The sequence below is a fragment of the Macrotis lagotis genome, chromosome X, assembly GCF_037893015.1.
Source record: "Macrotis lagotis isolate mMagLag1 chromosome X, bilby.v1.9.chrom.fasta, whole genome shotgun sequence".
NCBI classification, from domain to species: domain Eukaryota; kingdom Metazoa; phylum Chordata; class Mammalia; order Peramelemorphia; family Peramelidae; genus Macrotis; species Macrotis lagotis.
The window spans coordinates 373,481,681-373,625,859 of NC_133666.1; positions in this window are offsets into that span (position 1 = coordinate 373,481,681).

Here is a 144,179-nt window from a genome sequence, read left to right on the forward strand (position 1 = left end):
TCTATTTCTGGTCCTTATCACCTTTCAACTAGAATGTGCAGGCATGTCAAGGGCCATATTGTCAGCCTGGTAAAACCTATGAACCATCTCTCAGAATAAAGATTAAAAATGCATTAATTGCAGTATATAGCATTCCAAAGGATATAAATTTTATTGAATCAATGATATCTTACTATATTTTAAAAAATTAAATATAAACAAGAAAGTTACAAAATTTTAAATTAAATACCATGCCCTTGATTATTGTAATGATCTACAACTTATATGCAACACTTCCAGAATCTTCTCTCTTTAATTCTCTAATCAGATTCACCAATAATCTCCCTATAGTTCAGTTCTGACCATGTCAATACTTGTTTATCTACATTTTGAAATTGTTTCAGAAAAACAAAAATCTTTGTTCAACATCTAAGATCCTCTATGACAAATGACAATCTATCCTTGTAATTTTATTTCAAAATTTTTATTTCATCAAAATTGTCCTATTAGCCAATTCCTAAACTTGGATTTTTATTTTATTTTCAGGTTTTGCAAGGGACCCTTAATTCCTTCCTGTCTCAACTGTCTCTCTCAGTACAGGTATTCTTATTTTCTTCAAAGTTCCAATTATACTGCTACCTCCTCCTTGAAGTCTTTGATCTTCCTTTCTCAACTTCTTATATTGTCTTATGCATTTATATGTTTTATGTGTTTAATATATATCTTTATTTATATGTATGCATATAGTATATGTATATATACATTCATTATATGTATTATATAAGCATTTATGTTTTATATATTTATAAGTTTTGATGCAAACAGAATTTAAAGTCATTTAAGGAGGAGGCAATTTAGTTTTTAACACTGTGTTAGCTATACATCTAATAGGACAGTGTATATATAGTAGGAATTCAATAAATGCTTGATTAATTGAATTTATAGACAGTATATTACCAGATTTAATACTATTACTAATCTCACCACCATTAGCATCACTTTGATCATTATGAAATATGAATTGAATACATTGTATGCATAACATCATGTTACTTCACTTTGGGGACCTAAGTGGAATAGACTTCTACATACATGGATCTTATAATTTAATGCATAAAATGGCATGCATTAACATACTGCAACATCAGAGATACCTTATTTTATAGATGTTTTATATCTCCTTACCAAAGTGAGGGGTTGTAATCCATGAATTTATTTTGTCTTTGAGTTTATCGATGTAGGGGAATTCTGATATAGAGATACCCTCTATTCATGCAGGAATAATTTATAGTTTGAGATTCATGAGGAAAAGAAGGAAACTACTGTTGAATCAGTTGACTAAGTGTTTTCCCAAAACTCAAGTATCTAACAGATATTAAACTAAAATAAAAAAGGTATTTTATATGCTATACAATGCCTAAATTTAGCTGGAAATCATTAGCTTTCAATGAATGAACTTAATTTAAATAGATCAAAATTAATCAATAACACCTAGATGACATTCAGAAAGTGATATGTAAATACCATGCTTAAACTTTCTACATTTTCTGATACAGAAGTCATAGATTTTGAGAAAATAACCAGCACTATTATTTTTTCTTTGAGATTTTATTTATTTTGAGTTTTACAATTCCCCCTGCAATCTTCCTTCCCCCCTCCTGCTACAGAAGGTAGCCTGTTAATCTTTGCATTCTTTCCATGGCATACATTGATCTAAGTTGAGAGTTATGAAAGAAAAATCATATCCTTATGGGAGAAAAATAAAGTATAAGAGATGGCAGAATTACATAATGAGATAACAGGTTTTTTCCCCCCTAAATTAAAGGTAATAGTCTTTGGTCTTTGTTCAAACTCCATGATTCTTTCTCTGGATGCAGATGGTATTCTCCATCAGAGATACCCCAAAATTGTTCCTGATTGTTGCACTGATGGAATGAGCAAGTCCATCAAGGTTGGTTATTACTCCCATGTTGCTTTTAGAGTGTACAATGTTTTTCTGGTTCTGTTCATCTCGCTCAGCATCAGTTCATGCAAATCTTTCCAGGTTTCACTGAATTCCCATCCCTCCTGGTTTCTAAAAGAAGAATAGTGTTCCATGACACGCATATACCACAGTTTGTTAAACTATTCCCCAACTGAAGGACATATACTTAATTTCCAATTCCTTGCCAAAACAAACAGGGCTGCTATAAATATTTTTTGTACAAGTGATGTTTTTTACCATTTTCTTAATCTCTTCAGGGTAAAGAACCAGTAGTGATAACAAGCACTATTAGTGAAGCTTTCAAACAAAATACTTTGTCTGGTTATTTATGCACTCTAAATATATTATGGGGAATATATACATATTTCTAAATATATGTAATAACTAAATACAAACATAAACACACATACAGAGAGAGAGAGAGAGAGAGAGAGAGAGAGAGAGAGAGATCAAAAGAGACAGGAAAAGTATGATAATGGTAATATGATGATCCTGGAATTTTATGATAAGCCTCAAATATATAAATAATTTGGGGGCATTGTAGTAATTCTTTAGATTGAATCAACAGCAGCATTGATTTTTTCTTTGTATGGAAGTCCAGAATTTTAAGAATAATCCTTAAGATAATTTTAGTCAATATATCTTGTTCATGTGAATAGAGTGGAGTTAAGTAATGAATATAATACTGACATGATTTTATGCTATATTAACTACATAATTATTATTTCTATATGATGCAAATTATTATTAATTTAAATAACTGAAACTCTAGAATGTGTTTTAACGTATTTTTCTGTGCTTTTAAATATTTAAAATAGTTGATCATTTTTGTTTTTGTTCTATTCAAAACTATCACTATGCCAAAATTATTTTGATGCAAGCCAAAAAGTCCAAATTCACTCTGTACAAATTATTAGTTCGTTCTTTCAATTTTCTGTTATAGAAAAATTGATTATAAAGAAGTATACATAGTGTGTATGCATATAGGCCAATTCTGTCCATCAAATATTTATGTTGCTCATTCTAATTCCTGGTTAAGATTTGATTATGACTTTTTAGAGGAGTTATGCATTTATTTTAGTTTTATTTGATACTTAGTGTGAAAGGTGGCTATATTTAATTCCCATGCTTTGCTGGGAACTCTTGAGTTCTTACTCTTACTTAGTTCAATAAACTGTACTATACTCTGAGTATAAGTTATTTCATATAGAGTATGGAAAAAAGTATATCTTTGAGCAGGCATTATTTTTATTCATCATTGTCACTACATAAAAATAATAAAATTGCATCAGTCTTTCTAAAGAATTAAGTATTGGAACTTTCAAAATGTTAATGTCTCCATATAACATATGAAACATTTTTTTTTTCCTGAAAAAAGCAACCTTGGTTATTCGACATATTTTTTAAGTGCATTGAGTCACTTTCATTTACAGTGGCAAGAATCTGTTAACCAACTCTACTAAGAATACTGTGTTAGTTCAGAAACACGAGAATTTAAAACTGAAAGACAATGTTTATAAATTCATTACTTTCCCTTATTTAAAGAATTAGGAAAACAACTCTTAGAAAAACAAAATCCCTTACTCAAAGTCACATAGTTATGAATTGGTTCAGTGAAGTTTGATTTTCTTGTGTTTTTTAGTTAAAGTCCACTCCATTACGCATGTCAACACACTGCAATATCATCAGAACTATTCCATTACCAATATTTAAATTTTTGACTATTCAGTTTGGTTCATTTATTCATTTTTGAGAATAATAATAATAATAATAATAATAATAATAATAATAATATCATTTAATTCTCCTTTTTTTTTTCTGTAAGCATCATTAAGTTTCTGTATCTTACCAAAGTGAAACTGAATGTACTGTATTGTTTCATTCAGGGTAAAATATAAGACTGCTAAAAATTATGAGATTGAAAAGTGTGTGCTTATGACAAACAACATAGAATTACACATCTTTATAGAAAAGGAAAAGTCTCATTTCAAAGATTCATTTGCATTTCTCCACGTCATTTGTTTTGTATGAAATACCCACAACCTATTAGAACAACGTAAATTATAAATCTATCAAAATTCCCAGACAAACTGTGATGCCTAGATTCCCTATGAATTGGCATCAGTTTATTCATGTTGAATGATAAAAGTATTCTGTATATTCCTTCCAGAATGCATTGCCATGTTATTGATAGAAAGTGACAGAGAGAATATATTTTTAAATTTTTTCAAATGTCAAAGAAAGGGTTTGCATGTGAGTGACATCTTGACCTCAGGTAAAAATCTTTCTGCTTCTTCACCTAATCTCTGGACTCACATGTGATACAGAAAAAAAAAATTTTTGATGTGCATCTGCTTCCATTTTCCCCTTAAATTAAATGTTATTATAATATCATGAATGCTAACTTCAATTTGTTCCATTCTGCTCTGCAGAAATTTCCAATTGTATGCTTTTCCCAGTTCAGATAGTTTTATTGTTGTTCCCTTTTCAATTCACTCAGGACCCCTTTATCTTTTTTTAGGGTTTTTTTGCAAGGCAATGGGGTTAAGTGGCTTGCCCAAGGCCACACAGCTAGGTAATTTTTAAGTGTCTGAGGTCAAATTTGAACTCAGCAACTCCTGACTCCAGGGTCAGTGCTCTATACACTGCACCACCTAGCTGCTCATCCCTTTACCTTTTGACAGAAATATACTTTTTTCAAAAATATGGATTACTTAAATCTTTAATGCTATATAATGTTTCCCCAAGAATATCTCTGCTTTTTAACAATATTTTTGAGTATTATAGCCATGTGCCAGTCATAAAATGAATTTGCAATTAAGATGACCTACATAACAAAGAGACATTAACATTTAACTTTATCTTCTCCCTTAACTCTAAACACCAAATGGGGTACAGAAAAACCTAGAAAATAGGTGATATATTCTGTTTTAGAATAGGTTATAAGACTGAAACATTTAATTTATAAAAAGAGATGTTTGAACACCATTAATTGATCTCATACAATTCCTTTCTGGAAAACAATCTCCTTTCTTTCATGGTTGAATATATGGTCAAAAAGTACATTGCTCATTAATGCCAATATATATACTGTAAATCATCAACATTTGGTATCACCTTGTTTATGAACAAAGATTTCAATATGGCAATTAATGTTATAAGCATAAGGAATGAGTATACAAACCATTAAGATTTAATATGAATTATGCTCAATTCCCAGGAAACTGGTTAAAAATAATGTTGAACCTGCAGTCATTGTCTGGCTCTCATCCCAGGAGTAAAATGTCATAAAAAAAAATCATAGATATTTCAAGTTTCATTTCAGGTTGTTTTTGGTTTCTTCAAATTTGTTTGTGTGTGTGTGTGTGTGTGTGTGTGTGTGTGTGTGTGTGTACATTTGACAAAGGATCCCATGCTACAGGAAATAACTGCTTATGCTACTAAAGTTCTTGAGGCCTATATGTTCCTGTATTGATTTAATACTATTTTCATCATATGTCTTCCTGTTAGTTTCCATGTTTAAATCTCAGGGCTCTTCTGCTTCTCAGTTACCTCCTTCTCTAATTTCTATTTTCTTATCTTATGTTTTTCCCTTACATTCAGAGATTTTTCAATTTTTTGTTGTTGATTCCTCCCCTCCCCTCCCTTCTCTCTCTTCCCTCTACCTTTTTATCCTCTTCCTTTTTTCTTTTATCTCTACCCCATCTCTCTTAGTGTTCTTATCTCAGAAAATATAGGCTTTCAATTCTTTAGAATTGGCATTAAAATCTTCTTACTATCTCCTATATAGTTTGTATTTACTGTTTGGAACCTCAGACTATTGTTACCTCAAAGTCATCATGTGCAAACAGAAATTATAATTACTTTTCTCATTTCTGCTTATTTTAAACTTTTTCTGCCAATGGAACCATTAAATATCAGAATAATTATATGGTTAAATTTAATAGAAAATTTAGGAAATACAATTTTACACAAACTTTACATAGTTATAATTTAATATGCTTACATACTAATGACTTGTGATATAAGTAGTACAAAAATTGATATTCCTATGTCATCTTCCTTAGACTTAATATTGTCTTATTTTAAATATTTTACTTTTTATTTTCCTAAGTATACATAATAGTAGTTTTCAACAATAATTTATGTGCAAGGTTTTGAGATTCAAAGTTCTCTTCCTCACTCCCTTTCTTACTCCCTCTCTCCAATATAAAGCAAGTTAACATTGATTATAGATGTATAGTGACGCTAAGCAAAGATACATATTGGTCATGTTGTGGAAGGAGAACCAAATCAAAATTGGAAAAAAGAGAGAGAAAATATAAAACATAAAACAACTTATAGAAATTGAAGATTGTAGGTTTTGCTTTGCATGTGAACTCGATAGTTCCTTCTGTGCATATGAATTTTCTTCCATCAAAAGGCTTTTAGAATTGTCTGTGACAATTTTATTGCTGAAATGAACAGTGTGTTATGTTCAAACATCACCCCAAGATTGCTGTTAGTGTGTACAAAATTCTTCTGGTTCTGATCACTTTGTTCAGCATCAGTTCATGAAAGTATTTCCAGCTTTTCTAAAGGCCCGTTGTTCAGGATATCTTACAAAATGATCATGTTCCATCACATTCATTTACCTCAATTTGTTCAACTATTCTCTAATTGAGGATTCTCCTCAATTTCCCATTATCTTCCACTACAAAATGAGCCACTATAAATATTTTGTATATGTGTTAGTTTGATTTTTTTAATCCCTTTCTAGTGATCTCCATGTGATATATTCCTAGCAGTAGTGTTGGTGGATCAAGGAGGCAGCACGGTTTTATGGCCCTTTGGACAGAATTCCAAACTGTTCCTCAGTTGGATCAATTCACAACTCCACTAACAATTTATTGGTGTTTCTGTTTTTCCCACATGCACTCCACCATTGATTACTTTCCTTTTTAGTATAATAGTCAATCTGATAGGTGTGAGTTGTCAACCAATTTTTCATCCATGCGAATTAGGTTATTTTTTTCCTAACTCAAGTGATTTCTTTGGAAGGTTGATTAGTATGGCACAGAATAAATTATTTTTAATTTATGTATAATTATCATTTTATTATATTAATTTGACCTATCCATGAGCAATTTACATTTGCATATTTATTTATGATTCTATTAGTGCAAAAAGTGCTTAGTAATTGTTTTCATATAATTTCTGAGCTTGCTTTGGCAGGTAGATTTCCAAGTATTTTAGGTGTCTGAACTTACTTTAAATGGAATTTCTCTTTCTATTTCTTGCTTATGTATCCTGTTAATAAAATATAGAAATACTGATTGAGTTTATTTCTTATTCTGCAATTTTGTTAATGTTGCTAATCATTTCAAGAAGTTGTTTAGATGATTTTCTGGGTTCTCTAAATATACCATCATGTTGTCTGCAATGAATGAGACTTTTGCTTCTATATTACTTATCCTAATTACTTCCATTTATTTTTCTTCTCTTATTGGTGAAACTAAAAGTTCTAATATAGTATTGAATAAAAGAGGAAATAAGAGGAATCCTTGTTTCAGTCCTCATCTTAATTGGGAATGCTTCTAGCTTATTCCCCAATTCATATAATGCTTATGGATGGTTTTAGATAGATACAGCTTACATTTTAAGGAACACACCATTTATTCCTATGTTCTATTTTTTAAAATAGGAATGGTACTGTATTTTGTCAAAAAGGTTTCCAGCATATATTTAAATAATCATAATTTCTGTTAGATTTCTTATTGATATGGTCAATTATGTTGATAGTTTTTCAAATTTTAAACCAATCCTGCAGTCCTGGTATAAATCCTACTTGATCAAAGTATGTTTCTCTAGTGATAACTAACTGCAATCACTTTGCAAATATTTATTTTATTTTATTTTTAATTGGTATTTTATTTTTCAACATTCATCCACTTTAATATTTATAAATTGCATATTTTTCTACCATCCTCTCTTCCCACCTCCTTCCCCTTATTATTGAGCAATCTCATAAAAGTTGTACATATACATTTGAGTTTAATAAGTTTACAAATTAGTCATTTCATGTATCAGGAATTAGAACTAAGGGAAAACAAAGAAAACCATGACATAGCAAGAGGTAACATAAAATAAGATTTTAAAAAGTGAACATTGCATTCATTCAGGATTCTTGTTTCTGGGTTTGCTTTTTTGTATTTTTCCTCCCTCTGGATGTGAATGGCATTGTCAGAGACAGGTCTCCCAGGGTTGTCCTAGATCTCTGAACTACTGAGAGGAGCTGCATTAATCATAGTAAATAAATTCACAATGCTGTTGTTAATGGGCACAATGTTCTCTTGCTTCTGCTTCACTAAGCATCACTTTGTGTGCTTCTTTCCATGCTTTTCTTAAGTCTGATTATTCATGTTCTCACTTAGGAGAACAACAGTACTCGAAATCATTAATATTCCATAACTTGTTCAGTCCTTCCCCAATTGATGGGCATTCCCTTAATTTCATTGTTTGCAACAACAACAGCAAAAAAGGCTTCTATAAATACTTTTGGACATGTGGGTCTTTTCCAAATGTTAATAATTTCTTTTGGATACAGGTCTAGTACTGGTATTGCTGGGACAAAGTGTGTGGTCAGTTTTATTGCTCTTTGGGCATAGCTCCAGATTGCTCTCCAGAATAATTAGATTATACCAATAGTGTATTAACCTCTCCGATATTGATCACTTTCTCTTTGTGTAATCCAAAGCAATCCATGTGTCTCTAAAGTCTGACCAATCATGGTTTCTTATAGAACTATTAGTACTCCATAACATTCATATACCATAACTTACTCAACCAATCTCCAATTGATGGGCACCCTCTCAATTTCCAAGATTTTGTCAATACAAAAAGAGCTTGACAATTATTTTTGAAACATGTGAGACTTCTATTTTTCATGGTTCTTCTGGATATAGGCCTAGAATTGGTATTACTGGGTCAAAGGGTATGATCATTTTTATTTCTCTTTGAGTATAGTTCCATATCGCTTTCCAGAATCCTCATACAACATCTCCAACATTGATAGTTTTCTCTTTTTGTCAATTTAGTCAATCTGATAGATTGAGGAGAGATCTCATAGTTCTCTAATTTGTATTTCTCTAATCAATAATTATTTGGATCGCTTTTTCCATATGATTCTATTTACCAGTGAGGTCTTCATTTCAACAATTCTTTTCATTTTCTTTGATGATTTATCATTAGGAGAATGACTTCTAACCTTAAAATATTTGATTTGATTCTCTATATTACTGTGCAAATTAGTTCCCTTTTGTTAACATTTTATTTAAAACCTTTAAAGCCATATTCATTAGGAAAAATGTTCTATATTTTTTTTCCTCTTTTGACACATCCTGGTTTAGATATCAGCACTATATTGGTGTCATTTAAAGAATGTCACAGTGGCAGCTAGGTGGTGCAGTGGATGGAGCACCGGCACCGGAATCAGGAGGCCCTGAGATCAAATCTGGCCTCAGACAATTAATAATCACCTGTGTGACCTTGGGAAAGTGACTTAACATGATTTCCTTGCAAAAAGCTAAAAGTAAATTTTCTGAGAATTGTGGCAGAACCATTCACCTATTTTTCAAAAGAGTTTATATATTATTTGCACAAATTGTTCCTTGAACATTTGGTAGAGTTAAATTGTGAATCCATTTTGCCCTGGAAATATTTCCTTAGGGATTTCATACACTTTTTTCTGAGTTGAAGTTAAAATTGAATAATTAATTTCCTCTTCTTCTCACCTAGGTACATTATATATTTTGAAAATATTCATAGATTTCAATTAGATTGTCAAATATATTGGGGTATATATAGGAAAAATAGCTCCAAATTATTACTTTAATTTCTTTCTTACTGGTGGAAAATCATCTTTTTCATTTTTGATACTGGTAATTTGACTTTGTTCTTTCTTTTGTTTAAGTCAAATTTAACAATGATTTATCTATTTTATTGATTTTTTTCATAAAGTTAGCTTTTAGTTTTATTTATAAGTTCAAAAGTTTCCTTACTTTTGATTTTAATTTTTCCTTTATTTTTCAGAATTTCTAATTTAGTATTTAATTGAGGATTTTAAAAATTTGTCCTTTCTCTAGATTTTTTTAGTTGCATTGACCTATTTTTCTCTATTTTATTCATATATCATTAAAAGATATAAAATTTCCCCTAATAACTACTTTGACTTAATCCCACATGTTTTGTTATATTAATATCATTTTCCTTTTTGAAATAATCAAAAATTTTTATGATTTTTTATTTGGCCAATTCTTTAAAATTAGGTTTTTCATTTTCAACTAGTTTTCGTTCCATCTATCCATGTCCCTTTATTATATATGATTGTTATTGCATTATGATCTGAAGAAGATGTATTTAATATTTCTGCCTTTCTGTATTTAATTATTAGATTTTTATACTCCAATATATGGTCAATTTTATGTATGTGCTGTATACTGCAGAAATACAGATTTATTCCATTTGATCCTCATCCAGTTTTCTTCAGAGTCTATAACATCTACTTTTTCTAACATTCTATTAACCTCCTTAATTTCCTTTTTGTTTACTACTTGGTTAGCTTTACTAATTCTGGAAGAAGTATATTGGGGTACCCCCACAACTATACTTTTATTGTCTATATATTCCTCTTTTAGCTATTCCTCTAAGAATCTGGATACTATACTATTTGTATATGAATGTTTAATATAGAAATTGCTTCATTTGCAAGGAGTTATAACTATTTTTGTAATTGTTTTATCTGAAATAAGGATTATTATCCCTGCATCTTTCACTTCAGGTGGAACATGGTGCATCTTGTTCCAGTCTTTTGTGTTTCTTGTACACATTATATTTTAGGATTCTGGTTTTTAACCCATATTGCAATCCATTGCCATTTTATATAAGAGGCCATTTCATCCACATTCACAGTTATAATTATTGTTCCTTTATTACCCTTCATGTCATCTCCCCCATGATTAGTACTTCCTTCCCTCATTACACCCTATCAGATATAGGGTTTTGCTGTAGATTGCAAATTTTTGTTCTCTTGAGCATTATAATCCTGAATTTTATTTACTTCTTTTTATTTTGCTTTCTTACCCTGCCCAGAGTAGAACTAAGGTATATGTTAAATTCATTTGAAGAATCTCTTCTAATTCTTTGTAGAACTGTCCACCCCCCCCCATCTTTTCCAGTCAATGTTAGGACATGCATTCATCTTTACCATGTTCTTACAATTTTGACCTCCTGTTAAAACCAGTTTTTAATTTTTAATTTTTAATTTTATTTTAATTTTTAATTAAATTTTAATTTAATTAATTTTAATTTAATTTTAATTCTCCAAGGAGAATGTATGAATCATAACTTCATGTATTTTAATCCTCCTTATGTGCTTTTGCAATAAAGAGGATGGGTGGGAAGATGAGGCAGAATGAGTGAACCTTCACTCTCATTGGAAGTGACTCTAAGAGGAAATAACAGACACACTCAATTGGGCATAGAAATCTATCTCACCATGGAGGAAAATAGAAGAGAAAAGGGATGGTAGAAAGGAGACAGGGAGAGGGGAGGCAGTGTATGGTATTAAAGAGAGGGAAGATCATGAGTGAATGTAGTCAGACACAACACACTTTTGAGGATGGACAAGGTGAAAGGAGAGAGAGAAAAGAATAAATGAGGGTTGGGAAATGGGATGGAGGGAAATACAGCTAGCAATAGCAGCTGTGGGGGAAAATATCAAAATATTTTATTTCTGATGGAATTATGACAAAGAAGGCTAGCCATACCAAAGACAGAGCTGATTTTATCTGATTATAGAAGCATACATTTTCCTCTCACTTCATTTTTCCTGAGGTTTCTGTTTCTTTTTTTGGTCAGAGGAGTTATGTTTACTTTTGCAACATGACTATTATAGTAATGAGAAAAAAATTTTAAATAAAAAATAAAAAAGACTACTTTTAACTAAAATGCAATTCATTCCTCCATTGTTGGTTAAATGATATGAACAATGGTTTTCAAATTATAACTATAAAGCTATCTCTAGCCATATAAAATGCTCTTAATTGTTACATATTAGAGAAATGTAAATTAAAATAATATTGAGGTATTACTTCACACCTATCAGACTGACCAATATGAACAAAAAAGGGAAATCAATCTCAGAGGGGATATAGAAAAACTGGGGGCACAGATACATATTTTTGCTGGAGTTCTGTACTGATACAATCTTTCCAGAGAACAATTTGGACTTATGACCTAAATGCAATTAAATTGTGCATACCTTTTGATCCAATAATACCACTACTGTGCCTTTTTCCTAAAGATATCCTAAAAAAAGGGGGAAAACTCAAATGTTCAAAAATATTAATAGCAACTCTCTGTAGTGACAAAGAAATGAAAATTGAGGGAGGATCATCAATTGAGTAATGACTGAACAGGTTGTGGTATATGAATTTGATGGCATACTATTGTTATTTAAGAAATCACATGCAGTCATACTTCATAAATTCCTGGAAGGCCTTGAATGAATTGATACAGAATGAAGTGAACCAAACCAGAAAATTTTGTACACATTAACAGCAACAATTTGCAATGATCAACAGTAAAAGACTTGCTATTCTCAGCAGTAGAATAATCAAAAACAATTCTAAAAGACTTGCAAAGGAAAATACCATTCACATTCAGAGAAGGAAAAATTGCCTGAATGTAGAACAAAGCATATGATTTTCAATTTTTAAAATTTGTTTCATGCTTTCCTGGGCTCTTTTCCCTTTTTGTTCTGATTCTTCTTTAACAACATAACTAAAATGAAAATATGTTTAACCTAGTTGTGCATGTGTAAATTATATTAGATTGCTGACTTTCAAAAGAAAAAGGGAACAAATGAAGGGAGAGCAAAACTGAAACTGAAAAACTTAATAAAATATGATAATGAAAACTAACTTATTGTAGAAAAAGTAGACAAATGTATCTTTAAAGGAAAAAATGTAGTTCTTGCTATTTAAAAAAAGGAAGAGGAGGAGGAGGGAGAGGAAGAGGAGGAGGGGATAGAACAGATTTGGGCAAGTGATGAACCTTCAAATGTAGCTAATAGGTTATGACAATCACAGGAGAATACAACAAAACAATTGATAAATTTAGAAAAATAACATTTCATCTCTTATACTTTATATTTGTCAGAAAATAGATTCAAATTGTATGAAGAGAGGAGACTTGACTGTGACTTTCAGAGTTCTTTACCTTTCTCTAGGGGTTAAAGAATATCATTTAATTAGAGCTCAGTCATTTTTAAAATCCAGTCTATCCAATATCCCACAAATCCTTGTCCTTTGTGATGCCCCTTAGTGGCTCATCATAAACATGATTCAGTCTTACCTAAGTCTGTTCTTACTTGGTCATGCTAAGTAAAAATGTCATCTTACCATTTATTTTTTTCCAATGTCCATTTAATCTTACTACACTTAGGTATTTTATTTAGGTATTTTTTTAAAAAGTCTTCCATTAAGTACATAAATATCTAACATTTTAAATGATTAGTGTGTTTATTGTATTTTATTGTGTGAACAGGATCTTTTGCAAAGTGAATATGAATAATCCCCACCCACCCACCCACACTTGTATGAATTACCCAACTCTGACAATATTAATAAATGGAAAATATGACACAGACATTTCTAATTAAGTTTGAGTATATTCTATTTATTGTGAAGGGTACATGAGTTAGTTAGAAGGAATAAATATATCATAACAGTATATATATATGTATACATATATATATATATATTACTACTCAATAGAGACATGATTCTCATTTTAATTGCCAGCTTCCAAACTGCCAATTTATAGATATCATATTAACTCTAATCCCTAGAATTTAGCAAGCAATTAATATAAATATTTAATTGTAATATTTAATTGTAATATTTAAAAAAAACTGTCAGAATTCATTTATTATGTGTAGAAATACTGGGTTAGTTCTTAAACCTTAATACATCAGTTCTGAAATGTATTAAGTAGGTAATTCTCTCAATCTTAAAATTTATATATTTATTAAGATGAGTATAGTTATTGTAGCACCTAATGACATAGATCATCTGAAACAACTAGTCTACAGCAATCATGGGTAATCCTGACATCTTTCTTTTTCTTTCAGATGAAGAAAAAAGTGGTATTCCCATTATTTTGAGATCTATTATGAGAAATAATTTGATTTTTTTTAAGAATACCACTACTAAAGAGTAGCCAAGATGACAGAGAGAATCCAGGCACTGTCCTAAGGTTTCCTAGTTTTCACTCAGAACTAATATGAATCAAGCCTCTTAACAGATTTTGAATCCACAACACCCTTCCCCCCCCCAAAAAAAAACCTAGGAGAATATCTACCAACAAGGTCTGACTCAGGGGAGTTTGGGTGAGCCAGAGACAGAGAGCAGAGAGCCAGCACAGAGGTGGTGGGGCCTCCAAGAACAAACCTAAGAACAGCCACAAAAGCTTTAACCATGTGAGTGGCAGGCAGGAGAGTTCTAGAGTGCAGCTAGACATTGATCTGATCAGCTAGGCTGCTCTGGAAGAGTCTTGTGTTTCCTGTTGAGTCTCTTCCCCCCATCCCTGTGGGAGAAGATAACTCTTCCAGAACAAACACAGTAACAAACCCACACCACCCACCAAGGACCCAGACTCAGGTGTCGGCAGCAGAACTCCCTCAGTACCGAATGAGGATTAAGGAGATCAACTATCTAGCTCAAAGGATCAGTTCAAGAATAATCAATATCCTGCTGTGTCCCCTCCCCTCTAGGCCTAGGGAGTGGGCCACTGATCAAGGTCACAGACACTTCAGAGAAAGCAAACCAGCACCTTCTACTGGCTAGCCCACTTGGAGTTACTAAGCCAAGTGAGCAAATCCTCTAGGGATTTCAAAACCAAACTTCTTTCATCTAGCCCCTCTGCAACATCAGATCCTACGAAAATGAAGAAAAACTAAAGAAAAGGGGAGTTCATCGAATGCTACCCTGAACACAAAGATCCCAACTCAGAGAGATCTAAAACTTCTGAGAAGAATATGAACTGGTCTTCAGTCCAGAAAGACTTAGAATATATCAGAAAGGAGTTTAAAAATAAACTGGAAAAGTTGGGAAAAGAAACACAAGAGAAAATTAACTTTGCAAGAGAAAATGAACATCTTGCAACAAGAAAACAAATCCTTGGACAATACAATTGGACAAGAGCAAAAAGAAAATGATTCAAAACCACAATTAGGCAAATGGAAAACTTCCTCAAAATTAGAATTGACTACTTGGAAAAGAAGTCACAAAACATCAGAGAAGAAAATTCTTCTCTAAAAAAAGAATTGAATTTGTGGAAACTAATGTCTCAGGAGACAACAAGAATATGTTAAACAAAAACAAAAAGTAAAAAAATAAAAGAAAATGTAAAAATACCTCAATAATAAAACAACTGAAGTTGAAAATAGATGCAAGAGACACAATTTATGAATCACTGGGCTTCCTGAAAACATAGAGGATGAAAAAAAACCTGGAATAATACATCAGGATTTAGTGAAGGAAAATTTCCTTGATATTATGGAACCAGAGGGGCAAAATAATTATTGAAAGAATTGAAAGGTACCCTCCTGAAAGGTATCCCCAAATGAAGACCCCAGGGAATATTGTGGTCAAATTCCAGAACTATCAGATAAAATCCTGCAAGCAGACAGAAGAAAACAATTTAGATACCAAGGAACCACAGTAAAGATTACACAGGATCTGGCTGCATCAACATAAAAGGAATGGAATACAATATTTCAAAGGGCAAGGGAGACTGGAATGCATCCAAGAATTCACTATCCACCAAAACTGAGTTTTCTTTTCCAGGGGAAAAGATGAACCTTTTCTTATTATATAAATATTTTATTTGTTTTCCAATTATATATAACTGTAGTTTCTATCAATCATTACTTGGCAAGATTTTTACACATATTGCCCCAACCTGCCTTTCCTACCCCCTCTCCACCACAGAAAGTAATCTGATAATTTTCACATTGTTTCTAGGCTATACATTGATCAACATTGAATGTATTGACAGAAAAAGCATATCCTTTAAGAAAAAAATAAAACACTAGGAATAGCAAAATTACATAGTACAAGACAACTCCTTTACAAAAATTGAAGGTAATAGTCTTTGGTCTCAGTTTAAACTGAACATTTCTTTCTACGAATACAGATGGTATTTTCTATCACAGATACCCTAAAATTGCCTGTGATTATTGCATTGATGGAATGAGCAGATCCATTAAGATTGATCATCACAACCATATTGCTGTTAAGGTATATAATGTACTTCTGTCTCTGCTCATCTCATTCAGCATTAGTTCATAAAAGTCCTTCCAGGCTTCTCCAAAATCCCATCCTTCCTGATTAAGAAGGTGGCTTAGCCTTACCAGATCTAAAATGATATAAGGTATCAGTCATCAAAACTCTCTTGCACTGGCTAAGAAATGGAGTGGTGGATCAGTGGAATAGATTAGGTACAAAAGAGACAGCAGGAAATGATGCTCTTTGATAAACTCAAAGAGCCCAGCTTCTGGGAAAAGAACTTTCTGTTTGATAAAAATAAATATCGGGAAAATTGGAAGTTATTATGGCAGAAACTTGAATTAAATCAACATCTCACAGCCTATACTAAGATAAGATGAAAATGGGTACAGTATTTTGAAATAAAAGACAATTATAGGCCAACTAGGAGATCAAGGAATAGTCTAACTGCCAGATCTATGGAAAGGGAAGCAGTTTATGACTAAGGAAGAGATGGAGAACATCATTAAAAAGAAACTGGATAATTTTTATTATATTAAATTAAAAAAGCTTTTGCACAAACAAAACCACTGTAACCAAGATCAAAAGAAATGTAGCAAATTGGGAAACGATTTTTACAACTAGTACTTCTGACTAAAGACTCATTTCTAAAATATATAGAGAACTGAGTCAAATTTATAAAAAAATAACACTGTCCAATTGAAAAATTGGTCAAAAGTATATGCAAAGGAAATATATGGATGAGAAAATCAAACTTATCCATAGTCATATAAAAATTGCTCTGATTCTTGATGGATTAGAAATTCAAATTAAAGCATCTCTGAGGTACCACCTCACATCTTTCATATTGACCCATATGACCAGAAAGGACAATGATCACTGTTAGAAAGGATACAAGAAATCTGGGACATTAAGACATTGTTGGTGAGTCTGTGAATTTATCCAAACTTTCTGGAGAGCCATTTGGAATTATGCCTAAAGGGCAATAAAATGTCCATACCCTTTGATCTAGCAATAACTTTCCAGATCTATACCCTGAAGAAATGATGAAAAGGGTAAACATATCACTTGTACAAAAAGATTCATAGCAGCTCTGTTTGTGGTAGCAAGGAATTGGAAATTGAGTGAATGTCCATAAATTGAGGAAAATCTGGACAAATTGTGGTATATGTATGTTATGGAACACTATTGTTCTGCAATAACACCATGGAACACTATTATTCTATTAGAAATCAGTAGGGATGGGATTTCAGAGACCCCTGGGAATTGAATGATTCTGAATGAGATGAACAGACCAGAAGAATATTGGTTGTACACCCTATAAACAACATGGTTTGGGGGGATGATCAGACTTAATGAACTTGCTAATTCCATCAGTACAGTGATCAGGGATAATTTCAGCTTATCTGTGATGATGAATGCCATCTTTATCCAGAGAAAGAACTGTGGAGGTTAACAAACACCAAAGACTAGTACCTTCAATAATGAAAAAAAATTGTCTAATGTACTACATAATTTTCATATATCTAATATTTTGCTTTTTCCTCAAGGACATAATTTTTCCTCTCAGTGCATTCAATTTTGATCAATGTGTAGCATGGAAATAATATAAAGTTTATCAGACTGCCTTCTGTTGGGGGAAAAGGGAATGTATAGATATGTATAGATAATATGTAGTTCTAGAATTTGGACACAATATTCTTTGGTATCTTCAAAATTTTACATAAAAATGAAAGTTGAAAACTACTATTGTATATAGTTGGAAAACAAATCAAATACTTTTATAATAAAAAAGAATATCACTATTTCGAAATGCAGTAAAATAGCACAGAGTTTGCGAAACTTGTAGCTAGCTGGGTATGGTGATAGATAAAGCCCTGATCCTAAGGTCAGAAGGTCCTGAGTTCAAATTTAGTCTCAGACATTTAATAATTACTTAGATAATCACTTAATCCCATTGCCTTGCAGAAAAAAAAACAAACAAAAAAAAAAGATTGGTCACCTGAAAAACCTTTAAAATTTATAATACTAAAATAGCATTGGAAGTCTTTTTTTTAATATTTAAATCTAGAACTTTATTTCCTCTCCCCATTCTACCCTCTATCTCCATTATTTCCTATCCATTGCATCACTTTTCAGGCAATTAAGATAAATAAAATAATAGTTTTATTTGTATGTATCATGAGTAGCAAATATATAGATGGAGAGGGGAAAGTATTTCAAAGAAAGGAAGAAGATAAAAATTCCAAACTCAATGACTTATATATTTTGTATAATTCATAGATATTAGATTAGTTTTGTGAGAACATTGAATATTAATATTAAAAATAAAATAGTCTCTATTTGGACTTCCAGACAAGATGACAAAGAGAAGACAGGCATTATGTTAAGCACTCCCTGTTTCACCTCAAAAATAACATGAAAGAAACCTCTTAACAGAAAGTGGATCAACAACCCAGAAAAAGAAGCTAGGGGATGAACACCTCCTAAAAAGGTCAGTCTCAGGGGACCATGGGAGAACTGGGAGAAGAGACCAGAGGATCAATGCAGGTACAGGAAGGAGGGGGAGCCAAAGGACCTGTGTCAGTCTCAGAGAACTTGATGGAAGACTTTAGTCTCAGAGACCTTAGTGAGAGGCAAGATGAGATCAACTTTAGCCAGAGTTTTTGGCTGAGGAAGGGGAGGTTTTCAGCCTGGAAATTATCCAGCTAGGTTCTGGAACTGAAATGCATAATTTTGGAGCCTGTATCCAGGAACATATGGTAGCCAACTGCCCCCCCCATCCTTTCAAGCACAGGTGTGGACTATGGAGACCAGCCAGCTGAAAGGGAGATTGGTTTCCAGCCCATTGTTCAAGGCAAACTCAGTTCCTGCTGCCTCTCCTCCCTTCAATATTGGAAGAGGGCTTCAATCACTCCAGAGGAAGCAAGAAGAACCCCTTTTTGGCCAACTTTTGGGATTACTAAGCCAAGTGAACAAAGCCTCTAGCATCTTCAAAAGCAAACCTCTGATGGGGAGGCTAGGTGGTGCAGTGGATAAGAGCACAGGCCCTGGAGTCAGGAGTACCTGAATTCAAATCCGGCCTCAGACAATTAATAATTACCTGGCTGTGTGGCCTTGGGCAAGCCACTTAACCCCATTGCCTTGCAAAAACTAAAAAAAAAAGCAAACCTCTGAAAGGCAGCCCCCTCAACCCCCCCAACACAAGATCCTAGAAAAATGAAGAAAAAACAACACATAGGAGGACTCATGGAAAAATACTTAGAGGAAATAGATTCTAACCGAGAGAGATCTAACACTTCTGAGGAGAATATGAATTAGTCTCCAGTCCAGAGACACTTCCTTGAAACAATCAGGCAGGATTTTAAAAATTAATTGGAAAAGTTGGGAAAAGAAACTCAAGAAAAAATTAACACTTTGAAGCAAGAAAACAAAACATTGGAAAATAAAATTGAACAAATACAGAAATTAAATAATTCTCTCAAATCATCATCAATTGGAAAAATGGAAAATTCCTTCAAAAAATAAAATTGACCAATTAGAAAAGGAATTGCAAAAAGTAAATGAAGAAAATTCCTCCCCCAAAAAATGGAATCTGTGAAACTAATGACTTCATGAGACAACAAGATTATGTTAAAAAATACAAAAGATTAAAAAAACAAGAAAATGTAAAATAGCTCATCAGCAAAACCACTGACCTTGAGAAACAATTGAGAAAGGATAACCTGAGAATTATAGGACTTTCTGAAAACATTGAAGAGAAAAAAAAAAAGCCTGGACTTAATATGACAGGATTTAGTGATGGAAAACTGCCCTGATATCATGGCACCAGAGGGCAAAATCATTATTGCAAGAATGTATCGATTCACTCCAGAAAGACATCCTAAAAACAAAACACCAAGAATGTTGTGGCTAAAATCCAGAACTATCAGATAAAAGAGAAAATCCTGAAAGCAGCCAGAAAGCAACAATTTAAATACCAAGGAGTCACAGTAAGATTACGCAGGACCTGGCTGCATCAAAATTAAGGCATTGAAAGGCCTGGAATGAGGTATTCTGAAGAGCAAGGGAGCTTGGAATGCCATCCAGAGTCCACTGTATGACAAATACAAGCCTTCTCTTCAAGCGGAAAAGGTGGAAATATAATGAACTGGGAGACTTCCAAAATTTCCTGATGAAAAGAACAGAGCTAAATAGAAAATTTGGACATCAAACAGAAGGTTCAAGATACACATGAAAAGGTTTTTTTTAAAAAAAAAGAAACAACTGCTATGCAATAAAAACAAACAAGAGAAAGACTGTAACAATTCTCTAGAATTGTAACTCTATTAGAAAGAGTATACTTAGCCAGAAGTGATGGACACTCATAACTTTTCTGTGACTCAGATAGATAGATTTAAAAACATAACCTCCTTTAAAAGCAGGACAGTTAGGAGATGGTAGGATAGAGGAGATTAAATGAGGTTCATTCCATCAAGAGGTACAAAAGACCTATTGTAATAGAGGGGAGGAAAGAAAAGGATTAGAACCACCTGAATCTTCATCTCATCAGACTTGGCTTAAAGCTAACTTAAACACATTCAGTTAGGTTAAGAAACCTATCTTAAATTTCAAGTTTTAAAAGGGGGGGAAAGGGGAGGGGGAGGGGGAAGTGTGAAAAAGGACAACCAACAGAAGGAAAGGAAGGAGGAAGGGGAAAAAGGAAAAGGAGAAAGAAAATAGAAGGTGGTTTGATATAAAATAGCAAACACACTGAAGGTGGCAATATTCAGAAACAAAATATTAGGGAATATGGATAAAGGGGGAAAGGGGGAAAAACAATCAGAGGTGAAGATAGACTGAAGGGTAATAAAGAATTAGTAATTATAACTTTGAATGTGAACGAGATGAACTCTCCTTTAAAACATAAGAGTATGGCATAGTGGATTAAAAACCAGAAACCAGAATCCTATAATATGCTACTTACAAGAAACTCATTTGTAGCAGAGAGATACATATAGAGTAAAAGTAAAAGGTTGGAGCAAAATATATTTTGCTTCAGCTGAAGTGAAAAAAGCAGGAGTTGCAAACTTTATCTCAGACAAAGCAGCTGCAAAAATGGTGTTAAAAGAGTTAAGGAAGGACTTTATATTGTCCTAAAAGATACCATAGATAATAAAGTAGTTTAAATAATAAATATGTATGCACCCAATCGTGTAGCATCCAAAATCTTAGAGGAGAACTTGAAAGAGCTACTAGAAGTCATAGAGTGCAAAACTCTACAAGTGGGAATGGCTTAACAAACTATAGTATATGTGTGTCATGGAACAGTATTGTGCTATTAGAAACCAGGAGAGATGGGAATTTAGTGAAGCATGGAAGGAGCAAGATGAGCAGACCCTTCCTGTGGATTCTCCAAGTTGTTTTGGGTGGGAAAATTATTTCAATCAATCTTTTTGTCAGTCCTGCCACTCTAGAAATTGATTAGCATTATTATATAAAATATTTTATAGTGGTTTGGGGTGCAAGAGTTTTCCTTTATTCCACCATCGTGACTTTCATAACGTGTATTTAGAAAAAGAGTTTCTAAAATTGTTTTTTGTTGCTGTTGAGTTGCTTCACATGTGAAGTACTTCTTATTATAATGATGATCTTTAGTTTTGCTGAAATTCTTTTCATATGACTATTTCTTTATGAATTTATCCTCAGTTGCGAACTGTTTACTTTTTTATACTGAACAAAATCTGAGCTTATCAAATATTTCCATTTAGAGCAAGAATTCTAATACTTTTGATCCCTCTCAAAATTGTTATATATTTATAATTTTGATTTTATAAATATCTCTCCTTTTAAAAATATTTATTTTAGAAAAATAAAGCTTTGAGCTACATTTATTAAATATCTACTGTGTGCCAGGCATTGTTTTAAGCACTTTAGATTTATGATCTTAATACTCAAAACAATATTGTCAGACTGGTATGTTTCCTAATTCATTCATTTTGGGGAATTTTAGATGGCTAACTAGAAAAGGAAATAAATGGTTACTTCACGCAGAATTATATAGATGTAGAAATGAAGGTAGAAAAGGCAAGTGGATTATTTAAAGTATTTTAAAATTATTTTTTCAACACAAGTAGAAATACATGAATTCAAACATGTATTCAATCTGAAATTTAATACTATTTTACTTGGCTATATTTTCATATCTTCAGAAGCATGAGTTTTCATCATGTCGTGATTTTTGTTCTTACTCTTTGAACTTATCATTCCATGTTACATCTAGTCAGTTAGTTTGTGATGTATTTTTATATCTTATACTTCATTAAAAAAATCCTTAGTCAACTGGATTCTATTTTGTTTCTAGCTACATATGGGGCATTACTATGTTCATGTGTATCTTCTTTAAAAAGTCATGCTGCCACTTCTGACCAAGATGGCAGAGAGAAGATAGATACTGGTTTAAGTTCTCCTGGCTTTCCCTCAAAACTCACATGAATCAAGTCTTTTAATAGATTTTGAATCCACAGAAATCACAAAAGAACAGAGCAGAACATCTTCCAGTAAGGTCTGTCCACAGGGAAACATGGGAGTACCCAGGGAAGAGAGGAGAGACCCAACACACAGGTGGAAAGGTGAGATGGGGGACTAATCTGGGAAGTGCAGCAATAGAAACAGAAGTCATCGTGCTGTACATGAAGGGTGGGCTGGAAGATCTCCAGCAAATGGACTGGGAGAGCTCCAGCATTGCTGCCTGGGACACCATTTGGTCAATTCAGCTGGTCTGGACTACATGAACCCTAAGCACCCGTTAATAGTGGAACCTTAGGCATATCTGTTGGAGGGCCTATTCTCTATTACAATCAGAGAACAGTCCCAGCTTTTTGCTCCTTTTTCCAAGGTCCACTTGCAGGCTGCAGTACTTCCCCAGCACTCACAGCCTAGCCAATTGACTGGGTTGCATGGTCACAAACTAGATCCAGTGCCAGGCCTAGGAAATGGGCTGGTGACACCTGCAAAGAAGACAATTCATGGTTAGAGCACTGGTTAGAGCACTGATTAATGTCCTGGATTTCCTAAACCCTGTAAGCAAGGCTTACACCAATGGTCTGTGAACCAGTCCCTCTCCCAGCACAAGGCCCTAAAGATGACTAATATCCCCAAAAGACAGAAATATCAGTCCAAAGCAGGGTCTATTGAATGTTATCTTGGATATAAGTATACTAGATCAGATCACTGGATCACTAATTTAAATGTTTTCCATATACATATATATATATATATATATATATATATATATATATATATATATATATATATATTTCTTTTCCCTTTGACTCTAATTCCTTAAACTAAAAATGACTTATCTGTAAATATGTTTAACAGAATTGTGTATATACAGTATTCAACTTACTGCTACCATGGGGGGGGGAGGTGAAAATGGAGGGTAGAAGGAAATTATGTAACTTAAAAATATTCATATGCTTGTTAATGAATGTTGGAAAACTTTCATATCATGTATCTAGAAAAATAAAATTTCAATTAAAAAAAGGGAAAGAAGGGCAGAAGGGAAGCTATATGTAAAGCTTCAGAAAAGAATATGAATTAGACTCCAGTCCAGAAGGACTTCTAAGAAGAGATAAAAATGGAGTCCAAAAATTAAATGGAAACATTGGAAAAATAAATGCAAGAGAAAATTGCCACTATAAAAGAACAAAGTAACATCTTACAACAAAAAAACACAGAAGAAAACAAATCCTTCAAAAACAAAATTGGACAAGTACAAAAAGAAAATAATTCCCTCAAAAACACAAGTCCGCAAATGGGGGAAAAAACATAACAACTCTTTTAAAAATAGTATTGATCAAATAGAAGGGGATCCAAAAGTTATATGAAGAAATTTCCTCTCAAAAATTAGATTGGATTCTGTGGAAGAAAAATATTTCCTGAGATCTCCCCAAGAATGTGCTAAAATTAAGAAAAATAGAATATAATGTAAAATATTTCATTTGTTATACAACTGACCTGGAAAACAGATCCAGGAAAAAATTAATCATCCTAGAATTAAGTAAAAAACCTTGAACAACCTCAGGGTATAATGAAGGAGAATTTCCCTCATATTCTGGAATCGGGGGCAAAATATCCATTGGAAGAATCTTTCAAACCCCTACTGAAAGTGATTCCAAAACCAAAATACCAAGGAATATTGGGACCAAACTGCAGAATTATCAGATAAAGGAGAAAGTCCTGCATCTGGTCAGAAAGAAGCAATTCAAACACCTAGGAGACACAGTTTAAGATTACACAAGACCTGGTTGCAGCAACATTGAGAGATCAAAGGATCTGCAATATAATATTCAGGAGATCAATAGATCAAGAATTCATATCCAGCAAAACTGAATCTTCTCATTCAAGGGAAAAGATGGACATTCAATGAAATAAGTGTCCTTCAGACTTTTCTGCTGAAAAGTCCAGAGCTGAACAGAAAATTTGATTTTCAAACTGGAGACTCAAGAGATACAAGAAGAGGGAAATAGGAGAAATGAAAAAAAAACTCTGATTCAATAAGATTAAACTGGTTACATCCAGACATGGGAGAAAGATTCTCATAACTTGAAAATTTTAACTCCAGTGGAGGAATTATACTTAAGAATGAAGGTATAGACCTTCATGTTATGTCCATAGCATTAATGGAATAATTTATTTTATTTTTTTTTAGATTTTTCAAGGCAATGGGGTTAAGTGGCTTGCCCAAGACCACACGGCTAGGTAATTATTAAGTGTCTGAGGTCAGATTTGAACCCAGGTACTCCTGACTCCAAGGCCAGTGCTCTATTCACTGCACCACCTAGCTGCCGCATTAATGGAATAATTTTTAAAAAAATATTTCATTATAAAAAGGAGGGGAGTTATTAAAGAGGCAGGAGGAAGGAAGGGGTTGAACAGAATATAAATTACAGTACTTGAAGGGACATTATAAATGACCTTTTGCAATAGAGGGGGTGAAAGGGAGGAGATGAGAACCACTTGAATCTTACTCTTTGTGGATTTGGCTTAAAGAGATTAAAACACACATACACACACACACAAACACATATCCAGGTGGTTTTAAAAATTTATCTTACCTTTCAAATATTATGAGGGGAAAGGTTGGAGGGAAGAAGGGACTGAGACATGGGAGTGAAGTTAAAAGGAAAGGCAAATGGAAAGAGAGCCTGGTGGACAGAAGGGAGAAATACATTGAGAGAGGCAGCGATCAGAAGTAAACACAGGGGAGGGGGGATAATGTGAAAGAAAGGGGACAATTCAAAAAGAGAGGATATATTGTGGAGAGCAATAGTTAGTAATTAAAATTGTGAATGTGAATGGGATGAACTCTGACATAAAACAGAAGCTAATAGCAAAAGAAGCTAGAATTCTACAAGATGCTGCTTACAAGAAACACATTTGAAGTAAACAGATAGGGACAGAGTGAAAGGTAAAAGGTTGGAGGACAATATATTTGCTTCAGCTGAAGTGAAAAAAGTGAAAAAAGCAATCATTTTCTTTTCTTTTTGAATTGATTCCTTTTGATTTTTTTAAAGTATATAAATATTTTATTTGTTTCCCAGTTACATACAAAAGTACTTTTTATGTATAATTTTTGAAAAGATTTTTAATTTTACATATTTCCCCCACCCTCCCTTCCCTCTCCCCTCTCACCCATAAGCAATCCTAATCTCAGAAAAATTAAAAGCAAAACTCAATCTCATTAAAAGGGCTAAGCAGGGAAATTCCATCCAGCAAAACTTTAATAATGGAAGACCTCAATCTCCCTAAGATGTAGATAAAACTAACAAAAAAATAAACAAGAAAGAAATTAAGAAAGTGAATAAAATATTAGAAAACTTAAATATGATAGACCTCTGGAGAAAACTTAATTGAGATAGAAAATAATATACCTTTTTCTCAGTAGTACATGGTATCTTCACCAAAATGGACCATGTACTAGGGCACAAAAACCTTAAAATCAAATGCAGAAAGGCAGATATAACAAATATACACTTCACAGACAATAATGTAATAAAAATTACAGGTAATATAGTGTCAGGAAAGATAAACCAAAAACAAATTGCAAATTAAATAATTTTATCTTAAATAATATGTGGATCAAACAGCAAATAATATAAATAATCAACGATTATATCCAAGAAAAGGATAATAATGAGATGTCATACCCAAAATTTATGAGATGCAGCCAAGGCAGTTTTCAGCAGAAACTTTATATCTCTAAATGCCTAAATGAATAAGATAGAGAAAAAGGAGATCAATGAATTACAACTAAAATGTCTAAAAAGGTAGAGAAAAAGGAGATCAATGACTTACAACTAAAATGTCTAAAAAGGAAACAAATTAGGAGCAGCTAGGTGACACAGTACCTGGAGTCAGGAGTACCTGAATTCAAATCCGGCCTCAGACACTTAATAATTACTTAGCTGTGTGACCATGGACAAGCCACTTAACCCCATTTGCTTTGCAAAAACCTAAAAAAAAGAACAAATTAAACATCCCAAATTAAATACCAAATTAGAAATGCTGAAAATCAAGGGAAAGATTAATGAAATGAAAAAACAAGAAAACTATTGATTTCATAAATAAAACTAAGAGCTTTTTTCATGAAAAAGTCAATAAAATAAGCATAACTTTGTATAATATGATTTAAAAAAAAGAAAGAAAATAACCAAATAACTGGTATCACAAATGAAAATGGTGAACTAACCACCAATGAGGCGGAAATTAAATAGATAATTCAGAGCTATTTTGCAGAACAACTCTATGCCAAAAAAAATTAACAACTTGAGTGAAATGTTTGAATATTTACAAAAATACAAACTGCCCAGATTAAAAGAAGAGGAAAATAATTTATTAACCCCATTTCAAAAAAAGCAAGAAATTGAATAAACCATCAATAAACTCCCTAAGAAAAAGTGTCCAAGTCCAAATGGATTTACAAGTGAATTCTACCAAGCATTTAAGGAACAATTATTTCCTATTATACCTAAACTATTCTTAAAAATAGGAGAGGAAGGAGTTTTGCCAAACTCCTTTTATGACACCAGCATATGCTGATACCTAAACCAGAAGGAACAAAAACAGAAAAAGAAAATTATAGACCAATTTCTTTAATGAATAATGAGGCAAAAATCTTAAATAAAATTTTAGCAATGAGACTGCAAGTTATTACCAGGATAATACCCCATGATCAGATTGGATTTATTCCAGGCAAGCAGGGATGGTTCAACATTAGGAAAACACTCAACATAATTAAACATATCAATAATAAAAAAAACAGAAATCATATGATTATCCCAACAGATTTTGAAAAATACTTTGATAAAACACAAGATCCATTCCTATTAAAAACACAGGACTGGTTAGGAATAAATGGAATTTTCCTTAATATATTAAGTTTCTATTTAAAACCATAAGCAAATATTGTGTTTAATGGGAATAACCTCAGAGCATTTACAATAAATGCAGGGGTGAAACAAGGATGCCTATTATCATCATTACCGTTTAATATAGCATTAGAAGTGGGGGCGGCTAGGTGGCATAGTGGATAGAACGCCGGCCCTGGAGTCAGGAGTTACCTGAGTTCAAATCCGGCCTCAGACACTTAATAATAGAATTGACAATGAGGAAGAAATAATTTTACTCTTTCCAGATGATATGGTGGTATACTTAAAGAACCCAAGAAAATCATCTAAAAAACTCCTTGAAACAATTAACAAATTCAGCAAAGTAGCAGGATATAAAGCAAACCCACATAAATCATCAGCATTTGACAAAGCACAAGTACAAGATATAGAAAGAGAAATTCCATTTAAAATAACTGTAGACAACATTAAATACTTGGGAAGCTACCTCCCAAGGGAAACCCAGAAATGGATGAACACAATTATAAAGCTCTCCTCACTCAAATAAAGTCAGATTTAAATAACTGGAAAAATGTCAAATGCTTAGGTCAAGCCAATATAATAAAAATGACAATTTTCCTCAAATTAAATTACTTATGCAGTGCCATACCAATCAAACTACCAAATAAACACTTTACTGGTCTAGGAAAAAATGTGACAAAAGTCCTCTATAGTAATAAAAGGGCAAGAATAGCAAGAAAATGATGAAACAATTATATATATATATATATATATATATATATATATATATATATATATATATATATATATATATATATATATAAAGAAAGGTAGCCTAGCTCAACCAGATCTAAAACTATACTCCCTGGTACTGGTTAAGAAACAGAGTAATGAATCAGTGGATTTGGACAGGTTCAAAAGAAACAGCAGTGAATGACTACAGCAATCTACTATTTGCCTAACCCAATCACATAATCTTCTGACATAATAACTCAGTATTTGACCAAAATTGTTGGGAAAACTTAAAAATAGTATGCCAAAAACTAGGCTTAGATCCACATCTCATGCCCTATACCAAAATAAGTTCAAAATGCTTATAGGATTTAGACATAAGGAGTGACACCATAGATAAATTAATAGAACAAAAAAGTACTCTGTTTATGTAAAATCTGGAAAATGGACAAATTTATGACCAAACAAGAATTGGAGTGCAAGATAAACTGCAAAATGTATGATTTTGACTAAATTAATTTAAAAAATTTTTGCACTAATAAAATCAGTGCTGTCAAAATTAGAAGAAAAGCAGAAAGCTGGGAAACAATCTTCACAAGCAGGAGTTCATTTCTAAAATATATAGAGAATTTCATCAAATTTATAAGATCACAAGTCATTCCACAATTGTTAAATTGTCAAAGGATATGAATAGACAGTTTCCAAATGAAATAAATTAAAGTAATATGTAATCATATAAAAAAATGTTCCAAATTACTATTGATTGGTGAAAGGCAAATTAAAACAACAATTAGTTATCATCTCACATTTATTAGATTAGCCAAGATGAGAAAAAGGGAAGATGATCAATGCTAGAGATATTGTGGGAGGATTGGTGGCATTGGTGCATTTCTGGTGGAGGTGTGAATGGATCCTCCAACAAAGAAATCAAATTATTCATTCCCTTTGACCCAGCAATTCCAATTCTAGGACTATATACAGAAGAAATTGTAAAAAATGTGAAGACTCCTACATGTTCCAAAATATTCATAGCAGCTCTTTTTATAGTGCCAACAAATTGGAAATTCTGGGGATGCCTATCAACTTGGGAATGGCTAAACAAGTTATGGTACATGAATACTATGGAATTTTGTTGTTCTATAAGAAACTATAAATAATTAGACTCTAGAGAAACATGGACTGAATTATGAGATCTTGTACTGAGTGAAATGAGAGGACATAAGAGAACAATGCACACATCAAGAACATTATGACACGAACATCCTTGATGGAAGCAACTCTTCTCAACACTCCATAGTGTTAGGACAACTGTATTTGACTGATTATGGATTCTATTGTCACTAACCAGAGAAAGAAAAACCAAACAAGGCAAAATACATAGAAAAAAACAACCATTCTGAATCTGATGCACACTTTATAAAAATTATCTTTTAAGTATCTCTTTCCCTTATTCCTAATTTCTCATGCTAAAAATTACTCATTTGTAAATGTTTAACAAAATATGTATGTAAAATGCAAAAACTACCACTATTAAATTGTTATAAAATTTTCTTTTCAATTCATAATTTTTTAATCAATTAAGACCTGTAAAAGGGATGTTTTTGCATGCCAATATGGTAGCTAATATAGAAAATTCTGAGTTTTGATCCAAAGCATTCATAGATGATGTGGTTATCTATGTGTTTTTATTTTGCCATATAGTTTTACTCTATGCTTGTTATAAATATATAATTTTCATTATACAAGGGAATAAGGAAGGAATAAAAATTGATTTTATTATATATTTTGTTTTCAAATTAAATACAATGTAATTTTCAACAATAATTTTGCAAAGTTTTGAGTTTTACAATTTTTTCTTTCTTCCTCCCTCCCCTCCCTCCTCCCTCCCAAGAGAAGAAAAGCTGAAATAAGATTTATATTTGCATCCATGATAAGCATGGATTGGAACTGAATGCTTTGTGAGAGAACAATCATATCGAAAAGGAAGAAAGAAGACATTAGAGATAAGAAAATTATATAATAAGTAAGAAAACTTTAAAAATTGAAAATAATAAGCTTTGGTCTTCATTTAAACTCCACAGTTCCTTCTCTGGATACAGATGATAATTTCCATCATAAATTCCCTCAACTTGTCCTAGATTATTGCACTGATGAAATGAGCAAGTCCATCATGTTTGATCATCACTCCATATTGTTGTTTTTATGTACAATATTTTTCTGCTTCTTCTCATATCATTCAGCATCAACTCATGCAATTCTTTCCAGGTTTTTTTAAAATTCCATCCCTCATCCTTTCTTAAAGAACAATAGTGTTCCATTACACACATATACTCCATTTTGTTCAGCCATTACCCAAATGATGGACACCCCTTCAAATCAAATTCCAGTTCTTTGCCATGACAAACAGTGTTGCTATGAATAGTTTTGTACCTGTGGAAATTTTACCCTTTGAATTTTTACCCTTTTACCCTTTACCCTTTGACCTCTTCAGGATACAGATTCAGTAGTTGTATTGCTACAACAAAGAATCTGCACATTTTTACTGCCCTTTGGGCATTAGAATGAAAATTCATTAGGACAAAAAATGTTTAAATATCCCAATGAAAATATTTTTTATGACAATGATTAAATGTAAAACATTTCTAGGTGTCATAGCTTTGTTTTCATAAATTCTTCAAAACCATAAAAGTTTGCTTAATGCAAAGCACAACTACTCATATCAGTACAATGGACTCTAGTTTAATAATCTGTAATGCAAATACCGAATAGTTGAAAATACTATTTAATTAGACCATGACACATGATTGCATGGAAAAAACTTGTTGAGTTTGTTGATTAACAGTTTTATCTCAGATACTGCACACAGAAAATGAGAAATAAAGAGATTTGAACAACAGGACGAAACTGAATTGGATTTTGATTGAGAAATTATACAGCCATTTCAGCGATCCAAATCTTCCTTTGAAACCAAAATATCTATCTTTCTGCCCACTTCCAATTATACTTTTTGACTAAGAAAAATAGAATTCAAAATCCCTGAGGAATCAACTCTGTTTATCATTCAAAGAGTAATGGAAAGAGTCATTGTTGATTTAGAAAGGTTGTAATATATTAATGGTGACAACTTAAGCTTGAGAGATGATTCAAAAATCAAATTTAAGGGGCATATGTAGAAAATAATTTCAGTTGGTCATGCAAGTAACAGCTTAAATGCTTCACTAGTACATACTGGGTCCTTGAGAAGATTATCAATAATTTGAGTGGACTTCCAATAGCCAATTTTTGAAAGACTAGAGAAAAGCATCTCACTGAATGTAAAATCATTGAATTTCCCTGATTGTCACTTTTGGAGTAATGAATAATAGAGTGCAACAAGTGCAGGTTTGTTGGAGTACTGACCTAATATATTCCTAGGTGCTGAAACTGAAATCCTATATTTATTTTTGGAATAGAAACACTAAAATTTCTCTTCACAAGCTATTCCAACCTGACCATTATGTTTAACTGAGCTTCTAATTTCTAAGACTACATTATAATATATTCTTTAATCAGTTGTAGTAAATGCTAATCATAGAAAATCTAATTTTCACTTTTTCAAGGAAAAAAAAGAATAAAAATTCACTAAGTCAAAAGAGACAATGTAAAGATCCCAATGGAAGTTTTTGTGATGATGAGTAATGTGGAAAATTTCTAGTTATGAGAGAATGCAAAAAAATAAGAATGTCTTTTACTTAGCTACTTAAAAATGTGACCTTTAACATACTTGATTTAATTATATTATTTTTATTTGAAATATGTGTGGTGTTATGTCCTGAAATATTTGCATTATCAATATTTACTTGTTGTAAAAGTAAACATAAAACCCTTTCCCCAAAAACAGACAGAAAAAAATTCAAGAAAAATGGAGTGAGAGAAAAAAAAGTGTAATTCAGTCTGTGTTCAGATTCCATTGGCTCTGTCTCTGGGATATAACCTAAGTCTATCAGAAAAGTTGCTTCAATATCTTTTCCAATTGCTATTAATAGCTGTATTTCCTTCCATTCTATTCCTTCCCAGTCCCATTTATTCTGTTCTCTCTCTCCTTTCACCCTGTTCTTCCCCTGAAGTATGTAGTATCTAAGAACCCTCTGCCAAAATCTTCTCTCTTGTCTATCACTTACTTCCCAATTCCCCTCCCCATACCCCTTAACCCATCCTTTTACTCTCATTTTTCTCTAGGGTGAGATATATTTCCATATTCTATTTAGTGTGTATGTTATTTCTTCACTGAGCCATATCTGATGAGAAAGAAGACTCACTCAATCCTCCTCACCAATGCCCCTTCTATACCATTCCAAAAGTGTTTTCCTTTGACTCTTTTATATGAAGTATCTTAGTCCATTTTACCCCTGCTTTCCTTTTCTCTCAATACTTTCCTTTATCGCCCATTGACTCATCTTTATACTGTTGTACTTTCATATTCAATGCCTTCCTGTGTGTGTGTGTGTGTGTGTGTGTGTGTGTGTGTGTGTGTGTGTGTATACCTCCTAAATGTGTGAATTATCAGCATCTTCTTCCTATGGATGAACACACACAAATAAGCGTCATTAAATTCCTCAGAATTAGTCCGTGCAAGACTTCTGCCCAAGTTGGTGGCAAGAAGACAGACACAGTTCTAAAATCTACCAATCTTTCCCCATGTATGATATGAAAGAGGTTTGCCTCTTAACAGAAATCTGATCAACAAAACCCAGAAAGAAAAGCCAGGAGAAACAACATCTACCTCAGGATTTGTCTCCACAATCCTGGGTAAATCCGGGTACAGAGGTTTACTCTGCCAGGATCACAAACTGGGGAGCCTGGAGTAGCTGTGGTTTAGCCAGATTAGTGGGACTATAGCCCAGAAGCCTGAGGGCCTGAGACATGGACCTGCTTGTTCGGTGGCAGGGCTAGAGCCTGGTCGACTACAGGGGCTTAGGTCAACTAAGGGACAGAGGTACTGGCCATGGCACTGACCCTCTGGATCTTCCAGCAGAAATAGAAAAGGAGTTCTGGTGCCAGAGAGCTGCAGACACCATCCCTGGACACATCTGGTCTGGAGGAATTCAGAATCCTCACCTTCATTTCAGATAAAGCCTCTTCCCAAACAAAAATAATTACAGACTACCTTTGCCCCAGGCGCAGGTGTGTGAGCAGCAGAACCACCTCAGCTGACAAAAAGACAAAAGTATTTAAGAGGCCAAGGGAGAGGGCTTCATTAAAGGTCACAGACACTCTAGAGAAAGCAACCAGCACCCCCTACTGGCAAGTTGGTGATAGTATACTCAATGATCAAAACAGTGATAAAAAATTCTAGCACCCCAAACTCGAATAACACTCAGGAAGAAAATGTTGTGGCACCCCCTAATGGCCAGCTGGATATATTACATTCAGTGAGTGAAACCTTTAGGGATTCCAACATCAAACATATGTGAACCAGCCACTCCCCAACTCAAGGTCTTAGTAAAATGGAGAAAGGCCAGAGGAAAGGAGGATACATAGAAAAAATTTTAGAAGGAAAAACCCTAACTCACAGAGTCCTAGAACATCTGAGGTGAATATGATTTGGTCTCCAGCACAGAAAGACTTCCTTAAACAAATAAGGAAGGAGGATTTAAAAATCACTTGGAAAATTTGGGAAAAGAAACCAAAGAGAAGGTTAACACCTTACAACAGGAAAACAAATCACTGGAAAATACAATTGAACAAACGTAAAGAGAAAATCGTTCTCTCAAAACCCTAACTGGGCAAATTGAAAACTCTTTCAAAAATAGAATTGACTAATTGGAAAAGGAGTTGCAAAGGTAAAAGAAGAAAACTCCTCTCTAAAAAAAAAGAAGGGGTGGCTAGGTGGTACACTGTATAAAGCACTGGCCCTGGAATCAGGAGTACCTGGGTTCAAATCTGGTCTCAGAAACTTAATAATTTAATAATTTAATAATAATTCAATAATTTAATAATTACCTAGCTGTGTGGCCTTGGGCAAGCCACTTAACCCCATTTGCCTTGCAAAAACCTAAAAAAAACTTAAACTACCTGTTTAGTGTCCTACCAATCAAAATTCCAAAAAAATTACTTTGATGAGTTACAAAAAGTTGTAAGTAACTTCATATGGAGAAATAAAAAGTCAAGAATTTCTAGGCAGTCAATGAAAAAAAGTGCAAAAGAAGGTGGCTTATTCCTACCTGACCTAATATTATATTTTAAAACATCAATCATCAAAACTGTCTGGTATTGGCTAAGAAATAGTATAATAGACCCATGGAATAGAATAAGTGCAAGAGCAGGAAATGATTATAATAATCTGTTGTTTGATAACACCAAAGAGCCCAGCTATTGGGAACAAGACTCTTCAATGAAAACTGCTGGGAAAATTGGAAGTTAGTATGGAGGAAACTTAAGATTATACTCAAACCCCACACCCTATAGCAACATAAGATCCAAATGGATACAGGATGAAGACATAAAAAAATATTATAAGAAAATTAGAAGATCAAGGAGTAGTTTTCCTGTCAGATCTATGGAAAGGAAGGCAGTTCATGACTAAGGAAGAGATGGAGAACACTAAAAACAAACTAGATGATTTCGATTACATTGAATTAAAAAGCTTTTGCCCCAAAACCACTGTAACCAAAATCAAAAGAAATGTTGTACAACTGGGAAACAATCTTTACAACTATTGTTTCTGACAAAGGTCTCATTTCTAGAATATACAGAGAACTGAGTCAATTTTTTTTATGATTTTGCAAACAAATGGGGGTAAGTGGCTTGCCCAAAGCCACACAGCTAGGTAATTTGAACTCAGGTACTCCTGATTCCAGTGCTCTATCCACTGTACCACCTAGCCACCCCCAAAGTAAAAAAAAAAATCATTTCCCAATTGGCAAATGGTAAAAGGATATGCAAAGGCAATTTTTCAGATGAAGAGATCAAAGTAATCCATAGTCATGTGAGAAATTGCTCTAAATCATTACTTATTATAGAAATGCAGATTAAAGCTTCTCTGAGGTACCACCTCACACTTCTCAGGATGGTCAATATGACCAGAAAGGATAATGATCATTGTTGGATGGGTTGTGGGAAATCTGGGACACTGTTACATTGTTGGTGTTGCTGTGAACCCATTCATCCTATCTGGAGTGCAATGTAGAACCAAGCCCAACAGGCAGTAAAAATGTGCATACCCTTTGATCCAGCAACGCCACTACTGGATAGAAAAGATGATGATGAAAAAGGATAGAAATATCACTTGTACAAATATATTTATAGTTGCCCTATTTGTGGTGGCATAGAATTTGAAATCAAGTAAATGTCCTTCAATTGGGAATGGCTTAACAAACTGTGGTATATGTATGTCATGGAACACTATTGTTCTATTAGAAACCAGGAGGGATGGGAATTACAGGAAGCCTGGAGTGATTTGCCTGAACTGATGCTGAATGAGATGAGCAGAACCAGAAAATCATTGTACACCCTAACAGCAACATGGGGGCGATGATCAACCTTGATGGACTCGTTCATTCCATGAGTGAAACAATCAGGGACAATTAGGGGCTTTATGCAATGTAGAATACCATCTGTATCCAAAGAAGGAACTGTGGAGTTTGAACAAAGAAAACAAACTGGTATCTTACTATCTGATCTTGCTATTTCTTATACTCTTTGTTTTTTCCTTAATGATATGATTTCTCTTTCAACACATTCTATTTGGATCAATGTATACCATGGAAACAATGCTAAGCCTGGCAAATTCCCTTCTCTGGGGGTTGGGAGGAGGGAAACAAGATTAGGGGAAATATTGTAAAACTCAAAATAAATAAAATATTTCCTCAAAAAATAAAAGAATTTGTCTTTCCCACCCATCTTGTGTATGCTTCACCTTATTCCTGTTCTTTGGGATCTAACTTTCTTTTCAGCTCTGGTGGTTTCAAAAGAAAAGTTTGAAAGTTCGCTCTTTCATTGACAGTTCATCTTTTTTCAGTTCAAGAGGATGTTCAGTTTTCCTGGGTAATTGATTCCCTGTTGTAAACCAAGCTCTTTTGTCTTTCAGAATATTATATTCCAAGCCCTTCAAGCCTTTAATCAAAACACTGTCAAAACCTGTGTAATGCTGACTGAAGCACCATGGTAGTTGAACTAATTCTTTCTGGCAATTTGTAATATTTTCCCTTTGATTTGGAAGTTTTGGAATTTGACTATTATATTCCTGGGATGATTTTCTGGGTGGAGTAGGGGGTCTCTTTCAAGAGGTGATCATTGATTCCCTTAATTTCTATTTTACTCTCTGCTTCTAAGATCTCGGGACAATTTTGCTGGATTATTTCTTGAAAAATGAAGTCCAAGCTCATTTCCTGTTCATGACTTTCAGGTAACCCAATAATTTTTAAATTATCTCTTCTAGATCTGTTTTCCAGGTCAGTTGTTTTTCTGATGAGATATTTCACATTTACATCTAGTTTTTCATTTTGAGATTTTTGTATTGTTTTTTGATTTCTCCCAAAGTCCTCAACTTCCTTTCACCCCATTCGAAATTTGAAGGTGTTATTTTCTTCATTGAGCTTTATTATTTCCTTTTCCAAATGGACAATTCAGTTTTTCAAGGCTTTCTTCTCAGCTGCCCCTTGGGTTGATTTTTCCATTTGGCCTAACCTGGTTTTTAAGATGTTATTGTCTTCAGCAATTTTTTGTGTTTCCTTTATCAAGCTGCTGACTTGGTTTTCATGATTTACCTTCATTGCTCTCATTTTTCTTCGCAATTTTTCCTTTACCTCCCTTACTTGCTTTTCATATTCATTTCTGAGCTCTTCCTCAATCTGAACCCATTTCCTATATCTCCTGAAGTCTTTGGATGCAGAAGCTTTGCTTTTGTCATCTTGTGTGTGTGTGTGTGTGTGTATATGTGTATGTGTGTGTGTGTGTGATACTTCATGTTATGTTGTGAAAGAATTAGAAAGAAGGGATAAAAAGTTTAAGGACTAACTGAAAAAATAAGATTCAAAAACGGAATATTGAATGCTTTACATTTAGAATTCAATATTTATTCTCTGTATTCGATTAGCATTTACCTCATTAGAACTCTCAGTATTGTCCTTATTCATTAAACTGTTAAATAAGTTGTTTCCATGATAGCTGATCAGCAGCAGTTATATTGCTGTTAATGTGTACAATGTTGTCTTGGTTATACTCACTTTATCCAACATTAGCTCATGTAAATCTTTCTAGTCTTTTCTGAAGTCAGGTTAAACATGATTTCTCACAATGGCACTCCATAATATTTATATATTGTTGCTTGTTCATCCATTTCCAATTGATGGACATAGGCAATATGTGATAAAATTTTGCAGATACATCTATTAGTTAGTGATAGATTTTATAAATAGTAAGCCTTCCTCATCTCTTTTAATTCGATTTAATTTTACTTTTGTCTGAAAACAGGATTGCTACACCTGCTTTTTCATTTAACCGCATGTGAATGATGATATATACCACCAGCTCTTTACCTTTAATTTTTTGCATATCTCTGCTTCAAATGCATTCCTTATAAATGACCTATTGTATATTCTGGGTTATAATTCACTACTCACTTCTGTTTTAGGGGGAGAGTCCATTCCATTCACATTCACATTAAGATTATTTATCATTTATTTGTCTCCATCCTATCTTTCAACATTTGCACTTTTCTTTCCCCTTTCCCATTTTCCTTTCTCACCAATGTTTTACTTTAAACAGCTGTACCTCTCAATCTGCCTTCCCTCCCTCCCTTCTATCATTGCTTTCTTTTTCTTGTTCCATTCCCCTTTTGATTTCCCTCTTCCCTTTAGCTTTAATTTTCCTTTTATTAATCCTTTTATTTTATCAGATTCACATTTTCCTTTCTTCCCTATTCCCCCCTAATTTCCTGTAGGATAGGGTAAATTTCTAAACCCATTTGAGAATGCATGTTATACCCTCTGTCAACAGAATTTGTTTTAAGTAAAATTTTCTCAGTACCCACACCCTCCATTCTTTCTTTATATTAAATGTATCCTTTGAACCTTATCACATGCTATTTTATCCTCTAATACCTTCTTCTTTCAGTATAATCTTTTTTTATATCTGTTTTATATCTGACCTGTACCCACACACTATTTCAACTTTCCTGAAAGAAATAAATTTCTTAAGAGACATAAGTATCCTTACATTCTAATCCATCTAAATTCACACTCTCTTTTCAAGAGTAATCCCTCCAGGTATCCCAATATAAATACAACCATCAAGATTCTCATAACAGTCAATTTATTCTCATATTCTCATATCCTCTGTCCAAATATGTTCCTTTCAATTCTTTTAAAAATATGGTCATAATGTTAATATACAATAAGCTCCACTCCATCTGCCTTTTTCTTCATCTCTTGAGTCTTGCATTTGTAGATCAAATTTTAATTTCAGTTCTGATCTTTTTTCACGTAAGTTTGAACATCTATTTTGTTAAAAAGCCATCCTCTCCATTGAAAGAATATGCTAAATTTTGCAGGGTAGTTGATTCTTGCACAATCCAAGCTGCCCTCTAGAATATCATATTTCAGGTCCTCTGATTCTATTTTTTGCAAGGTAATGGGGTTAATTGAGTTGTCCAAGGTCACACAGCTAAGTAAGTGTTGTGTCTGAGACTGGATATGAACTCAAGTACTCTTGACTCCAGGACCCATATTTGATCCACTGTACCACCTAACAGCCTCTCCCAGATTCTTTAATGTTGAAGTTGATAAGTCCTGTGTAATCCTAACTATATTACTGGCATTTAAATTGTTTCTTTTGGGCTGCTTGTACCATTTTTCTACTTTTAACTGAGATTTCTGAAATTTAGATACAGTATTAATTGGATTATGTATTTTAAGATCTCTTTATGGGGATAATTGATGGATTGTCTCTAGACCTATTTTATTTTCTTATTCTAAGATATTAAGGTAATTTTCCATGACAATTTCCTGCATAATATGTTCAGTTCTTTTTTATCAAGACTTTCAAGTAGAACAATAATTCACAAATTATCTATTATCTATTTTTCAAGTTAGTCATTTTTTCCTAAGAACTACTACACATTTTCTCCTATTTTTTAAAACTTTTGGTTTTGTTTGATGTAGTACCATTTGCCCAATTCTTGTTTTTAATGTTTTATTTTCTGAATGTTACTTTTTTCTTTCTTTTCCTAGTTGACTAATTTTATTTTCCAGCTTGCCAGTTTTACTTTTAAAATTATTGTTTTCCACCCAAAGGGCAATAAAAAATGTGTATACCCTTTGATTCAGCAATATCAGGGGTTTATACCCTGAAGAGATTATGAAAAAGGGTAAAAGCATTACTTGTACAAAAATATTCATAGTAGCCACCTTTTTGTTGTGGCAAAGAATTGGAAATTAAGTGAATGTCTGTCAATTGGGGAATGGCTTCATAAACTGTTGTATATGTATGAATGAAGACCTTCACTAATCTGTGTCTAAAAATCTCTCACTGACTTCCCAGCTATCAAGCTCATTAAGATATCTCAAGGAAAAGTTGTTTCACTGTGTCTTTGTGTGTCAATAAGTGTATGTGTGTGTGTTCTGTCACTTCAGAAAATTTTTAAAGACTTATTTCAAAGTTGTTTCTGGAAAAGGTAAGGAACTTCCTAGTTATGGTCCACTATCTTAGTTGTATCAACATCTTGATTCTTCCTGAGAAATCCACTATATTTCCTTCTACTGATATTTCAATTCCTTTAATAGTGCTGTGATACAATGCTTTGACATATTAAAAGCAGATTGATATATAATCAGTTTAATCTTCATTTTTGGAATAGGACTGAAGATATTAAAGAACAGTTATAGTTTCTTTATGACAAACTTCTTCCTGTTAAACTATCAATGCAATGCATTGTTTATTTTACTTTTTGTCCCAGATATTCATGCTGTTGGTCATTTTTTACAAGTTTTCTAACAAACTGCAAAACATACTATGGCCAGTAGTATTGGCTAAACACCTTTTTTTTCCCTAATATGTTCAGTACATAAATTTTTGACCATTTATCTTTCCCAGGAAACTTAGCATTAATTACCATTAACAATAGTGGTAATAACAATATCAATTGTAATTACCATTCATTACCAATAATTATCATCATCATCATTATTATTACTACTATATTTATGTTCACATATTAATATTTTTATAGTACTTTCTATGTGTCACTGAGCCAAGTGTTTTACAATTACCATCTCATTTTCTTCTCACAATAAACCTGGGAGGTAGAGAATAGAACCCCATATTAAAGTAAAGGAAATAGAGACAACCAATATTTAAGTGACTTATAGAAGGTAATACATTGAATAAGTATATGAGATATGAAGAGAAATTAATTATTAATGGTTCTAGGCCCATTACTCTAATCTACCTTGCTGATCTTGCCATATATTCAAAATTCACCATACTTTTGAAAAATACCTCCTTAACTTGGATTCTGTCCTGGATCATTTACATTGAAGTGGCAATTGTATTTGGTATAACTATATCTCTGTCTTTATTCCTTTCTTGATATTTACAATCAAAATGTTGTTAAATAATGATATCTCTTCTTATATCTTAGAAGGATATTTGACAGATTTTAAACCTATGGATTGAAGATACTTTATTGAAAGAGACACTTGTTAGTGAAAGGCATTAATTTCTGTTGAATTACTTTAAAATCTTCAATAAAAACTAGAGTATTACTTTGCATTCTTTATATTTTCATTCAATTGTTATTCTCCAAAGTGTGATTCACTTGCAAAACTCTGCCTTTTCCCCAGTACTTATTTTATTGAGAAAGTCCTTTACACCTCTTTGGATAATTCTTATTATATGACAAACTTGGTGTAATTCTAGACAATTTCTCTGATTCTCATAATGTCTCAAATCTCTTCAGAATAGAATTTAGGAGCAAAATATAAAGTATATTTATGTGCTTGTGGTCTAATACACAAGGAATTTCAAAAATATAACAACCTGATGAAATAGCATTGAGGAAGTTCAATCCTTAATTTTCTTACCAGCTCCTGACTACATTTTTCAACCCTAAGCAAATTGTTCTAGGTGAGTTTCAGAAGTACACACACACACACATACACGCACACACACACTCTTTGCTTCTATAATTTAAAAAAGCTAAAACCAGTAGTTTCTCCATCTGGGCTGGTATTGTGGTAGTTGTCAGAGTTTCAGTAGTGTTCTACCAGAGAATTAAGTAAAAAAAGGAAACTGATACAACAGGTCTGAATTTGTGAACATGTGTGTGTGCATGTGTGTGTGTGTGGAGGAGGAATCTTTCAAATTTGGAAAAAAGGAGAGGGATAACCATCTGTGGCTGTTTCTGTCATCATAAAGTGTGATTGGCATAGAAATCAAGCCAAGATCAAAATTATTTCTCCAGTTTGTAAAGTAGCTATGAAAGCAGGCTAGCAGCTTAGGAAATTGGCATCAAAGACAAAGATGTCACAAAGTGAGTGATGGTTGAATGCTGAAAACAGCAAATAAATTTGGTGGAATTAAAAAGAAAAAACAACCCAAAACCTCATTCATAAGCGGATAAATTAATAGGGAAGATATTTATAACAAGAAGTACTATTACCAAAGACCAAATAAATGAGTCTAGGCATCTATGAATAAATATTCTATGAAAAATGAATTTACATTTGATTAGGCAAAATGTGGATTCCCATGAGAGAAGAGAACCACTGAAAGATATTCAAGAATTTAAGCATCGAATACATAATTCATGTCCACACACCAGAAATAAATGGTAAGATTTAAAAAAAAACCGACTCTATGTGACAAAACTCATAAAAGAATTAAAAGAGAATCAAGTGAATGGAAATAAATTGAAATAAAAGATAGTCAGGAAGAAAGAGAAACAAGGATCACTGGAGTTTCAGAGGAATATGAAAAATAAAAAATAAAAACCCTGAAAACCATAATTGAAGAAATAATATGAGAAATATGAGACCATAAAAATAACAGGTTGAAAAATACCCAGAACATTTAGATGTGAGAGGGGGAAGAAAGTAAGCTCTAAACTGCAACTACCAAGTGCAGGAAACCTTAGTGAATGTTGACAATTCTAATGAGAAATAAATTTGAATGAAACTGAGAAAAATATCTTCAAATATATAGCAGATGAAATTCTAATAACAAAAGACTAATCTATACCCATTTGAAAACGTATGAGGAAATAAAACAATGTGTTCTGAAGTAAGTAATAAGTTAGTTGTCCTTCAGTATTGAAGATAATTAAATCAAGGAAGTGATGTCATAACATTTATGTAATTAAGAATAAAAAATGAGGGGAAATTGTGCAAAGAAACCATTCCCACTATCTCTACCAAAATCATCAATGAAAATGAAATCCCTACAATAATGAATATTCAACATAAATTTGGTTTTGGAAACATATGTATGTTTACACACACACATAGACACACACACACACACACACACACACACACACACACACACATACACCACAACTATAGAAATAAAAGGAAAACAAATATAGCAATCAAGGAAGACACAGAAAGCAAAAATATCCCCAGGAAAAAAAAATAGAAAAATAGACATACAGGGCAAACATTGATACAATCACAATAAAATAACAACAGAAGTACCATTCAAAAATTTCTTTATAAAAATAAACTAAGAAAATAAATAAGAAAACAAAAATCAAATAGAAGTGACAATATTGGGATAAACTTGAAAATGATCATATAAAACATAATCTCCTAACAATTAGTGAGTAATTATTTTTATGAGAAGGCATGTTATCCTAGTGAAGTCAAAGGTTAACAATGAGTGGAATAAAAAAAATCAAAAAAATGAGAAAGTCCCACATGTTCCAAAATGTTCATAGAAGCTCTTTTTTGTAATGGCAAAAAATTGTAAATTGAGGGGATATCCATCAATGGGGGAATAATTGAACAAGTAATGATTTATGAATGTTGTAGAATATTACTGTTCTATAAGAAGTCATAAATGGTCCAACTCTAGGTAATGAATTAGAGGATCTAGTGCTGAGCAAAGGGAGAAGAAGCAAAAGAACATTGGATGCATTAAGAACAGCATGTTTAATCGATCAACCTTGATGGATGCAACTAACTACTCTCAGCAGTTCAGAGGACTAGGACAACCCCATTAGATCATCCATTGACAATGGTATCCCCAGAGGAAGAAAAACAAAACAAAACAAAACAGACAAACAAACAAACAAAAACCCTTCAGAATCTGAACACTACATTCACTTTTTTGTTTTATGTATTTTTTCCTGTCATGGTTTTTCTTTTTTGTCCATTAATCCTAATTTGGCATATAGAAAATGAGTAATCTGTAATTATTTTCTTAAAAAATTATATGTCCAATATTCTCCTGACGTTTTCCCACTGTGATAGGGGTGAGAAGGGAGGTGAAAGGAAATTATGTAACCAGAAAATATGCATATAAATGTTGAAAAAATTCATAAAATGAAAATCTAAAGATAAAATATCAATTTAAAAAAGCAGTGAATGGATTATTACAACTGTTGTTTCTCAAGAAATGTTTGCCCATGAGTGGATATAAAAGAGGAGAAACAGAAATATAAAGGAAAGGGAAAAGCTAGTTTCATTGGAGATTGGAGTTACCACCAAAGAACAGTTCTGTGGGGGAAAGAGGCATTCTATAATGAGAGATGGGGCCTTAAAAATGAATAGAATAAGACTTCTGACCAAGATGGCAGAGAAAAGACAGGCACTGCTAAAGTGTCCTGATCTTCTCTCATATAAAATATGAAACAAACATCCTAACAGAAATCAGATTGATAAAACCCAGATAGAGACACTAGGAGAACACCTACCTCAATGTTTGTCTTCCGGGATCATGGGTGAGCTGGGTTCAGAGAGTAGAATAGGGTGAGAGCCTAAGAGCAAGATTAGCCTAATCAGCCACAGAGGCATAAAGCAACTGAGGAGCAGAGGCATTAGCTGAGGTGCTGACAGTCTGGGGTCCCCAGGCAGAGCTGGAGGGTGAGTTCCAAAGCAGGAGGGTTTCAGACATCAACCTCTGGGTTCCTCTGTTCTGGAGGAACTCAGAGTTCATACCTTCATTTCATCTGAAGCCTCTTCCCAGAAAAAAAAAACACAATTACAGGCCACCTCTGCTCCAAACTCAGGTGTGAGCAGCATAGATGCCTAACTTGTGAATAGGGAGAGTGAGTACCTTGCCCCAGGGCATAGCCCACCAATATCAAAAGACAAAAATATTCAGCAGCTTCAACCACCCCCTCCAGGCCGAGGGAGAGAGCCTCAAATCAAGGTCACAGACAATCCAGACAAAGCAATCAGCACTCCCAATGGCTGACCCACTTGGAGTTTCTAACCTGTGAGTAAAGCCTCTAGGGATCTCAACACCAAACCTCTATGAACCAGCCACTTCCCCAACAAAAAATCTTAGGAAAATGAAGAAAGGCCAGAGAAAGGATGTTCCATAGAAAAATTCCTAGAATGAAAAGACCCTATCTCAGAGCAACCTAGAACCTCTGAGGAGAATATGATTTGGTCTCCATCACAGAAAGATTTCTTCAAAGAAATCAGGAAGGAGTTTAAAAACAATTGGAAAATTTGAGAGAGAAAATTAAAACTTTGAAACAAGAAAACAAATTCTTGGAAAATACAATTGGACAAACGCAAAAAGAAAATAATTCTCTCAAAACCTCAATTGGTCAAATGGAAAACTCTTTCAAAAATAGAACAGACCAATTGGAAAAGGAGTTACAAAAGGTAAATGAAGAAAATTCTTCTCTAAATATAATAATGGATTCTGTGGAAACTAATGACTTCATGAGACAATAAGAATCTGTTAAAAACAAAAAAGTAAAAAATAAAATAAAATGAAAAATACTTCATCAGCAAGAACAGATCAAGAAGAGATCAACTAAAAATTATTGGTCTTCCTGTAAAGATTGAAGATAAAAAGCCAGGACTTAATATTACAGTGATGGAAATAGTGATGGGAAACTGCCCTGATACCATAGAAGCAGAGGGCAAAATAGTTATTGAAAGACTACACTGATACCTTCCAGAAAGGTATCCAAAAATGAAAACACAAATGAATATTGTGGCCAAATTCCAGAACTATCAAAAATAAAAGAGAAAATCCTGCAAGCAGTCAGGAAGAAACAATTTAGATGCCAGGGAGCCACAGTGGGGATTACACAGGACCTGGCTGCATCAACATTAAGGGATTGCAGGGACTGGAATATGATATTACAAAAAACAAAGGAGCTTAGCATACAGCCAAGAATTCATTATCTGGCAAAACTGAGTCTTCTCTTCCAGGGCAAATGAAATAGGGGGACTTTCAACCTTTTCTGATGAAAAGACCAGAGGTTAATAGAAAATTTGGACTTCAAACAGGAGACACAAGAGATATATGAAAAAGTAAAAAAAAATAAAGAGAGGGGTTAAAGAAAGGAAACAAAAGGCTGCTATCCAATAAGATGAAACTGACTATATCCCAGCCTGGGAAAGAGATTTCAATAACTCTTGAGAACTGTAACTCTATTAGAGAGAAGATATTTAGCTAGTAGTGATGGATACTCATAAATCATTCATTAAACTGCTATCCAATAAAATGAAACTGGCTATATCCCTACCTGAGAGAAAGACTCTGATAACTCTCAACATTTGTAATTCTAGTAGATAGAATATAATTAGCCAGAAGTGATGGAAACTCATGACTTTTCTGTGACTCAGATAGAATGATTTAAAAGCAATATCTCCTTAAAAAGGAAGACAGTAAAGAGATGGGAAGATGAAGGAGATGGAATGGGGTAAATCTCATTACATTAAGAAGTACAAAGTAACTATCACAATAAAAAGGAAGAAGGGAGGAGATGAGAACTTCCTGAATCTTACTCTTATCATATTTGGCTTACAGTTATCATACATACTCTCTACTAAATTAAGAAACTTATATTACCTTTCAAATATTAAAAGAGGGAAAAGGAAGGAGGGAGGAAAAGGAGAACCAACAGAAGGAATGGAAGGAAAAAGTAGCAAAGGGAAAGGGGACAAAAAGGGGAGTAGGGTTGAAAATAGGATAGCAAACACACTAAAGGTGGTGGTAGTCAGAAATAAAATACTGGGGAATATGGGTAAAGTGAAAAAAAGGGGGAAACTACAAAAGGATGAAAGATAACATGAATGACACTAAAGACTTAGTAATTATAACATTTGAAGTGAATGGTATCAACTCTCCCTTAAAATGTAATTGAATGGAAGAGTGTTTTAAAAACCAGAATCCTACAATATGCTACTTAAAAGAAACTCATTTGAAGCAGAGAGATACATATAGAATAAAGGAAAAAGACCAGAGCAAAATATATTTCACTTCAGCTGAAGTGAAAAAATAGGGGTAGCATTCCTTATCTCAGCAAAAGCAGCTGCAAAAATAGATAGCATTAAAAGAGATTAGGAAGAAAACTATACTCCTAAAAGGTACCATAGAAAATAGAGTAATTTCAATCCTAACTATGTATGCACCAAAATATATATAGCATCAAAATTCTTAGATGAGAACTTTAAGGAGTTACAGGAAGACATAGAAAGCAAAACTCTTTTAGTGCAAGGCCGCAAACTCCTGCTCTCAGAAGTCTCAAAATAAATTAAACAAGAAGGGAGTTAAGGAGGTAAATAGATTGATTGAAAACCTTGACATGATAGACCTATGGAGGAAACTGAATGGGGATAGAAAGATATATACTTTCATTTCTGCAGTACATGGCACTTAAACAAAAATTGACCATGGACTAGGGCATAAAAGCCTAATAATCAATTGCAGAAAGGAAGAAACAGCGAATACATCTTTCTGAAATCATAATGCCATAAAAATCACATGCAATATTGTGCCAGGGAGATATGGACCCAGAGTTAATTGGAAACTAAATAACTTCATTTTAAAGAATGAATGGTTCAAACAACAAATTATAGAAAGAAATGCTTATTTAATCCTAGATAATGACAATAATGAAACAACATAGCAAAACCTATGGGATACACTCAAGGTAGCTATCAAGGCATATAGTAAATCCTTAAATGCTTACATGAATAAAATAGATAAAGAGGAAATCAACAAACTAAATATGCAACTAAACTAATTAGAGTAAGAACAAATTAAATGCTCCCAATTAAATACCAGAATAGAAATTCTAAAAATTATAGGAGAAATTAATAAAATTGAAAGCAAATAAAATATCTAACAAATAAATAAAATCAAGAGTTGGTTTTATGAAAAAAATAAAATTGATAAAACTCTGATCAAATTGATTAAAAAAACAAAGAAGAAAACCCAATTGCTAGTATCACAAATGGAAAAGTTGAACTCACGACCAATGAGGAAGAAATTGAAGTAATAATTTGGAATTATTTTGCCCAACTCTATAGCAATAAATTTGATAATCTAAGTGAAAAGGTTGAATATTTACAAAAATATAAGTTGTCCAGATTGCATGAAGAGGAAATGAAAAACCTAAATAACCCTATCTCAGAAAATGAAATTCAACAAGCCATAATTGAACTCCCTAAGAAAAAATCCCCAGGTCCAGATGGATTAACAAGTGAATTCTATCAAACATTTGTGGGAAAACTGACTCAAATTCTATATGAACTCTTTGGAAAAATACTTCAAGATGGAACTATGCCTAATTCTTTCTATGATATAAATATGCTCCTGATACCTAAACTAGGAAGAGTTAAAAAAAGAGAATGAAAATTATAGACATATTTCCCTGATGAATATAGATGCAAAATTTTAAATAAAATCTTAGCAGTACGACTACAATAAGTTATCACTAGGATAATACATTATGACCAAGTGGGATTTATTCCAGGAATGCAGGGTTGTTTCAATATTAGGAAAACTGTCAGCATAATTAACTATATCAATAACACCTATCAGAAATCATATGATTATATCAATATATGCTTTAAAAGCTTTTGAAAGCTTACAGCACCCATTCCTACAAAAAATACTAGAGACTGTAGGAATACATAGCTTGTTCTTTAGAATAATAAGCAGTATCTATCTGAAACCATCAACTTGCATTATATGTAACAGTAATAGGCTAGTGGCATTCACAATATGATCACGGTGAAACAAGGATGCCCATTATCACCACTACTATTCAATATTGTATTAGAAATGTTAGCTTCAACAATAAGAGAAGAAAAAGAAATTGAAGGAATTAGAATTGGGGAGGAAAAGTCAAAAGTCTTGCTCTTTGCAGATGACATGATGGTATACCTAAAGAATCCAAAAAAATCATCTAAAAAACTACTAGAAATAATTAGCAACTTTAGCAACGTTGCAGGATATAAAATAAACCTTCATACATCCTCAACATTTCTATATATGACTAGCAAGTTGCAGCAGAAAGATCTAGGAAGAGATATTCCATTCAAAGAAACTTCAGACAATATAAAATACCTGGGAGTCTACCTGCCAAGGCAGACTCAATAAAATTTTTGAGAACAATTATTAAACACTTCTCACACAAATTAAATCAGATTTTAATAACTGGGTAAATATCAACTGCTCACAAATAGGCTGAAATAATATAATAAAAATGACAATTCTACTAAAACTAAAGTACTTATTTAATGCCTTACCAAGCAATGCCTTATCAATGCCTTACCAAATTACTTTAATGAGTTCAAAAACATTGTGAGTAAATTCATATGGAGAAATAAAAAGTCAAAAATTTCCCGGGATTTAACAAAAACAAGTGCAAAAGTTGGTGATTTAGCCCTACTAGTTCTAAAATTATGTTTTAAAGCAGAAGTCATCAAAACTGTCTGGTATGAGCTAATAAATAGAGTGGTGGATCAGTGAATAAACTAGGTGCAATAGCAGAAAATGATTAGTAATCTGCTGTTTGATAAACCCAAAGAGTCCAGCTATTTGGATAAAAACTCTCTCTTTGTTAAAAACTGCTAGAAAAATTCGAAGATTATATGACAGAGATTTGGATTAGACCAACACCTCATATGCTATACCAAGGGAAGATCAAAATGGATACAGGATTTAGGCATAAAAACAATATTAAAAGGAAACTATGAAATCAAGGTATAGTTCAAATTCAAATCTATGGAAAGGGAAGCAGTTTATGACCAAGGAAGAGATGGAGAGCATCATTTAATATAAATGAGACAATTTTGACTACAATCAATTAAAAAGCTTATACACAGACAAAACCAATGTAACCAAAAACAAGAAAAATGTAGTCAACTGAGAAACACTTTTTATAACTAGTATTTCTGACAAAGGACATATTTCTAAAATATGCAGAAGACAAAGTCAAATATTTAAAAGAACAAGCCATTACCCAATTGACAAATGGTCAAAGTATATACAAAAGCAATTTACAGATGAGGAAATCAAAGCAATCATAGTCATATAAAAATTGCTTTGAATCACTAATTATTAGAGAAATGCAAATTAAAGTATCTCTGGGGTAACACCTCACACCTCTCAGACTGGCCAATATGACCAGAAAGGGAATAGATCAATGTTGGAAGGGATGTGGGAAATCTGGTATACTAATACATTGTTGGTGGAGCTGTGAACTCATTTAACCTTTCTGGAGAGCAATTTGGAATTATGCCCAAATGGCAACAAAAAATGTGCATACTCTGTGATCCAGCAATAACACTATATACCTATATAGCTTAAAGAGATTATGAAAAAGGGTAAGAATATCACTTGTACAAAAATATTCATTGCAGTCTTGTTTTTGGTGGCAAACAATTGGAACTTAAGAGAATGTACTTCAATTGGGGAATGGCTTATCAAACTGTGGCATTGCATGTCATGGAACACTATTATTCTATTAGAATCCAGGAGGGATGGGAAACCTGGAAGGATTTGCGTGAACTGATGCTGAGTGAGATGAGCAGAACTGTAAAACACTGTACACCATGACAGCAACATGGGGGTTATGGTCAATTTTTTTCTTTTTCAAAATTTTATTTATTTTTGAGTTTTACAATCCCCCCCCCAATCTTACTTCCCTCCCCCCACCCCCCCCACAGGAGACAATTTGCCAGTCTTTACATTGTTTCTATGGTATACATTGATCCAAATTGAGTGTGTTGAGAGAGAAATGATATCATTTAGAAAGAAACATAAAATAAAAGAGATAGCCATATCAGACAATAAGATAGGTGTTGGTCAATCTTAACAGACTTGCTCATTCCAACAGTGCAACAATTAGACACACTTTGGGGGTATCTGCATTGGAGAATACCATTTGTATTCAAAGAAAGAATTGCAGAGTTTGAACAAAGATCAAAGACTATTACCTGTAATTAAAAAAAACATCTTATTATGTAATTTTGCTATCTCTTACACTTTATGTTTCTTCCTTAAGGATATGATTTCTCTCTCATCACCTTCAACTTATATTAATGTATAGCATGGAAACAATGTAAAGATTAACAACCTGATTTCTGTGGTGGGTGGGAGGAGGGAAGTAAGATTAGGGGGGGAAATTTTTAAATTCAAAATAATTAAAATCTTTTTAAAAAATGAATAGTCTAATCAGGACTTTGCTACCCAAAATTCTTCTAATTAATAAAAGGAAAATTAGAGTTTTGGGAGATAATTGACTACTAGAAGTTTGAAATTTATGGATTAAGAGAGTTCATTTCATGCCAAATTGGAGGGAGGGGAAAATATCTTGAAAATAGAAAATTATTGTTATAAACTGAACAATCAGAAACATACAAAATTTCTTACATAAGGTGAAACTTTGGCTCTCTTTGAAATGAAGGAATTGGCAGAAAAAAAAAACCCCATATAAATGGGGTCAGAAGGCAAGAGCATAAATAGTTTAAAGATGAAATTCTAAATAAGTACCTTAAAAAGCTTTGATTTCGTGAGTAAAATAGAAACTGAAGGAGCAATAAATAAGACAATAATGATAAAGTGACTTTTGACTAATAGGCACAATAAAATATCAATAATGGATCATTTAAATGGTACAAACATTCAGTAAAACAATTGGTAATTATGTAATAAATTCATTGAAATGGTCAAACATTTTGAAGCAGAAAGGCCATATATGAATTTATACCTGAAGTAAATTATTGATAAGAAGAATGCCATCATAAACAACAATATATTTACAGCAATACTTTCTGTGAGAATAAGGAATTAAGAACAAATTAAATGCTGATTGGAGTAACCAATTATGGTATAGGATTACTGATAAAAATTATTATGGTACAAGAAATGATGTATCTATAAAATATGGAAATAGCTCAATGGATTGATAGTGAAGAAAGTGGAGGCAAGAAAAATATGAAAAGTAGCTATAATAAGAATATATATCTCAAATAAAAATCAAATATAACAAACTTATCAAGAAAAATATAATTTAAAGAGAGAAATGGAAGAAAACACCTTTATCCTCAAGGGAGCTGGGAGGTATAAAAGTGTTATATATTACATTTTTAAAATTTTTTTCAATGTATTAATCAATTGTGCTGAACTTTTTTTCTCTTTAAGAAATTCTTTTTACCCACAAGAAAGATAAAGGAGAAGGATAGTGGGAATAGTTTTGATGATGTAAGAAACAAAATATAACAATACAATTTTTTAAAAGGTTAGTAAATAAACAGAAGATTAATGAATGAAAGAATAAATATCTATAATGGAAATTAAAGAAAAATAAAATAAAGGGAATGAAGAAAATAAATATTTTGAGAAAAGTCATTGAAAATGAAATACAACACCAAATTGAAGAGGAGAAGATATGTGTTTTACTATACTAAAAGAAAAAAAGGAATAAATTGTGAAAATCTACAAAATTGAGGAAATTTGTGACAAGCAGAGAAAAAAAGTTTTAAATGTTAGTGAAAATAATCATCAGAATTAAAGTAGCCTTAACAGTAAATTAAGCTTGGATCAGTGGATTAGGATGGGTTCAAAGACGTCCCAGTAAATGACTACAGCAATATACTATTTGATAGAGCTAAAGACATTACCTTCTAGGATAAGAACTCATTATTTGACAAAAATTGTGCATAAAACTGGAAAATAATTTTGGCAAACCTAGGCATAGATCCACATCTCACATTCTAAAACAAAATAAGGTCAAAATGGGTACAGGGTTTAGATATAAAGAATGATACCATAGAAAAATTAATAGATGAAAAAATATCTATCAGATCTATGGAAAGGGGGGGATAAATTTATGAGCAAACAAGAATTAGAGATTATTACAAACTGCAAAATGAATGATTTTGATTATATTAAATCAAACGACTTTTGTTATAAAAAAATCAATTAGGAGGAAAGCAGAAAGATGGAGAAACAATCCTTACAACTAGGAGTTCTGATAAAGATCTCATTTCTAATATATATATATATATAATATATATATATATAGAGAGAGAGATTAGATATAGATAGATAGATTTAGAGATAGAGATATAGATGATATAGATGATATAGATATAGATATAGATATAGATACAGATATAGATACAGATACAGATATAGATACAGATATAGATGTAGATGTAGATATAGATATAGATTAGATTAGATTAAATAAAATAGAGATAGAGATAGAGACAGACAGAGACAGAGACAGAGATAGAGATAGAGATAGATGATATAGAGATAGATATAGATGTAGATGTAGATATAGATATAGATGTATAGTTAGATATATAAAGAATCGCATCAAATTCATAAAGTCACAAAGCATTCCTAATTTATAACTAGTCAAAGGATATGAACAGAATGTTTCCAAATGAAGAAATTAAAGCATATATATATATATATATATATATATATATATATATATATATATATATGTAAGCATATTGGAAAAGCCTCCAAATTACTATTAACTAGAGAACTGCAAATTAAAACAACAATGAGATATCATCTCACACCTATCAGATTGGCCAAGATGAGAAAAAGAGAAAATAATCAATGTTGGAGAGGTTGAGGGGGGATTGGGACATTGTTGCATTGCAGGTGGAGTTGTGAACGGATCCAAATTGTCTGGCGAGTAATAGGGAACTTTGCTCAAAGAACAATAAAACTGTGAATTCCATTTGACACAGCAATGCTAATTCTATGTCTATATACAGAAGAAATTGTAAAACATGGAAAAGTCCTAAATATTCCAAAATATTCATAGCAGCTCCTTTTGTAGTGGTAACAAATTGGAAATTGACGGGATGACCATCAATTGGAAAAAGGCTAAACAAGTTATGCTACATGAATGTTATGAAATAATATTGTTCTATAAGAAACCATAAACGGTAGAACTCTAGAGAAGCATGGAATTCTTTGGGGATATGATTCTGAGTTAAGGGAGTAGAACCAAGAGAACAATGTACACATCAGCAACAGCATAGTGAGATGACAACCTTAAGAGAAGTTCCTCTCAGCAGTCCAGAGACCTAGGACTGGCTATATTATCCCCATCCAGAGGAAGAAAAACAAAACAAAACAAAACACATACACACTCAAAACAACCCTTCAGAATCTGATGAACACTTTATAAGAATTATTTCATATGCATCTCATATATTTAATCCTAATTCCTCATATCGAAAATTACTAAATGATATACATTGTGATTAAAATATATAGTACAATGCAAACCTGACTTTGATGCTGAGGGGAAGGGGGGTGGGAAGGGAGGGGGAAATGAAATTTACATGTTCATATGGATGGAAATAAATAATTTTTTAAAAGCAATAGATTGAGCTGAAAATAACAAGCCATCATTCTCAGGGAAAAAGAAAAAATATTTTTTTAAAAAAATAGAAAACATTGCATAAAATGTAGACCTAATTCATAATTAAAACTGCATAAATAAAATCAAAATTGCATAGAGCAAAGTTAAAAAAACAAGAAGGGCTACAATAAAGAGATGTAAAAATGTTTATCATCCCCTTTACAAATATGGGAGGATAAAAAGTGTGATACTGCATATTTCAGATTTTTTCAATATATTGACACATTTTTATTGATTTTTCACATTTAAACACATTTGTCATAAGGAATGGTCCTCTCTGAAGTATAAAAGATGGAACTTTGAGGAAAATTTTACTGTTGTAATAAAAAATGGACATCAATACAATCTAGCTGCAACTCTACCTAACTACAAAGCAAAACATATAGGTTGATATTGCCTGTGTTCTCTTATGTTCAGTAATACTGTACACTGATGTTTTTCTAAGTTACTTATTTTTTATATTTTTATTTTTATTTATTATTATTTTCTAAGTTATTTTAAGTTATTTCAGAAATCAATAACTCATTGTCCTCAAGACTTTACCTTCTTCCCACTGTTGTGTTTGGCATTTACATGGCCTAATTGAACTGCTTTTTATATTTTTTGTTCTTTTTTTGTTACATTTCTATCCCACATTTTTTTTTAGGTTTTTGCAAGGCAAACGGGGTTAAGTGGCTTGCCCAAGGCCACACAGCTAGGTAATTATTAAGTGTCTGAGACCGGATTTGATCCCAGGTACTCCGGACTCCAGGGCCAGTGCTTTATCCACTATGCTACCTAGCAGCCCCTTCTGCCTCACATTTGAAGAAGTCAGCTAGATCATCATCCAGGGAATTGATAACTTTCATTAAAAGTACTCAGTTTCCTCATTCTCTTCAATATTTCTCTTCTTTTTAGTCTATTCTAGAATTTTATTCTTAGATGCAATGTCATTACTATTAGCATTATTACATATTTTCCTTTTATCCTCATGGAAATCCTGAGAAGTATGAATTATTATACTTATTTAAGGAATCAGTTTCCAATAACATAGTTTATAAAACTGTGAGTCTGAAATTGAACTCAGGTATTCCTGATTCCCCAAGTGGTCTATCTACTCAACCACTAGTATAGTGTCTGGTACACTATAAGCAATTAATAAGTGTTAATTTTCATTCCTTGCTTACCATGGAAAATGCTGTGTAAATATAATCCCATGTGACTCCACTCATCAAGTCAGTGATTTTCTGATATACAATACCTCTCTCTAGCTATAATTCCATTAGATTGTTATCTTTCCCTCTTTAAATTTACCATTTCTCTGTGCTAGGGAATATGTGACTTTTGAATTAATATTCCCCTAATTTTAAAAGAGTTATTGTTACAGAAATTATTGTTTTAATAAATTTTTTTTCATTGATTGCCTATCTCTCACTCCCCTTTCCTTCATTTTCATTTTTTAGGGTCACATTCACATCCTTAATTGTTTTAGGAATAATTTTGCTTAGAGACATCTTTTCAATTCATACTTATGTCTAATTATCCTTCATAAAATTTTTTAAGACAAAGTTTATATTTTGACAAGTGTAGTCATTGCCTGCTGTTTTTTGCTAAACAAATCAACTGTTTCTATCTAGAGAATTTTCAATATCCCTTGGCATAATTTTAAAAGCAAATAGTGTTTATTGGTTTAATTTCTGTTTAACATAACAGCAATCAATAGCAGTAAGCTTCTGCTAACTGTTCTTCATATGCTATCATCAGTAACTTATCTTAAAAGGTCAAAATTTATTTTTTATTACAAATATAATTTTCTCATTTTACCTTAGTTTTAAACAAATTGTGTTTTTCCAAGAAAAAATTGTCTGTGGTCTGACAATTCAATGGTATTTTCTATATTAGAAACAAGGGTTTTTTTTAAAATATATTATACCTTTAATTGTTGGGATAATATTTATTGCTCGCCATCATTGCTGCCTACTCTTTTTTGTTTCCTTAAGGAAAATATTCATACTATGATGGTGTGATATGTTCACATCTATCAGAGGTCTTTGACTTCTCATTTATGACCTTTTTTTCCCAGATATATTTTCCACCATTCTCATCTATACTTCCCTTCATAATGAAGTATTTCTGTCAAGTATGAAATTATATGTGGTAAATATCCAGTATTTTAATCTTTTTTTCTATCTCTTTATCCTTTATAATTGACAATGCTATAAATATTGAAACTTCTTTCATGATGGTCTCTTTGCAAATACTTATCATAAATATTGTATTGCAAGATGTCCAAATGCCTCAGGAAATAGTGGTTTGGGCTTCCTATTAACTTGGCAAGACCTAATTTGGGTATCCTTAGCCATGCTTCCCCTTCTATTCTTTTCATCTTTTCAATAACTACCCTATCTCCAAGCTTAGACCTTCTATTTAATTTTTCAACTCTGAAAATTGATTCATAAAAATTCCTCTATTATTACCTGGAAAATGAAAGTATAAGGGTCTAAAATTTGTCATTGTAATTATAAATTTTAGGTAAATGAGTTGATGAAAAATGGAAAAATATAGGGTAATGGAAATGTTTTGAGCTAAGTAAGTTGAAAATTCTAAAGATATCTAAGATTTAGGTAGAAGGTTTTATCTGATGGAGAAAGAAATATCTGTCAGTGTAATACTGCTTTTGTTAGGAAAAAGGGAAGCTATAATAAAAAATTATTATTATCAACTCAAGATAATAAATAAAAAATTTAAATAAATAATGTTTTCTTAAAAATAAATAGATAATGTTGTACCCTGAGACAATTGTTCAGAATTGTGGTAGATGGAGCAATTTAGGGGAAAAGGAATTTTTTCTCAGGCGTTTGCATGATAGAGGCAGACAATATGACTGTAAAGTCAGGACAGGTTGTTCAGTTGTTAAGAAGTTATCAAGAGGCAAATGACTTAATGAATTGTCTGAGGGTGAAAGTTAAATATCTATGAGTAGCGTGTGTGTGTGTGTGTGTGTGTGTGTGTGTAAGAAGACTGAAACTTGGAATCAAAATGGCAGCATGAGGGCAGGAATTCCCAGAAACTCTTCCTCAAAAACCTCCAATTGCCATAAAATTATGACTCTAAAACAAATTCTAGAGTGACAGATGTCACTGAAAGACTGAGTGAAACAAATAACAAGCCCAAGACTATTTAGTAGATCAGAAGGAAAGGCCTACTCCACCAGGCCGAGTTTGGAAAGAACCACAGTACAACCCCAGCTGGAACCACACTGGGCCAGAGCAAACAAGCATCACCCTTTCAGAAATAGCCCTCGGGGTATCTGTATCATTGGGGACATCTGGGTCCATGGCAGCAGAAGCACTTTCCCAAACTCTGGACCCCAAAATCAGCAGGACAGCTTGAGGATCAGTGGGAAAACTCTGTCACACCAGAATGGTCATAGGGCACAGCTAATGTAGGCCTCAGAGCCTCCCCCAGAAAGTTATGGAGCCACCCAGCAGCTGCTTCCAGCATGATCAGCTCACAGATACTAAATGGTTGGCAGAGACTGCAGAGGTCTCTCTGCTTTCCCTGGATCAGGATAGCTGTTTTGCCCATACTCAGATCCAGGTGGAATTCTGGAACCGCATATTACCATAGAGGAGCAGAGGCACTCCCCACAGCTCCAGGACAGAGGGGAGTACTGGTGGTCATACAAAGATCATAGTGCAGAGCAGGAGAGTAGTCAGATCATCTCATAAATTACAGGAGGAAATAAAGTCCCATTTGGGGAGGGGGAACCCAAAACCCCCAAAAGTTTTAGAAGTGCATTAAAAACAGATCATAGACCGAGAAATTTAGCAAACAAGATTAAAAACAAGAATCTGACCACAGAAAATTACTTTGGTCCCATGGAGTATCAAATTATACAACCAGAAGATGACAAAGTCAAACCTTCTGTATCCAAAGTCCCCAAGAAAAATAGGAATTGATCTCTGGCTATGGGAGTGCTCAAAAAAGATTTTGAAAAGCAAGTAAATGTGGTAGAGAAAAAGTTGGGAAGAGAAATGAAAGCAGTAAAGGAAATTCATGAAAAACAAGTCAACAGCTTGATGAAGAAATACAAAAAACAACAAAGAAAAGAACATGCTAAAAATCAGTGTAAGTCAAATGGAGAAAGCAATCTAAAAGTTCAATGAAGGGAAGAATCCCTTAAAGAGTAGAATTGGCCAGGTGGAAAAGGAGATTAAAACTTCGCTGAAGAAAATAACTACTTTAAATATAGAATGGAGCTGAGAGAAGTTGATGATTTTGTGAGAAATCAAGACTTAATAAAACGAAACCAAAAGACTGAAAAACTGGAAGAGTACATGGAATATCTCACTGCAAAAGGAACTGACCTGGAAAATAGATCCAGAAGAGATAATTTAATAATTATTGGACTACCTGAAAGTCCTGATCAGGAAAAAGTCTAGACTTCTTTTTTAAAGAAATAATACAGGAAAATTTCCCTGATATCTTAGAAGCAGAGGATAAAAGGGAAATTCAAGAAATCCATCAATCTCCTCTTGAGAGGAATATTATAGCCAAATTTGAGAATTTCCAAGTCAAAAAGAATAACAACAAAAGCAACTGTGGAAAAAATATGGAAGCAACTTCTCTGATGGACTTATGATAAAGAAGGCAACTCATCCCAGAGACAGAGCCATTGGAATCTGAACACAGACTGAAGTACCTTTTTTTCTTTCTTCATTTCTCTTAAAGTCTCTATATCTTCTTGTGGTAGAGGGTTTATGTTTAGTTTCACAAGGTTATTATGACAATGTGAAAATCAATCATTAAAAAGAAAAAGACTGGGGGAGGCTAGGTGGCACAGTGGATAGAGCACTGGCCTTGGAGTCAGGAGTACCTGAGTTCAAATCTGGCCTCAGACACTTACTAATTACCTAACCTTGTGGCCTTGGGCAAGCCACTTAACCCCATTGCCTTGCAAAAACAAAACAAAAAAAAAAAAGACTGAAACTCTCAATCAGAACAAAGCTATATAAAGCTTTGTGTGATAAGGGGCAAATTTTATTCAAAGAGGAGGAAAACAACTACTGGTTCTACAAAAGAGCCTATAAAGCTATCAAATAAGAGATAATTAAATAAAAATAAATTGCAAAAAATTATTACGGAGAGAGCAGAGACAAGATGGTGGAGAGAAGCCAGGAGAGCAACAGAACCTACAAAATAGAAATATGGGAGCATTTTCTAGCTTAAAAGAGATATTAGAAGGACTCCAGGAAAGGTCTGACTCTCCTGGGTAGACAGAACACATTTTAAAGAGCAAGAAATGGAGTCCAGTGCAAGTGAGATGTGAAGTAAGTCATCTGGAAGATTTCAGTTCATCAAGTGAGACCTCATAGAACTGAGTTCAGCAGAACAATGACATGGTGGGCCAGCTGGAAGGGGCTCCAACACTTCTGACTGTGGTGGATTGGTAGAAAGAACACCTATGCAGTCAGCACAAGTATGTCCTGCAAAGCAAGCTGCTGGCAGTGGAGGCCAAAGAAAGCCCTTGAGTGGGTTCCTCCTCCAACCCAAGAATCTTGGTACAGCACCTCCCTGTGGCCCAAGAATAGAGTTCCAAATGATCAAGAAAAATCCCAGAAAACTCCAGCACATAGACAGAACAAAAAAGCAGTAAAAGTACCACATATGAAATTCCAGAGGGTAATATGAATTTATCTACAATCCAAAAAGTCCTCATGACGGTTCAAAAAGTATTTTTAAGAATAATTAGAAAAATTGGGAAAAGAAATGCAAGAGAAATTAAATTTGAAAAAGGAAGCACAAAAATTTACTAATGAAGGGACAGAAAGAGTGAGATTTACTTGAATTTTTACTATTATTAGATTTGACCCAAGAAAGTATAATATATGCACATTTAGTTAGATTTAGGAATTTATTTTACCGAACAAGAAATTAGGAGGGGAAAGAGGTTGAAAAGGGAGGAGGGAATGATAGAAGGTAAGGAAAAAGGAGCATATATGTGGGAGGGAAAAGGGGAAAGAAAACTGAAAAAGAGGTAATAAAAGTTAGGAGAGATTGATGAAAGTGACAGAAGTAAAACAGTGGTGAAGAGGGATAAAGTAAAAGGAAAGAGTAAAAGTTCCTTGAGGTAGAAGATAGGATAGAAAATGATACAGTAAGTAATCATAACTGTAACAATGAGTGGAAGGAATTTTCCCATAAAATAGAAGTAAATAGTAGAGTGAATTACAAGCCAGAATCTTAAACTATGTTGATTACAAGAAATGCATCTGAAACATAGAGATACTCTTAGAGAAAAGGCAAAAGTATGGAGCAGAATATATTTGATGCCAGTTGAAGTAAATAAATGAAGGAATGAATGAATGAATGAACAAATAAATAAATGCAGTAATATCAATTCTTAATGCAGACAAAGCAAAGGAAAAATATAGATCTACTTAAAAGGTTTAAGGAAACCGAATATTCCTAAAAGTTATCCTAGACAATAAATTGTTTTGTATATTAAACATATATGCACTAAGTGATACACAATCCAAATTCCTGGAGAAGCTAAATGAATTCCAGAAAGACATAAGTAGCAAAATCACATTGGTGCATCTCCCTCTATTCTCATATGAATCTAACCACAAAGTAAACAAGAAGGAAGATAAGGAGGTGAATAGAATAGTTAGATATGAGAGACCTCTGAATAAGACTGGATGGGGATAGAAAGTAAAAAACTTCCTCTGTAGCACATAGCAGTTACACAAAATTGATCATGTATCAGAAAATAAAATCTCACAACAAAATACAGAAAGAAAAAAGTTCAATATATCTTTTTCCTATCATGATACATTTAAATTATAGTTAATAAAGGGTCATGAATAGTTAAACTAAAAATTATTACAAAACTAAATTACCTAATTAAAAGAATGAGTGAATCAAACAACAAATCATAGAAATAATTCAAAATTACCTGCAAGAAAATAACAGTAATGTGACAGCATACCAAAACTTGTGGAATGCAGCCAAAGCAGTGTTTAGGGGAAACATTATATCTCTAAATATTTATAAGAGCAAAATAGAGAAAAAGATCAATGAATTAAGAATGCAAATAACATTCTGGGACAAGAATAAATTGAAAATTTACATAAATACCAATTTACAAATTGAAAACTAAAGGCAAGTTTAAAAAATTGAAAGAAACAAAGCTATTAAATAATAAATAAATCTAAGATCTGATTTTGTGAAAAAAAACATGAAATAGAGATAAACCTTTGGTTAATTGGATAAAAAAAGTAGAAAACCAAATTACAGGTATCAAAAATGAAAAGGGTGAATTGTCCACCATTGAAGAGGAGATTAAATAAATAATTTGGAGACATTTTATCCAACTCTCTGTCAAAAAAAAAAATCTTACAATATAAGTCAAATGCCTGAACATTTACAAAAAAATGCAAATTTCCCAGATTAACAGAAGAGGAAATAAAATACTTAAATAATCCCATCTCAGAAAAGAAAATTCAACTAGCCATCATTGAACTCTGAATGAAAAAATAAATTCAAAGGCTGAATGAATTTACAAGTAAATTCTATTAAAAATTTAAAGAACTATTAATTCCAGTTTTATAATAAGTACTTGAAAAGAATGGGTGAAGGAGTTCTGTCAAATTTCTTTCTTGACACAAAGATGATGCTGATGATGGAATATACAAAACAGAGAAAAGAAAACTACAGATCAATTTCCCCAATGAACATTAATATAAAGCTTTTTAAATTAAACATTAGCAGTGACAGCTAGTTATCACTAGAATAATAGAATAAGATCATGTAGAATTTAAACAAAAAATGTAGGATTGGTTCAATATCAAGAAATCAGTCACCATAATGGAGCAGATTAATAGCAGAACTATTAGAAATGATATGATTATCTAACAGATATTTTAAAAGCTTTAGAATAAATGCAATATAAATTTCTATTAAGAATACTAGAAAGTACTGAAATAAATGTTCATTAAAACATTAAATGTTTATTGAAAGTGTTCATTAAATTAAATTAATAAATGTTCATTGAAAATTTTCATTAAAATGATAAACTGTAGCACCATGTGGAAGATTTATGATATAGGCTCTCATGAAATTGAAATTTATTGCTTTATGTTATGTTATGAATTTTCTTGTGTTTTCCTGTGGTCATGACAATTGTTTTTAATTTTGTAAAATTTTTAAATTTTAAAAAGTTTTAAAAACCTAAAACCCCCATTCCCAATAAGATCAAGGGTGAAACAAAAATGCTCATTATCACCATGATTATTCAATAGTATATAAGAAATATTAGCTTTAATAATTAGAAATGAAAAACAAGGACACCTGTGTGGCATAGTGGAAAGAGCATTGGCCCTGGAGTAAGGAGGGAATGAATTCAAAGTCAGTCTCAGACACTTAATAATTACATAGCTGTGTGACCTTGGGCAAGTGACTTAACCCCATTGTCTAGCCAAAAACAAAAAGAAAACAGAAATGAAAACAAAAGGAATTAGAATAGTCAAGGAGAAAATAAAACTTATTTCTTATAGATGATATGGTAATATGAGAACACTCCAAAACCAATTTAAAAAAATCACTTGAAATAGTGTTCAATTCTATCAAAAATAGCAAGATATAAAATAAGACTACAGAACTCATCATCATTTTATATATTACCAACGAAGCCCAGAAGCAAGAGATTGAAAGATAAATTCCATTTAAAATAATAATAGATAATCATAAAATACTTCGGAGTCTGCCTGACAGGAGAAACCCCAAAATGATATAAACATAATTACAAAACACTTTTCACAAAAAGAAAATTAGATCTGGATAATAATACGACAGAAATTAGGCATAGATCCATATCTCACACTTTATACAAAGATAAGGTACCCATTAAAATGGGTACAGAATTTATACAATGAAGAGGGATGCCATAAGCCAATTAGGAGAACAATGGATAGTTCAACCCACAGATCTAAAGAGAAGGGAAGTTTATGATCAAACAAGAACTAGAGAACATTATATACTTAAAATGAATAATTTTGATGACAAATTATTTAAAAATGTTTTGCACAAGATTAGAAGGAACATAGAAATCTAGGAAACAATTTATATAGCTCATGTTTTTGATAAAATATATAGAGAAATGTGTGAAATTTAGAGAATTTCATTCCCAAATTGGTAAATGGTTAAAGGATATGAACAGTAAACAGTTTTCAGATGAAGAAATTAAAGCTTTTCAGTCAGATGAAAAAATGTTCTAAATCAATACTGATTAGAGAAATGCAAAATGAAACAACTCTAAGGTAATATATAACATAATACAAAACTCTAAAGTAATACATAACCCCCATCTGATTGGTGAAAATGACCAAAAGTAAAATGATAAATGTTGGAGGGCATGTGAAAACTCGGATGCTAATATGGCTTTAACGAAGATCATTTTGGAACTATGCCCCAAAAGCAATAATACTATGCATACCGTGGGATCCAACAAAACCATTACTACAAGGTCTTCCATATGTACTACAAATATTTATTGCATCTTTTGTGTAGTGGGAAAAATGGCAAATCAGGAAATGCCTATCAATTAGGAAATGACTAAAAAAACATGGTACATGAATGTTATGCAGTTATATTTTTCAGTAAGAAATCAGGATCCAATGAACTTCAGAAAAGCCTGGAAAGCCTTGCATGAAAGCCTATGCATGAAAATGCATAAGCAGAAACAGATGAATATTTTCACAATAATGACAACATTGTGTGATGATCAACCATGATGGACTTCCTTCCTCTCAGGATTTCAGTGTCCAATTATAACTCTAAATGCTATACATACACATTCAGAGAAAAGAAAAACAATAAAATAGAAAGAAATCAAAAGGTCTGAATGCAGTTCAAAGCATGCTAATTTCACTTTTTAAAACAAATTTTATTTTTTTTTCTTTTTTTCATATTACTTTTTTCCCTTAGTTCTAATTCTTCTTTCACAACATGACTGATATAGAAATATGCTAAATAAGATTGTACTTATATAATTGTTATCAGATTATTAGCTGTCCTGGGGAGAAAAGAGGAAATAGAATGTGATAGAAAGTACAAAATTACAAAATTACAAAAATATGAATGTTGAAATCTGTCTTTACATGTAATTGAAAAAATCATACAGAAAATTCACACGTAAAAAAAGAAAAAATTTCACAGAAAAAAGAAAATATATAAATAATGGTTGAAATAATTGATGCAAATTCACATAAACCAATCATATTAAATTTTAAATAGATTGGTAAATATGTAATTTGTGCATACCTAACAACAAATTCCATTGCATCAAGGGTCACTGGTGTACTAACATCCTGGAGGGGGAGATTCAGCATGAAAGATAAGGCATTCCTTCTAGTGGAATGTCTGATATCCAGTTCCCTGACCCAGTTCTAAATTGCCCCCACCACATTTAAAGTGAGAGGTCCAAATCCATATGTTGATGGATAAGAAGCTTTTCAGACCCTGTTTTCTGATAGTCAAATTGTATAAAACCCCAGTTCAGAATTCCAGTTTGGAGTTGTTTATCTAAACAGGGGCCTCATTGTATGCTTGTGTAATAAGCAAACTTAAAGTAATTTTAATAAATATAAATATTAAACTAATTCTGTTTTGCTCTTTCTTATGACCTAGCTCTAGAAGATAATATTTGCTCCTTATTAGGCAAACTCTAGAGGTTAACAAATATTTAATTAATATCATTAAGACCAAATTCACAGAAATCCTCATTGTGCTGCTGTTACTCAGATTTAGACTAGAGAGTTGGAGTGTCAGACCCTCTCTTTGGCAAGCTATGATGGGACAGCCCAGGTGTAAACCTGTAATTACAAGTTTGAAAAGGAGATTTCTGTCCCCACCCCCATCCCCAGACTTTGTTCTACTAATATTGAAGCAATGACTATTTTGGCTAAGACTATACATCTCTAAGCTATCTCTGTTCTGAAGACCATGCACAATTGTGGAGGCCCTACACTAGGGCTACCCCTAAATTGGGGATGAGTCTAAGGTAACTAGCACAATGAATAGATTGCCCTAAATTAAGGCAACTAGCCTAAGTTAGATTGATCATTTTTTAACAATTGACTGAAACTATATATTAATAAACTAATTTGCAATTTAGAATTTGTTCCTTTTATTTCTTTTCTCCAATGAACTATCTCCTGGAAATTATCATAAAGCACAATGCCTAAGGACCTAATCCTAGAACTAAACTTCACTCATACCATCTTCAGACAAGAAGAAAAAGTGCATATAATATTTTTAATTTGAAAAACTGCATTAAATGCAGACATGAATTGCATTTGAGAGAGGGGGTGGTGCTAAGTAAGTCACCACCTCACTTTCTCCTCAGAGCCATCTGGGACCATTGGCTATATATGAATCAGGACAACTGCAAATGGCCCTGGATGGGAGGCAATCAGGGTTAAGTGACTTCCCTAAGGTCACAGAGCTAGTAAAAGTACAGTGTCTGAGGCCTGATTTTAACTCTTGTCTTCCTGACTACTAGACCAATGCTCTATTCACCTCACCACCTATCTGCCCTGTCAGGAAAATTACTTGTGGTAAGAAAAATGACCTTAATTTGAAAGTATGGCTCAGCTTAAATAGTTGAATCCCAAAGGAACCAGTCTAAGATCAGTTTCAATGTAAGACTGAAAGTTAGATCACTTGGTTAATCATGCTCATCTAAACTTTTTAGGAGTAATTCTGTAAGAAACTCTTTGATTATTATGTAAAATCTTAAATTTTCCAGATTGTTTGAAAAACTTTTTGCATTTGCAGTTTAAGATCCCCAGGAAGATGAGACCTGGAGTGATTGAATCAGCCCCTTATCTAATCAATCTAAAAGATAAAAGCAGGAGATCCTAGCTCTTTAAGAAGGAAAGGGAAAAGAATATACAGAACTGGAAACTGACATCATGTGTCTTTTTTTTTAAAAGGTAGATTTGTGAATTTATGATTAATACATTTTTTCTTTGAAAATATTAGGAATATATTACCTTAAAAATTAAAACATTATGATTAGTGATTGCAAATCCAGATTTCATTCGATTTGACCCAACACTTAGGCCAAAGAAAATGAGATTAGATAGGATCATGTGATTTTTTTTTTTTTTTGGCATTAAGAAATGTTTGACCTGTATGATCCCAAGAACATTTTACCTCAGTTCACTATTCTTTAAAGGGCATAATGTGACTCATCTCCCTGGATCATAGTGAGGATCACATGATTGTAAAGTACTTGGCATAAGGCAAATGTTATATGATTAATTGTTGTTATTAGTGAATAATAGTCAACACCAGTATTCATGACATCATTTTTTTGTGTAAAATAATCTAGAAATGTGTTTAACTAAATTAAGATCACCTGCTTAAAATTAATGTATTTGTTTCAAGTTTTAAATATGTAATATTTTCTTGATGTTGATTAAGCTACAAAATTTCCATATATTGTGAAATATGATGGACAACAATATTGTGAGTAATTTCTCTGTACATGACTTTACAGATTGGGTTTGAACCACATTGCTGCTATGTAGAGCAGGAAATACACACACATACAAACATGAAAATTGAGAAGAAAGTGGAACACAGTCATTATTTTAAAAGATCACTATTGATAAATAAAAGAATGGGGATTGCAGCTGAAAATATCATTGACAACAAAGTTAAGCATAACCATGAATTTTTAGAAAAAGTATATTCAATGAATTATCAGACTTTCAGGATTTTTGTTGAAAAAGACTTGAATGTAATAGAAAGTTTTACATGAACGATTCAAGAGAAATAGAATATAAATTTCAAAGACTAATTACAAGGTATTCAATAATAACAAATTATTTACTAAAATTAGGTGAAAAAGTATACTGTGTTTCTAAAATTATCATTAATAGTTCAAAAGAACATTTGGGGTAGAGTTGAGTACAATGTGATTATAAAAATAAAGTGATGTAGGAAAAAGATAAAAAGAATAAACATCTCAAACAAATGAAATGGGGAAAAGAAGAAATAATATGGAGGAATTAGATGAACAAGGAGGCCTGATAGAAACCAACTAAAATTACAAATGCCTTGAAGAGGGAACAAATATATATGTATATATATATATATATATATATATATATATATATATACGTCTTGAAGTCTATAAAATTCTTCTAAATTTGTAAAGAAATAAGAGGGTAAGAAGAAAGGGTTGTTACTCTCAGGAAATATTATAAAAATGACAGACACACATAAACATAAAACAAAAACACAGGAGCAGTATTTATAATGTAAAAAAGGATTAGTAATCATGATCTCAGAATAAGTTAAAACTAAAATAGATTTAGTCAAAAGAGAAAAATGGAGAAACTATACTATATGACTGTAGTTTACTAATTATTGTTTTCAATTTTAATCAATATTGTTTTAGATTCTAAAATTTAGACTATTTAACATAAATAAATAGTATACAGTATGAATATTGTGGATAGGGAAATGATGAGTTAGTGAATTTAGAAAAATATAGAAAGACTTTAATTTATGAAGGAAGATATAGGATAAGTGGAAGTAAGCATTATGCACACATATATGTGTGTATAAATGTATGCATATATGTATGTGAATATATATGCAAATATTCTTGTGTATGTGTTTATGTAAACAGATATTGTATTGTAGTCTACTTGGGGGAGGGGAAAATCAAATAAAACAGGCATGGCAGCAAACAAAAGAAAATCTTCAAGAAAGAAAATTAAAAATGGTCATTTTTAAAAAAACATTGCATAGTATTTCTTATATAGACTTCTTTGAAATGAGTATTTATTGATTTATATTTTGAATCCTCTCTAATGTTCTGTTGTGCAGGTGACAGTATTTTTGTTTTCTTTTTGAATCTAATTTATATAAAAAAATGTTAAAAGACAGATAATCCTTAGGGTTTTTTTGGCAAGGCAATGGGTTTAGGTGGCTTGCCAAAGACCACACTGCTAGGTAATTTTTAATTGTCTGAGGTCGGATTTGAACTGAGGTACTCCTGACTCCAGGGCCAGTGCTCTATCCAATGTGTCACATAGCTGCCCCAGATAATAATTATTTTAAAGTTTAAGGAAATGGTAGCAGTACCATGGTAATGTATAAAAAAAAATGTTTTACAAACTAAAGAAAATTAAAAAATTAAAATTACAGTTACCTAATCTTATTTGCTAAACTTGACTTTAATTACTTGGAAGGTTTTAGGAAGATCACTTTAAAAAATAAGGAATATTTAGCACTGAATATAGTGACTGCACTATAATACTGCCTCATGTTGTACCATTTCTCCTTCTCCTTTTTATTTTAGCTCATGTGAGGAAAATGGGACAGTCTAGAGATTGCTAAAATTGCAAATGACCAAAAGGCACCTAAATAATTATTTTCAAATGCTACCACCACATCTACAATAATGATGAATAACACAAATTAAGTAATTATTTTAGAAAGAACAGTTTTGGCTGTTTTCAAGACCTCTGAACAAAATTTATGTGTTCTATTGTGTATCTGTTAGTAGATTGCAACATATTTCCATGAGAAACTTGATACCAGCTTACATAATGAGAAATTTCTAAAAGGAAATGACCAATTAGTCTTTCATTTAAGTTAGAATCAATTCAGATATTTTTAGGACAGTCATTAAATCTGTAAGTACTACAGGTACTTAAATCTGTTACCATGAGAATTGTATACTGGAAAACTAAAGAACGAAAATAAATTAGGATGCTATATTAGAAATATTTGTGTGATTTTTTTTTCAAAGGCTACCCAGAGAATAAGTGTTAAGTAGTTAGATTTTTGTCAAGTCTTTTTAAAATGCTATGACAATAAATCCTGGATAGGAGATTTATAGGAACAGGTGTACTCTGTTATCACTCCTCAAAATATGTAATGATGTTATATCCCTGACTTTCTTATTTGTATAGAATTGGTATACATCCCATTTCAACATTGCTATTTGTCCTTTGTTGCTTCAAAGATGGCTGTAAATTTGTATGATTTTATTAGCATCATTTCCAGACACATAATCCTGAAATTTCAAATGCCTACCTAAACTCAGATGGAAAATATTTAAACCAAAAAAAAAAACCATACAGAATTTTAACTTTTGCATGGTAACCCTTTAGTTTACAAGTCATTTATTAAGTATGCTAACATGAGATACTGAATTTGCTTTAAACTTAAGAATCTCTGCTCTTTTCAAATGTCAGTCATGTAAAATCCCATGTTTCACTGTTATAAATGATTTGTTTATGGCTTAAAACACAGAGAGATAGGTATATGAATTGTCTGGGAAATTCCATAATTAATATTACATTAACATTTAAACTTAGCACTCTCAGTCCTCTTTCATCACTAAGGGCTCTGTTAGGTTTGGAGGTTTTCTTGTCACATTTCCCACAATTTGTTTTTATCATCTATAGGAGCAATAAATATTCTAATATCCATGAACATATTTTGCCTATTTTCACTTTTGAACTTCAATCTAATAGCATTCCAGTGCACTCTAGAGGTGGAAAAATCACTAAGAACTAAACCAAAAACAAAATTAAACATTACTTATTTAATACATATCAGTTTTTCTCATACTCATTATATCTTGCCATATTATGAGAAATCTAGCTTCTTTATCATCTTTAGGAGTTTTCTCTACTACTGACTGTCCCTCTTTTCATGAGTAATTTCTAAAATGAAATGAGCCAATTTTTCTTTCATTTAAGTTGGAATCAATTCAGATATTCTTAGGACAGTCATTAAAAAAGGTAAAGAGAATAAGTTCCATTAAGAATGAAAATACATCTTCTGGTCAAGATGTCAGAGAGAAGACAAGCACTGTGATAGGTGTCCTCTCTTCCCCTCAGTAATAACATGAAGGACACTTTTCTATATATGTCTAGCAAGATACAGCAGAAAGAGCTAGAAAGAGAAATTTCATTCAAAGTAACCTCAGACAATATAAAATACCTGGAAGTCTATTTGCCAAAACAGACTTAGAAACTTTTTGAAAACAATTATAAAACACTTCTCCTACAAATTAAATAAGATTTAAATAACTGGACAAATATCAACTGTTCATGGATAGGTAGAGATAATATAATAAAAATGACAATTCTACCAAAACTAAACTACCTGTTTAATGCCCCACCAATCAAAATTCCATAAAATTATTTTAATGAATTAGAAAAATTTGTAAGTAAATACATATGTATGGAGAAATAAAAAGTCAAAAATTTTCAGGAACTTAATGAAAAAAAAGTGCAAAAGAAAGGGGCTTAGCCCTACCTGATCTAAAATTATATTATAAAGCATCAGTCATCAAAACTGTTTGGTATTGGCTAAGAAATAGACTGGTGGACCAATGGAATAGACTAGGTGCGAAAGCAGGAGATTATTACAGCAATCTGCTGTTTGATAAACCAAAAGAGTTCAGCTATTGGGATAAAAACTCTCTCTTTGATAAAAACTGATGGGAAAATTGGAAGTTAGTATGGAAGAAAGTTAGATTATAGCAACAACTAACACCCTTTACCAAGATAAGATCCAAATGGTTACAGGATTTGGACATAAAAAAAAACAATACTATAAGTAAATTAGAAGATCAAGGACTAGTTTACCTGTCAGATCTATGGAAAGGGGAGCAGTTTATGACTAAGGAAGAGTTGGAGAACATCATCAAAAACAAACTAGATGGTTTCGATTACATTAAATTAAAAAGCTTTTGCACAGATAAAACCACTGTAACCAAGATCAAAAGAAATGTAGTAAATTGGGAAACAATCTTTACAACAAATGATTCTGACAAAGGACTCATTTCTAAAATATACAGAGAACTGAGTCATATTTTTAAAACAAAAAGCCATTCCCCAATTGACAAATGGTCAAAGGATATACAAAGGCCATTTACAGTTGAGGAGATCAAAGCAATCCATAACCATATGAAAAATTGTTCTAAATCATTAATTATTAGAGAAATGCAAATTAAAACTTCTCTGAGGTACCACCTCACACCTCTCAGACTGGCCAATATGACCAGAAAGGATATTGATCATTGTTGGAAGGGTTGTGGGAAATCTGGGACACTATTATACTTTTGGTGGAGCTGTGAACTCACCCAAACTTTCTGGAGAGAAATTTGGAACTATGCCCAAAGGGCAACAAAAATGAGTATACGTTTTGATCCAGCAATACCACTACTGGGTTTATACCCTGAAGAGATGATGAAAAAGGGTAAAAACATCACTTTCACAAAAATATTCATAGCAGCCCTGTTTGTAGTGGCAAAGAAATGTAATTCAAGAAAATACCCTTCAGTTGGGGAATGTCTTAGCAAACTGTGGTATATGTATATCATGGAACACTATTGGCCTATTAGAAACCAGGAAGGATGGGATTTCAGGGAAGCCTGGAGGGATTTGCATGAGCTGATGCTGAGTGAGATGAGCAGAACCAGAAAAATCACTGTACACCCTAACAGCAACACGGGGGTGATGTTCAACCTTGAAGGACACACTCATTCCATCAGTGCAGCAATAGGGAACAATTTTGGGCTGTCTGCAAAGAAGAGTGCCATCTCTATCCAGGTGAAGAGCCAGGGAGTTTGAACAAAGTTCAAGGATTATTCCCTTTAATTTAGAAAAAAAACCATTATTGTTGGATCTTGTTATCTCTGAGACTTTTTGTCTCTTCCTTAAGGATATGATTTCTCTCTCATCACACTCAATTTGGATCAATGTACAACATGGAAACAAAGTAAAGACTGACAGACTGCTTTCAGTGGGAGGGGGGGAGAGAAGTAAGATGGGGGGGAAATTGTAAAACTCAAATAATATGTTTAAAAAAATAAAAATAAAAAATGAAATAAAATTTAATAGCAATTAAAAAAGAGAAATAACATGAGGGAAAGCTCTTAAGAGAAATTTCATCAACAAAACCAAGAAAGATAAGCTAGGAGAACACCTAGCAAGAACATTGGTCTCAGGGGACCGGGGGTGAACTGGGAGATGAGAGCAGAGGATAAGTTTGGGAAAAGCAGCTGGGAGAAGCCAGAGGGTCAGCCTCAGTCACAGAGACATTGGTCAGTGGTGAATACAATATCCAACTTTAGCTGTAGAATCTTTGGTTGGGGGAGAGGAGCTATAGGAGGGTGAGTTCCAGCACAGAGTCTCAGAACACACCTTGAGAACAACCAGCTGGGCCAGGGACCTGAGCTCCATACATTCACCAGAGCCCTTTTCCCAGAACAAACAATAAACTACTCTGCCAACCTCATACTCTCAGGGCAATAGAGTTCAATCAACAGAAAGAGATTAACTCCCTCCCCCAGGGCCCAGCCCAGTGTTCAAGGTCACCTGCTGCTGCTGAAGGCCTCACTACAGAGAAAGCAACCAGTACCCCCTAAAGACTGGACCCTGCAATTCCTAAGCCAAGGGAACAAAGCCTCTAGGTTCTTCAAAGGCAAAACTGTGAGACCCAGCTGCCCCCACAACAAAAGATGAAAAAAGGCCAGAGAAAAGGGGGTCCCATGGAGAAATACTTAGAAGAGACAGATTCTAACCCAGAGAGATATAGCACAGTTGAGGAGAATATGAATTGGTCTCCATCCCAGAAAGACTTTGATGAAGAAATAAGGAAGGAGTACTAAAATCATTTGAGAAAACTGGGAAGAGAAACTCAAGAGAAAATGAACATGTTGCAAGAAAAAATTAACATCATGCAACAAGAAAACAAATCCTTAGAAAATAAAATTGATCAAATACAAAATGAGAATAAGTCTCTCAAATGTTCACTTGGGCAAATGCAAAAAGAAAATGTGATTCTCTCAAATCCTCAGTTGGGCAAATGCAAAAAAGGAAATTATTCTCTCAAAACTACATTTGGGGGTGGCTAGGTGGCAGAGTGGATAAAGCACAGGCCTTGGAGTCAGGAGTACCTGGGTTCAAATCTGGTCTCAGACCCTTAATAATTACCTAGCTATGTGGCCTTGGGCAAGCCACTTAACCCCATATGCCTTGCAAAAACCTAAAAAAACTACATTTCAGCAAATAGAAAAGTCATTCAAAAATAGAATGGAGCAACTAGAAAAGGAGCTGCAAAAGATAAATGAAGAAAAATCTTCTTCTCTAAAGAAAAGAATGGAATCAATGGAAACTAATGGCTTCATGAGAAAACAAAATTGTATTAAACAAAAACAAAAAACAAAAAATAAATGTTGAATACCTCATCAGCAAAAACATAGATCTTGAGAACTGGTCAAGAAGGGAGAATGTGAAAATTCTCGGCCTTCCTGAAAAGATTGAAGAATAAAAAAGCCGGGACTTAATATTATAGGATTTGGTGATGGAAAATTGCCCTAATATCATTAAACCAGAGGGCAAAATAGATATTTAAAGAATACATTGTATTAATTATTAAAGAAATGCAAATTAAAGCTTCTCTGAGGTACCACCTCACACCTCTCAGATTGGCCAATATGACCACAAAGGATAATGATCATTGTTGGAAGGGATGTGGGAAATCTGGGACACTATTACACTGTTGGTGGAGCTGTGAACTCATCCAACACTTCTGGAGAGCTATTTGGAACTATGCCCAAAGGGCAACAAAAATGTGCATACACTTTGACCCAGCAATACCCCTACTGGGTCTATAGCCTGAAGAGATGAAGTAAAGGGTAAAAACATTACTTGTACAAGAATATTTATAGCAGCCCTGATTGTGGTGGCAAAAAATTGAAATGAAGTAAATGTCCTTCAACTGGGGAATGGCTTAGCAAACTGTTAAATGTATGTCATGGAATACTATTGTTCTATTAGAAACCAAGAGGGACAGGATTTCAGGGAAGCCTGGAGGATCCTGAGTAAGATGAGAAGAACCAGAAAAACACTGTATACCCTAACAGCAACATGGGAGTGATGATCAACCTTGAAGGACTTGTTCATTCCATCAGTGCAACAACTAGGATCAATTTTGGGCTGTCTGCAAAGGAGAGTGCCATCTGTATCCAGTTAAGGACCTGTGGAGTTTGAAAAAAGTTCAAGGACTATTCCCTTTAATTTACAAAAAAACAGATATCTTATTGTCTGATCTTGTTACTTCTTAGACTTCTTGTGTCTTCTCTAAGGATATGATTTCTCTCTCATCACACCCAATTTGGATCAAGGTACAACATGGAAACAAAGTAAAGACTGACAGACTGCTTTCAGTGGGAGGGTGGGGGGAGGGAAGTAAGATGGGGGGGAATTGTAAAACTCAAATAATATCTTTAATAAAAATAAAAAATGAAATAAAATTTAATAGCAATTAAAAAAGAGAAATAAAATGTGGGAAAGCTCTTAAGAGAAATTCCATCAACAAAACCCAGAAAGATAAGCTAGGAGAACACCTAGCAAGAACACTGGTCTCAGGGGACCGGGGGTGAACTAGGAGATGATAGCAGAGGATAAGTTTGGGAAAAGCAGCTGGGAGAAGCCAGAGGGTCACATGAAATGGTAAGAAAACCACTATAAAATAAGATGAAGCTGGCTACATACAAATACTTGGGAGAAAGATTCTCAAAACTCTTGAGAATTGTAACTCTGTAAGAGGGAATATATATAGACCTAAGTGATGGACACACATAATTTTTCTGTGACTCAGATATAATTATTTAAAAGTAATATCTCCTTAAAAAAGGGGGTAGTAAGGAGAAGGGAGGTTTGAGGGAGACTGAATGGGGCAAATCTCATTACATCAAGAGGTACAAAAGACCTATTGTAACTGGGAGGAATAAGGGAGAAGGTGAAACCCACCCGAATCTTCATCTCATCAGATTGGACTTAAAGTTAATGTAGACATACTTAATCAAGTTAAGAAACATATGTTACCTTTAAAGCATTGAAAGGGGAAAAGGAGAGGGGATAAAAGGGAGGAGCAAAAAAGGGAACTAACAAAAGGAAGGGGGGAAAAGGGCAAAAAGGAAAGGGCAAAGAAGGGGAGGGGGCCTGATATAAGAGGGCAAACACACTGAAGGTGGCAGTATTCTGAAACAAAACACTGGAGAACATAGATAAAGGGAAAAGGGGAAAAATACAAACAGAAGGAAGATAGCATGGAGAGCAATAAAGAGTTAGTAATTATAGTTTTGAATGTGAATGGGAGGAACCCTCCCTTAAAATGTAAGCAGATAGCAGAGTGGATTAAAAACAAAGAATCCTACAATATGCTGCTTAAAAGAAGCTCATTTGAAGCAGAGAGAGTAAAGGTAAAAGGTTGGAGCAAAATATACTTTGTTTCAGCTGAAGTGAAAAAAGCAGGGGTAGCAAACCTTTATCTCAGAAAAAAGTAGCTGAAAAATAGATATAAAGGAAACTATATCCTCCTAAAAGGTACTATAGACAATAAAGTAATTTCAATACTAAATACGTATGCACCCAGTGGGACAGCATCCAGATTCTTAGATGAGAATTTGGAAGAGCTACAGAAAGACAAAGACAGTAAAACTCTACTAGTGGGAGACCTCAACCCCACCGCTCTCAGATTTAGATAAATGGAATCATAAAATAAAGAAGAAGGAAGTTAGGGAGGTAAATAGATTGTTAGTAAACATAGATATTATAGACCTATGGAGGAAACTGAATGGGGATAGAAAGGAATAAACTTTTTGTTCTTAAGTCCATGGCACTTACACAAAAATTGACCATGTACTAGGACAGAAACACCTAATGATTAATTGCAGAAAGGTAGAAATAGTGAATACATCTTTCTCAGATCATAACGCAATAAAAATCATATGCAATACTGAGTCAGGGAGATATAGACCCAGAACAAATTTGAAACTAATTAACCTCATTTTATAGAATGGATGGATCAAGAACCAAATTAAAGAAAGAATTATTTATTTTATCCTGGATAATGACAATGATGATGCAACATACCACAATCTATGGGATACACTCAAAGTGACTGTCAGGGGATATATTATATCTTTAAATGTTGAAATGAATACATTAGACATGGAAGAAATCAATGAACTAAATATGCAACTAAAAAATTAGAGAAAGAACAAGTTAAAAACCCCCAATTAAATACCAGGTTATAAATTCTAAAAATTAAAGGAGAAATTAATAAAATCGAAATCAAGAAAACTATTGAACTACTAAATAAAACCAAGAGCTGGTTTTAAGAAAAAACTAATAAAACTGATAAAACTCTTGTGAATTAGATTAAAAATAAAGAAAGAATAGAATCAAATTGGTATTATCATAAATGAAAAAGTTGAACACACCAACAATAGGGAGAAAATTAAAGTAATAATTTGAAATTATTTTGCCCAACTCTATGCCAATAAATTTGGGAATCTAAGTAAAATGGATGAATATTTACAAAAATATAAGTTGCCCAGATTAAATGAAGAGGAAATTAAAAACCTAAATAACCCAATATCAGAAAAAGAAATTCAATAAGCCATTATTGAACTCCCTAAAAATCTCTAAGGCCAGATAGATTCACAAGTGAATTCAATCAATCTACATTTAAGGAACAATTGGTTCCAATTCTATATAAACTCTTTGGAAAAATACGTGAAGATGGTACTCTGCCTAACTCTTTCTATGACACCAATATGCTGCTGATAGCTAAACCTGGAAGAGTTAAAACACAGAAGGAAAATTATAGACCTATCACCCTGATGAATATAGATATAAAATTCTTAAATAAAATCTTAACTAAAAGATTTCAGCAAGTTATCACTAGAATAATGCATTATGATCAAGTATTATTTATCCCAGGAATGCAGGTTTGGTTCAATATTAGGAAAACTGTTAGTATAATTAATTATATCAATAACAAACCTATCAGAAATCATATGATCATATCAGTAGATGCTGAAAATATTTTGAAAAAAATACAGCATCCTTTCCTAAAAAAACACTAGAGAGTGTAGGAATAAATGCTTTGTTCCTTAGAATAATAAACAGTATCTATCTGAAAACATCACCAAGAATTATATGCAACAGTGATAGGCTTGAGCAATTCCCAATAAAATCAGGGGTGAAACAAGGATACCCATTATCCCCACTACTATTCAATATCATATTAGAAATATTAGCCTCAGCAATAAGAGAAGAAAAAGAAATTGAAGGAATTACAATAGAGAATGAGGAGACAAAACTCTCACTCTTTGAAGATGGCATGATGGTTTACTTAGAGCATCAAAATGTCATCAAAAAGTTACTAAAAGTAATTAGCAACTAGCAAATTAGCAGAATATAAAATAAACCTTCATAAATCCTCAACATTTCTATGTATGACTAGCAAGATACAACAGAAATAGCTAGAAAGAGAAATCCCATTCAAAGTAACCTCAAACAAAATAAAATACCTGGGAGTCTACCTGCCAAGGCAGACTCAAACCTTTCTTAAAAAAAATTATAAAACTCTTCTCAAGCAAATAAAATCAGATTTAAATACCTGGGCAAACATCAACTGTTCATGTATAGGTCAAGATAATATAATAAAAATGACAATTCTACTAAAACTAAACTACTTGCTAAGTGCCCTACCAAGCAAAATTCCAAAAAATCGCTTTAATAAGTTAGAAAAAGTTGTAAGTACATTTATATGGAGAAATAAAAGGTCAAAAATTTCCAGTGATTCAATTTTTAAAAATTGCAAAAGAAGGCTGCTTAGCCTTACCAGATCTAAAATTATATTATAAAGCATCAATCCTCAAAACAGTCTGGTATTGACTAAGAAATAGAGTGGTAGATCAATGGAATAGACTAGGTTCAATACCAGGAAATGATTATAGTAATCTTCTGTTTGATAGACCCAGAGTTCCTATTGGGATACAAACTCTCTCTTTGTTAAAAACTGTTTAGAAAATTGGAAGTTAGTATGGGAAAAAACTCAGATTAGACCAACACCTCATGCCCTATACCAAGATAAGATCCAAATGAATACAGGATTTAGACGAAAAACAAGATAATAAGCAAACAAGAAGATCAATGACTAGTTTACCTGTCAGACCTATGGAAAGGGAAACAGTATACAAGCAAAGAAGAAATAGAGAACATCATTCAAAACAAACTAGATAATTTTTTTTCATAAAATTAAAAAGATTTTGCACAAAGAACAACAGAAATGTATTAAATTGAAAAAGAATTTTTGCACTTAGTATTTCTGACAAAGGACTCATTTCTTTAATATGCAAAGAACTGAGTCAAATTAAAAAAAAATCAAGCCATTCCCCAATTGACAAATGGTCAAAGGATGTGCAAATGCAAACTTACAGCTGAGGAAATCAAAGCAATCCACAGTCATATCAAAAATTGATCCAAATATTTACTTATAGAAATGCAAAATAAAGCATCAAGATGGTGATTCATATCTCTCAGACTGGCCAATATGAACAGAAAGGTCAATAATCAATGTTGGAAGGGATGTGGGAAATCTGGGACACAATTATATTGTTGGTGTAACTATGAACTCATTCAAAATTTCTGGAGAGAAATTTGGAAATACTCCCAAAGGGCAACAAAAATGTGCATATCATTTGTTCCAGCAATACCAGTACTGGGCCTATACCCTGAAGAGATTATGAAAAAGGGGAAAAACGTAACTTGTACAAAAATATTCATAGCAGCCCTGTTTGTGTTGGCAAAGAATTGGAAATTAAGTGAATGCCATTCAATTGGGGAATGGCTTAACAATCTGGGGTATATGTATGTCATGGAGCACTACTGTTCTATTAGAAACCAGGAGGGATGGGGATTCAGATAAGTCTGGAAATATTTGCATGAACTGATGCTGAGCAATATGAGCAGAACCAGAAGAACATTGTACAGCCTAACAGCAATATATGGGTGCTGATCCAACTTGATGGACTTGCTCATCCCTTCAGAGCAACAAGCAGGGACAATTTTGGTCTATCTGCAATGAAGAAAACGATCTGTATCCAGAGAAAGAATTATGGACGTTGAACAAAGGCCAAAGACTAATACTCTCAAATTAGAAAAAGAAAAACATTATGCAATTTTTTAATTTTATTATCTCATACTTTATTTTTTTTTCCTTAAGGATAAGGTTTCTCTGTCAACTGAGATCAATGTATAACATGGACACAATGTAAAGACTAACAGAATGCCTTCTGTGGGTGGATGGGGAGGAGAGAAAGATTGGGGGAACATTTGTTAAACTCAAATTAAATAAAATCTTTTTTTTAATTATTTATTTATTTTTATTTTGTACAAATGTTTTCTTATACATTGCTAAAATATTCTTGTTTAAGAGTAAACATAATAACACCTCCTCCCAAAAAAACTATAGACCCACATGAGCGATAAAGTAAAGGGGAGAGAAAAAAATTAAAATTAAAATTAAACAAATAATAATAATAATTGTAGGTAAGGCCAGATGGTGCAGTGGACAGAGCACTGGCCCTGGAGCCAGGAGCACCTGAGCCCAAATCCAGACTCAGACACCCAACAATGACCCAGCTGTGTGGAACCAGGCAGGCCAATCTGCCCCATTTGCCCTGCAACTCCCCCCCCCAAAAAATAATAATAATTGTGCTTCAGTCTGTGTTCCAACACCACCAGCTCTGTAATGGATGGATCACATTCTCTGTGATAAGTCCATCACAAAAGTTACTTCCATATTTTTCCACTGCTGCCATTGCTAATCACAACTCCCTCCATTCGTTCTTCTCCACTACCACGTACTATATTTTCTCTCTCCTTTCACTCTGTCTCTGCAGTAGGACAGCTGAGTGGTGCAGCAGAAAGATTTCTGGCCCTGCGGTCAAGAGGCCCCAAGCCCACATACCACCCCTTAGGCCCAGCATCCACCTGGCCCTATGGTCCAGGACAGGCCATCCAATCCCAGCCCCTTGCAAGAATTAAAAAAGAAAATGGGTTATAACTGACCACTCTCCTCCCATGGACCATTCTCTCCTCCATCACTCACATCCTCCCCATCCCTCTGCCTCCCTTCTCTCCTTCTTACTCCAGATGTCTATACCCCATTGTGGATATATGCTGTTTCCTCTCCTAGCCACCTCCAATGAACACAAAGATTCCCTCATTCCCCCTTGCCTTCCACCCTTCCATAACATTGCAATAGCTCATTGTAATAAAGAAAAATCTTATATGAAATATTTTAGCCCATTCCTCCTCTCCTTTTTCTTTCTCCCATTACATTTCCCTTTTATCTATTCACTCCATTTTTACACCACAATATATCTTCAAATTCAGTGTTCTCCTGTGCTTCATCTATATAAGCTCCTTCTACTTGCTCTATTAAATGAGAAGGTTCATATGAGTATTATCGTATCATTTTTCTATAGAGGAATACATGCAATTCATCATCATCATTAAGTCCCTCATATTTTCCCCTTCTCTTCCACTCTCTATGCTTCAGCTGAGTCCTGTATTTGAAGATCAAACCTTCTGTTCAGCTCTGTCCATTCCAACAGGAACATTTGAAATTCCCTTGGTTCATTGAAAGTCCACCTTTTTCCCTGGAAGAGAATGTTCAGTTTTGCTGGGTAGTTGGTTCCCAGTTGCATGATGAGCTCTTTTGCCTTCATGAAAATTATATTCCAAGCCCAATGAGCCTTCAATGTAGTTGCTGCTAAGTCCTGTGTTATCCTGACTGCAGCTCCATGATATTTGAATTGTGTCCTTCTGGCTGCTTGTAATATTTTCTCTTTGACTTGGGAGTTCTGGAACTTGGCTATAATATTCCTAGGGCTTGTTTATTGTGGATCTCTTTCTCAGGGTGATTAGAGGATTCTCTGCATTTCTACTTTTCCCTCTTCTTCTAGGATATCAGGGCAATTTTCTTGTAGTAATTCTTTGAAAATGATGTCAAGGCTCTTTTTCTGGTAGTGACTTTCAGGTATTCCCATAATTAACTTATCTTTCCTAAATCTGTTTTCCATGTCTGTTGTTTATTCAATGAGATGTTTCACATTTTCTTCTAATTTTTCATTCTTTTGGCTTTGAAGTATTGTGTCCTGATTTCTCATAAAATCAGCAACCTCCCTCAGTTCCATTCTTTGTCTGAAGGTTCTGTTTTCCTCAAAGAGTTTTCTTATCTCTTTTTCCATCTGGCCAATTCTACTTTTTAAAGCATTCTTCTCCTCAATAACTTTTTGAACTGTTTTATCCATTTGACCTAGGTTGGTTTTTAACATATTATTTTCTTAAGGATTTTTTTTGGATCTCCTTGACTAGGCTGCTCACTTCTTTTTCATGTTTTTCCTGCATCTCTCTCATTTTTCCCCAATTTTTCATCTATCTCCCTCATTTATTTTCAAAGTCATTTTTTTGAGCTCTGTTATAGTTTGAGCCCAATTTCTGTCTTTCTTGGAGTCTTTAGATGCAGGAGCTTGTACTTCCTCATCTTCAGATTGAGTGTTTTGATCCTTCTTGGGATCACAAAGTATTTTTCAATGGTGTTCCTCCTTTTTCTCTGCTTACTCATTTCTTCAGCCCGTGCTTCTTCAGCCTGGACTTCACGTGCTTGCTCTGGCAGAGGTCTCCTGCTGATCTCCCAAGTTGTGCCTGGTGCTCCCCGAAGTGTAGATCAGGAAAGTGCCCCTACTGCCTTGAGAAATGTCTCCCAGCTCCCTGGGGCTGCCTCCGGGAGGTTGAAGTTCCTTTGCCTTGATGGGCTACCCCTCTGAAGGGCCACCCCTCTGGCGGGCCACCCCTTGGACCCCATGGACCCAACTCTTTTCCAGGTTATGTTGGGTTGGAGAACTGCCTCACTGGGTGCCTCAGTACATTCTGTCTCTCCAAAATGTAGTCCTTAGTTTATAAGTTTTGATTGAGAGCACCTAAGAGATAACTCTCTCATGTCACCATCTTTGCTCAGCCCCCCAATAAAATCATTCTTAAAAAAAAGCAATATATATGGTAGAGCTGGGAAGACATTGGGAGGCTTTTAGCCAGAGTCTATCTCAGGTCTTAGTTCAGTATGACAGCAAGTAGAGCAAGGCAGCAGTGAGAGACCCAACTGCAGCTAGGAAGGCTAGGAAACTAGGATAGCAAGTAGTCTGGGTTGAGCTCCCCTAATGCAGAGAGCATGATGAGCACCTGAGATGTCAGAGTGGAGAGGCAGGAAACAAACCCAAAAAATTTAGCAAAAAAAAAAAATTGGATCTGTACAACCTTTTTTTTCCCAGAAGTAGAAGTCAACTTTTAAAATATTCAAAAAAAAGATGAAAATACAAAATGTACTAACTGTAGAAAATTATTCTGTTGATAAGGAAGATAAAATTATCATCTCCGAAAGTCGAAAGTAATGACAAAATGCTACATATGAAGCATCGAAGGGGAATATGAATTAGGTTCAAATCCAACAAACTTTGCAAGAGCTCCAAAAGTATTTTAAAAGCCAAAAAGAGAGGAAGATGAAAAAATGGAAAAAAAGAAATGAAAGTCATACAAGAGAATTATGGAAAATTGACTGAAGAATAAAGTAACCTTAAAAGTGAAATTGGCAAAATAGAAAAAGAAAACAATATATTTAAAATTAAAATTGACCATCTGGAAAAGAAAAACAACTCATATATAATTAAAATTGACCAACTGAGAATGGAAACACATGGGCTAGCTGAAGTAAAGAAAATCTTAAAAAGTTGTGTTAGACAAAAGGAAACAAATGTCTCTATAAGAAACAAAGATATCATCAAACAAAACAAAAAGACTGAAAAAATGCAAGATAATGTAAAGTACTTCTTAGGAAAATTGATCAAGGTGAGGTAATTTATGAGTTATTGGTCTACCTAAAAGCCATTATAAAAAAATAAAAAAGCCCAGACAATGTATTTCAGAAAATTATCAATGAAAATGCCTTATTGTGATAAAACAGAATGATAAAAGATCCATTATAAGAATTCAATGATTATCTCCTGAAAGAGATCCCAAAAAACTTCTCTAAGCAATAGTGTAGTTAAATTTCAGAATTTTCAGCTAAAGGAGAAAATATTGCAAGCTTCAAAAAAGAAGCAATTTAAATATCAGAGAGCCATAATCAGGGTTATGCAGGATTTATCGGCTTCAAGATTAAAGGATTAGAGTGCCTGAAATATGATATTATGGAGGACAAATTATCTTGAATTACAAACAAGAATCATCTGTCCAGCACAATTCAGCATATACTTTTAGGGGGGAAAATGGAATTTTAACAAAATGGACTTTCCAAATTACCTGATTTAAAAAAAAGACCTGAACTAAACAAAGCAATTGCTCTTCAAATACAAGATTCAAGAGCCCATGAAAGATATGTGGAAAGAAAAAAAATCTAGACATTAAAATTAAAATTTTTTAACCCCTATAAAGGAAAACAATATTAGTAACTCTTGAAAACTGTATTTTTTAGGAGAGGATACATATACAGAAGGTGAGAGTAAAAACTGATTATGATATTATGATTATTAGAACACTTGAGAACTGTATTTCTTTTAAAACAATCAAAAGTAGTATATTTACAGGATGTGTATATAAGAAAATTCTAAAAATTAATACATCCATTTTCTAGCTACTAATTTTAGGTATCCACACAAAGATCAATGACACTTTGACTTATTCCTAGACAAAACTTCCTCTATTCAGACAAATAATTGTCTCTGGTTCAACCCTTTGCCTTTGTTACTGTTATTTGAGTTTGGAAACAGATCCTACAACTTTAATGGACTTTAACATCTATTCCATTTAATTTGGTTTTGCTCTGACTTTTTTTATTCAAAGATTCAAAAAATTCATATATCCATCTCAGAAACAGAATCTGAACAATCTACAATTCTGATGCTTCCTGACTGTTATCTATATGTAAAACATAGGTTTAGAAGTGTGATGATAATAATGATAATAGCATTTGCATAATAACTTAAATTGTGGAAATTGTTTTAGATGATATCTAATTTGATGCTCAGAACTACTCTGAATTAGTTCTATCACTATTTCCATTTTATATAAGGGGAAAAATAGTAGTTAATTCATTTGCCTTGTGATAGTGAGAAACTGGCAGGATTTTAATTCAGTTCATTTCTTATTTGAAGTCCAACACTGTAGCCCCTAACTTCCTCAATAGAAATAATGATATTCAGTTTTTTCTCTTCAATTCCATTTAATCTATCTTTTCAAATTACCCATCAACATGTCAAAAAATAAATGATGCTTTAAATATATTTTTTACTTTAAGTACTTTAAGTTCCAAATGAGTAATTCAAAATGTTTTATATGAATTCAAACTAAATTTAGAAATGTCCTCATTTGAGTTAAAAGCAGAAGATACACCATTACAAATATGAATGTTTTATAAATCTTTGTGTACATCTAAAAGATAATTCTAATTTTTTTTAAATAACTTTCCTTTAAACTGTTCCAGTTCTTAATAAACTTCCCACACTGAAAACTAACTCTTTTATTCCATAAGACTGTTTCAGAAGTGAATTTAGAGAAATACTTTTAGGTACAATTTGATTGTATATACTATACATGCAGGGAAAATTACTAATATAATTTTTATGCATAAGAATTCCAGGATCCTCAAAAGGTGGCAGAGTGCTAACACACTGCTTGCTTAATCCATCTTTGAACTCATTTTATATGACTTCCAATCTCCCCTACTTTAGGATTTTGTCCAACTCAGCAGAAGCAGAATCAAGGAGACTTGATCAGGCTCATTTAGACTAAATAGGAAATTAAAGATAGTGTCCATCCCTCAGTAACTTTTGATAATTTCTCTTTGACAAAATAAAGTGAGTTTTAGGAAAGTTTTAATTCTTGCTTGATTTTTCTCATAGTTTTAGAACTAGATATCATTCATTCAATTCATTCATTCTATAGAGGATGAAACTAAATTTCAGAAAAATTAAGTGACTCCTCCAAGGTCACACAGGCAACAAAAAGCAGGTTTTTCTTTCTACTTTCTCATATTTTTCTCAACTTTTAAAATGTTTCATATTATATACATATATATATACCCTTTTCAAAAGATAAATATTTAACTTACAAACTTTTCTCACTTTTATATTCAAACATTAACAATTCCTGTGAAATATATCTAATATTATATATATATATATATATGTATATAAAATCACTCAGTATCTTCAAAAACAACTTGAGGGATTCCACTTAATCAAACCCCAATGCAGCTCATGACAAGATGTCTTTCCCATTATTATCCCTTTTGAGAAAACAATAAAATTTTTGGGAAAGAACACAAAAGCCTAGTCAGACTAGTCATTTGTCTTATTTATTTTACTACATCCTTGTCCTACTACACAAATTTTCTATCAAAGTAATTTCTGGGAACAAGCATTCTAATAAATATGAAAATTCTGACTTCTACCTATTTTACTTTATTTCATGCTGTTCTTTTCATTCTAAATTTAGCTTTTCAGATAATTTTTTAAAGGTTGAAACTACTCATTATTGTTCAATAACTATTTTTATCTCCACTATTGTATATCAATATTTATTTATTAAGTATAGCTAGTTGTAATTTATTGTGTGCTCATTCATTTATTCATCTATCTGTCTATCTATATATCTAGTTATCAGAGTAAATGATTTTTTGGTAAATAAAACTTAATTTCTTTAGATGTCCTTTTCATTTCTTTCTCCTCAAAATAATACTCTTTTTACTAATATTGTTATTGGTAATTTCATTGTAGATATTGTCCAATTCCTTGAAAGATAACATGAACTACTTAATTTTATGCCATAAAATTCTAACCATTCTCAGTTGGATAATGACATAAAAATGTTTGATTAGTGTGTATATGGATAAGTGTGTGAATCTATAGTGACTTCCATAACACAGTACTTTATGTTTCCAAAAATGGATTCTTAGATGCAGTTGTTCTTTCCCTGAAAGGTTTTACCTTATTCCTGTTTTAGAAAAATATTTCCTATTTTAGAACACAAGTTGATCAGAATCAGATTCGGAATAGCATTTCCCTTTATTTTCATTCACCTTTTGTGATAATGGAATTTATATTAAGAGGAAAAAAAGTAACATGTTACTTTTATTCAAGAAGGATCTTCATCATATGACAGGATAATTCATGTTACTTAACTAGCTACTCAATACATATTTAATAAATGCTTACTATATATCAAGAACTATACAAAGTGTTGGAAATTCAAGAAACAGTCAAAGAGTCAGTTCTTGAGTAGCTGACAATGTTACTGGGAAAAATAAACATTATCAACAACATGGAAATTCTTATTTGGAAATAAAATGTATGCAAAAAATAGTGAATGGAAGGATAGCCTAGATTGAAAATTGATAGGAAAACAGTTTTTACAGAAAGTTCGGATTTAGCTTGAACTTAAAAGAAGCTATGGAGAGCATACATCCCAAGTATGAAGAAATGTCAGCAAAACATATTCAAAGTAAAGGTAACAGGAATAGCAAAGTTATACTACTGTATCAAAATATACATGAAGGACCTGGTTAAATCTAAGACAAAAAAGCAAAGAATGAAGTATTAATTACTTTGAAAGTCATACAAAAAATATTTAAATTTAGTCTTAGGAATTGATGGGGAGTCACTGGAGCTTATTAAGTAGTTATCTGACATGTTCTGATCTGCATTTAGGAAAAAAATACTTGGCCTGATTATGATAGATAGAACCAAAACAGGCAATTATTATTATGCTAGTAGGAGGTGATGCACCTTAAATTAAGGGGTAATAACAACAAAATAGAAGAAGGATATGCAATAGATGTCACCAATGTAAAATTGACAGATCTTGCAAGCAATTTGATATGGGGCTAGGAGTAAAAAGCCCTGAATGACACCTAAATTGTAAGCCTGATTAATGGTGTAGGAGTAATGGTGACCTACACAATAATGTGGAAATTTAAAAGTAGTGTTTGAGATAAAGAAAATTCACTTAATTCTTCATATGTTCAGTTTAAAAAGTTTAAAGGTCAACCAGTTAGAAATAGTGACCTGGAATTTATCAGGGGAATTTGGGGTTGGATAATGAAAATTTCAAATAATCATAACAGAAATCATAATTAAATCCAAAAACTGATGAGATTTTCAAGAAAAATTAATACAGAAAACTGGATACACACAGGACACACACAGAGAGACCTGGTTGAAGATCAATAAGACTGAGATGCAGTAATCAGATAGATTAGAAAAGCATCAAGAGGGAGCATTTTTCTAAAAATCTAGAGAGAAGAGACCAAGAAGAAGGTGATTGGGCTGGCTAGGTGACAAGTGGATAGAGCACCACCCCTGGAGTCAGGAGTACTTGGGTTCAAAACCGGCCTCAGACGCTTTATAATTACCTAGCTGTGTGGCCTTGGGCAAGCCAATTAACCCCGTTTGCCTTGCAAAAATATTTTTTAAAAGGTGATTAAAATATCAAGTGATGCAGAGAGGGCAAAAAGGATGAAAATGATCAAAAGTTCATTATATTGAGCAAATAAGATATTGTTAGTAACTTTAAAGAGAATAGCACAATCATGAGAATAGTTAAATGAAAATGTCCACTGTCAAAAAAATAGAGATTTAAAATGATAGAGAGAGAAAAATTTTAAGTATAAAAGTTTGAAGAAATATAGGATAATTCTACTGAAGGAAAGAGAAGAGTTCTATTGTGTAATTGACTGAGTTGGAATTCTGTTGTTCTTCAATTGCTTCAATTTGGTCTGATTTTTCCTGAAATTATTTGGGTTTATTGCTAAACATCCTGAAATGGTTTGACATTTCCTTCTCCAGCTCACCTTACAGATGAGGAAACTGAGGAAAATAAGGTTAAGTCAGCTGTCAAGGGACACAGAAATACTTAGTGACTGAGGCCATAAGTGAACTTAGGTCTTCCTGACACCGAGTTCAGAGATCTATATATTGCATCATGATGCTGTCCCTGACAGTTAATTAGGAAGGTTTAAAAGAACTAAATTAATGAAAATCCTGTTTTAGATAGGTGTTAGAAATTTGTAAGGAAATCATTCAACAATGCTTACATGTCACAGGCTTGCAATCTGTTTACCAAATTCATCTTTTTTTTTTGCTTCTTTACAACTACTTTTTCAGGATATACATGTATGTACACAAGTATACATATATATCTGCATACATATGTATATATGTATATATATTTAAATGTGCATACATATATAGTATAGTCATTTATATTGCTATTTTATTTAAATGAATTTCATTTTATTTAATATTTCATTTAATATGTCTTCTAATTATCTGGGTAAATAAAAGTATTTTAGATGCTCAAGAACCATAGTTTTGAGTTGATGCTGTCACATAGCTTTAACTTAACAGAAAGGAAGGATAAACTTGAGAAACTGCAATAAAAACCTAAATAGCATCACCAGTATCTTTTCACTCTGAGGTGATTCAAGCACCTATATCTGATGGTCTTCTTTTGATATAGGACTGTAAGTCTAGCATTGTCCGATGCTATTATATCTATCTTTGTACTTTTATCATCCTTAACTTAGAAAATTCTTCAACATGCAAATTCTGAGGAGGAAAAATATGAATTTCCACCCAAGTAATTCTATATCAAAGTTGTATTCTGACTCTGATCTCATATTTCATTCTACTGAGAATCAGGTTTCCCAAAGCATGATTGTAATATCACCTATGTAGGACCATGCAAAGGTCACTTTTGTCATTGTCCCAAGAGATAGGTTTTTTTGATATTTTATTTTCATTTGTCCACCTACATGTCATGAAATCCTTTCAACATTCATCTACCTCATATTCATAAATTGTAAATTCTTCTACCACACTTCCTTGCCCACCCACCTCTCCTCCTACTACCTCATAGGATGACCAATATAGTAAAAGTTGTGCAAGCACACCCATGTTCAGTATGTACACATATTACGCATTTTGTGTAGGAGGAGTTAGGATCATGGGAAGGGAAAGAAAACCATAGAATAGGAAGGAAAAATAGTGGACATGCTATCCATTCACATTCTATGTTTTTGCTGTTGTTGTTTTTCCTCTAGATACGGATGACACTGTCCATAGCAGGTCTCCCAGGGATGTTCTAGATTTCTTAACTGGTGAGAGGAGCTACATTCATCATATTTCACAGTGTTGATGTCAATTTGTACAATGTTGTCTTTGTTCTACTGCTTTCACTCAGAATCAGCCTTTATAAATTTGAATCAATGCCCTGTATTTTTAGAAATTAGCCCTACTTCAGAAAGACTAATAGTAAAATGCATTTCCAACCTTACTACATTCCTTTTCACCATGGTTGCAGTTGTTTTGCTTGTGCAAAATCTTTTAAATTTAATGTAATAAATTTTTAAAATAATGTTTTCTATCTCTACTTTGGTGATAAACTCCTCCATTTTCCATAGAGCTGACAAGTAAACTATTCCTTTTTCTCCTAATTGGCTTATAATAAAAACTCTTATATCTAAATCCTGAACCCATATAAGATGCTTTTTAATTAATCTATTAATTCATTCATTCATTCATTCATTTATGAATTCATTTATTTTTTTACTTTTTTTTATTTTCACTTTACTACAAGTCTTCTTGTAAAAGTACACATAATCCAAGTAAAGGTACAGAACCAAGATGGCAGCATGAAGGCAGGAATTCCAGGAAAATCATTCCACTAAAAATTCTAAAAGGCATCAAATTACGAAAATTTAGTGGGGCAGAACCACAGAAAGACTGAGTGATACAATTTCCCAGCCCAAGACAACTTAGACATTCTTCAGGAAAGATCTGTTTCACCAGGACCAGGGCAGTGCAGTGCTACATGGCCTCAGCATAGCTGATCCACAGCTGCAAAGCAACCTCAGTCACAGCACAGCATAGCCATAGCTCAGCTCAGGTGGGCCAGGTGCCTGGGTCCCAGGCAGAGGGGGTGGTTTCTAGACCTCTTGGCTCAGGGATCATTGGGACAGCTGGAAGAGTTGGTGAGAGAACTGTGCTGCACCACAGTATAGCACCAATCTCAGAGCAGTCCTGCAGAGAGAACCTGCAGTGAGAATCAGCGGAGTTACTCAGCACTTGATGAGTTCCCAGCCCACAAATTGTAAGGGTGAGGGGAGATTGCAGGGGTCTCTCTGCTCTCCCTGAAGCAGGACTCTTCTGTTTGCCCACACTCAGATCTAGGTTGAAATTTGCACTTTCACACCACCATAGCCTAGCAGGGACCCTCCTCACAGATCCAGGCAGAAGGGAGGACCTGTGGTCATCCACATCCCAGAGCACAGTCAAGAGACAAGTCAGAGCCTCTCATGAAACCTTGGTGGAATCAAGGTCCCTGTGGATTTTCCACAAATTTCCCCAAAGCCTTGGAAGCGCTGTAAATCAGTCACAGTCTGAGGAAATTAGCAAACAATAGATAAAGAAGAATCTGACCATAGAAAATTGCTTTCGTCCTATGGAGGAACAAAACACATACTCAGAAGATGATGAAGTTGAATCTTCTGTATCCAAAATCTCCAAGATAAATAGAAAATGGGCTCAGGCTATGGATAAGCTCAAAAAGACTTTGAAAAGCATTTAAGGGAGGTAGGGGAAAGATTGGGAAAAGAAATGAGTAATGCAGATAAATCATGAAAACCAAGTGTACATCTTGTTGAAAGAAATAAAAAAAATACTGAAGAAAATAATATGTTAAAAATCAGTTTAGGCAAAATGGAAAACGCAACCCAAAGGACAAAGGAGGAGGATAATAACTTAAAAACAAGAATTGACCTGTTGGAAAAGGAGAAAAAAGGGTCTCTGAAGAAAATAACTCCTTCATATGCAGAATGGAACTAAAGGAAGCCAAAGACTTTGTGAAACATCAGGAGGAAAGAAAACAGTACCAAAAAAAGATGTAAAAGTGAAATAACTAATTGAAAAAACAACTTACTTTGAACACAGATTCAAGAGATAATTTAAAAATTATTGGAATACCTGAAAGTCTTGACCAGGAAAAAAGCGTAGACTTCATGTTTCAAGGAATAATATAGCAAAATTGTCCTGAAAGCCTAGAAGCAAAGGGTAAAATAGAAATTGAGGGAATTAAATGATTGTATCCTGAAGGAGATCCCAAAAGAAAAACTTCCAGCAATATTATAGTCAAATTCCAAAAGTCCCAAGTCAAAGGGGAAATACTAAAAGCTGCCACAAACAATTCAATATGCTTTATGATCAGGATTACAAAATATCTGGCAGCATCTACATTAAGGGCTCATAGGGCTTGGAATAAGATATCCCAGAAGGCAAAAGATCTTGGTTTACAAGCAAGAATCAACTGCTTAGCAAAACTGGGTATCCTCTTTCAGGGAAAAAGATGGACTTTCAATGAAACAGGGGACTTTCAAACTTTCCTATTGAAACAACAAAAGCTGAACAGAAAGTTTGATCTCCCAAGTACAGGACCCAGGTAAAACATAGAGGAGATGGACAAGAAGGACTAATTATGAGGAACTTAATTATGGTGAACTGTTAGCATTACTACATGGAAAGAAGATATTGATAAATCATAAGAACTTTCTCAAAGTAGCAGTTAGAAGGAGTATATATAGACAAGGAACAGGAAGGAACTGAATATATTGGTATAATATAGTTAAAAAGATGGAGTCAATGGGTGATAAAGGAAAGTCCTGGGAGGAAGAGAAAGGGGCTAAGATATTTCACATAAGCATCAAGAAAAAGCTTTTATGATGGAATGGAATGGGGGGAAGTGAGGGGAAATGAGTGAGCTTTCAGTCTCATCAGAAATGACTCAGAGAGGAAATAATATATACACTTAATAGGGTATAGAAATCTATCTTACCCAAGAGGAAATAAAAAGGAGGAAAGGAGTGGGAAAAAGGAATTAGGTGGGAGGGAAGGGGAGAGTAGATGATAGAAGAGAGCAAAGATCATGGGAGAGGGTACTCAGATACAACACACTTCTGAACAGGGACAGGATGGAAAGAGAGACAGAATGGAATAAATGAGAGTGAGGAAGAATAGAGTGGAGGGGAAATACAGCTAGCAATAGCAACTATAGGAAAAATGGTGAAGCAACTTCTCTGGCAGACTTATGATAAAGAAGGAAATTCATCTCAGAGACAGAGCCATTGGTATCTGAAGACAGATTGAAGCACAATTTTTTTCTCTCTCACTATTCTTAATGTTTCTCATTTTTCTGGGGGAGTGGGGGATTTATGCTTACTCTCACACCAAGATTATTATATTATAAAATAAATAAACCAAAAAAATTATATTCATATAAAAAAGTAAATATAACCCCCTTTCCCCAAAAATATAGTGATACCTTAAGAAAAAAAATGAGAGAAGAAGAAAAAAAATTTACTTCAGTGTGTGTTCAGGTACCATCAGCTCTTGTCTCTGGGATGAATTGAATTCTTTATCATAAGTCAATCAGAGAGGTTGCTTTAATAATTTTTGCACAGTTGCAATTAACTGTACTTCCCTCCATCCATTCCTCCCAAATTCATTTATTCTATTTTCTCTCGCCTTTCATTTTGTCCTTCCTCAAAAGTTTGTGGTATCTGAATACTCTCTCACAATCTTCCCTTTCTTCTAATCACCTAAAACTCCCCTTCCCTTCCCTTCTCCCCTTTCTCTCTTTCTTTTCCACTCCTTTTCATCTAGGGTTAGAAAGCTTTCTATGCCCTATTGAGTATGTATATTCATTCATCTCTGAGTCATTTTTGTTGAGAATGAAGAGTCACTCAATCCCCCTCAACTTCTCTTCTACTCCATTGCAAATGCTTTTTCTTGACTGTTTGCATGAAATATCTTAGACCATTCTCTTCTTTCCTTTTCTCCTAGTACATTCCTTTTTTGGCCCATCGACTATCTTTATAACTTATTATACCTTCATAGTCAGCTCTCCCCTGTACCTTGTCTATACATTCTTCCTCTAAATACTTTAATAAATGAACATTTCCATATGAGTTATCAGTATCATCTTCCTATGCAGTAATACAAGTACTTCAACATCATTCCATTCCTCATATCCTCTCTAGTGTTCAGATCTGGTGGTTTCACCAGCATAGTTTGAAAGTTGTGCATTTCATTGAATATCCATCTTTTCCCCAGAAAGAGTATGTTCAGTTTTGCTGACTAGTTGATTCTTGGTTATAAGCCCATCTCTTTTGCCTTCCAGAATATCATATTCCAAGACCTATGAGTCCTTAAGGTAGATGCTGCTAAATATTATGTTATCCTGACTATAGCTCCATGATATTTGAACTGTTTCTTTCTGGCTGCTTGTAACATATTCTCTTTGAATTGAGAGTTCTGGTATTTGACCATAATATCCCTGGGAGTTTTTTTGTTTCTTGTTTCGTGATTTTGGGTTGGGATCTGTTTCAGAAGGTGATTGATGAATTCCCTGAATTTCTATTTTACCCTCTGCTTCTACATACCAGGACAATTTTCCTGGAGAATTTCTTTTAAAATGAAGTCTAGGCTTTTTTCTTAGTCATAACTTTTAGATAGCTGAATAATTTTTAAATTTCTTCCCTGGATATATTTCCTAGGTCATTTGTTTCTCCAATTAGGTATTTCATATTTTCTTCTAGTTTTTCATTCTTTGAGTTTTGTTTTGTGGTTTCTTGATGTCTCACAAAATTATCCACTTTTTGTTACTTCCATTCTACATATGAAGGAATTATTTTCTTTAGAGAGCTTTCATATCTTATTTTCTATCTGGCCAATTCTATTTTATAAGGTATTATTCTCCTCATTGACCTTTTGGACAATTTTTTCCTTAAGATCTAAACTATTTTTGTTTGTTTTTTTACTTTTGCAAGGTAATGCTTTTAAGTGACTTGTCCAAGATCACACAGCTAGGTAATTATTAAGTGTGTAAGGGCAGTTATGCACTCAGTTCCCCCTGACACCAGGGCAAGTGCTCTATATATTGCACCACCTAGCTGCCCCCTCAAACTGGTTTTTAACATTTTATTTACTTCAGTATTTTTTGTACCTCTTTCACCAAGTTGCTGACGAGATTTTTATGATTTTCCTGCAACACTTTCATTTTTCATCCCAATTTTCCCTCTACTTAATTTTCAATCTTTTTTTGGACAGGGACTCTTCCACTCCCTGAGACCAATTTTTATTTTCCTTGAATCCTTTGGATACAGATTTTTTGACTTTGTCATCTGCAGAGTTTGAGTTTTGATCTTCTATGAGTCCAGAGTAATTATCTATGGTTGTATTCTTTTTGTTCTATTGTTTAATCATTTCATCCAGCTTATGACTTGGTTTTAATGCACTTCTCAAACTTTTGAGTATTTTGGGAACATCTCCCCCAGTGACCTTAATTCCTTCAAGGTCTTATGAGAAGCTCTGACTGCTCTCCTAGTCTGTGCTCTGTTCTGTGGATGACCACAGACCCTCCCCTCTGTCCTGCTGCTGAGAGGAGGATCCCTGCTCCTCGATGGTATTATGGGGGCCTAGACTGTGAGCTAGATCTGAGTATGGGAAAAGCAATACAGTCACAGTGGAGAGAACTTGACAGTCTCCTCTGACTCTGTACTGAATGTGGACTGAGCATTCAGGAAACAGCTGTTGGGTGGCTCTGATTTTCTTGCATCATTCTCTTTTCTCTTCCCAATTTTTCTTCTACCTCCTTTACTTGGTTTTTAAAATCTTTTCGAACTCTTCTATAACTTGATATCAAATCTTATTTTCCTTGGAGGCTTTAAATACAGACGTTTTGATTTTGTGATCCTCAGAGTGTGTCTTTTGATTCTCCTTGGAATCAAAGTAATTGTCTTTGATCAGATATTTTCCTATTGTTTACTTATTTCCTCAGCCTATGACTTCATCATAATTCTTTGTTAAGATGTAACTCCATTTCCAAGGTAGAGGATACATTGTCCCAAGAGAGATTTGAGAGATTTTCTAGCTGTTTTCAGGGTCAATATTACAGGTTTTACTAATGGAAAATTACATTGTTATCATGGAACCACAGGGCAAAATACTTATTGAAAGAATACATTGATTCCTTCCAGAAAGGGATACCAAAATGAAAACATCAAGGAATATTGTGGCTAAATTCCATAACTATTAGATAAAAGAGAAAATCCTGCAAGAAGTCAGAAAGAAAAAAATTTATATATCAAGGAGTTACAGTAAGGATCACACAGAACCTGATTTCCAGGGGTTTAATGAAAAAAGTGCAAAAGAACTCACTTAGTCCTACCAGATCTAAAATTATATTATAAAGTATCAGTCATCAAAAGTATCTGATATTGGCTAAGAAATAGAGTGATGGACCAAGGGAATAGTCTAGGTGAAATAGTAGGAAGTGATTATAGTAATCTGCTGTTTAATAAACCCAATCTTCTGGGATAAGAACTCTCTCTTCAATAAAAACTGTTGGGGAAATTAGCAGTAACTTCTATGGCAGAAACTTGGATTAGATCAACATCTCGCACTCTATACAAAAATAAGATCAAAAGGGGTGCAGGATTTAGGAATAAAAAACAATATTATAAGCAAACTAAGAGATCAAGGAATGGTTTACCTGCCAGATCTATGGAAAGGGAAGAGACCATGGAAGAGATGGAGAATATCAATAAAAACAAACTAGATAATTTTGATCACATTAAATTTAAAATCTTTTGCACAAACAAAACCACTGTAATCAAGAACAAAAGAAATGTAGTAAATTGGGAAACAACTTTTACAACTGGTATTTCTGGCAAAGGACTCATTTCTAAAATATATAGACAACTAAGTCAAACATATATATCTATATACACATATATATATGTCTATAAATATGTATATACATATATGTATATACATACATATATATATATATGTCATTCGCCAATTGACATTGACATATGGTTAAAAGGATATGTGGAGGCAATTTACAGATGTGGAAATCAAAGCAATCCATAGTCATATGAAAATTTGCATGACATTAATTATTAGAGAAATACAAATTAAATCATCTCTGCGGTACCACTACATATCACTCAGACTGGCCAATATGACCAGAAAGGACAATGATCAATGTTGGAAAGGATGTGGGAAATCTGGGACACTAGTACATTATTGGTAGAGCTGTCAACTCATCCAATCTTTCTGGAGAGCAATTTGGAATTATACCCAAAGGGCAACAAAAATGTTCATACCCTTTGATCCAGCAATAACACTACTGGGTCTATACCCTGAAGAGATGATGGAAAAGGGTAAAAAAGATCACTTGTACAAAAATACTCAAAGCAGCCCTGTTTGTGGTGGCAATGAATTGGAAATCAAGTAAATGTCCTTGAATTGGTGAATGGCTTAACAAACTGTGCTATTTGTATGTCATGGAACACTATTGTTCTATTAGAAACTAGGAGGGGTGAGAATTCAGAGAAGCATGAACTGGTGCTGAGCGAGATGAGAAGTACCCAAAAAACAATGCACACCACAATAGTGACATGAGGTTCATGATCAATCTTAAAGGACTTCCTCATTCTATCTGTGCAACATTCAAGGACAATTTAAGAGGTTTGATTCTTGTCACTTCCACAGGAAAGCTAGAATTTAAAGTGGTGACTGACTTCTCTCTGCCGGCTTGGCCAGAAATCTGGAATATATTTCTAATCATAATTGGAATTATTCCTTCTTTGAGTCAAATCATCTTTCCATTTCATCATATCTACCAGATCCTTTGTGTTTCTTTTATGTGATAAAATTTACCCACTAATGCTTCCTCTTTCTTCTTCCAGCAAAATGTTTTTTGTCTTTACTTTTTATAAGTGTGTTGTACCCACAACCTCTGTCCAATCATCCTTCCCTCATTTATTCTATTGAAAATTTAATTCTCAAGTGCTATAAGCATCCCTACATCGTAATCAAATTATACCTACACCCTCTTTCCAATTATCCCTCCGTCTCAGTTACTTGAGATAAAATTTTGATCACATCTCACTCAATTTGAACCTATTCTCTCTCCAAGTATATTCCTTTCAATTTTCATAAGACAAATGTTATTCTTAAGAGTTATATTCCTATGAAAGAGTTATAGACAATCGAGTCTTCTTGACTATTATTTCCTTCCCTTTCCATTTATTTTATGCATCTCTTGAACTTTATATTAAAGATCAAATTGTCTGTTCAGTACATGTCTTTTTCATCAGGTATGTTTGAAAAGTCTCTATTTCATTGAAAATACATCTTTTTTCCCTTGAAGAATATTACATATTTTTTCAGCTTAATTTATTATTGGTTATAGTTCATGCTCCTTTGCCCTTTGGAGGATCATATTCCAGACCCTCTACTCTTTTAATATTTAATCTGAAAATCCTGCATAGTCCTAAGTGTGTTTCCCTTCTACTTAAATTGCCTTTTTGCATTCCTGCAGTATTTATCATTCTGTGATGATAATTTTGAAAACTTTTACAACATTCCTGGGAAAATTTTTTGTTACTTTTTGTGTGTTTCTTTCTGTTTCTTTTGTGAAACTTTTTTTGCATGAGTCTAAGGGTCTGGTCCCTGACTTTCTGCTCTGGCAATTCTGATTTTGCTATTTTACTCCCTGGACCAGAAGTCTGGGGCTTGAATCATTTTGTCAGAAATATTGTTGAAACCCTCACTGCTGGCCCGCTGAGCCAGGACTCAGGCTACTCTGTGGCTAGGAGCCTCACAATGGCTTGCCAGTTGTCCTGTCTACCCTTCCTTTTTACTCATTTGAGTCAGTTTCCTGAAGTTCCCCCAAGATATAATTCTGAAAAGTTGCTGCACTATTTTTTTGAGGTTCTATCACTTTAGGATAAGTTTAGAGATTTCATTCAAGATTGTTTTGCAAGAAATTCTAGGAGCTTCCTAGTTTTGTGCCACCATCTTGACTCTATCCTTCAATAAGCCTCACTTTTTCTTTTTCCTTTCATTTTTCCCATCATCATTGTCTTTTTCAATAAATTTGATCCACTCATTATGCGGCCAAAGTATTTAAGCTTCAACTTTAGTTTTTGACCTTTCAATTAATAGTGGAACTATGTGTTAACTGATTTAACGCCTTTCTGACCAAGACACTCTCAAAATGTTTTACCACCAGGACAATTTGAAGACATTGAATGTGCAAAGTTCAGTGTTTCTCAAAGTCTAACTCTCACAGTCATATATTTCTACTGGAAAAAACAAAACAAACAAAAAACCCAAACAAACATAGTTTGACCATTTGTATCTTTTTCCTGCAGAGTAATGTCTCTGCTTTTAGTACTCTATCAAGATTTGCCATAATTTTTCTTCCAAGAGCAAGTGTCTTTTAATTTCAGGCCTACAGTTCTCATCAGTGATTGTCTTTGGCTCAAAAATATATAAAACATGATACTGCTTCTATTCCTCCTCACGCATTTTTCTGTCCTGATTATAAAAAATCTCAGTGTTTTTAAAGTTAAATTTCAAGCTAGGTTTTGCACTCTCTTTTTTTAAGTAACAGTAAAATAGATTAATAGCAGCATTAGACTTTGTATGAGGATATATAGTTTGAAGACACTGGCATGTGAAAAATATTTTGAACCTTATATGTTTCTATAAACAGTAGAACTTTATCTTCTTTTGCTTCTAACTTGATTAATTTCGATAAAAAATATTCTAAATCACTTCAAATATTTCTAAATACGTGGATGAAGATATGAGTCTAAAATATTATGGGACTAAATGCTAATATTTTGGAATTTGTCTGTGGCATATAAGGAAGTAGTATGGTACTGTTATTGAACCATTTAAAGAGAAATAAGGGCCATTGGAATTCTCATAACACTTTGGAAGCTTTTTAAGGACTTATTATAAGGACTTTTAAGGACTAAAATGCTAAAAATTCAGGACCATTGAAATAAAGAGTTTACCATGTACATTTTCTGAGTCATTATGAGTTTTGGGTTTTTTTTAATCTTTTGAATGAAGTAATTATCTTTCTTTCATAGAGGGTCATTGCTCTGGAGTTGTTGATCTAATAATGTCTAAACTTTTATGTTTATAGAAGGATCTTTCATAATTCAATGAAGTTGTTATTTAATTTTGAGATGTTTATCTAGTTTCACAGGTTAAATGTCTAAAAATTTACCAGACCAAAATTTGAATTTGTCTTTAAATAATTTTCACATTATTCCCAAACAACTTCTCTCATTATTCATCTAATTAATCAATTTATTTTTACTTTTTTTAAAGATTTTATTTCTTTTGAGTTTTACAATTTTCTCCTAATCTTGCTTCCCTCCCCCCATACCCCATAGAAGACAATTTGCCAGTATTTACATTGTTTCCATGGTATACATTGATCCAAATTGAATGTGATGAAAGAGGAATCATATCCTCAAGGAAGAAAAATAAAGGATAAGAAATAGCAAGATTACATAATAAAATATGAGGTTTTTCCCCTAAATTAAAGGTAATAGTCCTTGGGCTTTATTCAACCTCCACAATACTTTCTCCACAATACAGATGGTATTCTCCATCACAGATAGCCCAAAATTGTCCTTGATTGTTCCACTGATGGAATGAGCAAGTCCATCATGGTTGATCATCACCCCCATGTTTCTGTTAGGGTATACAATGTTTTCTGGTTCTGCTAATCTTGCTCAGCATCAGTTCATGCAAATCCCTCCTGGCTTCCCTGAATTCCCATGCATCCTGGTTTCTAATAGAACAATAGTGTTCCATGACATACATATACCACAGTCTGTTAAGCCATTTCCCAATTGAAGAACATTTATTCGATTTCCAATTCCTTGCCACCACAAACAGGGTTGTTATAAATATTTTTGTACAAATGATGTTTTTACCCTTTTTCATCATCTCTTCAAGGTATAGACCCAGTACTGTATTGTTGGATCAAAGGGTATGCATATTTTTATTGCCCTTTGGGTGTAATTCCAAATTGTTGTCCAGAAAGGTTGGAGGAGTTAACAGCTCTACCAACAATGTACCACTGTCCCAGATTTCTCACATCCTTTTCCACATTGAGCATTGTCCTTTCTGGTCATATTGGTGAGTCTGAGAGATATGAGGTGGTACCTCAGAGATATTTTAATTTGCATTTCTCTAATAAATAATGATTTAGAGCAATTTTTCATATGACTATGGATTGTTTTGATTTATTCAGCTGTAATTCCCTTTGAATATTTTTTGATCATTTGTCAATTGGGCAATGGTTTGTTTTTTTATGAAAATTTGACTCAGTTTTCTGTATATTTTGGAAATGAATCCTTTGTCATTTCCAGTTGTAAAAATTGTTTCCCAGTTTACAACATTTCTTCTGATCTTAGTTACAATGGTTTTGTCTGTGCAAAAGCTTTTCAATTTAGTGTGATCAAAATCATCTAGTTATTTTTAGTGATGTTCTAATATTCTTCCTTGGTCATAAACTACTTCCCTTTCCATAGATCTGACAGGTAAACTATTCCTTCTAGTTTTCTTATAATATTGTTTTTATGTCTAAATTCTGAATCCATTTGGATCTTATCTTGTTATAGGGCATGAGGTGTTGGTGTAATCTAAGTTTCTTCCATAATAACTTCCAATTTTCCCAGCAGTTTTTATTGGAGAGAGTTTTTATCCCAATAGCTGGACTCCTTGGGTTTATAAAACAACAGATTACTATAATAGTTTCCTGCTATTGCACCTAGTCTATTCTACTAGTCCACCACTCTATTTCTTAGGCAATACCAGACAGTTTCGATGACTGATGCTTTATAATATAATTTTAGATCTGGTATGGCTAAGCCAATTTCTTTTGCACTTTTTTTCATTGAATCCCTGGAAATTTCTGACTTTTTATTTCTCCATATGAATTAACATACAACTTTTATAATTCATTAAATAAATTTTTTGATATTTTGATTGGCAGGGCACTAAAGAGTTAGTATAGTTTGGGTAGAATTGTCATTTTTATTATATTAGCTCAACCTATCCATGAGCAGTCGATGTTTGCCCTGTTATTAAAATCTGATTTTACTTGTGTGAGAAATGTTTTGTAATTGTTTTCAAAAAGTTTCTGAGACTGCCTTGGCAAATAGACTCCCAGGTATTTTTCATTGTCTGTGGTTATTTTGAATGGGATTTCTCTTTCTAGCACTTTCTAGTGTATCTTGCTAGGCATGTATAGAACAGTTGAGAATTTATGAGGGTTTATTTTATATCTTGTGACTTTGCTATAGTTGCTAATTGCTTCCAGTAGTTTTTAAGATGATTTTTGGGATTCTCTAGGTATATCATCATGTCATCTGCAAAGAGGGAGAGTTTTGTCTCTTCCTTCCCAATTCTACTTAATTCAATCTCTTTTTTTTTTCTTCTCTTATTACTGAGGCTAACATTTCTAATACAATATTGAATAGTAGTGGTGATAATGGGCATTTCTGTTTCACCCCTAATCTTATTGGGAATGCCTCTAGCCTGTCGCCATTGAGTATAATGTTTGTTGATGATTTCAGATGGATACTGATTATTATTCTAAGGAACAGTCCATTTACTCCTAGACTCTCTAGTTTTTTAGTAGGAATGAATGCTGTATCTTGTCAAAAGCTTTTTCAGTATCTATTGATATAATTATGTGATTTCTGATAGGTTTGTTATTGATATAATTAATTATAGTAACAGTTTTCCTAATATTGAACCAACCCTGCATTCATGGGATAAATCCTACCTGATCATAATGTATTATCCTAGTGATAACTTGTAATCATTTTGCTAAAATTTAATTTAAAATTTTTGCATCTATATTCATCAGGGATATAGGTCTATAATTTTCTTTCTCGGTTTTAACTCTTCCTGGTTTAGGTATCCGCATCATATTTTTCCAAAGAGTTTATATAGAATTTTAATCAATTCTTCCATAAATGTTTGATAGAATTCATTAGAGAATAGATCTGGCCCTAGAGACTTTTTTCTTAGAGAGTCCAAAGATGGCTTGTTGAATTTCTTTTTCTGAGATAGGGTTATTTAGATATTTAATCTCCACTTCGTTTAACCTGGGCAACTTATATTTTTATAGATATACATCCATTTCACTTAGATTGTCAAATTTAGTAGAATAGAAATGGGCAAAATAATTCTGAATCATTACTTTAATTTCCTCCTCATGCGTGGTGTGTTCACATTTTTTTTTTCGATTTAGAATACTAACAATTTGTTTATTTCTTTCTTTTTTTAAAAATCACATTGACCAGAAATTTATCAATTTTATTCATTTTTTTCATAAAACCAACTCTTGGTTTTATTTTATTAGTTTAATAGTTTTCTGATTTTTGATTTTATTAATTCTCCTTTAATTTTTAGAATTCTAATTTGGTATTTGATTGGGGGTTTTTAATTTGTTCGTTCTCTAATTTTTTAATTGCATATTTGATTTATTGATTTCTTTCTCTAATTTATTCATGTAAACATTCAAAGGTATAATATATCCCCTGACAGCCGCTTTGTGTGAATCCAATAGGTTTTTGGTATGTTGTTTAATTATTTTCATTATCTTGAATGAAATAATTGATTTTTCTATAATTTGTTGTTTGATCCACTCATTTTTTTAAAATGAGGTTATTTAGCTTATGATTAGTTTTAGGTCTATATCTCCCTGGCCCAGTATTGCATGTGAATTTCACTGCATTGTAAACTGAGAAAGATGTATTCACTATTTCTGCTGTTTGGCAATTGATCATTAGGTCATGGTCAGTTTTTGTGTAAGTGTCATGTCCTGCAGAAAACAAAAATATATTCCTTTCTAGCCCCATTCAGTTTTCTCCATAAGTGTATAATATACAGTTTTTCTAACAATCTATTTACCTCCTCATTTCTTTCTTGTTTATTTTATCATTTGATTTATCTAAATCTAAGAGTGGCATGCTGAGATCTCCTACAAGTAGAGTTTTGCTGTCTTTGTCTTCCTGTAATTCTTTCAGCTCCTCTTCCAAGAATTTGGTTGTTGTCCTATTGAGTGCATATATATTCAGTATTAAAATCACTCTTTTGTCTATTATACCTTTAGGAGGTTATAGTTTCCTTGCTTATCTATTCTAATGTTATCTATTTTTGCATCTGCTTTGTCTGAGATAAAGATTATTACCCTGTCTTTTTTCATTTCAGCTAAAGCAAAAGATATTTTCCTCCAGCATTTTATCTTTTCTTTATATGTATCTCTAAGGTTCAAATGAGTTTCTTGTAAGCAGCATATTGCAGGATTCTGGTTTTTAATCCACTCTCCTATTTACTTACATTTTAAGAGAGAGTTCATTCCATTTACTTTCAAAGTTATAATTACAAACTCTTTATTGCCCTCCATGCTATCTTCCCTCTGATTGTATTTTTCCCACTCTTTCACATTATCCATATTCCCCTGTATTTTGTCTCTGAATATGGCTACCTTCAGTGCATTTGCCCTCCTATATACACCCCCTCCCCATTCTTTCACCTTTACCTTTTTCCCTTTTTTCCTTCCCTTCTTTCTGTTAGTTCTCCTTTTTTCCTCCTCCCTGTCTCTGTCCCCCCTTGCCTTGTTCCCCTTTTAATACTTGAAAGGTAAAACGTTTCTTAAGTTAACCAAATGTTTGTCTAAGGTAACTTTAAGTCAAGTCTGATGATAGGAAGTTTCAAGTGTTTCTCATCTCCTCCCTTCTTCCCCTCTATTGCAATAAGTCTTTTGTATCTCTTTATGTAGCTGTTCTTCTCCTAGCTTTACTTTCTGGGTTCTGTAGATTGGATTTCTTTTAAGGGGGTTGTTTCATGTCATTTACGAGGGAAAATCAGGAGATTTTAGCACTGTGCCTGTCTTTTCTCTGCCATCTTAGTGGGAAGTCTATACATTTTATTTTTATAAGTGTTAACAAATGTCAATTAATTGTCAGTATCACTACTAAGTGGTTAGGATCAAAGACATATAATAGTGTTCATCTGAATTCTCTTATGTTTTGATAATCTTTTTTACCAACTAATATCAAGCTTTTTTTACTATAAAACAAACTATTACTTTAAAAATTCACAGATATCATTACAAATTCTAAAAAATTTAATTCCTATTCTCAAATTCTAATTGGTAAAGTTTGGTTATGGTGTTCCCCTAGTTAGAAATAATTTAGTATGTATTACCTTTGTTTTCCATTTGTATGTATGTGTGTGTGTATGTGTGTGTGAGAGAGAGAGAGAGAAAGAGAAACAGAGAGAGAAAGAGAAATAGAGAGAGATTGAGAGAAAGGAGGAAGAGAAGAATAAGAAGATAGGTAGACAGAAATTATATAAATAGACATATGTGTATATATATATATATATATGTATGTCTATACACAGGTTTGTAAACCTATATCTTTATACATTATTTGATTTCTTTTATTTATGCTATTGACTTGAGTAAAGGTATTTCTTTGCTACTTCCTAAATATATAGTATTGGTATCTGGTGGGAAAGAGGTCAAATCTTTGATATGAGACTTGGAATTCCTTTGCTTCTAAAATCAATAATAATCAGGAGTTTAGCTTGAATGTAAAATTTACAACTATAACAATTATTCTATTTTAGTGATTAGATCCATGTAATTCTAACTTAATACTCCCACTTTCTGAAAAACACATAGTTGGGGGGAGCACCACTAGGTGGTACAGTAGATAGAGCATTGGCCTTGGAGTCAGGAGGATCTAAGTTCAAATCTGTCCTCAAACACTTAAGAATTGCCTAGGTGTGTGACCTTGGGCAAGTCACTCTTAACCCCATTGCATTAAAAAAAATAAAATTCTAAATCAAAAAAGGAAAACACATAGTGGCCTAGTTTATGACTCGAATCTCATATTTCTCTTATCATGATAGTATTTTGAAAAAGTGTTAGAGAGAAATTATTGGGGAAAATATATGATTGCCTCCATGGGAGGCACATGTGATACCACACTTTGCTACAAATTTATAAAGATAATAGTGGTATATGGAAATTTCAGTCAGCATTAAATGGCAACATGTACTCAATATAGATTATAACTAGGAATTTTGAATGAATAAAAACTGTCAAATCAGAAACTCATGTCTTTGGCACCAATATTTTCCCAGGGTTGTGTCTTCATGTAATCATGAAACATTAACATAAGGTAGTATTAGAAATTTCAAGTTTAGAAATGACCCAAAGTACAAAGGAAAATCACTTCACAAATATTAGAAAGTTATTTTAGAAACTTAATGTGCAAATGGACATAAATGTCATTATCAATCTAAAGTCTGTTGGTAATATTAATATAGAAATAAAGCATTTTAATACTCACTGAAAAAAGTAACTCACAATTTATAGAAACATTTGAAAGGCCATTTAATTGTTGACTATTAACCTAAAGATCTTAATATTGGTTCACTCAGATTTTGATATTAAATAAACTGATTCCAGGTTAGTGAGAGGACAGCTTTTGCAGAGTCAGAGAATCAGGAGACTGAAAATCACATATATAGAATATTCAGCAGACCACAAAGATAGAAGGTCTCTGGACCAGTAAACAAAATATTTAATTTGAGAATAATGTGAGTTTGTGTACATGAAAACATTTTGGAAACACTTTATGTACAATAAAATGTTAGTTTTTTTCATAATTACATGATAGTCATCTTATATATGAATGTTTCTTAGTACTATTAGAATATTTTTTCACTGACATCTAATCCTGGAATTAATTATGCTTTAAAATCTTATGTTTTTTTAATCAACTACCAAGTTAAATTAATCATACTTTGACTATACTTCAAGGCTCTCTTCTATCTGGCAACAATCTACTTTTGAAGCTTTATCCCATATTCCTTTATATATTGTTATCTACTTCCATACCAAACTCAACTCTTCTCAATTCTCTAACACATATTTTCTGTTCTGCCTTAGTGAAGTTTCTGCAAATATTTCCTCTGTCTAGGATATTTACCTTCTTATCCTGAAAAGAACAATGTTGTCTTCTTTTGTGGTTTCTGTATCTGTTCTTCCCCTTCATAAGTGTCATATATGAAAGTATCAAAAAGTTATCAATACATTTTGACTTTGAATTGCATTGAATTTGTCATATGAGTCACACACAATACAAGTTGGGAAGCTCATAATTAGACATGTTGACACAGTTTGCAAATCATCATCATCAGTTTCATGGGATTCCAAAGAGTTGCAGTGATTTATGACTCTCTAGAGTTACTAGTAATTAAAAAACCTTTTTTAAAAAACATATTGTATCTTTGTTTCTATAAATAAATAATCAATTAGTGAGACAATATACTTGTTTCCTATTTCTCAGAAGTTTATATTTATATTTTTCCATCTAGCTGAAAGATAAAGTCTGAAAGTATTACTGCCCCAAAACCTTTTTTAATGATAAAGAGTGTCTTAAATTTCTAGAAGACTTGAACAAAGCTATTTCCTATCGCAAGAACTAAAATAAATCATAAAAAGAATATCATTATGATTGTTTTTGATATAAATAATAAAATAAGCATAATTCCTATTTATTATATAACATATAGGTTTTCATGGGATATTAGTTGCTTAGCCTTACTTATAATAATGTTATTTTGAAATCATTTTCATGTTTTAACCAAATTCTTTCTAATTTATCATTACAGCACTTAAAAAGAACAACATTATAAGCACTCTCATTATAAATACTTGTAGGTATTTTAGCAAGAAATTACTGTGAATTACTGACTCCCAAAATAAACAGACTATGTATAAGCTTGATATATATTTACATATTTATTTTTAGAAATATATTAGGATCACTGGGAACTTCCTAAAATAGAGAACATGTTTATGTGAGAGTGCTATGTAGACATCTGTTACTTAATGTGCTTCAAGAAATCTACATAACTAAAACAACAACACATAGGAATGAACACTCAGTTTAGTCTAACAGACAAAAGGAGGGAATTTCACTGTAAATATCTTTTAATGGCAATAGAAACATGGGGAGGAATTAAAAATTTCTTTTAATTTCTAGTTTTGAGAAGTATTTTAGCTGAGCAGGAGAAAACCACATACAGAGGGGTTTTTATCTTAAGTTTTTTTCCTATGTAATATGAGCCAATTTTGAATTCTCTGAGTTCAACAATCTATTTTGTTTTGTTTTATCAAAGCCATAAAATAGCCTTGAAACTTTCATTGATACAAGTAATTATCTTCTGTAGCAAAAATTGTTTATTTTGTACTTCCTTTGCTTAACATGAACTGTTTTATAATACAAAAGAGATTTAATAAATGTTCTATTGATTATTAGGAATAATATGATATATATACCTCTTTTTTAAGGTCCAAGAAGTCAGATAGTGTCATACCCAACAACATTCCCCAAAAAGTATACTTTTGCATAAATTACATTTTATTTATTTTTTTAAAATTGATTAGGATGAATGGAATTGAATTTTTAACTGCTGGACTAATTATATGGTTGCTAGAATACCTGGAAGTTGTGAAAAAGGCAATAAGATAATAATATAGCTAAACCAGAGGATTAAGGTGTTGGGGATGGAGCCAAGAAAAGTCAGGGACATGCCTGATTTCTCCTAGATTCTCTTCCAAACAAATTTAAATAGAACCTTAAAACAAATTCTAGAAACAAAATCAAAAACCATGAAAGAATGAGAAGAAATAATTTTCCTGTTTAAGACAATTAATAAGGTTAGCAGGCATCACATTGCAAAGTCCAGTGCAGGCTTCCCCAATATAAGCCTTACCAAAGGAAATCAGAATCAGGATTTGGGGAGTGATTGAACAAATTGTGATAACAGTGAATGCTTCCAAAGATCTCAAACCACAGAATTCAAGGTCATCAAACAAATTTCCAGAAGGTACGTGTCTGGAGTTTTGGGGGGGTTTTGGTTGTTTTGATTTGTTTTTGCTAGCACAGGATGTAAAACTGTTGCATTGTCCACTTAGTTGTGGGTCATCATCCTGAATGATGGTACCAGACTGAGCACTAACACACCAGAACTAAGGCCACAGTGGAGTGGGAAACCACTGGGAAATGGAGTACATCACAGGCTAGGAGATAACTACAAATGTCTTTTTCTGAATCATATGCCTTTAGAAATATGGCAACCTTACAGACACGAGAACTAGCTCTAAAATAGTTGCATTAAAAAAATGAATCTTGAGACAATGACTCTTCTAATCTGGGAAAAGAGTAATTTTTTTTAAAGCTGTGAGTCAGGAACTTTGCTGAAAATATGACCCAGTAACACAAAAGTTCCTAAACATAAGAAGTTACTGTGGTGAAAGGGAAGATTAAAACATAAATTTAGAAGATAACAAATAAAAACTACAATACCAAAGACTCAAAGAAAACCATGAACTGGTTTCAGCCTCCCTGCCAAAATTCCTCAACAATTCAAAAAAGAATTTAAAAAATCAAATAAAACTAGAAGAGGCAAAATTGAAAATGAAATGAGAGTGAGTAAAAGAAATTATGAAAAGGTCAATATCTTGATAAAGAAAAAAAACCCAAAATGCTTAATAAACAGAATAAGTCAAAAGTGAAAAAAAATGCACAAAAATTCAATGAACACAGAAATGCTTTAAAAGACACAAGTGGTCAAATTGAAAAAAATAGCATACATATATTCACTGAACAGAATAACTCCTTTAAATATCAAATTGATAAAATAGGAAAAGAACAAAAATTCAACTTTTAAAAAATTCTTTAAAAAGTAAAATTGGACAAATGAAAGCTAATGATTCCATGAAAGAACAAGTAAAAATAAATAGAAGCATGAAATATCTTATTGGAAATAAAAATAAAAATCTTGAAAAATAGGTAATAGGAAAATAATTTAAGAATTATTGGACTATTCTGGAGAGCAAATGGAACTATGCCCAAAGAACAATACAACTGATCATATCGTTTTACCCAGTAATTCCAATATTTGGCCTATATCTGGAAGAAATTATAAAAAATGGGAAAAGTTACACATGTTCCAAAATATTCATAGCAACTCTCTCTGTGCTGGCATAGAATTGGAAATTGAGGGGATGCCCTACAAGAATGGCTAAACAAGTTAGAGTAAGAAACCATGAATGGTCAGACTCTATAGAGAAGCATGGAATGAATTACAAAAAATGATGCTTAGTAAAGGAAGAGAACAATTGTGCACATTAGCAACAACATTGTGAGTTGATCAACCTTAATTGATGTAACTTCTCTCAGCAGTTTAATGAATTTAGACAACCCTAGGAGACCAGCTATGAAGAATGCTATTCTCAACCAATGAAAGAAAAACAAAACAAAACAAACAAGCAAAAACAAAAAACTACAGAATTTGAATGAACCCCACGCTCACTTTTAAAATATTTCTCTAATATATTTCTTCCCAACGTCATGAATTTTTTCCATTTTCCTTAATCCTAACCTTCATACCAAAAATAACTAATCTGTAAACATATTAAATCTACATGTGTATGTACAATAATCATTTTACTGTTCCCTGCTGAGGGGAGGGGTGTGGGAGGGATGGGTGAAAATATCATGTAACTTAAAAAATATGCATATGCATGAGAATGAATATTGAAGAAATTTTATAACATATACTTAAAAATAAAATTTTCAATTAAAAAATAATTATTGAACTAACTGAAAGAAATGATTTAAAAAATCAGTCTAGATATTAGCTTTCAATAAATTATCATGGAAAATTGCCAGATATTCTAATACAAGAGAAAAACAGATTTTTTAAATCCACCAATCATCTCCTAAAAGAAAACATAAAGAAAAACTTAAAGGAATAATATAGTCATATTCAAGAGTTCCCAGGTCAAGAAGAAAATATTGAAGGTAGCCCAAAAGAAACAATTCAATTACTATGGAGCCACAATTAGGATCACACAATATTTAGCAGCTTTTACCCTAAGGGATTACAAGGCTTGCAATATGATATAAAATAACTAGGATTATCACAAAATATTACCAACCAAGCAAGATAGAGAACAATAATTTGGGGGGAAATGAGCATTTAATGAAATAAATGATGAAAAAGCAAAAGATGAATAGAAAATTGTTCTTTGATAAATATAAGATATCAGGGAAGCATAACAAGACCAAAAGGAAAGAGAAACAATAGAGAATTCCATGATATGAAATTGATTTACTTACTTAATTGGGAATATGATACTTGTAATTCCTAAGAACCTTCTCATTTTTAGGACCCTTAAAATATGTATACATAGTTAGGGACAAGGACGTGAGCTGAATACGATGTGATGATATCTATAAAATAAAATTAAGAGGTGATAAAGAATAATTCATTTACAAAAGGGGTAAATTATCTCACATAAAGGAAGTATGAAAGGAAGAGGTTGTAAAGCAGTGGGGAAGTTGAGCATTGTATGGGAGTGCTTAAACCTTGATCTCATTGGAATTGTCTCAGGGAGGTAATGAGATATAAACTTAGTTGGATATTGAAATATCTTACTCTACAACATAGCAGAAGGGTACATAGCTAAGAGAAGCAGTTGGTGATAGAACAGAGGGTAGAATAGGGGAGGTAATATTCAGAAACAAAGCTCTTTTGTGGATGTATAGGGTGAAAAAAAGAGGGTCTGATAAATGAAGAACAGTAGAGGGTAGAGGAAAACACATTAAGTGACAATAACTGAAAAAAATTACAGCAAGTATCTCTGAAAGAGGCTTCACTTCACAAATATGTGAAGAATTGAGTAAAATTATAAAAAAAATCAAACATATTGAAAAACACCTATTTTCCATTGATAAATGAGTACAAGATATGAACAGGGTAGCTATCAGATAAAGAATTTGAAACTTTCTCTGTACATGTGGAAAAGTGTTCTAAATCACTGCTAAAATAAATGTAAATTACTTAACACCATTTCCTTGCAAAAACGAAAAAAAAAGATCAATTCAAATTAAACAAATCTGAGGAAACACCATACATTTATCAGATTGTGTGATAGAAAACAAAAGTAACAAATACCGGGGGTGGGAAACAAACAATATTTCACTGTTGGTGGATTTTTTACCTCATTTAACAATTTTGGAGGGCAATTTGGAACTATGTCTAAAGGACTCTAAATTATGCAAATGTTGCGACCTAGAAATACCATTCCTAGATCCATATTCCAAAGAGATTTTTTTTGAAAAAAGGGAAAATGTATACAGAACTATTTAAAACAACTCTTTATTGGTGACAAAGAATTCAACACTGAAAAGATACATATCATTTGGCAAGTGATTGTACAAGTTGTGATATAAGTTTTGATGGAATACTATTTTGCTATATGTAATGATAAGCAAGATGCTCTCAGAAAGACCTAGAAATAATATGGGAAATTATGCAAAGTGAAGTGAACAGAAACAGGAGAACTGTTTACATACTAACAGCAAAAGTATATGATGATGAGTTGCAAATGAAAGTTACTCTTTACAATTCAACGATGCAAGGCATATCTGAGGAACTTATGATGAAAAAATAATATCCATCTAGATAAAGTGAACTTAAAAGATTCAGAATGCAGATTGAAGCATAGCTCCTCTCAATTCCTCAACCCAAACACCACCTGATAAGCACAAGTGGTAAAAGGAAAATATTTTGTGAACTTAATAAGTCAGCATCAGTGAAAATAAATGCAATTATACATAATAAAGTAGTTTAATTACATGGTCCTTCAAATTCAGATAACTTTATCAATGTTTGAATACTTCTCTAAAACAATTGATTCAAAATTTATTTTTTTCCAGATTAGAATTAATTTCACAAGCCCTGCAAATAAAAGTGAGGAAATATGAAGTATTTATTGAAAGTCAAAGGGATGCCTATATTGTCAATAGGATGCCTACATTCCCTAAGATAGGCCACCTCCCTCTCCACCCTATTAAGATTGGCCTTTTCTGTGATCCTTTCCACATATTTTAAAACTGGAAAATATTCCATTGTTTTCTTTTGTATATTCTGTCACCATAGAATCTTTTAATGGCTTAATGAATGTTTCTGAGGGAAGCTTTGAAGAATTAAGGGATGTTCCTGATGTCTCTCTAGCAACTTGGATTCCCTGTTCAACCAATACAACTGGGCTGAATGGCCAAGGTACAGCGAAGAAGGCATCAACATTCCCAATGTTGAAAGTTAGGATACCAAACCCTCTCCAACATAAGAAGCTTAGGAAAGCACACTGTGGTCAAGAAGTAGAGCACAAAATGAATAAGAAAAATGAGAGAAACGTCAAGACAATAGAAAAAAAATAGTTACAAGGAGATATAGAAAGCAAAACCAGATTAATGGGATCTCAACCTTTCTCTCTCAGAATTAGATAAATCCAATCACAAAATAAAGAACAAGAAAGTTATGGAGACAAATAGAATTTTATAAAAGTAATATATGATAGATGTTGGAAAAAAATTGAATGGGGATAGAAAATAATATAACTTTTTCTCAACAATACCTAGCACCTACACAAAAATTGACCAGGTATTAGGTCAGGAAAACCTCATAATCAAATGTAGAAGGGAATATATATTAAATATATATACATATCATTTTGAGATCATGATACAATAACAATTATATGCAATGAAAGGTCAAGGAAAGAAAGATTAAAATTTGTTGCAAACTAATTAACCCAATTTTAAAGAATTAGTGGATCAACTAATTTCTTGTCAGAAAATGACAATTGGGGGGGCGCAGCCAAGATGGCGACAAGAAAGGATCAAGTCTTAGGAGCTCTCTGATAAAAACTCATCAGCTAAGGACTCTAACTAAACTTGCAAGAGACAGAACCCACAGAGGGATCCAGGGAGGCAGTTCTCCTACTCAAGGTAACCTGGAACAGAGTAGAAAGGCTCTGCTCCCCGGGGTAGGATGGCCGGCCTGCCAGAGGGGTGGCCCACCAGAGCAAAAGAACTTCAGCCTCCCAGAGGCAGCACCAGGGCACTGGGAGCCATGGCTCAGAGCAGCGGGGGAGTCTCATAACCTATGCCCCAGGAGCACCAGGCACAAATTGGGAGAACAGCAGAGGACCTGTCAGAGTACACAGCAAGCAATGCAGTCTTCCCTAGCCCAGATCTGGAAACAGAAGCAGGTGGAGCTGATAAGGAGGAGTCCCCAGGGCATGAGCCCATTGAACCTAGGGAGAGGAGTGAAGAGAGAGAGACTACAGAGCTCTGTTCTCTGCCCTTGGAACAGGACTCTAGGGTTCTTACCACATTCAGATCCTGATCACAGTCTAGGCCCCCCCACAGAACAGCAGATCCCCCACCTCAGCCCTGTGGCAGAGGGGGGCGCATATGGTCATTCACAAAACAGGAGGGAGGACAGAGCCTCACACACTAAGACCATTGTGGGAGTGTCCCAAAAGCTCAGGAAGCACCCCAAACCAGGCCCAGGCTGGGAAAATGAGCAAGCAGAGAAAAAAGAGGAAGACCATTGAGAAATGTTTTGTAAATGAGCCCAAGAAGGATCAAAATGCTCAGTCTGAAGATGAGGAAGCACAAGCTCCTGCATCTAAAGACTCCAAGATAAACAGAAATTGGGCTCAGGCTATGACAGAGCTCAAAAAAGACTTTGAAAATCAAATGAGGGAGTTGGAAGAAAAACTGGGAAAATAAATGAGAAAGATGCAGGAAAAACATGAAAATGAAGTCAGCAGCTTAGTCAAGGAAATCCAAAAAAATGCTGAAGAAAACAGCATGCTAAAAACCAGCTTAGGTCAAATGGACAAAACAGTTCAAAAAGTTATTGAGGAGAAGAATGCTTTAAAAAGCAAAATTGGCCAGATGGAAAAAGAGATAAGAAAACTCTCTGAGGAGAACAAATCCTTCAGACAAAGAATAGAATTCAGGGAGATTGATGAATTTAACAGAAATCAGGAATCAATACTTCAAAACCAAAAAAATGAAAAATTAGAAGAAAATGTGAAATATCTCATTGAAAAAACAACTGATATGGAAAACAGACTTAGGAAAGATAATTTAACAATTATTGGAATACCTGAAAGTCATGATCAGGAAAAGAGCCTTGACATCATTTTCAAAGAATTACTACAGGAAAATTGCCCTGATATTCTAGAAGCAGAGGGCAAAATAGAAATGGAGAGAATCCACCAATCCCCCTGAGAAAAAGATCCCAAAAAACCCACCCCTAGGAATATTATAGCCAAGTTCCAGAACTCCCAAGTCAAAGAGAAAATATTACAAGCAGCCAGAAGGACACAATTCAAATATTGTGGAGCTGCAGTCAGGATCACACAGGACTTAGCAGCAACTACATTGGAAGCTCGTAGGGCTTGGAATACAATATACCAGAAGGCAAAAGAGCTCAGAATGCAGCCAAGAATCAACTACCCAGCAAGGCTGAATGTCCTCTTCCAGGGAAGAAGATGGACTTTCAATGAACCAGGGGAATTTCAAATGTTCCTGTTGGAATGGCCAGAGCTGAACAGAAGGTTTGATCTTCAGATACAGGACTCAGGGGAAGCATAGATATTGGAGGAGAAGAAGAAAATATGAGGGACTTAACAAGGATGAACTGCATGTATTCCTGTATAGAAAAATGACCTTGATAATACTCCTATGAACCTACTCAGTTAATAGAGCAGGTAGAGGGAGCTTTTATAGTTGAATCACAGGAGAAAATGGAATTCAAAGATAAAATATGGTGTAAAAATGGAGTCAATAGGAAAAAAGAGGGAAATGTAATGGGAGAAAGAAAAAGGAGAGGGGTAATAGACCAAGATATTTAATATAATAAGATTTTTCTTTATTACAATGAGCTATTGCAATGATATGGACTTCACTCTAATCAGAGGTGGCTAGGAGAGGAAACAGCATATATACTCAATGGGGTATAGGCATCTGGAGTAAGAAGGAGAGGGGGCGACAGGGGGAATGGGGGGGATATGAGTGATGGAGGAGAGGGTGGACCATGAGGTGGGGGGAGTGGTCAGTTATAACACATTTTCTTTTTTACTTCTTGCAAAGGGCTGGGATTGGATGGCCTGTCCTGGACCATAGGGCCAGGTGTATGCTAGGCCTAAGGGGTGGTATGGGGGCTCAGGGCCTCTTGGCCCCGGAGCCAGGGATCTGTCTGCTGCACCACTCAGCTACCCTACAGCTGAGTCAGAGTGAAAGGAGAGAGAAAATATAGTACATGGTAGTGGAGAAATACTAGAGGAGGGAGTTGTAATCAGCAATTGGCAATGGTGGAAAAATATGGAAGTAACTTTTGCCATGGACTTATCATAAAGAATGTGATCTGCCTGGACAGAGTTGCTGGTGTTGGAACAAAGACTCAAGCACATTTTTTATTATTATTATTTTTGGGGGTGGTGAAGGGCAAATGGGGCTGGGAGGCCTTCCTGGGGCTACATAACAGGGTGATTGTTGGGTATCTGAGGCCGGATTTGGACCCAGGTGCTCCTGGCTCAAGGGGCTAATGCTCGGTCTGCCACCCAGCTACCCCTACTATTATTACTATTTTATTTTATTTTGGGTCTTTTTTCTTCTTTTTGGTTTTTGCAGGGCAGTGGGGTTCAGGTGGCTTTTATGTAACACAGCTGAGTGATTGTTGGGTGTACAGGACCAGATGTGGGCTCAGGTGCTCGTGGCTCCAGGGCTGGTGCTCTGTCCATTTGCACCACCTGGTCATACCTACACTTATTACTATTATTATTTTCTTAATTTTAATTTTTTTTCTCTCCCCTTTACTTTATTGCTCAAGCAAGTCTATATTTATGGGGAAAGGGGTTATTTCATTTACTCTTAAACAAGAATATTTTATTAATGTAAAAAACCCATTATTTGTACAAAATGAGAATAAATATTAAATAAATAAAAAGGAAATTTAAAAAAAAAAGACAAAGAAAAGAAAATGATAATTGGTGAGCTGAGCCAAGATGTGACAGGAGAGGATCGTCTCTTAGGTGCTCTCTCTCAAAACTTATAAACTAAAGACTCTAAATTTTCGAGAGACAGAATCCACAGAGGGATCTCATGAGGCTGTTTTCCAACCCAAAGTAACCTGGAAAAGAGTGGAAAGGCTCTGCTCTACGGGGTTGGAGGGGTAGACCACCAGAACAAAGGAACTTCAGCCTCCCCAGCCCCAGGGAGCTGGGACCTGTGGTTCATAGAAGCAAGGGCAGTTTCTGATCTAAACCCCGGGGAGCACCAAGCACAACTTGGGGGATCATCGGAGGTACCTCTGTCAGAGTGAGCATGTGAAGCCTATCCCTCAGGGCACGCAGCGAGCAGCATGGTAGTGGCAGCCCAGATCCAGAAACTGGAAGCTGGAAGAGCCAGTAAGCAGGAGTTCCCAGGGAATGAGTAATGAACCTAGGGAGGGGAGTGGAGAGAGACTGTTGAACTCTATCCTCTGTCCCTGGAACAGGACTCTGGGGTTCTGACCACATTCAGATCCTGGTCACAGCCTAGGCCCTCCATAGAACAGCAGGACCCCCCAACTCAGTCCTGTGGCAGAGGGGTGCACTAACACTGGTCATTCACAGACCAGGAAGGAAGACAGAGCCTTGCACATGGAGACCTTTGTGGGTGGGGGGGAATCCCAATAATACTCAAAAGATCAGGAAGCACCCCAAAACCAGGCACAGGCTGGGGGAATGAGCAAGCAGAGAAAAAAAAGAGGAACACTACTGAGAAATACTTTGCCTGTGATCCCAAGAAGGATCAAAACAGTCACTCTGAAGATGAGGAAGTACAAGCTCCTGCATCTAAAGACTCCAAGAAAAACAGAAATTGGGCTCAAACTATAACAGAACTCAAAAAAAGACTTTGAAAATTGAGTGAGGCAGATAGAAGAAAAGTTGGGAAAAGAAATGAGAGAGATGCAGAAAAAACATGAAAAAGAAGTCAGAAGCTTAGTCAAGGAGATCCAAAAAAAAAAATGCCAAAGAAAATAACATGTTAAAAACCAGCATAGGGCAAATGGACAAAAAAGTTCAAATAGTTATTGAGGAGAAGAGTGTTTTAAAAAGCAGAATTTGCCAGATGGAAAAATAGATAAGAAAGCTGTCTGAGGAAAATAAATTTTTCAGGCAAAGAATGAAACAGAGGGAGGCTGCTGATTTTACAAGAAATCAGGACCCAATACTTCAAAACAAAAAGAATGAAAAATTAGAAGAAAATGTGAAACATCTCATCGAAAAAACAACTGATATGAAAAACAGATTTAGGAAAGATATTTAAAAATTATTGGAATACCTGAAAGTCAGGATCAGGAAAAGGGCCTTGACATTATTTTCAAAGAATTACTACAGGAAAATTGCTTGGATATCCTAGAAGCAGAGGGAAAAATAGAAATGGAGAGAATCCACCAATAGCCCCTAGAAAGAGCTCCAAAAAAATAAACAACCCCCAGGAATATTATAGCCAATTTCCAGAACTCCCAAATCAAAGAGAAAATATTACAAGCAGCCAGAAGGACACAATTCAAATATTGTGGAGCTGTAGTCAGGATCACACAGGACTGAGCAGCAACTATATTAAAAGCCTGTAGGGCTTGGAATATAATATTCTGATAGGCAAAAGAGCTTAGAATGAAACCAAGAATCAACTACCCAGCAAAACTGAAGTCCTCTTCCAGGGAAAAAGATGGATTTTCACTGAACCAGGGGGAATTCAAATGTTCCTAATGGAACTGGCAGAGCTGAACAGAAGGTTTGATCTTCAAATACAGGACTCAGGCGAAGCACGGAGATAGGAGATGAAGGGGAAATATGAGGGACTTAATCATGATGAACTACATATATTCTTATATAGAAAAAAGATACTGATAATACTCATATGAACCTTCTCATTTAATAGAGCAGGGAGAAGGAGCTTTTATAGATGAAGCACAGAAGAAAGCTGAATTTGAAGATATAGCGTGATATTAAAATAGAGTGAATAGATAAAAGGGAAATGTAATGGGAGAAAAAAGAGAGGTGGAATAAGCTAAGATATTTCATATAATAAGATTTTTCTTTATTACAATTAGCTATTGCAATGATATGGAAGGAGGGAAGGCAAGGAGGAAATGAGGGAATCTTCGCTCTCATCAGAGGTGCCTAGGAGAGGAAACAGCATATATATTCAATGGGGTATAGACATCTGGAGTAAGAAGGAGGGAAGGGGGACAGGGGGAAGGTAGGGTGTGAGTGATGGAGTATAGGAGTAGGAAGGAGAGGGGGAGACAGGGGGAAGGGGGGGATGTGAGTGATGGAGGAGAGGATGGACCATGGGGGGAGAGTGGTCAGATATAACACATTTTCTTTTTTACTTCTTACAAGGGGCTGGGATTGGATGGCCTGTCCTGGACCATAGGGCCAGGTGGATGCTGCGCCTAAGGGGTGGTATGTGGGCTCAGGGCCTCTTGTCCTCAGGGACAGGGATCTGTCTGCTGTGCCACTCAGCTACCCTACAGTTGAGACAGAGTGAAAGAAGAGAAAAGATATAGTACTTGGTAGTGGAAAAGTACGAATGGAGGGAATTGTGATCAGCATTGGCAACGGTGGAAAAATATGGAAGTAACTTTTGTGATGGGCTTATCATAAAGAATGTGATCCACCCATGACAGAGTTGGTGGTGCTGGAAAAGAGACTGAAACACATTTATCATCATCATCATCATCATTATTATTATTATTATTATTATTATTATTATTATTATTTGGGGGGGTTAGAGGGCAAATGGCTAGGTGGCCTGCCTGGGGTCACACAGTTGGGTGATTGTTGGGTGTCTGAGGCCAGATTTGGACTCGGGTGCTCCTGGATCAAGGGCTAGTGATCTGTCTGCCACCCGGCTGCCCCTACTATTATTATTAATACTATTTTATTTTATTTTGGGTCTTTTTTTTTTGGTTTTTGTAGGGCAATAGGGTTAGGGTGGCTTGCACGGAGTCACACAGCTGGATGATTGTTGGGTGTCTGGGGCTAGATTTGGGCTCAAGTGCTCCTGGCTCCAGGGCCAGTGCTCTGTCCACTGTGCCACATGGCCATACCTACTATCATTAATTTTTTTGTTTTTATTTTAATTTTTTTATTTCCCCTTCATTGCTCATGCATGTCTACATTTTGGGGGGGGAGAGGGGGTATTATGTTTACTCTTAAACAAGAATATTTTGGCGGAGCCAAGATGGAGACAAGAAGGGATGGAGTCTTAAGAGCTCTCTGATAAAATTCATCAGCTAAGGACTCTAACTAAACTTTCGAGAGACAGAACCCACAAAGGGACCCAGTGAGGCAGTTCTCCTACTCAAGGTAACCTGGAAAAGAGCAGAAAGGCTCCGCTTCCGGGATCGGAGAGGCGGCCTGCCAGAGGGGTGGCCCGCCAGAGCCAAAGAACTCCAGCCTCCTGGAGGCAGCCCCAGGGAGCTGGGAGTCTCAGCTCACAGGAGCGGGGGAGTCTCCTGAGCTGCACCCCGAGGAGCACCGGGCACAAAGTGGGGGAACAGCAGGGGACCTCTGCCAGAGTGAGCACATGGAGCCCAGCCCTCAGGGCACACAGCAAGCAGCATGGTCTTGCCCCAGCCCTGATCCAGGAAACAGAAGCAGGCAGAGCCAGTAAGCAGGAGCCCCCAGGGCATGAGCCCATTGAGCTGAGGGAGGGGAGTGAAGAGAGGGAGACTGCAGAGCTCTGTCCTCTGCCCTTGGAACAGGACTCTGGGGCTCTGACCACATTCAGATCCTGATCGCAGTCTAGGCCCCCCCATAGAACAGCAGAGCCCCCCCCACCTCAGCCCTGTGGCAGAGGGAGGTGCTTATGGTCATTCACAGACCAGGAGGGAGGACAGTGCCTCACACACTGAGAATCTTGTGCGAGTGTCCCAAAAGCTCAGGAAGCACCCCAAATCAGGCCCAGGCTGGGAAAATGAGCAAGCAACAAAACAAAAGGAAGACTATTGAGAAATATTTTGCAAATGAGCCCAAGAAGGATCAAAATACTCAGTCTGAAGATGAGGAAGCACAAGCTCCTGCATCTAAAGACTCCAAGAAAAACAGAAATTGGGCTAACGCTATGACAGAGCTCAAAAAAGACTTTGAAAATCAAATGAGGGAGTTGGAAGAAAAACTGGGAAAAGAAAGGAGAGAGATGCAGGAAAAACATGAAAATGAAGTCAGCAGCTTAGTCAAGGAAATCCAAAAAAATGCTGAAGAAAATAGCATGCTAAAAACCAGCTTAGGTCAAATGGATAAAACAGTTCAAAAAGTTATTGAGGAGAAGAATGCTTTAAAAAGCAAAACTGGCCAGATGGAAAAAGAGATAAGAAAACTCTCTGAGGAGAACAAATCCTTCAGACAAAGAATAGAATTCAGGGAGATTGATGAATTTAACAGAAATCAGGAATCAATACTTCAAAACAAAAAAAAATGAAAAATTAGAAGAAAATGTGAAATATCTCATTGTAAAAGCAACTTATATGGAAAACAGACTTAGGAAAGATAATCTAAAAATTATTGGAATACCTGAAAGTCATGATCAGGAAAACAACCTTGACATCATTTTCAAAGAATTACTACAGGAAAATTGCCCTGATATTCTAGAAGCAGAGGGCAAAATAGAAATGGAGAGAATCCACTGATCCCCCCAAGAAAGAGATCCAAAATAACCAACCCCTAGGAATATTATAGCCAAGTTCCAGAACTCCCAAGTCAAAGAGAAAATATTACAAGCAGCCAGAAGGACACAGTTCAAATATCGTGGAGCTACAGTCAGGATCACACTTGACTTAGCAGCAACTACATTGGAAGCTCATAGGGCTTGGAATACAATATACCGGAAGGCAAATGAGCTTAGAATGCAGCCAAGAATGAACTACCCAGCAAGGCTGAATGTCCTCTTCCAGGGAAAAAGATGGACTTTCAATGAACCAGCTGAATTTTAAATGTTCCTTTTGGAATGGCCAGAGCTGAACAGAAGGTTTGATCTTGAGACACAGGACTCAGGTGAAGCATGGAGATTGGAGCAGAGGGGGGAAATATGAAGGACTTAATGAGGCTGAACTGCATGTATTCCTGCATAGAAAAATGACACTGATAATACTCATGTGAACCTTCTCAGTTAATAGAGCAGGTAGAGAGAGCTTTTATAGTTGAAGCACAGGAGAAAGCTGAATTCGAAGATAAAATATGGTGTAAAAATGGAGTCAATAGAAAAAGGGAAATGGAATGGGAGAAAGAAAAAGGAGGGGGGGAATAGTCCAAGATATTTCACGTAAGATTTTTTTCATTACAATGAGCTATTGCAATGATATGGAAGTGGGGAGGCAAGGAGGAATGAGGGAACCTTTGCTCTCATCAGAGATGGCTAGGAGAGGAAACAGCATATATACTCAATGGGGTATAGATATCTGGAGTAAGAAGGAGGGGGGAGCAGGGGAAAGGGGTGGGGATGTGAATAAAGGAGGAGAAGATGGACCATGTGGGGAGAGTGACCAGATATAACACATTTTGTTTCTTACTACTTGCATGGGGCTGGGATTGGAAGGCCTGCCCAGGACCACAGGGCTAGGTGGATTCTGGGCCTAAGGGGTGGTATGGGGTCTTAGGGCCTCTTGGCCCCAGGACCAGGGATCTGTCTTCTGCGCCACTCAGTGGCCCTACAGAATCAGAGTGAAAGGAGAGAGAAAATAGAGTACATGGTAGTGGAGAAATAAGAAAGGAGGGAGTTGCGATCAGCAATGGCAATGGTGGAAAAATATGGAAATAACTTTTGTGATGGACTTATCATAAAGAATGAGATCCACCCATGACAGAGTTGTTGGTGTTGGAACAAAGACTCAAGCACATTTTTTGTTATTATTATTTGGGGGAGGGTGCAGGGCAAGTGGGGCTGGATGGCCTGCCTGGGGCCACATAGTGGGGTGATCTTTGGGTGTCTGGGGCGTGCTCCTGACTCAGGGGCCAATGCTCTGTCTGCCACCCAGCCACCTGTACTATTATTACTATTTTATTTTATTTTGGGTCTTTTTTTTTCCTTTCTTTTTTTGGTTTTTGCAGGGTAGTGGGAATCGGGTGGCTTGCATGTCACATGGCTGGGTGATTGTTGGATTTACAAGGCTGGATATGGACTCGGGTGCTCATGGCTCCAGGGCAGGTGCCTCGTCCATTGCGCCACCTGGCCATACCTACAATTATTACTATTATTTTTTGTTTTAATTTTTTCTCTCCCCTTTACTTTTTTCGCCCAAGCAAGTCTATCTATATTCATGGGGGAGGAGGGGTATTTTGTTTACTTGTAGACAAGAATATTTTATTAATGTAAAAAAACATTTGTACAAAATTAGAATAAAAATAAATTATAAAAACAAGAATATTTTCGTAATGTATAAAAAACATTATTTGTACAAAATGAGAATAAATAAATAAAATAAATGGTAAAAAATGACAGTAATGAGAAAACATAAGAAAATTTATGGTATAGAGTCAGAGCAAGTATTTGGGTAAGTTTTATATCTCTAAATCCTTGTATGAACAAAATAGAGAAAGAAGAGATCAATGAATTGGACATGTAATTAAAAAACTAGAGAAAAAAGTTTAAAATTTCCCATTTAACACCAAATTATACATCTTGAAAATAAAGGAGAAATTAATACAATTGAAAGTCAGAAAATTATACACTACTAAATAAATGAGTTGGTTTTATGATAAAACCTTAAAAATAGCTAAACTTTCATTTAATAGTTAAAACTTTGTTAATAAAAAGGAACAAAATTGCTAGTGCCCAAAATGAAAAGGGAAAATTCACTACCAAAGAAGAAATAATTAAGATTATAATTTAAAACTATTTTGCACAAGGCTATGCCAATATATCTGACAATGCAAGTGATGAATATTTACAAAATGATGAATATTTACAAAAATATAGGCTACTCAGATTAATAGAAAAGGAAATAAAGTACTTATATGATACCATTTCAGAAATTGAAGAATCCATCAATGAACTCTGGTTCTCTCCCGCTTATGGTTTGTTTGCTTATTTGTTTTTTTGTTCTGATTCTTCCTTCTCAACATTTGAAAGTGGGAATATATTTAACTTAGTTATGCCTATATTACCTCGATCATATTACTCTCTGTCAAGAGGAGGGGAGGAGAAAGGGAATGCAGGAGAAAAATGTGGATCTGAAGATCTTACAAAAAATGAATGTTGAAAACATTGCATGCATTTGGAATAATAAATGAATCAATTTAGTTAAAGAAAAAGAATTCATTCACACATATGTACATATACATATATGTATGTACATATGCATGTATTATAAATTCCTCTGCTGTCTGGCAGGATATCATATTCTCTAATTCCTGTAATAAAATAGGAATGGCAGGAATATAATTAAAAAATTGCAACATTTTACTCAAATATGTATTTTTAAGTTTTATAGCTAAACTTCCTGATGTTGATTTTTTCCTTACTCATACAAATTTTGTCTGTTTCTTATGCCTTGTATCACAATAAATCTTTTTTTTTTGAATATCCATCAAATAAAGGGGAAAATTTGACTTAATTTTTTTTTAGGTTTTTGCAAGGCAAATGGGGTTAATTGGCTTGCCAAAGGCAAGATAATTGTTAAGTGTCTGAGACCGGATTTGAACCCAGGGACTCCTGACTCCAAGGCCAGTGCTTTATCCACTATGCCACCTACCTGCCCCAATTGTTTTTTTCATATCATATAGAACCAACAGACCATTTAATCATCTATCCCATTATTTATATTCCTCATTTCCTTTTTTTGAACTTTTATTATCATTTAATCAAAGAATCAATCAATCCACTTTAATATGGACATTCTCACTCTCATTCATAAGTTCTTAATTTTCTGACTATTTTCCAATTTTCTTTAAAAAATTCTGTAGAGAGTGAACAGCGTTCTGCAATTTTTTCTTAAATTGTTTCAGAATTGAATGGATACAAGTGAAGTATGAATGTTCCCAGAATATGCAGTTATCTTCAAATCACAGCTCAAATGCAGTTTCATCCATCAGGCCACTAAATTGCTTTTCCTTTATTTACCAGTTAGCATGACCTTCATCCATTGAAAACAAATGCAGATATCTAAAGGAAAAGAAGGTACTGAGTCTCTATTTTTTCTTTTTTATCCCAATATATTTCATGTTTAAGTTTTAGTATGTTCTTAATAAGTGAATATCATATTAATTAAATCTCATTTGGATGGATGAAGAAATGCAGGTGGTATGAGCTTAATGACAATCTCTTAGTCATATAATTCCTTAGCTTCTTTGTGGAATTTTAACTCAAAAAGCTCCTTGTGACAGATCCAGTTCCCTTTCCACCTTATAACTTTTTCCCATATAATTTTTGATAATATTAGATGACTTCATGAAATAACAATAATTTTGTTTACTAAATACATTACATTATTTCTTGATATGATAACTCATGTTTAGAGACAAACTGCAGTAATTTGCTAAAATAATATTTCAATAAGTAATAGTGAATAAGAGTAGTACTGGAAGATGAGGTTTAGTAGAAATATTATTTAGCAAATTTGAATATTTTCACACAATTAGCTGTTCAAACATTTTCTTTTTAATGAAATTAATTTATCTAATTTTTTGCAACACTTGCAAACAATTAAAAAAAGAGATTTCTTCCCATACATATAAATAGCAATTGATGATAAGATCAACAATGTTCGAATATGTAATTTCAAGCACTAAGTGCCTCTGCTCTTATTTCACATTTGACTGAAAATGGGTATAATAAGGTGACCCAGTGGATAGACTTCTGCGTCTGAAGTCAGAAAGAATTAGTTAAAAATATGACCCAAGAATCAAATTGTTGGGCAAGTCACTTAAACTTTTTCCCTCAACTTCCTGTAAGATGACAAAAATAACATTACCTATCCTTAAGGTTGTCAAGAGATTTAGATAAAATATATGTAAAGTTCTTTATAAAGTGTAAAGTACTACAGAAACATTATCATGTTCATCATCATCATCATCATCATGTATGCCATCATCTTTTTTGTTCTATGAATGAATAAGTCAATCAGAATTCTGCATCATCCTAATCTAAAAGTGATTACCTTGTCCATCAGAGTTTTCAAGACTGCCTTTTGTTCTCCTAAAACAAATTATCTTTTAAAAAAGTAATAAATAATTGAACAAGCACGGTTTTATATTGCCTACATCTTTCAGTAATGTGATTATAAAGGTATAGTCTGCTTCAAAGAAATTACTAGAACTTGTGACTTCCCCTTCTGTCCTTTCTATAAAAGGATCACATATCTATGCACACCTTTCTAATTAAAATATGAAAGAAAATGAAGCAATTAGGTTGTCATATTACTTTAATAATATTTTCTTTGCTTTCCTATAAAATTTTATCTAATATTCATTTCTTATTTTTCCTCTGTTTTCTATACTAAATCTTTGGGTACATATAAAATCAAGACTAAACCAAACTTAAAGAGCAACATACTTATCACCTGAAGATGATTTTTAATATATTTGTTGTTTATGTGAATATATTTTTGATTGTTTTCCAAAAGTTTAAGAAAAATCAACCAAATTAACTCCCTCCTTCAATACCAGTGTTTGTGATCAGTGTTTACACATTGCCTATCGCTTGTAAACTCCCACCCCCCATCAGGAAGAGGAAGATTACTTTAAAAAATTACTCTCTTGCAAGCTTCAGCATATACTGTTCAGGAAAAAGATTGATGTTCAATGAAATAGAAGACTTCCAAGACTTCCTGATCAAAATACCAGAACTGAGCAGAGAATTCAATTTTCAAATATAAAACAAAAGAGATGTAAAATGAGGTAAATGGAAAGGGGGCAAAACAAATGTTAGTAAAAAACATTAAATTGTATACATTTCTACAAGGGAATTTAACACTTGTAACTCATTTTTTTTTAGGTTTTTACAAGGCAATGGAGTGAAGTGGCCACACAGCTAGGTAATTGCTAAGTATATGAGGCCAGATTTGAACTCAGGTACTCCTGACTCCAGTGCTCTATCCACTTCGCCACCTAGCCACCCCAACACTTGTACCCCTTAAGAATTATATTTCTCTTTAGATAGTTAAAAGTTTGAATATAATTGTTGAGATCATAATTAGAGGATGTGGGTATGTTTGATTCTTGTCTTTCTATTAAAGAAGAGCAAAATGGCATTGCAAAATTTGAGAAAGATTACAGGATGTCCCCCTGTGACTGATCTGACCAATCTTAGCATTCTCAGCTACTATGTATCAAAAAAAGTCCAAGTGAAGAGCCGTAGTGTTTCCTCAAAACTTACATCTTATGTCTCCTTTGACCTAGTTTAATTCTATGATCCTAGAGCTCAACCCTTTCTCTGATGAGGACATACTATGTTGGAAAGTTCTGTGTCTCCTTTACCTTATATTCAATTGTAGAGTTCTTAAAAGAGACCTTCAGTGTTTCCAGGATTGAGAGTACTTAAAATCCCTATCTTTAATTAAATCAGAAGTGACTTTACCTTAATAGATTCTTAGAGGTTTGTAATACCATGGGGCAGAGGATGGGAACCTTTTAGGAAGGATTGCATCTAAAGAGTATTCAACATTACAAAACACTTTTCACCCAAATAAAGCCAGATCTAAACAACTGGAAAAATCTCATTTTCTCTTGTTTAGATCAAACTCATATAATAAAAGTGATATTTCTACCCAGATGAAATTATTTAAGCAGTCCATACTAATCAACCTAACAAGTAAATACTTTACTGGGCTATAATAAGTAGTAACAAAGTGGAGCAATAAAAGTTCAAGAATATTAAGGGCACTGATGAAAACAAAAGTAAAGGAAAAGTGGCCTATCCAAATCTCCACTATAGAGTAGCACTCATTAAAACTGCCTTGTACTGGTTAACAAATAGAGTATCAGATCAGTAGATTAGAATAGGTTCTGAGATAAGAACTCACTGTTTAATAAAAATTTTTGGAAAATAGTTGGGAAAAACTAGATATAGACCCACTCACATCCTATACCAAAATAAGGCCAAAATGGTTACAGGATTAAGACATAAAGGACAATACCATGGGCCAATTAACTTATGAAGAAATACTCTATTTGTCAGAAGTAGATTGCAAAATAAATGATTTTAACTACATTAATTTAAAAGGCTTTGCACCAATAAAACCAATGCTTCCAGGATTAGAAGGAAAATAGAAGGCTGGGAAGCAATTTTCAAAGCTAGGGGTTTTGATAAAGACCTCATTTTTTAAAGTATAAACAGGATGGAATCAAGTTAATAAGGTTATTAAACAAGTCAATTTCCCAATACATAAATGGTCAAAGGATATCAACAGTTAATTTTCAAATGAAGAAATTAATGCTATATATAATCATATTAAAAATGCTTCAAATCTTTACTGATTAGAGAAATGCAAATTAAAACATCTATGAGTTTCAATCTCATACCTATCAGATTGGCTAAGATGACAAAAGGAAAACTATGTTGGGGAGATTGTTGGAGGACTGGGACATTAATGCACTGTTAGTGGTGCTGTAAACTGATCCAATCATTCTGAAGAACAATATGGAACAACATCCAAAAGCAATCAAATAATCACACTCTTTGACAAAATAATAGCAATACTAGGCTTATATTGAGAAGAAATCATACAAATTGGGAGAAGACCTACATGTTCCAAAATATTCATAGTAGCCTATTTTTAGTGGCAAAGAATTGGAAATTGAAGGGTTGCCCATCAATTGGGGAATGACTGAACAAGTTATGGTACATAAATAAATGTTAAGGAAACACTGTTTTTCTATAAGAAGTCATGAATCATCAGTTTCTAGAGAAACATGGAAGGAATTAAAGGAACTGATGCTGAGCAAAGATAGCAAAAGCAAGAAATCTTTGTACAGATTAACAATAATATTGTGAATTGATCATCCTTGATAATTGCAGGTCCTCTCTGCACTACAGAGAGCTTGGACAACTCTGGGAGACTTGCTATGGACACATCTAAATGAAGAAAAAACAAAACAATGAAAAAATTACAGAATCTGAATGAACAATACATTCACTTATTTTGTTTGTTTTTTTGCAAAGATCCAGTGACTTACCCAATGTCACACAGCAAAGTAAATATTGAGGGTCTGTGGCTGGAATTGAACTCAATTCCTCCTGACTCTAGGACTGGTGTTTTATCTACTGTACCACTTAAATGTCTCCTACTAACTTAACTTTTTAAAACTCTTTCATGTTTTTTTTCTTTCTTATCTCATAGTTTTCTTTCTTTTTGCTTAGTTCTAATTCCTCACACAAAAAGGACTAATCTTGTTAACACAATGTTCACCAGACTATTCTCTGCTGAAGGTAAGAGGCTGAGAAGTGTGGGTGGAAGAAATTATTTAACGTATAAATGTGCATATATACATAAGGATGATTGTTGAAAAACTTTCATAACGTGTAACTGGAAAAATAAAATAAAATATCAATGGGGGAAAAAATCTCCAAATAAGGGAATGACTTTACAAAAATCTCATTAATTTAAGAACTGTGAATCCAGTCCAGGTTTCTGACTCAAATCCAAGGATTTCTCCACTATACATACTATTTCTGTTCTTATTCCTAGCTTTCCCTTAATGTGCAGTTTAGCAGATTCCTTTGTCTTTGGGCTGACATTTCTCATACTGTATACTTTAAGTCCCCTTTATTGAACAGTGTTTCTTAATTGCTCTCCTTACCTTCAGGGTTCTCTTCTACCAGATCCTGTCTTTAGAATTTGAACAATAGGGGTGGCTAGATGGTGTAGTGGATAAAGCACCTGCCTTGGAGTCAGGAGTACCTGGGTTCAAATCCGGTCTCAGACACTTAATAATTACCTAGCTGTGTGGCCTTTGGCAAGCCACTTAACTGCATTTGCCTTGCAAAAACCTAAAAAAAAAGAATTTGAACACAATTTTTTACAACTCAGCCTGAAATTTTACAGTCTCACAACTGATTTCTTCTAAAAGGATGAAAACTCCACTGAACAGCTTATAAATATTTTGAAAAAAAGATTTTAAATGAAAGGGTAAAAATTACACCTTGTTAAAAGAGATTCAAAAGTCCAATTTTTGCTCTATTTAACTTTTATGATCATCTTTATTTCTTAAACTTATTTTTAATACATAATCATATAATTTAGGCAAATGATCTCATTGATTTTTCAATTTTTAAAGTAAATTATTTTTACAATAAATGTTTAAAACTGCATATAAAATTATTCTGAGAACTATAAAGATACTAAAATAGCTATTTTTTATGCAATACCATCACTCCTCCCTTTTACATCTTTGAATATTATTCATAAAATAGTTTGAACCATAAACTATGGAAAGTAAAAATCAATAATGATTCTGTCTGAGATATATTCATTGCAAGCTATTGAATTACTTTCCTTTGATATAAAGGTAATCTGTTAAATTCCAATATCAAATATTCCTCATAAGAAACAGTACTTATTCTACTATTTGCTTTATTGAGATATTGCTCCCATCTCATGCAATGCCACATGCCTAGCTTTTCTAGCCAGTCAAAATAAAGTGTCCAGCAACTCAACTAATTATTTTGTTAATATCTATATTTATCTCATTAAAATGTTCATATTATGCCATTTGTAAGGTAATAGATATAATTCAGTACTCATCATATACAAGATATGCAATGAGTTTATTTTGTTGCAAAAATATGGAACATTAACAGAATTAGATACAGTTCTAGATGTTGTCCTTTTATTGAGTCAACCAAGTCAATCCTTGTTTAGCTGCATTCATTTTACCTAATGAGAGTTAATCTGCTCTAAGGGCAAAAGATTTCACAATTTAGAGAAGTTACTTAAAAAAAACATAGTTCATCAATCTACTATTTTCATTTGAATAACTGTCTAATCTTCTAAAACTAAACTTTTGACAAGGTGAAAGAAGATATGGAATGAAATTTCTAGTTGCATAATGCATGTCATCAAATCATTTGCTTCTCTAGTTATTGAGAAATATATATTGTCTGAGAGATGAGATAAGAGTATGTCTTTATTTTCCTTTCAAGGAACTCTGTCAACTTTCATATTTCTCTCGTGTTCTAAGAGATATGCATGGAAAAAAATGAAAATGAGAATTTACTACCATATTACTAAGATTAGGATGTCAAACTCAAAGGATTCCCATGGACCAAATATTAACCTAGAAAGCCAAAAATTAATATTATGTTTTATTTCATTTACCTTGTATTTTCTTTAAATATTTCTCAATTACATTTTAATATGATTAAGGTTATTTGTAGTAATTTTAAAGGTGAATTTAGTGGGCCTCATTTGATCTGTTCATCTATATGACCCTTGAATTTCAAAAGCTTAACAACCATAACAATTGCTTCAATCTAAAACACTTTCATTCTTAAAAATTACTAACAATATATAAACTCTTATTGGAGACCTATATGCCTATGAGTACTAGGGAGAAAAATATAAATATGATACAGTGAAGAATTGAATCATTCATTGGAGGACAAGATGTGTTTTCACACAGACATACCCATACAACTTTTATACAAATAGGTACATGTATTTATTTATTTATATAAGAATTGTATTGGGTGGGTGCTGTTATGTTTTGTTAACACATTTATGAATGTCCACATTTAAATGTGAAGAGCAGTAAAGCAAGAATAGTTATCTCTTGAGTCTTCTCCTTCTTCCCTTCTCCAGTGGAGGCTTAGAGTTAAACTTTTGGTCATTCTGGTCTCCTCATAGAGAGGGGATAATAGACTAGAATTTTATTTATCTGCTTTTTAAATTATCATTGTTCCAGGGGAAATAATGTGAATGTTCATGTCAAACTACTGATTGTTTTTCATTAATGATGCAAAAAGAGAACACCAAGTTTTAGATCCAAATTTTATGTTCAAAACTTGATCTGTTTCATATCAGATTCCAGTTTCACAATGAAAACGGAGCAAATAACAAATAAAAATTCTCTTATATTTAATGACTAAACTGAAATAAGACAAAGAGAATATTTCAGAAAATACAGAGTTATAGAATTCTTGCTTTGGTAGCAAGATAATTCAATTCAACCAATAGAAAGTGTGTCACATATCATCCAAAGTAATATTGCCCAGAAATCCCCAATACATTCAGTTGCGGATAGTGACATAGTAGAAGTTGGCTGTTTCTCTGTTTATCAGCTTCTTTCTAGAATTTCTCCCTTCAGAAAATTTAAGATTGAAATTGATGACTTTTCTTTCAAATTTGGAAACTAACTCTCATATCTACCTATCATATTCACATGGGACATTAAGTAATAAATTCCAGTATTAATGTGAAGAGAATACAATACAATGGCCCTTTGAGCTGAGGGTCACATAAGTAAAAAAAGAGAAACAAAATAAATGTAAGGATTGATAGAGATAATTTCCTGCCTGGCCCTTCTTGCTGCCATCACCATATAAAGGAACATTTGCAAAAGCTACTGTTTTATCAAAAGTTTTGAAGTAGAAGGAGAATAGAATCAGCTCACTCTTACTAAATATTACTGAAGAAAGCAGTCATATACAATCAATGATAGTGATTTAAATTAGTTACTCAAATGAATACTTCAAATCAATAAATATTGATCAAGCATATACAATGTTTCAGGCACTGTACATAGTATACCAATAAGTAAAAGAAATAAAGTAACTGTCAACAAACAATTATAATATAATGAGAGAAGACAGCACACAAAAGAAAGCTGGCATGGAGGAATGAAGTTCCATGAGGTTGAAAACAAGCAGAACTACTGATAGAAAATAGAAAGGAAAATTAAAGGAATTAGTTGTTTTCTTTGATTAGGGATCAAACACTACAACTGTCATACTATTGTACTACAGATAACCCACTACAAAGAATCTTACTATCATGGATTTAGAATTATAAGGGACTACCTAGTTCCATATGCTCACTATAAAAGTTGCAGAAATTCGGGGCCAAAGAAGTTAAATATCTGATACATATTTCTTTTGAGAATTTATTTGTCTTTGAAGGTAAAAAATGTCCATCATGAGAATTTATCTTGGACTCAATGAAGTAAATTGGAATGTTTTAAAGGAATTTTTGAATTCCCTGGTAATTTAGAATAGGTATCTAATCTGATATAAATTTCTATATTTTAGTATTTTAATATGTATTACTATAAATCCTTGGAAATTGATTTATCCTTGAAATTTCTTGTTAAGAAAGTAAAAGATGACTTTTCAATTGGTAAAAGTAGAAGGAATTTCCAAATAAGAATTTACTCATAATGATGAAACCATAGATTGAGATTAATTTGGAGGGCATGTGCCATCATATGACATACCAGTTTATGTCGTACCAGAAAGCTTTTAACATGAACATTGCCTCCATCCAGGGGTAAGGGCTTGGCTTAGCCTTGACATTTATTATCTGTTTTCTGTAACATTCCTTTTTAAATTTCATGTAGATCATATTTTCATTGTAATGTACTTATTTAGTATTATTTTCTCCAGTTATATATATAAATAATCTTAGCATTCATTTGTGAAATTTTGAGTTCTAAATTCCATTCCTTTTCCTCTTCCCAGTCTACCCCCCCATTGAGAAGGCAATCAATTCATTCTAGGTTAAACATATCTAGTCAAGCAAAACATTTCTACATTAGACATATTTTGAAAAGAAATAAAGACAAAAACTCAAAAAATATAACTTCATTATCAAAAAATTTAATTTTACTTTAATAACTTTAAAAGACTGACTTTCTAAGAAAATATTTTAGAGGTTATAGAGATTTTGCACACCATTTGGTAAAGTATATATCACAGTAACCTCAGTAACAAGATCAAGAGTTACCTAGATAATAACATTCCTCTGTAGTTTCAAAATTAAATGAATGAACAGTTCCCCATGGATATGGTGATGACAGACTTAAACCTTGAAAGATAGCAACAATTCTAAATGGAGAATGTAAGAAAGAAAGGCATTTCTGGAATGAGGAACATATGGTACAAATGTACAAAGAGAGGAGATGAAATATAAAATTTGAGTAATAGAAATGTTCTTGAATTGAAAGTAGAATTTGCTTACAATGTTTAGTAGAATAAAATGAAATTTAGAATGTTGATAGGATCTCAAAGGTGTAGAATTGTTACTATCAAGCTAAGGACTCTATGGAATGTATGTCTGTGTATACAAAAAATTATGTAGAAATAAGCAGATACATATGCACATATATGCATATCATATGTATGCATGTGTGTATACACACATTGTAAAGCCACTTAAGTTTTTGAGAAGACTAAATACATGTTTAGAACCATGCCAGCAAAGTGCCAGAGGATGAGAAGATCAGAGAGAAAGCAGAAGAGATGCACATAGACTGTAATATAGGTTTTCAAATTGTGAACTCTGGAATGAAATACTGTACATAGTATACCAATAAGTAAAAGAAAGAAAGTAGCTGTCAACAAATGATTACAATATAATGAGAGAAGACAACACACAAAATAAAGCTGGCATGGAGAAATGATGTTCCATGAGGTTGAAATCAAGCAGAACTACTGATAGAAAATAGAAACAGGGCAGCTAGGTGGTGCAGTGGATAAAGCACCGGCCTTGGAGTCAGGAGTACCTGGGTTCAAATCCGGTCTCAGACACTTAATAATTACCCAGCTGTGTGGCCTTGGGCAAGCCACTTAACCCCATTGCCTTGCAAAAAAAAAACTAAAAGAAAATAGAAGCAAAAATTAAAGCAATTAATTGTTTTCTTTGATTAAGGATCAAACACTACAACTGTCATACTATCTTACTACAGATAGCCCACTACAAAGTATCATACAATCATAGATTTAGTATTATAAGGGTCTACCTAGTTCCATATGCTCAGTACAAAAGTTGCAGAAATTCGGGCCCCAAAGAAGTTAAATATTTGAGAGAATCATACAGATTTTTTGTGAGAATTTATTTGTCTTTGAATGTAAAAAATATCCATCATGAGAATATATCTTGGACTCAACGAAGTTAGTAGGTATCTGGACAGGAAGGGAAGATGAAGGGGATGAAATCATACTCATTCAGTCTTTTTAAAATTGAAAATTGGTGACAGAGTAGAAGCAGAAAGGATGGTTTTCTAAGAGACAGAAGTAAATTAGACTTTCCTTCCAGTGTTTCAGTGGCAGGTACTAGAGGTAGCAGTAGCAGTAGGAATCAGGAACAGATATGAGCAACCCAAAGGAAGGAGGCAGTGGTACCTGTGGGCACTGACCTCCCCTGGCATCTGCCTCCAACAGCACAATGCTGCCCTGATGGACACTGCAGCTGTTCTTCCCAGTTAAACCTGGGTATTTAATGAGACAAAATAACTTATTCACTCAAAGTAACTGTTAAAACAAATATTCTTTTGATTCTGTTCATTTTGTTCTTCATTATTTTGTGCAGGAATTTCCAAGCTATTCTGGAACAATTTAACAAATTTCTTATAGCACCATTTTATTCCATCAGAATCATATGCCACAACTTTTTGAGTCATTTTTAATTGAAGGACAACCATGCAATTTACAGTTCTTTACCACCATAAAGAGAGTTGCTATAAATAGTTTAGAACATATAGATTCTTTTCCTTGTTTCACTAATCTTCTTGGAAACAGATCTAGTAGTGCTAGTATAATTACTCTTTGATCGTAATTCTAGGTTGTTGTCCAAAATGGTTGGAATACAATTACACCAATAATGAATTGGTGTCATAATTTTTCCTCAACCCTGTCAAGGTTTATCACTTTCACTTTCGATCATATTAGCCAGTCTTTAGATGTAAAATTATAAATCATGGAAGTTTGATTTGGGGGGTTTGTTTTTTGTAATCACCTTTTATTTAGTTTTTTAATCACATGCAAAAGCAGTTTTCAACATTCATCCATTTACAAGCTTATAAGAGCCACATTTTTTTTACCATTCTCCCTTCCCTCCTCCTCCCCATGGTTGTGAATAATTTGATAAAGGTTGTATACTTATAATCGCGTTAATTTCCATGTTTTTCATATTGTAAAAAAGGAATTAGAACTAAAAAGGGGAAAAGTTATGAAAAAGAAAGAAGAAATCATAAAAGAAAGTTTTAAAATTAGACATAGCATGCTTTGTTCTGCATTCAGGCACCATCGATTTTGGGGTTCTTTTTGTTTTTGTTTTTTCTGGCTTAGAATGTCATTTTTCATATGACATCCTTCAGTGGTTTCTTTGATCACTGAACTGCTAAGATTAGTGTTCATTAGAACTGATTTGTCTCACAGTGTGCACAATATTCTCCTGGTTCTGCTTCCTTTACTTTGCATCATTTCAGGAAAGTTTTTCCATGCTTTTCTTGTTTCTTTAATCTTCTTTTCTTTAAACAAAATATATTTTCTTTTATTTTTCCAATTACACGCATTGGTATTTTAATATTTATCCTTTTGCAAATTTATGTTACACATTTTTATACCATTCTCCTTTCCCTCCCCCTCCCTTTTTTGGCAAACAGTCTGGTAAAATTTGTTCAAGTATATTTGTTAACATATTTACATATTAGTCATTTTGTGTAAGAGGAAGTAGGACTAAGGAGAAGGAAAGAAAACCATGCGATAGGGAAGAAAAATATGTTTTAAAAAGGGAACAGAATACATTTATATTCTGTATTTTTTTATTGTTGTTGTTATTGGATTTTTCCTCTGCATGTGGATGGCAATATCCATAGTAGGATCTCTCAGAATAGTCTTCATTCTCTGAGAGGAGAAGTATCCACTATAGATAATCAATTCACAATTTTGCTGGTAATATGTACAATGTTCTCATGTTTCTTCTCCATTTGTCATTATCAATTCATGTAATTTTTCCATGCTTTTCTGAAAGCAGGTCACTACAGATTTCTTACAGAAAAAAGTACTTTATATCATTCATAAACCATAACTTTTTCAGTCATTCCCCAACTGATGTTCATCCACTTATTTTTCAGTTCTTTGGAGGGCAGCTAGGTGGCAAAATGGATAAAGCCCGGTCCTGGAGTTAGGAGACCTGAGTTCAAATGTGACCTCAGAGACTTAATAATTTCCCAGTTGTGTGACCTTGGTCAAGTTACTTAACCACATTGCCTTAAATAAATAAAAACTTTAAAATTTTTTTCAATTCTTTTCCACTATTTTAAAAAAACCTATTAATATGTTTGTATACATGGGGCTTTTCCCTTTTTTTAATTACTTCTTTGGAATCTAGACCTAGTACTATTATTGCTGGACCAAAGTGTATGTACAGACTTATTACCATTTGGGCATAGTTTAAAATTGCTCTCCAGAGCAATTGAATCAGTTCACAACTCCAGCAACAGTGCATTAGTGTCCCATATTTCCCATGTCTGTTCAATCATTGATCATATTCCTTTTTTGTCATCTTATCACATCTGATAAGTGTGATGTGTTATTTCAGAGTTATTCTAATTTTTATTTCTCTAATCAATAATGATTTAGCCCATTTTTTCATTGAACTATAATTTCTTTATTGAAAACATCTGTTTTATTTATTTAAGGCAATGGGGTTGGATGACTTGCCCAAGTTCACACAGCTAGGCAATTATTAAGTATTTGAGGATGGATTTGAATTCAGGTCCTCCTGACTCAGTGCTCTATCCACTGCACCACCTAGCTGCCCCAGAACACTGACTGTTTATATCCTTTTACCATTTATTAATTGAGGAATGACTTGTATTCTTATAAAATTGAGTCATTTTTCTGTATATATGTATATGAAATGAATCCTCCAAGAGAAATAACAACAGTGAAAATCGTTTCCTAGTTTTCTATATTCATTCTAATCTTAGCTGCTATCAAATAGTAGATTACTATAGTCATTCTATACTGTTTCTTTTGTAGTTAATCTATTCCACTGATCTAGTTCTCTCTTCTAACCAGGACCAGACATTTTTGATAACTTCCACTTTATAATATAGTTTTAGATCTGGAGCAGCTAGGCTATCAACCCTTACAAGTCCTTCAAATTTGTCTTAGGTCACAGTATTGTTGAAAAAAGTTAAGTCAGTCATAGTTGATTATCCTATAATATTGTTGTCACTTTATACAAAATGAATTTAACTTTTCATCCATTCATGTAAATGTTTCAAGGTTTTGCTGAGAACATCCTGCTCATCACTTCTTATAGCAGTATATCATTCACTCACAATCTTATAACTCAAGTTGTTCAGTCATTCCCCAAAAGATAGGTATACCCTCAATTTCCTTGCAACCAGAAAAGAGCTGCTATAAAAATTCTTGTGCATAAAGTTATTTTTCATCTCTTTTTGGAAAAAGATCTAGTAGTGACATTGCTAGATCAAAGGTTATGCATGATTTTATAGCTCTTTGAGCATAGTTTCAGATTGTTTTACAAAATGCTTGAATCATTTCAGATCTCTACAAACAGTGCATTGATGTCCCATTTTTCCAACTGCCATTTGTCTTTTCTGTTTTATTAGTCAATGTAAATATGTAAAAGGTAGTACCTCACAATTGTTTAAATTTCAATTTCTCCAATCAATAGTAAATAGGAACATATTTTTAAAATATGACTATATTTAACCTCATCTGAAAACTCTTCATGTCGTTTGATCATTTATCACATGGGAAATGATTCTTATTTTCACAAATATATTCAGTTCTCTATGTGTTTAAGAAATGAGTTCTTTATCAGTGAAATTTACTTCAAAGATTTTTTTTCACATTTTCTATTTCTTCCTCTATGTCCCTCAATTTTATTCCTTCCCAACCCCTGTTTATTCTATTCTTTTTTTCCTTTCACCCTTACGCTCCTGAAAAATGTTTTTATTCTGAGTAGGCCTTCCCTCAATCTGTACTTCCTTCAGTCCTTCCCACTCCCACCTTTCACTTGTTCCCTTCCACTCCTATTTTACTGCAGCATAAGATTGATTTCTATATGCAATTGAGTATGTATATTATTTCCTCTTTGAACCAATTTAGATGAGAGTGTTTCACTCATTCCCTTTTACTTTCCCCTGCTTCTACTACACTGTAAAATATATTTCTTTCCACTTTTATGTAAAATAATTAATCCAAGTCTTCATCTCTCTTTCCATTTTTTCCCAGTACATTATTCTCTCAACCCTTAACTTTATTTATTTAGATATCATCGCTTCATATTCAACTAATTCATGTGCTTTCTGTGTAAATATATTCTAACTGCCCTGATAATGTAAAAATTCAAATGAATTACCAGTATCATTTTCTATGTAGGAATAAAAGCAATTCAACCACAAGTCTCTTGTGATTTCCCTTTCCAAATTTTCTGTTCAGTTCTAAACTTTTTATCAGGAAAGGTTGAAATTTCCTTATTTCAGTGAATGTTCATCTTCCCCCCTTCTAGAATATTATATTTCAAGCCCTGTGATTCTTTAATATAGAAACTTCTAAATCTTGGTTTATGTTAACTTTGTCTTCATGAAATTTGAACTGTTTCTTTCTGACTACTTGCAGTCAGAATTTTGCAGTCAGTACTTTCTCTTTGACCCGGGAGCCTTGAAATTTGACCAACATTTTCCTAGGAGTTTTCATTTTGGAATCACCTTCAGGAGGCTCTTCTGTTACCTCAGACAAATTCATAGTTTTTTGCAGGATGTATGCTTTGATTGTTTTTGTCACCATAGTAAATTTATGGTCAAAGTATTCTTTTTTTCTTTTTTTGCATTTTTCCCAGTCTATAACTTAATATTAACTCTTTGTTAAAGTAGGGTTTTACCTCTAGAATGTACCAAGTTTTTGCAGTTTTGTGCAATTATTTTCAGACACAATTTTAGGGACCTGCAAGTTTTTCGTTCTTCCAAAGTGGTATGATCTAAAGAGAAGTAACCATTGTCTTCTCCTTGTGAGTTGATTTTTCTTTACACTGCTCTCTCCTGATGCTCTTCTTATCATTGAAATGAAGCTTTCATTGTTTTCTCCACTGCCTTCTACCTCCAGTTCATTCAATCAGTAGTCAATAAGCATTTATTAAGTAACTCTTATGTTGGAGTCACCGTGATAGAGCTAGAAAATATAAAAGGGGGCAAAAGAACTGAGTCTATTTTCCCTAGATTTATGAGTATATGGTGGGGGCATTAAGGTACATGAAGGCTATAAATGTGAGAGGGTGGCTAGATTTTGAAGAATTTGAATTTCAAAGACATGGCTTTTTATTTTGTCTTGGAGATGCTGGAGAACATAGATAGTTTAATGCAGTTGAATGTTTACAGATGAACTGGTCAGGCATGTGCTTTAAGAGAAGCATTTTGGAGAATTTATGTAAAATTTAAACAAATTGGGAGATACTTGAGGTAAGCAGCCCCAACAGCAACATATTATAATATCCTAAGCATAAATAGAAGGTAGCATGAACCAAAATGACAACAGTTTTCGATGGAGAGTACAGGTTATATTCTAGAGACTTATTGAAGTAAAATTTGGAGATTTTGGCCACATGTTGGATTTCATGGATGGATTGGGGGGGGCATTGCTGCTGATGTATAGAATGGAATTGAGAATGATAACTAAGGCTGCAACCAGTTGAACTGTGAGGCTGATGATGAGTGGTAAATTATAGGGAAGTTAGCAGGTAGAAAGAGGTTTATTTGAAAATATAATGAATTCATTACATAGTTAAGATTCTATTCTCTCTATTTTCTCAGTCTCTGTCTCTATGTCTGTCTTTTTCATAAATATCATCTCTATGCAAAATGGTTTTAAATTAATTTATCAATCCCAAAAATTTTCAAATTTTCATTTCCATTGCTGTCAAGTAGGTATTTTTTGGAAAGCTCTAACTGGATGTTCTATTTACATATGAAAATGAATGTGCTAAAAATGAAACCAAACATTTTCTCTCCACTTTCTATTGTTTAAAATTTTTCCTATTTCTGTTTATGGCAACAACCTCTTCCTGATCTCTCAAGGTACCTCTTTTTAGGTTTTGCAAGGCAAATGGGGTTAAATGGCTTGCCCAAGGCCACACAGCTAGGTAATTATTATTAAGTGTCTGAGGCCAGATTTGAACCCAGGTGCTCCTGACTCCAAGGCCCACACTCTATCCACTGTACCACCTAGTTGCCAACTAATTTTTTGTGTTTTTTTATTTTTCACTTTCTGCTAATACCTGTCAATTTTCTAACCTTTGTTATATTTTCTGTCAATTAGAACTCCAAAACATCTCTCAAGTTTATTGCAAGCTCTAGAGTTTAGATTTAAAAGAATGTATTATTTGGATTATTGTAATAAATGGCACTTAATCTGTCATTTCCCTTTGCTCAAGTCTACTTCCATACAGTTATAAAGGTAACATACCTCTGAAAATAATTCTAAAAATGTTATATTTCCGTTTAAGAAAAATAATCTTTTGGGGAGGGTCCTTATTGTATTGGGATTAATGAAATTATTGGTGGAATAATACCACCTTCAATCTACTATCAAACTACTTTTACAATTTTATATCACCTGATTTATTTCCCTTGCAATAGTGTAGTGGTCTACTTGATTTTGTCATAGTAAATTCAGTCATGAGCACATATCATCACCCTTGTCTGACATATACTCCTTCAACTCTGCTACTTTATATCCTTATATACTTTCAAAAGTCAATCTAGGTGTTACTTCTTTTAAGAAGCAGCCCCTGAGATGTCCAGTGAAGATGGCAGAGAGAAGACAGACACTGTGTTAAGTGCTCCTCTTTCCCCTCAAAAAGAACATGAAACAAAGCTCTTAACAGAAATTTGATTTAAAAAAACCAGAAAGAGAAGCTAGAAGAACACCTACCAAAAAGGTTTGTCTCAGGGGACCATGGATGAACCAGGAGACAAAACCAGAGAGTTACCACAGGGACAGTAGCTGAAGGAAGCCAAAGGGTAAGCCTCTGCAACAGAAATTTTGGTGAGTGGCAGGTGCTAGATATAACTTTAGTTGCAGAGTCTTTTGCTGGGGAGAGAGGAGCTATGGGAGGGTGAATTCCAGCACAGAGTTTCAGAGCAAGCCTGAAGAACAACCAGTTGGGACAGAGACCTGAGCTCCATACTTTCAGTGAAGCCCTCTGCACAGAACAAACAACAAACAACACCCCATCTCCTCAGGCTAAGGTATGGGCAACGGAGTTCACTCAATGGAAAGAGATTAATTCCCTCCCCCAGGACTCAACATATTATTCAAGATCAACGCAGACTCTGATGCTAAGTGGCCCATTCACTCCAAAGAAAGCAACCAGCACTGCCTACTGGCTGACCCTTGGTATTACTAAGCCAAGTGAACAAAGTCACTATGATCTTCAAAAGCAAACTTCTGAGAGCCAGTCCCCCACCCCCAAACACAAGTTCCTAGAAATATTAAGAAAGGACCGCAATAAGTGGGGGCCCATGGAGGAAATATTTAGAAGAAATAGATTCTAACCCAGAGATTTCTAGTACTTCTAAGGAGAATATGAATAGGTCTCAAACCCAGAAAGACTTCCTTCAAGAAATCAGGAAGGAGTTTAAAAATCAATTGGAAAAATTGGGTAAAGGAACTCAAGAGAAAATTAACACTTTGCAACAAGAAAACAAATCCTTGGAAATACAATAGGACAATCCAAAATGAGAATAACACTAAAATGCAAAATGGTAATAATTTTCTCAAAACTACACTTAAGCCAATGGAAAACTCCTTCAAAAATAGAATTGACCAACTGGAAAAAGTTGCAAAAGATAAATGAAAATTCTTCTTTATGAAAAAAAAGAATGGAATTGATGGAAAATAATGACTTCATGAGATAACAAGATTGTGTTAAACAAAGCCAAAAGCTCAAAAAAAGAACAAAATGTAAAATGACTCATCAGCAAAACCACTAACCATGAGAATAAATTAAGAAGAGAAAGCAGGGAATTAAAGTCCTTCCTGAAAGCATTGAAGAGAAAAAAAAAAGCCTGGAATTAATGTTACAGAATTTAGTGATGGAAAATTGCCTTGATAATATGGAACCAGAAGGCAAAATAGTTATTGAAAGAATACATCAATGCCCTCCAGAAAGAGATTCTAAAATGAAAACACCAAGGAATGTTGGGGCCAAATTCCAGAACTATCAGATAAAAGAAAAAAACAGGCATAAAGGAAAAGTGTAAATACCAAGGATCTATAGTAAGGATAATGCAGGACCCAGCTGCAGCAACATTAAGGGATCAAAGGTCCTGGAATGAAATATTCAAAAGAGCAAGGGAGCTTGGAATGTGGCCAAAAATCCACTACATGACAAAGCTGAGCCTTCACTTCCAGGGGAAAAGATGGACTTTAATGAAATGTGAGACTTCCAAGATTTCATGATGAAAAGACCAGAGTTAAATAGAAATTTTGGATGTCAAACAGGAAGGTCAAGAGACATATGACAAGGTTAAAAAAAAAGGAGAATGAAAAAAATCGCTATTCAATAAACTAAAATTGGCTATATACCCACTTGGAAGAAAGAGTCTCAGAAATTTTGAGAATTGTAACTCTATTAGAGAGAATATACTTAGCCAGGAGACATGGACACTCATAGCTTTTCTGTGACTCAGAATGATTAAAATTACCTCCTTATAAAAGGGGTCAGTACGGAGATGGGAAGAAGGAGGAAACTGAATGTGGAAATTCTCATTACATCAAGAGACACAAATGACCTATTGTAATAGAGGGGGAAAAGGGATGAGGTGAGAACCACTTGAATCTTCATCTCATCAGACTTTGATTAAAGTTAACTTAGATGCACTCAGTTAAGTTGAGAAATTTATTTTACCTTTCAAGCATTAAAAGGCAAAAAGTGGAGGGGGGTACTGGAAGGGGGAGGATAAAGGGGAACTAACAGAAGGAGGAGAAGAAGGGTAAAATAGAAAGGGAAAAGAAAAGGGGGGGGGTTGAAGGTGGCAGTATTCAGAAAGAAAACACTGGGGAATATGGATAAAAGGAAAGAGGGGAAAATACAAAGAGAAGGAAGATAGCATGGAAGGAAATAAACAGTTATTATAACTTTGAATGTGAATGGGATGAACTCTCCCTTAAAATGTAAGTGAATAGTCGAGTGGATTAAACACCAGAATTCTGCAATATGCTGCTTAAGAGAAATTCATTGAAAGAGAGAGACACAAATAGAGTAAAGGTGAAGGATCGGAACAAACTATATTTTGCTTCATCTAAAGTGAAAAAAGCAGGGGTAGCTATCCTTATCTTAGACAAAGCAACTGCAAAAATAGATAGCGTTAAAAGAGATAATAAGGAAGAAAACTATATCCTCTGAAATGGTACCATAGACAATAAAGAAATGTCTATACTAAATATATATGCACCCAATGGTATAACATCCAAATTCATAGACAAGAAGTTGAAAGAGCTATAGGAAGATATAAACAGAAAAACTCTACTAGTGGGAGACCTCAATGTCCAACTCTCAGATTTAGATAAATCTAATCATAAAATAAACAAGAAAGAAGCTAAGGAGGAAAATAGATTGTTAGAATACCTAGATATGATAGACTTATGAAGTAAATTAAATGGGGATAGAAAGGAATATAAGTTGTTTTTTTTCTGCATGACATGACACTTACATAAAAACTGACCATGTAATAGGGCATAAAAGCCTAATGATCAGTTGCAGAAAGGCAAAAATAGCGAATACATCTTTTTCAGATCATAACAAAATAAATCATATACAATACGTGAAATACTCAACAGAACTAACTGGACACTGAATAATCTCATTTTGAAAAATGAGTGAAACAAGCAACAAATTATAGTGAGAATTGATTATTTCATCCTAAATACTAACAATAATGAAACAATATACCAAAACCCATGGAATACTCAGGGCAGCTGACAGGGTATTTATTATATCTTTAAATGCTTACATGAATAAATTAGAGAAAGAAGAAATTAGTGAACTGAAAAGGCAACTAAAAAATAAAGAACAAAGTAAAAACTCCCAATTAAATACCAAATTT